Source organism: Scyliorhinus torazame, chromosome 11, assembly GCF_047496885.1.
Source record: "Scyliorhinus torazame isolate Kashiwa2021f chromosome 11, sScyTor2.1, whole genome shotgun sequence".
Taxonomy (NCBI): Eukaryota; Metazoa; Chordata; class Chondrichthyes; order Carcharhiniformes; family Scyliorhinidae; genus Scyliorhinus; species Scyliorhinus torazame.
In genome coordinates this window covers 26817681-26961859 of record NC_092717.1, presented here as the reverse complement: position 1 = coordinate 26961859, position 144179 = coordinate 26817681, and the positions used below count along the sequence as shown (strand labels likewise).

At 45.5% G+C, this 144179-nt stretch overlaps 1 protein-coding gene and 1 long non-coding RNA gene across 3 annotated transcripts; both read right to left on the bottom strand.

Moving 5' to 3' along the window:
* Positions 1-30695: 30695 nt before the first annotated feature.
* On the bottom strand, positions 30696-113965 carry tmem65 (transmembrane protein 65). 2 transcript variants are annotated; one of them, XM_072467068.1, is made up of 8 exons: positions 113528-113965; positions 88927-88998; positions 70215-70259; positions 67758-67825; positions 65404-65458; positions 43364-43406; positions 41534-41639; positions 30696-33863 (listed from the first exon to the last, which is right to left on the bottom strand). In XM_072467068.1, the coding sequence occupies exons 1-8, from the start codon at positions 113823-113825 to the stop codon at positions 33762-33764; spliced, it is 789 nt and encodes a 262-aa protein (XP_072323169.1). In that variant the 5' UTR covers positions 113826-113965; the 3' UTR covers positions 30696-33761. The 2 variants fall into 2 exon arrangements, with proteins under 2 accessions (XP_072323169.1, XP_072323170.1); XM_072467069.1 differs by lacking the exon at positions 88927-88998 and having other exon boundaries at positions 113528-113960.
* On the bottom strand, positions 81416-83623 carry LOC140385187 (uncharacterized). Its single transcript, XR_011933307.1, has 2 exons — positions 83357-83623; positions 81416-81952 (listed from the first exon to the last, which is right to left on the bottom strand). It is a non-coding gene; the product is annotated as an uncharacterized lncRNA (long non-coding RNA).
* Positions 113966-144179: the final 30214 nt, after the last annotated feature.

The window sequence follows — 144179 nt, the reverse complement described above, 5'->3', positions numbered from 1 at the left end:
AGCATCCTTTAGTTTAGACTGCATCAAGTAGCAGCTAGTGTTATTCGAAGCAGCATAACACAACAATATTCACACGTGGATTTCAGTGGATCAATTTGAAACGCTTTATGAAACATTATGAACCTTGAAACAATTTTTGACATAGTCACCCATACTTTAGAAAAATTGTCGCAACATTAACTTCTCTAATTTTATCTCATTTTATGAAAGTAAAATATAGACCAGTTATCTGTTATGCTCCAGAAAGCCATGTGGTGAAAGATAGTGCTGAAGCCAATCTTTACTCAGTCTTTTATATATTTGAGAGTGAGCTCCACCACACACGAAAGGGGGAATCTTATGCTCTCCTCCATGGTGAGTTTGGTGGTGGAAGTGCATTTAACTAGCTGGCAGATGGACACCTCGTCTCCATCCTACTTCCATCCTGCTAAAGATCATGGTAGGAAGGCCAATGGACGATCTTCCTGCTCCGCCTCTAATTGAGATCTTAAAGTGGGCAATTAATGCCCACTTCAGGGCCTCAATCTGCCGCCACAAATATAAACCCCACAGCAAGTGGGCATGCAGGGCGAAAGACAATCAAATCCTACCATGTTTCCTTGTTGGCTCCCAGGGTACATCCATCGCTTAAAGGCACTCAGTGTCTGATTGAGGGATTCGGCATCGGGAAAGGGGGGAGGGCTGCCGAGACCCTCTTCCTTTTCTTGCTTCCCACCCTCTCCCTCTCCTCCCCCACTTCGCACCTCCCTTCCTGCCATCGTGCATCTGAGCTCGGGGCCCTGCTCAATCTGAGGCCTTAGGCGGTTGTCATACTGACAGCAGCCACCATCACCCTGGTGGCACTGCTGAGTATAGAGGAGCCAACAGCCTCTGATTGGCCAGCAGCTCTCGGCAGCAGGACTTCTTTTCTCCCATTTACTTTCGCAGAAAAGGGGAAACAGTAATCCAGTATTAAAAATACCCAAGATCTAGCGAGCAGGGATTGAGAGGTTTGGGGATCTATTCATCCAGGAGGGCTTCCCGACATTGGAGACATTAGAGGGCGAGTTTGATTTGCCAGGTGGGAACGGGTTTCGGTACCTTCAAGTGCAGGACTTTGTACGGAGTCAGGTCCCAAGCTTTCCTCGCCTTCCCCTGAGGGGACTACAGGATAAAGTGCTGTCAAAAACAGGGGTTGGAGGTGGGAAGGTTTCGGACATATACAGGGAATTGTTAGAGTGGGAAGGGGCCCCTATCAGAGAGGTGAAGAGGAAGTGGGAAGAGGAGCTAGGAGGGGAGCTGGAAATTGAACTGTGGGGAAAAGCCTTGAAAAGGGTAAACACATCCTCGTCCTGTGCTAGACTCAGCTTGATTCAGTTCCAGGTAGTCCACAGGGCCCACATGACGGTAGCTCGGATGAGTAGGTTCTTCGAGGAGGTGGGAGGACAGATATGGACGGTGTGGGGGTAGCCCGGCCAACCATGTTCATATGTTTTGGGCATGCCCGAAACCGAGGGAATTCGGGCAGGGATTTTCAAGTGTTATGTCGGAAGTCCTGGAAGGTTTAGGGTCACTCCGAGTCCAGAATTAGCAATATTCGGGGTGTCGGAAGATCCGGGGGCAAAGGGGGGGGAGGGAGGCCGAGATCTTGGCCTTCACCTCCCTGGTGGCCTGGAGACGATCTTGCTGAGATGGAGGGACTCGGAGCCCTCAAAATCAGGAGTATGGGTCAGCGATATGGTAGAGTTTCTCAGTCTGGAGAAAATCAAGTTCGCTCTAAGAGGATCAATTCAGGGATTCGCCCGGAGTTGGTGGCCGTTCATCGATTTTGTTAACAAAAACTGAATGTCAGCAGTAAGGGGGGAAAGGGAAAAAGTGGGGGGTAGGAAAATAGGAGGCATGGTAATGTTAAATAAGGACAGGAAATTTAGTATATGGGTAATTGGGGATAGGGCGGGAGAAGTGGGGTACATGGTTTATTGTTTGTTATTATTTTAGGGGGTATTTTGTGCGTCGACCCGTGCGGTTGTTTTAAAAATGTCAATAGATTAAATTGTGAAAATTACAAATGCTTCAATAAAATATTTTCTAAAAAAAAAAAATACCCAAGATCTTTATGTAGTCAGTTTATAATTAGGAGACCTTTGGATCGTACTTACAGAATGTGCTTCAGTGCCATCTTATTGAAGTCCATTGCTTCATTCCTGGCTCATGTAAAATCTGGACAAAGCAAAAAAGGAAAATGCGGACAAGAAGGCAAACTTTTCCAAATCAGTTAACTGTACCCACGCAAACTCTGACACTCAGGCAACAGATGCAGTAGCGCTCACTGTGCTGCACATTAGTGCCCTAGAGTCCTTGATCCTGGGGCAGGCCTTCTGTTGGCTGACCAGGTGCCTGAGCTGCGGCAGGCCTTCTCGATAGACCGAGTCACGGGGACCTCATCAGCTCTCCAGCTGGCAGCCAAGACCCTGTTGCCTCCACGACATCCCATCACAGTTTCAATCAGCTTTTCTTTGCGTGTGCTCAAGTAAAACCCCCCAATTAATGACCTCAAAGCTGCATATAATTAAACACAATTGATACACAATTAACAATAGCCGCCTTTACAAAGAAACTACATCCAGTACTGTAATTGTAGCCAGGAATAAAGTCAAGTTTGCGACATGCACTTATTTTTATATTAAAAGAAGTAATTTCCCTTTGTGCCCTGTAAAGGGTAAAGTACACATGTGGGTGTGAGTGTTTTGGAAGGATTTGCCTCACCACCTCCTGTAGATGTGTCACCACACAAAGTTGTGCGGTATTCTATTTTTCTATAAATAAGATATTGTCACCAGAAGAAAGCTGCGCTCCAGAAGAATCGCTGCTGGAATTAGCTCTGTGTCGATCGGCCGAGTTGGGTGAACAGACTTTCTGATTAGACAATTTAAGAAAAGGGGAAAGGACAAGCTCAGACCGCCACACCCCTGTATGTCATGATCCTGTGCTAACAAGAGGCTTTCCTGAAAGTCCACCCACAGTCTGTCTATGGGGCTCTGATGGGCAGCACAGTTAGCATTGCAGGATCCGCTTCCTGCATTTCATGTGGCAGAGCTTGTATGGGCATTGTTAATTGATTTGGAGCAGTTCGCCACCTTGTCTGCATCCTCTTTTTGCTTGTTAAAGGAGCCAGCTGAAGCGCTGACTTAATCAATAAGATGTTACCGAAGCACATTCTGACAAGAGACTAAGACAGCTAGACGACGTAAAGATCTCTGGCTATTTTACTTTGTACAAGACGCATTTTTTCCTTGTTTCTCTGAAAGTGAATGGGGGGGGAAAGAATGCAGCATGTAGGGAAAATAGAAAACAACAACATATTTGTATTGCCAGGGTACAGCAAAGCTGCTGTGAACTAGGGTGCAATAGAATCCAGCAACGAAACACACACTGTGCTTCCAAATTAACATTACAGTGTTTAGTTAACAAAATTGAATTTTTCCTCCCCCTACCCTAACTCTTTAATATCCACCCAACCAAAGGAACAATATAGAACTAAGGACACTCTACAATTCAAAAAAATAATAATAATTTAGTCAATTTAATTATTGCGGCAGGGTTGCGTCTATGGTTGGTGCTATAGGCGGTGTTTGATTCACACAAAAATTGCACTACACTTCTGTGCTATTGCTCCCAACTCCTCTTCACAGAACAGACACAACTGGAATGAAATCTATGAGAACCCTCTCAGAGTCCTCCCACAGCGAGTATTTCACCATTCTCACGTCATAGAACATCCCTTCCATAATTCCAAGGGCCATTTCTTACTGATAAGCAGCTGCCCAAAATACCTCTACTCCTTTCCCACCCCTGTCTTCTGTGGCCATCTAAAATGGCGTCCAGCAAGGGATGCTGGGAAAAGTGGTCAGGTTTTATGGACAAGCAGGCTGCAGGACAGATCAAACAAAGTTGTAGCAAAAGGTTTTGCAGACTTCAAAAGATTTCACAGGTTGATGCGAATAACATAAGCAAATGGCCATCTCCAGGCCATGCCAGGAACAATAGAACTGTCCTGTCATTCACAATTGTTTACCAGACACATTGGCACATAAATCCCTTATTTGGAAAGCATGCATCCAACACTTCCAGGCATGGCCACTGAGTGCCCACCCCAAAATTGATGTGGCAGCCCCTGATTGGACTTGATCGATCAGGCTGATTGAGCCCTGATCAATTGATTGACAAATGACCCAGAGACCGCCCACCAAAGGGAACAAACTTCAAGCAGGTTTAAAAGGTACGGCAGAAATTTTAGAATCTCTCTGCAGCAGCAACTAATAACGGTGACTTCCATCGGCCGACGAAGGAGATCATCACCCGACCAACTGAAGGAAGACCAGAACCAGGAACAGGCGAGACCAAGGACTGAACATTGAGGACTACAAGATTCAGGATACAGATAGTGGCCAATATCTTTCTAGGACTTGCTAGCCGCTCTGAAATTAAGTTAAGGTCTTGTGCATAATAGCTTTTGTAGTTTGACTTAAGTCTGTGTGCGATCGATTAACAGTAACAATTGTGTGATAGTGAATAAATATTGAATCATTGTATGAAACAGTCTCATAGTCATTTGTCCATCTTATACGGGTTAAGACACACTGTGGTTTAGGCAGGCGCACCACTTCCCCTGTCCCCACGCTCATAAACCATCTCCCAGCATAATATTGAAGAGACATTTCACATTTATGCCACTTAAGGGTTTTGTTAGTTGCTCAAGCAATTTCAAAAGACATTAATGTACATACATGGTAACTGGCTGATATTTTCATACTGATAATGAAACTGATTTTTCAGCAATTGAATGCATTTCAGTAAGCGTGCTACTTCAGTGTTTAGATCAAACATCTCTCCATTTCTTTGGCTAAAATAGAAATTTCAGTCCCGACATGTTTAGCTCATTGCTTAACTTTCACATTCCTACCTTGTTCTTTCAGAGTTGTTGCTGCTAAACTAACACATTCATACCCATTTCCACATGAGAGAAAGGTTATTGGCGGGGTTGCATCAACTACTACTTCAAAGATCATACCGAGAGAATTAATCCCTCCAATTAATTGCTGGAATGAGCTAGTTGATTCATGGCTTTTAAACAAACGTGAAACTGATTCATAATTTTGACATCATTACTGAAAAATTTAAATATTATCCCAAATTACTGATTGTCTCATACTGCCTTTGAGGTAGTTTTTTAAATAAGCTGCTTTTGATCTGAAGTCTGACCATTTTCCTCATGTTAAATTAATTGACTTTCTGGTTGTGAGCTTTGAGTAATTAGCTGGTATACAGAGGATGTTACAATGGACGATGAAAACCCAAGCACAGGCTAGTGATATTTATGTTAAAATAATTTGATTGGATTGGTTTATTGTCACATGTACCGAGGGACAGTATAAAATATTTTTCTGCGAGCAGCTCAACAGATCATTAAGAATATGAAAAGAAAATAAGAAGAAAATACAAAATAGAGCAACAAAAGGTACACAATGTAACTACATAAATATCAGCATCGGGTGAAGCATACAGGGTGTAGTGTTAATGAGATCAGTCCATAAGAGGGTCATTTAGGAGTCTGGTGACAGTGGGGAAGAAGCTGTTTTTGAGTCTGTTTGTGCGTGTTCTCAGACTTCTGTATCTCTTGCCCGATGGAAGAAGTTGGCAGAGAGCAAGCCTGGTGGGAGGGGTCTTTGACTATGCTGCCCGCTTTCCCCAGGCAGCGGGAGGTGTAGATGGAGTCAATGGATGGGAGGCAGGTCTGTGTGATGGACTGGGCTGTGTTCACGACTCTGAAGTTTCTTGCGATCTTGGGCCGAGCAGTTGCCATACCAGGCTGTGATGCAGCCCGATAGGATGCTTTCTATGGTGCATCTATAAAAGTTGGTAAGAGTTAATGTGGACATGCCAAATTTCCTTAGTTTCCTGAGGAAGAATAGGCGCTGTTGTGCTTTCTTGGTGGTAGCGTCGACGTGGGTGGACCAGGACAGATTTTTGGAGATGTGTACCCCTAGGAATTTGAAACTGCTAACCATCTCCACCTCGGCCCGTTGATGCTGACAGGGGTGTGTACAGTACTTTGCTTCCTGAAGTCAATGACCAGCTCTTTAGTTTTGGAGCTTTGATATAGTGGTTTATGGGGATAGGATAAGAGCCTGACCCTAGGTAGGGTGCCCTTTCAGAGGGTCAGTGCAGACTCGATGGGCCAAATGGCCTCCTTCTGCAGTGTAGGGATTCTATTATTCTATGTTGTCAGGCATGAGCAGCACGGTTGCCAACTCTAGTTTGAGGCATTTCTGGAGGTTTGATCATGTGACATTTGCAGGGCACCAATTATGTGGGGTGGGATTCTCCGATCCTGAGGCTAAATGTTTACGCCGTCGTAAACGCCGTCGCCATTCTCGACGGTGTCAACATGCCCTCCAGAGCAGCGATTCTGACCCCTGCAGGGGGCCAGCACAGCACTGGAGCGACTTACGCTGCTCCAACTGCCGATCCCGGCGTCAGATGGGCGCCGCGGGTCTGCGCATGCACAGTGGGACCGGCGCCAACGCGCGCATGCGCAGTGCAACCGGCGCGATTGCGCGCATGCATGGTGGCTCCCTTCTCCGCGCCGGCCCCGACGCAACATGGCGTAGGGCTACAGGGGCTGGCGCGGAACAAAAGAGGCCCCCAGCCCGAGAGGCCGGCCCGCCAATCGGTAGGCCATGATCGCGGACCAGGCCACAGCGAAGGCCCCCCCCCCGCCGGTGTCGGACCCTCCTCCCCCCCACCAGGCCGCCCCCAGATGGATGCACACCGAGGTCCCGCCGGGTAAGACCACACGCGGACGGCGACACTCAGTTTTTCTTTATGGCCACTCGGCCCATCCCAGGTGGAGGATCTCAGGTGGTTGCATTGATTCAAAAAACCATCAGCAATATAAGTAACGTCTAACTAAAGTTATCAGACATTTTCTAACCTTTAATAATACAAAAGAAAGGGTAATAAATTAAATCAATATCAAACCTAATCCAATTCACTTTGTTCCACTGTGAAGCATTGTTTTCTGTGAGGGAGCAGCACTAAGGCATCCTGACTGACTCATGCAACAAAACACAGACAACAGGACACATCTCAGGCCACCATGAAGGTTCTCTCTAGTTTCTGTTACTCTCTCTATAACTACTTCACCCATTTTGTGCTAGTTGTGCTTTTCTCTCTTTCTCTCCCTCCCCCAGTTTTGTGTTGCTCGGACTCTCCTAGTTTATTTTTTGCATTCTCTTCCCCAATTAACGTTTCTCCCTCTCCCTCATTTGGGATGTTGTCTCGCCCTCCTCCAGGTTTTCACTTTCCCTCTTCCAGTTTCTGTATCTCCTTCTCTATCTCCGCACTTTCTCTTTTTCGCTCCCTCCCCACTTTCTCTTCCTCGCTCCCTCCCCAGCTACGTAACTTTCTCTCCCTCCTTCAAGTTGTGTTTCTTTCTCTCTCGCCCCCCAGTTTGTGTCTCCTTTTCTTTGCCCCCAGTTTCTGCTCCCTTCTTGTTTTGTTATGCTCTTGTCGTAGCATAAGCTGCTTCCTCGATGTGCACTCTGACAAAGGAAGGTTCAGACTTGGAAATAGCTTTAACACATTTATTACTGTTAACAATTCTCCTACTTGGATTCGACGCTACTGTTAATCCTGCTATAGCTACTCAGACTGACGAACCAGTCTGCTACAATCCACGTGGTGGGAGTGATGCTCAATCAACCCTGTGTCTGTACTCACTGAGTGTCTCCACTGGAAAGAGACTGAGCATGTGCGCTGTGTCCTTTTATATGGGTTGGTGTAATGCCCTCCTGTGGTAGTGTCACCTCTGTATGTATCGTGACTGCCCATTGGTCGTGTCCTATCTTACTGACCTATTGGCTGACTGTCTGTGTGTCATGTCTCTGGTGTTCCCTCTAGTGTCTAGCTAGGTGTAGTGTATGTACATTAACCCTTTGTGTACTTACAGTGATGTATATCACCACACTTCTCTCTTTCTCCCCACCCTAACCCTCTCTCTTCTACCCTCAGTTTGTGCTGCGGTCTCAGGCCTTACGGAGTTTTCAAGTGATTTGTGTTGGCACCGATGCAGTCAGCAACAAGCAATGTGTTTCTGGGCATTGGTGGGATGGAAAGGCTCAGCCAATAATGTTTGGTTACAAGCCATGACAGTCGGGATCACTGAATATGCTCCTGAGCAAAAAGGAGAAGTTTTATTCGAGAAGGCACCGAATACATCAGGAGACTTCATCAGGAATACGCAAAGGAGAAGTTGAGGGGTTGGAGAAACCTAACACAAAACCTTCAAACAGCTCAACTACCCAACCTGGAAGCACCATCTGCCTCGTTAGTGGAAGAGTCTGCAGAACATGCACTGGATTTACCAGCCATCTTGGAATGCCATCGAATTAGAATGCAAGAAAGTCATCCTTGATCCCGAGCGACTGCCTAAAATGGACAGGTATGGTGCAAACCAGACGAACAATGATCATGGATCATGGGTGTGATTTACCGGCTGCGTCCTGCCGGAATTGGGATGGGATGAGGCTGGTAGATCCCGCAAGAGGCCTCTTCTGGGATTCCTGATGGTCACATCGCCTCGTGAGATCTAACGAGATCTCCCAAGATGTCACGATCCGGATCCTGCCCACATTCATAGAATCATAGAATTTACAGTGCAGAAGGAGGCCATTCGGCCCATCGAGTCTGCACTGGCCCTTACAAACAGCACCCGACTCAAGCCCACATATCTACCCTATCCCCGTAACCCAGTAACCCCCCACTTAACATTTTTTTGGACACTAAGGGCAATTTTGCTTGGCCAATCCACCTAACCTGCATGTCTTTGGGCTGTGGGAGGAAACCGGAGCCCCCGGAGGAAATCCACGCAGACACGGGGCGAACGTGCAGACTCCACACAGACAGCGACCCAGCTGGGAATTGAACCTGGGACCCTGGAGCTGTGAAGCAACTGTGCTAACCACTGTGCTACCGTCCTGCCCATGGGAGGGACCCAGATTAATCTCTGCCGATGGTAGGTCTAACTGGCATCTGGGATCTACCGGCCTTGCATGTAAAGCCCAGCCGGGCGCTGTTCAGCACTGGTCCCCAGAAATAGGAACCAGGTGGAACAGCATTTGGGGAGGTCTCCCAGGTGATCAGAGGCCCTCAGGTGGTTGGTATATGAGCAAGATTACACCCTGGCATTGCTGATGCCACTCAGGCACCTTGGCACTGCCAGCCTTGCACGCTGACAGTGCCACCTGGGTGCCAGCCTGGCACTGCTCTGGTGCCCAGGTGGCACTTCCAGATTGGCAGGGACACTGCAAGAGTGCCAGGCTGGCAGGGTTAAGGTACCCAGTTGGCATTTTGCCCATGATGGGAAATCGGGCTCAGGGTTGCCCGGTCCGTATGAGCTGGGGTGCAGGAGCTCGCGGCACCCCAAATTGTGAGTTGGGGCTTTGGGGGAATTCCGGGAGTTGCTTCGGGGGTTCGAGAGATCAGGGTGACATGTAAAAAATGGTCCCCCGATCTCTACCTGCACTAACGTGCAGAGCTCCTCAATGCAGGAAATGGAACTGAGTGATTTGATTTGATTTATTATTGTCACATTTATTAGTACACAGTGAAAAGTCTTGTTTCTTGCATGCTGTACAAACAATGCATACCGTACATAGGGAAGGAAGGCGAGACTGCAGAATATAATGTTACAGTTACAGCAAGGTGCAGAGAAAAGATCAACTTAATACAAGGTAGGTCCATTGAAAAGTCTGATGGATGTAAGGAAGAAGCTGTGCTTAAGTCGGTTGGTACGTGACCTCAAACTTTGGTATCTTTTCCCTGACGGAAGAAGGTGGAAGAGAGTATATCCGGGGTGAGTGGAGTCCTTAATTATGCTGGCTGCCTTTCTGAGGCAGCGGGAATAATAGGTAGAGTCAATGGATGGGAGGATGGTTTGCGTGATAGACTGGGCTACATTCACGACCTTTTGTAGTTTCCTGCGGTCTTGGGCAGAGCAGGCTCCATACCAAGCTGTGATACAACCAGAAAGAATGGTTTCCATGGTGCATCTGTAGAAGTTGGTGAGGGTCGTAACTGACATGCCAAATTTCCTTAGTCTTCTGAGAAAGTAGAGTCATTGGTGGGCTTTCTTATCTATAGTGTCAGCATGGGGGCACCAGGACAGGTTGTTGGTGATCTGGACACCTAAAAACTTGAAGCTCTCGACCCTTTCTACTTCGTTCCCATTAATATAGACAGGGGCATGTTCTCCACTACGCTTCCTGAAGTCGATGACAATCTCCTTCATTTTGTTGACATTGAGGGAGAGATTATTGTCGTCGCACCAGTTCACCAGATTCTCTATCTCATTCCTGTACTCTGTCTCGTCATTGTTTGACATCCGACCCACCACTGTGGTGTCATCAGCAAATTTGAAAATCGAGTTGGAGGGGGATTTAGCCACACAGTCATAGGTGTATAAGGAGTATAGTGGGGGGCTGAGGACACAGCCTTGTGGGGCACCGGTGTTGAGGATGATCGTGGAGGAGGTGTTGTTGCCTATCTTTACTGATTGTGGCCTGTGGGTTAGAAAGTTCAGGATCCAGTTGCAGAGGGAGGAGCCGAGGCCAAGGCCACGGAGTTTGGAGATGAGGTTCGTAGCAATGTGAATTCCTACGAATTTCGTAGGAGTGCGAACTCGGTGCGGCATTCCCCGCTGAGTCCCACCCGGAACAGACTTTTAATTTTGTTAGATCGCGCCCCATATCTCCTGAGTCACCAATAGCAGGGTTTGAAAGACCAATCAGCCATTCTGATAGACTCCTGTCCAAAGTGGGAACAACAAATGAACAGTGACTGTCTAACCTGGTTCATCAAATGGATAAACAAAGAGTTAAACTGAATTTTTGTCTGCAGGATTTCATTTCTTCTGTTTCTCTTTTACTGTTAGGCACTATGACTTTCTATTTTTAGTTAGGCTAATTAACTATCGACTGCCTCGGGCATTCTGCATAAGCAGACTGGGAGTCTACTTTTCTAAAGATGCTGCAAACTTGATTAGCAATGGTGAATGAGACATTTCCCCTCACCATTCCATTTCCTTTTTGTATTTTATCCACAGCAATATGTCCTAATATATACACAGTGGTTACACCATAACAAATAACTTGATCGCACTTTCACTTCTCTCACATTCAGCGCACAGTTAAAAATAGCTACCCCAGCTTCACTTCCTGTCAAGAAATTAAGTCTGATTGAACTGTTGCCATCAGCTATCAGGATTTTTACTGGCTGGTATGTATTATGGGCCGCAAAAGTTAGTCAATGCTTTACAAGTGATGTGACTGCTTGCTTTCTGCCTGCAATGAAAATGCTTACAATCTGGAGTGACCTTGTCTGACGAGAACTTAATACACCGCAGGCAATGTAGCAGAATTACACACAAGTATGGATGAGCGTTCAACTTGTCCTAATATTCAAAATAATTCAATCAAACAGAAGTAGGGCTGACTTCGGCCGTTCTCTGCTTCAGTGCCTCAGTTGCAGGGTAGCTGTGCGTGTCAGGAAATGATGCATCCCCCATTGCTAATTTCGATAAAATTAAAGTCACGTGCCGGAGGTACACGATTTTCCATTATGCACTGGGCGTGCTGCAGTGGAAAATCTGCTGGTTTTGTTGCTCTTAACTGTGATTCGGTGAACACGTGAAAAAACAATCCTGGCTTCACAATCCAAATAACAAAAACCAGTAAACCTGACAGAAGAAATGACACAGGATAAAGAGCAGTTATGTACCACGTAACATAATGTCAGCACAGAGACACAGAGAACTATCATGGGGATTGTCACGATCAGATTAATGAGGCTGAAATTAGGTTCTTGTTGTATTTCTTTGTTCGCTAAATACAAACTTATCAATCCGACACAGGACTGGTAAATTAAATGTAGATTTGGTTTATTTGAAAAAAAATATTCATTCATGAGATGTGGGTTTTTGCAGACTAAGCCAGCATTTACTGTCCACCCCTAATTGCCCAGAGAAGTTGGTGGTAAGATGCTTTCTTGAACCACTGCAGTCCATTTGCTGTAGGTACACACACAGTGCTGTTAGGGAGGGAGTTCCAAGATCGGGACCCAGCAACAATGAAGGAACGGTGATATATTTCCCAGTCAGGATAGTGAGTGACTTGGAGGGGAACCTCCAGGTGGCGGTGTTCCTGGGTATCTGCTGCTCTTGTCCTTCTCGATGGTTGTGGTCGTGGGTTTGAAAGTGCTGCCGAAGGAACCTTGGTGAGTTCCTGCAGTGCATCTTCTAGATGGTACACACTGCTACCACTGGTACCACTGTGCATCTGGGCTGGAAGGAGTGAGTGTTTGTGGATGGGGTGCCAATCAAGTTGCCTGCTTTGGCCTGGATGGTGTCAAGCTTCTCAAGTGTTGCTGGGGCTGCACTCATCCAGGCAAGTGGATAGTATTTCATCATACTCCTCTCTGTGCCTGGTAGCAGGTGAGTTACTTACCACAGATCTCCCAGCCTCTGGCCTGCTCTTCTAGCCATTATATGGCTACCCCTGTTTAAGTTTCTGATCAGCGGTAACCCCAGGATGTTGATGGGGGTTTCAGCAATGGTAATGCGATTGAATGTCATGGGGCAATGGTTTGATTCACTCTTGGTGGAGATGATTATTGCCTCACACTTCTGTGGCGCGAATGTTACATATCACATGTCAACCCAAGCCTGAATTTTGACCAGGTCTCGCTGCATTATTTGAGGAGTGGTGCTGACATTATGCAATCAACATTAAGCTTCACTACCCGTGACCTCATGATGGAAGGAAGGTCATTGATGAAGCAACTAAAGATGGTTGGGCCGAGGACACTACCCTGAGGAACTCCTGCAGTGATGTCCTGGAGCTGAGGTAATTGATTTCCAACAACAATTACCATCTTCTTTTGTGCCAGGTATGACTCCAATCAGCGGAGGGCTTTCCCCCTGATCCCCATTGACTCCTGTTTAGCTGGGGCTCCTTGATGCCACAGTCAGTCAAATACAGCGTTGATATCAAGGGCAGTCACTCTCACCTCATCTCCCGAGCTGGCCATGTGGATCATAAGGGATCGCTCCTTAAAGGGGCTGCGCTGCCACATATACCTTCATAACAGTAACTAAGCTATAAAAAATAAACTGCGTAGCAATGTTTTCAGAATATGATACGGCGATATATAAATGCAAGAATATTGTTTCTTTGCTGGCAGCTAGTCAGGTATACCTTGTAATAATTTATGTTGTGCCTTATTATCTTCTAAGACTGGCAGCCAGCCTTACAGGTGAGATTTGACCATCATGCGAGCAGCAGTCCTAGTCCCATGAACCCAACATGTCCCTATGTCCTTTCAGCGTACTTTCCATCAACCACCTACCAAAAACAATCCTTTGCTTCAATCACAAGTTCATTGAGTCAAGGAACAAGTCCTAAAGCAGCAGTTTCTTTTTTTTTTATTTAGAGTACCCAATTCATTTTTTTCCAATTAAGGGGCAATTTAACGTGGCCAATCCACCTAGCCTGCACATCTTTGGGTGGGGGCGAAACTCACCTAAAGCAGCAGTTTAATTATGGGGGAAGCAAAGTCCCTTCAAATGATGATTTGGTCCAGAAAATATTTTTCTATTGAAGCTGCACAGTAAGTGATATAAGCTTTGCAGAGCTTAGAAATGTTAAAGCTGTTGTTAATCTGCTTACTATTTAATGGAGGGATCTGTCGAATGCAGAGCCTCCTGTTGAATAAAACAGTGAAACCATATAGTAGAGAATGAGGCCATTCAACCCAGCATTGCCATTGGAAGAGTAATTGAATTAGCCCCACTCCACTGTTGCTTCCCCATAGCCCTGCAAACATGTCCTTACCCAGCTACAGCATATACTGTTAAAAATGATTACATCTCATTGTACAGTTCATGAAATGTAAATTATTGAAATTGTGCTTGTTATCAACTGCAATTTAATAATCTGCGTTTTATTTTTAACCACAGACAGCACTAACATTTCTCTCCAAACAATGCTGTTCGATCTAGCCCTGCCCAAATTGAGAAGCTCTGTTTTAGATTTTCTTTGCCACGAGAGCAGGAAAAAGAAACAAGATGCAGAAACGGTAAATGCGATGTGGCTTCAATCCATCTTCATTTCCCATACTTCAGCACAGACATATTTCCCAAACTGAGCCACTATTCCCCATCAGCTGCAGTAGCCAGTCATTCTCCTGGCTGCGTCCTTCTAACTAGGAGCTCCGGAATGTTTCAATCATGCCAACATTCATTGTCAGTTCAGCTGGCCATTAAGTAATCCAATTATTGCCAAGCGTAGAGAGCAGATGTTTTGTGAGGACTTTAGTTTGTCTGTGTCGTTCCACTGCAGTGACTTAGCACAAATAGATACATTGCAGAAGGGCACGGGGAGTGACTGACAGAGGAGAGAGGCGAGGGGAGGCGGAGAAGTATGGAGGGGAGAGTAGAGGGGTAAGGTTAGAAGGAGGGAAACTAAACATTAGAGTTTTTATTAAACGTAGTTACACAATGTTCCCTGAAAATTGATGGGTTAGGTAGAGTAGGATATGTAATATAAATACAGGGAGGCATAAAATAAAGGGAAAAACCTTATTATTAGAGATTTCAATTAACTGTAAGTAAATATCATTAGCTGAATATTAAGCGGGAAATGTTGAGCGAGGAAAAGAGCGCATTACTGTAAATTTTCATTATGTTTTTATTTCTTGTTTAGAGGGTGGTCTTTCGAAGGGTCGGTGCAGACCCGATGGGTCGAATGGCCTCCTTATGCACTGTAGGGATTCTTTGATTCTATGAAAATATCTGAGGACCAGTAGTTTCTCCCTAAAATAACCCAGCAGGTGGCGTGTGTTTGCGACAGTTTTGATATGTGATTTATTTTGTTTGAACCGTCAATTCCCAGAACGGTATTCCATCCTTGTTATGACCGGCAAATCAACCATTCAAGCTTGAATTAATCAGTGGCCTGGAAATAACACAGGAAACTGAGAATTTGGAGCTTAACAAGTTTGAGTGGCCAGTTAATTTGCACGAACTGATTCTGAGCTAAGAGTAGGTTGTATATTTTGCATTGAATAGGATGTATCTTTTCATTCTGACTGCAATCTAGCATTGTGTTTGATTCAATGGGCGTACAATTCAAAACTACATCTTGCAGTCCTGCACATTTTCTGAAGGTGATGGGTTTTGAGGAACTTGATGCTGAACATTGAACAGCGATACAGTCGAGAACAATAATCTGCTCATCAGCAACAATTGTTTCAGGCATATTATTCAAGAGAGACAGAATATTGTGCCTAAAAGAACGTCAAGCAAGGCCCACAAAGAAGTTAACAAAATCAGTCACAATCTTGCTACTAACTTCAGAGGATCATTGGGAAGAAAGAAAACGGCTCTTGATGATGGGCGGCATGGTAGCACAGTGGCTAGCACTGTTGCCTCCCAGTGCCAGGGACCTGGGTTCAATTCCAGACTTGGGTGACTGTGTGAAGTTTTCACTTTCTCTCCATGTCTGCGTGGGTTTCCTCCGGGTGCTCCGATTTCCTCCCACATTCCGTGGCCTTGCTAAAATTGTCCTTTAGTGTCCAAAAAGGTTATTTAGGGTCAAGGGAATAGAATGGGGGTGTGGGCCTAGCTAGGGTGCTCCTTCGGAGGCTTGGTACAGACTCGATGGGCCAAAAGGCCTCCTTCTGCACTGTAGGGATTCTACCATTGGAACTCAGCTAATTTAAGATTAGTTTTTCAAAAGGGACAAATAAACGTCCAGTCCAAGCTTGGAACCTCTTTTCCTTGGAATGTGAGCATCGCCGGCAAGGCTATCCTTAATTGCCCTTGAACCCGTGTGGAGTTTGCACATTCTCCCCGTGTCTGCGTGGGTCTCACCCCCACAACCCAAAGATGTGCAGGGTAGGTGCACACTTAGCCTTGCTAAATTGGCCCTCAATTGGAATTTTGTTTAAAAAATTGCCCTTGAACTGAGTGGCTTTGCTAGGTCATTTCAGAGCGGCAGTTAAGAGTCATCCACGCCGCTGTGGATCTGGATTCACATGTAGGCCAGACCAGGTAAGGATGGCAGATTTCCTGCCCTGAGGGATATTAGTGAACCAGATGGGTTTTTACACCTTAGAACATAGAACATTGAACAGTACAGCACAGTACAGGCCCTTCGGCCCACGATGTTGTGCCGACCATTTATCCTAATCTAAGATCAACCTAATCTAAACCCCTTCAATTTACTGCTGTCTATGTACCTATCTAAGAGTCGCTTAAATGTCCTTAGTGACTCTGACTCCACCACCTCTGCTGTCAATGCATTCCACACACCCGCCACTCTCTGTGTAAAGAACCTACCTCTGACATCTCCCCTATACCTTCCTCCAATCACCTAAAAATTATGTCCCCTCGTGACAGCCATTTTCGCGCTGGGGAAAAGTCTCTGGCTGTCCACTCTATCCATGCCTCTCATTACCTTGTACAGCTCTATCAAGTCACCTCTCTTCCTTCTTCGCTGCAGTGAGAAAAGCCCTAGCTCCCTCAACCTTTCTTCATAAGACATGCCCTCCAGTCCAGGCAGCATCCTGGTAAATCTCCTTTGCACCCTCTCCAAAGCATCCACATCCTCCCCATAATGAGGCAACCAGAACTGGACACAATATTCCAAGTGTGGTCTAACCAGGGTTTTATAAAGCTGCAGCAAAACCTCGTGGCTCTTAAACTCAATCCCCCTGTTGATGAAAGCCAACACACCATACGCCTTCTTAACAACCCTATCAACCTGGGTGGCAACTTTGAGTTATCTATGTACGTGGACCCCAAGATCCCTCTGTTCCTCCACACTTCCAAGAATCCTGCCTTTAATCCTCTATTCAGCATTCAAATTTGACCTTCCAAAATGAATCCCTTCACATTTATCTAGGTTGAACTCCATCTGCCACTTCTCAGCCCAGCTCTGCATCCTGTCAATGTCCTGTTGTAACCTGCAATGGCCCTCGACACTATCTACAACTCCACCAACCTTCATGTCATCAGCAAACTAACTAACCCTCGCCAAACTTACTAACCCAAATGGGTTACCATTACAGAATCTCTCTTCGCAATTCCAGATTATTAACTGAATTTAAATTTCACCATTGTATTTTGAAAGAAAGAAGACTGAATCGATTTTAGTAAGACAAAATGAGTAATGAATGGAATAAAAAACAGAAAATGTTGGAGGTACTCAGGAGGTCTGGCAGCTTTGGTATGCAGAGGGACAGAGTTAACTGGCTGGATTTTGTTTTGTGAGTCTCGTTCGTGCCGTTGAGAGGAAATGTGGTTCAGCAACCCACACATGCCCAGCCGGAGACCCAGAGGGTGATTCTTGAAGAGACGGTCAATTAAGTGCCTGCCTCTGGGCAGCACGGTAGCACAAGTGGATAGCACTGTGGCTTCACAGCGCCAGGGTCCCAGGTTCGATTCCCCGCTGGGTCACTGTCTGTGTGGAGTCTGCACGTTCTCCCCGTGTCTGCGTGGGTTTCCTCCGGGTGCTCCGGTTTCCTCCCACAGTCCAAAGACGTGCAGGATTGGCAGTGATAAATTGCCCTCAGTGTCCAACTGTAGGAGGGATTATTGGGTTACGGGGATAGGGTGGAAGTGAGGACTTAAGTGGGTCGGTGCAGACTCGATGGGCCGAATGGCCTCCTTCTGCACTGTATGCTCTATGTTCAAAGGTCAAATTGAGAACAGAAGGAAGGTTCCCAAGGCTCAGGTCCCCCAATGGGAGCCCCACTGTCGGAGGTGGGAGCTGCTGATGTAGGTGGGATATGGAGGTGCCCTGTGGAGGGCGTTTAAAATCAAAGAGGCCACAGCGGCCAGGTCATTGCCATGGAAAGCTAACGCCTCCACAGGACACAGCTGTGGCCCTATGGCTATGACATGTGGTGTGCGGGGCGTAGGTAGTGGACCCAATGCAAAATGGAGTGCTGGCATCAATTCTCCCCCCCCCCCCCCCACCCCCCTCCCCCACCCCCATGCCTGCAACCAAAGCCCGCCCCCATCCTTTGACACTCAATGGAGGACTCTTCTGTTGGAAAATTCCAGTCAGTGTGTGTGCAGGGTGACCGGAAGAGGCCCTTTAATTGACCTATGGTTATCCAACATTTCAGGCTTTACTGACTCATCCCTTGACCCCACCCTCCCCAGGAACCTGCCTCATTGAAAATGGCTTGGAGGCAGGGACATGCTGGCAGACGTGCATGCTGGCCAGTGGTGGGAATTTACTGGCTCACATTGAATGAACAAAGTAGGCTGATGCTACTTATCCACTGGGTGGTCATGAACTATGTTTATAATTAGAGGTAGTTACAGCATCTCATTTATTTATTTATTTATTTTATAAATTTAGAATACCCAATTATTTTCTTTTTCAATTAGGGGCAATTTAGCATGGCCAATCTACCTACACATCTTTGGGTTGTGGGGGTGACAACAGCAGCATCTCATTTATATTAGAATTAGCTTTGGAGCTTTCAGGGGCAGAATATAAATATAAATAAGATACAAGTTTAAATTATAGGGCAGGTGCATAGCTGTACATTTGTCACTTATATCTTAGATTTGATGTTGCAGCATTGGGAAATGTCAATAAAACCTGAGACAAATCCGTGTTCGTTTGGTTTCAGCAATGTTCACTCCCCTTCCATTGAGTTAGACCATAACACATAGAAGCAGAATTAGGCTATTCGTCCCATCGAGTCTGCTCTGCCATTCAATCATGGCTGATATGTTTCTCACCCTCATTCTTCTGCCTTCTTCCCATAACCCCTGATCCTCTTATTTTTTTAATTTAGAGTACCCAAATTATTTTTTCCAATTTAGCGTGGCCAATCCACCTAGCCTGCACATCTTTGGGTTGTGGGGGTGAAACCCACGCAGACATGGGGAGAATGTGTAAACTCCACACGGAAAGTGACCCAGGGCTGGGATCAAACCCGGGTCCGCAGCATCGTAGGCAGCGGTGCTAACCACTGTGCCACCGTGATGCCCAACCCTGATCCCCTTATTAATCAAGAACCCATCTATCTCTGTCTTAAAGACTCTCATTGACTTGACCTCCGTAGCCTTCTGCGGCAAAGAGTTCCACAGATTCATCACCCTCTGGCTGAAGAAATTCCTCCTCATCTCTGTTTTAAAGGATCGTCCTTTCAGTCTGAGGCTGTGCCCTCGGGTTCCTGTCTCTCCTACAAGTGGAAACATCTTCTCCATGTTCACTCTATCCAGGCCTCACAGTATTCTGTAAGTTTCAATGAGATCCCCCCCTCATCCTACTAAACTCCAACGAGTACAGACCCAGAGTCCTCATATGACAAGTTCTTCATTCCAGGGATCATTCTTGTCAACCTCCTCTGGACCCTTTCCAAGACCAACTCATCCTTCCTTAGATACGGGGCCCAAAACTGCTCACAATATTCCAAATGGGGTCTGACCAGAGCCTCATACAGCCTCAACAGTATAACCTTGCTCTTGTATTCTAGCCCTCTCGAAATGAATGCTAACATTGCATTTGCCTTCCTAACTGCCAATTACTCTAAAACCTCTATGGTTTTGAGCTGGCTGCAGAATAACTGACAGTGCTGGAACCGCCCAGAAGGCCTGGCAGCATTGGGGAGAGAAGCAAAGTTAACCTTCCAGGTCGATTAACTGTTATTAAAACTGGAAGAAGTTAGAGATTCAACAGAGCTAGGGAGAAGTTTGGGGTGCGCTGGGAAACGCCAAAGGAGAGGTGTGTGATGGGAGAGTATAAATGACAGAAGAGATGTGGGTGCGAGACAAAAGTGGGTAACAATGGAACAAGTAAGCAAACAAAAGTTGGGCCTAGAGGAGGTGTGAATGGCAACAGCAGTACCATCTCCAGCCTCAGCTGTCTGAAAAAATGAGAGCAATGTTTATGATTTGAATATTTCCCACCGTCAGGCCAAAGAGCTGAACCAGAGCACAATCATATCATAGAATTTACAGTGCAGAAGGAGGCCATTCGGCCCATCGAGTCTGCACCGGCTCTTGGAAAGAGCACCCTACCCAAGGTCAACACCGCCACCCTATCCCCATAACCCCACCCAACACTAAGGGCAATTTTGGACACTAAGGGCAATTTATCATGGCCAATCCACCTAACCTGCACATCTTTGGACTGTGGGAGGAAACCGGAGCACCCGGAGGAAACCCATGCACACACACACGGGGAGGATGTGCAGACTCCGCACAGACAGTGACCCAAGCAGGAATCGAACCTGGGACCCTGGAGCTGTGAAGCAATTGTGCTATCCACAAGGCTACCGTGCTGCCCCTTGTGCTATCCACAAGGCTACCAATACTCCCCAATTACACAGAAAGATACGTTGAGTTCGTATAAGTGCACTGTAAGAATGTAAACGGAAAATGTGATGCAAATTCAACAGCATCCAGAAGGCAAACTAACTGAGGCACAATGGGCAGCACTTGTCTCACTCCAATATCACCACATTAATGAAGCATTTGTCAGCAGTGGCATTATCCACACCCATTCTAATTCTGTGAAAGGTCTCGGTGTGCACTTTCATGAATCAAGTTCATAAGCTGATCAAGGGGAACACGAATTTAAAAAAAAAAAATAGAAGCTCATTAAAAATGGCCTTTGGCTGTCATCAGTTCCGTTAATCAGACACACATACGCAGTGGCAATTCGGCTGGCGGCTAAGAGATGTCGGAGACATTGCGAGCAAAGGGATCGTTCTGCAGTGCCAAAAATGTAATTGAAGTCCCAAAGGACATCATAAACAGATTATCTACCAGGCAGCTGAAACAGTGCACTTCGCAGAGGACAGAAACTGCAAGATACCAAATTGGAATGTTTGAATCATTATGGTCGGAACAGAGTTCGGTGCAACAGGAGTTGTGTGCATCCCTTTCAGTTAGGAGGCGGTTGTTTCTTTTGCTATCAGGTAGTTTTTTTATTAGTCAGTCAATAAATAAAATAACCTCACATCTAACAAAATTGAGCATTGAATTCAAAATGTGTGGGATGTGTCACCTTCGATGGTAGAATCAATGGCTCTTCTCCACTGTGCAATGAGCTTTGTTTGTGAGCTTCATCTGGAATATTTGTGCAAGTAGCTCCATAAAAGCAGCTGATGAAATCCTACCTCAGAAATGTAGTGAGCGTAGAAAGGGCAGGGTTTAATGTTTGGTGGGGTTCATGTCCGCCGGCTGTAAAACCGATGGGAACCCTGTGCCGAACGTTTCCGGGAGGCACAACGCGATTTGGTAAGAAACATACACTTAGTTGAACTAAAACCCCAAGGAGGACAGAACTCCTGCCATTGAACAGAAGCCAGCATCTCTCCAGTCCCAGCAACATCAGAGGGGCAGTGGCCACGACTGGTTTTGCACTGGGGCCTTCAACATGGAATCATGGCTCGATTCCTTGGAGAGAGGTAAAAGGGGCATCATGGCGATGGGTACACCACCACAAAAGGGTATGTTTGGGATCAACAGTAAGGGCAAGGGGTTGCCTTCCTGTGGGAAAATTCCCTTACTGATGCCAGATCTCTTTATCAGGTAAAAAGTGCCCCACCCCGCAATCAAAAGGCCCGCCTCCAAACCCCTCCCCCAATTCACCTTCAGTGGTCCATTTCATCCATAATCAATTATCAGTGTAAACAATCTGTTGCTCACAAGCTTAACAGCCTTAACCTGTGTCCAACATTTTTAATCGTGCCTTGTGTGTATTGAATTATTTTCTGCGATAGAATTGAAGCATTCAAGAAAAGAAACTATATCGGTGTTCAAAGCCACTTCATTGTGTTTTGATAGATGGCTGGATCTGTCAAATCTATGGAATTAAGAGATTAGGTGATAGCATCAAAACAGCTGGGAAATGGGAGCCTGTATGAATCCTTACCAATGATCAATAATATAATAATGGGCACTCATTAGATGAAAATGTTCTCCTTGTGTTGATTTTGCTTCTTTTGTCAATTACTTGCTCTCTCGTTCTCCATCCTTCCGTGAATGGGAATTGTTTCTTCCCGTGTGCTCTGTCCAGACCCCTCAGGATTTTGAACACCTCTATCAAATCTCTTTCATCCTTCTCTTCTCCAAGGAAAACAGTTCCAACTTCTCTCTGACTGAAGTTGCTCACCCCTGGAAGCAGTATGATGAATCTTTTCTGCACACTCGCCAATCAATGTCTTCACATCCTTCCCAAAGTGCGGAGCCCTGAACTGGCTGCAATCCTTCAGTAAACTAGTGACTTACACAATTTCATATAACCTCCTTGCTCTTGTACACTACAGGCCAGTTTCACATCACTGGGTAAACTTGGGGGAAAATAACAAGCTCCTGAAATTGGCCTTGTGTGTTTAATATTAAGGCTGGAGTTTGAAAAGATCTGTTATTTCTGTCTCAGTTGTTTGAGTGTCAATATCTGTAGCTGTGACGGATTTGCACCAATGAAGGAACTTTTTGTTTTGTTATCCGATCTTGGGATATGGACATGGCTGGCTCGGCCAGCATTTATTGCCCATCCCTAATTGCCTCTAAGAAAGTGGTGGTGAGCTGCCTTCTTAAACCGCTGCAGTCCATGTAGTGTAGGAACACCCACAATGTTCTTCGAAAGGGAGTTCCAGGATTGTAACTCAGTGACATTGGAAGTATAGTTCCCAAGTCAGGATGGTGTGAAACCTGGATGGGAACCTGCAGGTGATGTTGTTCCCATGCATTTGCTGCCCTTCCCCTTCAAGGTTGTAGAAGTCACGGGTCTGGAAGGTGTTGTAGGAGCATTGGTGAGTTGCCGCTGTGCACCTTGTAGATGGTACACACTGCTGGCACTGTGCATCGGCGGCGGAGGGAGTGAATGTTTAAGGTGGTGAATGGGGTGCCAATCAAGTCAGCTGCTTTGTCCTGGATAGTGTTGAGCTTCTTCTGTTGCTGGAGTTGCACTCATCCAGGAAGTGGAGAGTATTCCATCACACTCCTTGTAGATGGTGAACAGACTATGGAGAGTCAAGAGGTGAGCTACTTTCCAAGAATTCCCAATCTCTGTACTGCTCTTGTAGCCTCGGTATTTATATGGCTAGTCCAGTTCAGTTTCTGGTCACTGGTAACCCCAGAATGTTGATAGTGGAGGATTCAGCAATAGTAAAACATTAAATGCCGGGGGTGGGGGGGAGATGGCTAGATTTTCTGTTCTTTAAGGTGGTCAATGCCTGACACTTCTGTGATGCGAATGTTACTTGTCATTTATCAGCCCAAGGCTGAATCTTGTCCAATTCTTGCTGCATATGGATGAGGACTGCGTCAGAATCTGAGGAGCAGTAGAGAGGAGGTCACACGCCCGGCACATACACTGACGCCACGTGCCCTGTACGCCTGTGCTTTGAGCGCAAAATCACGGTGGAGAGATTCCTCAATTTTGTAGCTGCCGGCGAGCAAGCAACAGGACTGTACAGAGCTGAAGATGGATCGTTTTGTAATAAGGAAGAGAGGGCCAGAGACACAAACAGGCCAGGATCTCGCAATTGAATCTGCTGGAGAGAGCTTCACAGGAGAGTCTACGGCAGGGCAAAGCAGTGCTGGTGTGAGCTGTATGCAGAGCTCCAGCACCTCTGGTGAACAGCCAACAAAGAGAAAATGAAATAGGGAACTAAGCAGTATCAAAATGATTTCCTGAGGTGTGGCTTTGTTAATGCACAGTAAGAAGTCTTACAACACCAGGTTAAAGTCCAACAGGTTTGTTTCGATATCACTAGGTTTAACCTGTTGGACTTTAACCTGGTGTCGTAAGACTTCTTACTGTGCTCACCCCAGTCCAACGCCGGCATCTCCACATCTTTGTTAATGCAAATCAGGATGCAAAGCCCATGTGTATTATATCCAGGGAAATACTGGCAAACAAAAGTTTAAAACCCTCAAAACTTCAATGGTATTTGAAGACAAAGCATGGTGAGTTCTCGGACAAACCTCTTCATTTTTTTCAAAGGATTCAGCAAGAACTTAAATTGTCAGCTGAAGTCCTTAGCAGCAATGTAACATTGAATGAGAAAGCAAGTGAGGTCGTGAGGACCAAGGAGGCTTTCCTGTTGCATTAAAGGTAAGAAATAATGATATGTCGCAAAGGTCAGCTGGCGTGGGTTGTGAAGGTCGGCCAGCGTGCGTTGCGAAGGTCGGCTGGCGTGGGTCTCAAAGATCGGCCGGCATGGGTTGCGAAGATCGGCCGGCATGGATCCCAAAGTTTAGCCAGTTGGTAAAAGTGGGTCCTGGGAAAGAAAAGTTTGAAAAACACATTGTAGATGGTGCTGAACATTGTGCAGCTGAAGTGCACATCCCAACTCCTGACCTTAAAATGGAGGGAAGATCCAGCTGAAAATAGTGGGGCCGAGAACACTACCCAGAGGAACTCCTATCGTGATGTTTGGGGGCTGAGATGTTAAACCTTCAACAATCACAACCACCTTCCTTTGTGCTAGGTATGACTCCAATCAATGGAGAGTTTTCCCCCTGATTCCCATTGACTCCAGTTTTTCTAGGGCTCCTTGGTGTCACACTCAGTTGAATGCTGCCTTGATGTCAAGGGCAGTCTCTCGCACTTCACCTCTTGAGTCCATGTTTGGGCCAAGGTTGTAATGAGGTCAGGAACTGAGTGTCCTTGGCGAAACCCAAACTGAGTGACAGTGAGCAGGGTTTTATTAACTGCTGGCAATTATTTCTGTTTTAGCAACTAGCCAAGCATATCTTTGCACTGGATAATGAATTCCATGAGGACCCTTTACTCCAACAGAAGGAGAAACCACAAAAGAAATATTGTCACCACACTCAATGCTCTTTTGTTGCCAGTCTTCCTGATATTGTTTATCCAGCACCTGGCAGCATTCCTAATAAAATCAGCAATGGACAAATAATGCTCTGGAATCCTTGAGACAAGGTATTTGAAGCATAGATGTACACCTCATCCTCCATTCAATGCATTGTATTTTTTTTTTAAATTTAGAGTACCCAATTCATTTATTCCAGTTAAGGGCCAATTTAGCGTGGCCAATCCACCTAGCCTGCACATCTTTTGGGTTGTGGGGGCGAAACCCACGCAAACACGGGGAGAATGTGCAAACTCCACACGGACAGTGACCCAGAGCCGGGATCGAACCTGGGACCTCGGCGCCGTGAGTCAACAGGGCTAACCCACTGCGCCACCGTGCTGCCCCAATGTATTGCATTGATGGATAAAGTGTAAAAACATGGGGAAGACAAGACAGAAAGTATTAGCGATGGTCCAACTCAGTAAAACCGGGATTAGATATGAATGGTAACAAGAATCTGAATGACCATTCTTAAAAGTGATCTAGTATGATTATAACACGGTTATATCAGGGTCATTTGGGGGAGATGGTGGCTTAGTGGTATTGTCATGGAACTCGTAATCTTGAGCCCCAGGGTAATGCTTTGTGGACCCCGTTCGAGTCCCATAATGGCAGAAGGTGAAATTTTTTTTTTTTTTTTAGAATATAACAGCAGGGAAATTATGCTGGAGCTGTAGAAAGTGCTCGTTAGGTCACAGCGCGAGTACTGCGTGCAGTTCTGGTTGTCACACAATAGGATGGATGTGACTGTGCAGAGGAGACTCACCCAGATGTTGCCTGGGATGGAGCATTTCAGCTATGAAGAGAGGCAGGTTAGGCTGGAGTTGTTCTTGGAGCAGAGAAGGCTGAGGGGGGCCTGATCAAGCTGTACAAAATTATGAAGAACATCAATAGGGTAGATAAGAAGAAACCTTTCCCCCTTAGTAAAGGGGTCAATAACCATGGGGCATAGATTTAAGGTAATGGGAAGGAAATTTAGAGGAGATATGAGGAAAGACCTCTTCATCCTGAGGGTGGTGGGAAGCACTGCCTGAGAGTGTGATAGAGGCAGGAACCCTCACAACATTAAAGAAGCATTTAGATGAGCACTTGAAACACTGGGCGGGATTCTCCCACAATCGGCGGGGCAGGCCGTACCGGCGCCAAAGAGTGGCGTGAATCACTCCGGCGTCGGGCCGCCCGGAAGGTGCGGAATCCTAATCTCAAATCGAAATTTCCCCTCACTAATCCCATTAGGCCCTCTCGCGAGATTAGGCAGCAATAACGGGATTTGCGCGCACGTCGAACGGGCCTGCAAAATCACACCCATAAACTCTGTTTCTCTCTCCACAGATGCTGCCGGGTCTGCTGCATATTTCCAGCATTTTCTGTTTTTATTTCAGATTTCTAGCTTCTCTTGTCGAGAGAGAAAATATGATGGCGAGTTACTGCCAAAACTTGTTAAAAATCACCCTGACAGTTGATTCACAGCAGAACTTACTGAGGCCTGTGAGTGAGGTTGCCTGTTCTGGCACAGATAGTGGATAGCTCAGATGGGTGAGCAAAAACAGCTCGGGTATCGATACCCATATGGAGGTAGCAGAGGCGCATGCTTGTCCTTTAATTCTCCCCCAGGTATCTGCATTCAAAGATCTTCCCTCTGCACCTGTGAACACATAAATATGGATTCCATACTTCGCCCTGATGTCTAGCTGCATCATTGCCCCTAACCATTGTACCTGGTCACCTTGCCCCACACCGCAAGCTGTGAAATATTCTGCAACAATGTCCATATTTTTCCAAGGCGGAGAATTTTTACCACCTCCAGTTTTGGTTGAATAGTTTCAACTGAACATATCATTAAACCTTGACCAGAAATGTTGTGTTTCTTCCAATGACAAAGGTTTTCACCTCATTCAAAGGCAGCACGACAAGGACAATCAAAACTGTGTCGGCACAGAAGGCAGATGATTGGAAAATTCCAAAAGGGAACAGGTTAATAAGCTGTTAATTCCCGATTTCAATTAGAAACACATTGGAATATTAATTATTACCCAACTGATTAATGAAGTCTTGTGCAATAACTCAATGAGTGCAAAGAAAATGATGAGGAAGTTTTCCCCATATCAGTGTGGATGTATTAATCTGCACGGTATTTTATTTGCAAATGCATTTGCAAAATTTCATCTTCTTTCACTGTGTGAGTGATTTACTTTCCTTGCCTTAAATAAATCAGTTCATGCTAATTAAACGCTCGTTGGAACATGTTTCATCAGGCTTGATTTAATTTTAGAATTGTCAGGGTCTTTAATAGCAAATCATAATTGAAAGTGAGTCTCGCTGTGAAGACACTGCCACATAAAGCGAGGGTGCTTGATTGGATGAGACAGTCAACCGCAGATTAAAGAGTCACCATATTTCAGCTTGTTCGGGTGAAAGGATTTGTTCTCATTGGCAGTCACAGCTCGACAGAAATAAGAGTGAAGCATTGCAAACAAAGCGCAGCTGCACAGGAGGTTGCTCTGCAGCCTGCACTCATGATTAACAATCAAAACATTTCACTTATTACTCCATTTTAAAAATAACTTATTAGTGAGCATGATTGCTACCTTTTCAGTGTCTCCACTTTTCAAAGCAGAGTCGCCTATCCAGATGACCATGATTCTAAGGGATAGCACAATAACGGCGGCCGAATTCCACAGGAACAGCCCTACATTATATTTTAATATAGCCAGTCACTTACAGGGTAATGGACGATGGTTAAAAAAACGCTTGAGGTTAAGATGGAGGCAGCATTCGGGTTCTTCGCTCTGCAGATTAACCAGGACTTTATTTTTAAATTGTAGAATTAGTGATCCCAGTGAGGTCAACGGTTTTCTATGCTTCTATTAGACATTAAAATTAACGATAACCTTGCTCTTTGAAACTAGTTATCAAGCTTTGTAATAATTTTAGTGCGTTTACATTTGCCATTCCCATGGTAACCTTTCAATTTTTTCTAAATGTACTCAAATGGTACTTTGTCACCAAAGACACCAAGTATGCTGCCAGCAGCCAGCTGCAGAACTGGTTCACCTGCAAACACAACCTTTCAATTTGTTGAACGCAGCTCTGGAGTTTTGAATTGAGGTTAAAGAAACGGAAATATTATCTGGTAGAGCGGAGGCTGGCTGCTTGGCTGGAGGTGAGATTTTCCTGGGTCTACACCCAGACGCACTCGGTCGCCCAGTTGCAGCAACAATCAGAAATGGAGGCATTTTGCCCTTCACAGACAACTGTTCCTCTGCTCCAATATTCGCTGCAACTCACATGATCCAATACACCTGGGAGCAGCCTTGGGATTATCTCCCGTGTCCAGCACCCACAATGACTTTTTTTTTACATCTCAGAGTACCCAATTGTTTTTTCTCCAATTAAGGGGCAATTTAGCGTGACCAATCCACTTACCCTGCCCATCTTTTGGGTTGTGGGGGGTGAGACCCACGCCGACATGGGGAGAATGTGCAAACTCCACATGGACAGTGACTCGGGGCAGGATCAAACCCGGATCCCCAGCGCTGGAGGCAGCACTGCCACTGTGCCCTCCCACTTTGGCTCTGGAGGTAAATCTGAATTGGCCATGTTCGATCCTAAGACGATTTTGTTAGAAAACAGAATTAATTGCCCTCGTTTATATTTACTTTCAGCTTGGATGATAAATCTGCACCATTAAGATAATTTTTTTATCATGATTACCAGGCTAAAGGTCACAAAATCATATTTGGCCACAGACGGACAAAAAATGCATTAACCGTTTACTGTTACATTTCTTTTTTCTGCCTAACTAGGTTATAATGGGAATAGTTGCATATTTCCTCGAGGGTATTTTGGAAGCAAAACAATGCACATTTGTACAATGGTTTTATCTGCTTTAGGATCAGGGCAATTTTGTGGAGGTTGCAGACATACAAGTGTGTGCTTAAGGCATCCTATTGTTTCTTGGGGTTGGATTCACTTATTTTCCTCTTGCAGTTGTTGATAATCTCCCACTTCCACTCCAGAGACTTGCACACAAAAACCAAGGCATTGAGCGAATACTGAACACAATAAAGAGGTTACATCTTTCAGATGAAACATTCTCCTGAGGTAGAAGTATAAACCTTTGTACCAGTAACAGTAAAAGGTTCCATGGCACTATTTTGCAGATGACCACGAAGGTTATCTCCCATGTCCTGTCCAATATTTATCCCTCAATACCTCAGCACTCAATTTGTTGTAAAGTGCTTTGGGATAACTAGTGGTCCTGAAAAACACTATGGAAATGTGAGTCTCTCTGTTCTCAATCGGCATCTCACCAGCACATCAGGCTCATGGTGTTTTCCTTATTTTCTTCTCTCAGAGTGTAGTGAATCTGTGGAATTATTTACCGCAGAGCTGTAAAGGCTGGGTTGTTAAGTATGTTTAACACAGGAAGTTTTACAACACCAGGTTAAAGTCCAACAGGTTTGTTTCGATGTCACTAGCTTTCGGAGCGCTGCTCCTTCCTCAGGTGAACTTTAGTGTCTTGTCTGTGGAAATTTAGACATTGTTTCAGTGAATGTTTCATATAATGAATTGACTTGATATGAAACATTCACTGAAACAATATAATGAATTGACTATTGTATTTCAGCGCAATAAGGTTGTATCAACTAATTAGTTACTGCAAGGTCTATGGCTAGCGGTGGCGTGAGAAACCTACATTCATGAGACTGCACACAGACGCTAAAACTAACTTTGATGGACATTAATCAATATTGATTAATTGCCAATGTTCGATTAATAAATCATCCTCGAAGTAACAGACATCCATTTGAACAAATCAGGTCTCAGCTAAGAATTAGAAGCCAATGAGAGTAAATGAGGGATTAGATAAGGATTTCCTTAAAATTAAGACCTTGTGGATGAGGTTTTGTTCTTGAATCATCTATTTGTTTCTGTTTAAAGTGATTTCTTTATGCTATTATATTTTATGCTTTTCTTTGCCATGTATTTGACCAGCTTATGTATTACTTTTCTAAGTTTTGATTCTGTTCTTGTGCAAGTATACTGAAGTGAATAATTAACAATAAAGTTGTATTTTCTACACCCCCAACAACCGGCCAATTGATTCTTATTAGAAGGTAAAACAGGTCCTGACAGGGGGCCGGGGGGGGGGGGGGTGCAAAATGATGCACTTCAGTTGAACTTGTATGGAATGATGGCATACTATACATCTGAAAAGAGATGAGGAGACCTGTTCCCCATATATACAAATCTTTCAAGGTGCCATTGCAAGTTGATAATATGGTTCAAGAAACACAGAATGACTTGGGTTTATAGATAAATGCACAGAATAAACAGGAAATAGATCACACTAGAATGTTATAAATTATGGATGTGTTGTGGACAACTCTGGACACCACAGTTCAGAAAAGGCGTAAAGGTCTTAGAAACACTACAGAAGAGATGTATCAGTATGTTACCAGGGGTGAGCGACTTCATCAATGAGGAAAGGTTGGATAAATTGGTACTGTTCTCCTTGAAACAGTGATGATTAGGAGGTGAAGAAGCATTTTCAAGATGATGCAAGGTTTTGGTGTGGCTGACAGAGAAAAGCTATTTTTTGCTGGTAAGTGAGTTGGAGGTCAGAGATTTAAAGGCCCCAAATTTTTGAGGAGACATGGAGAACCTAGATTATCTATTGTATCGTATTGAAGATCAGACACAGTTTTCAGTAAATAAAGGTCCAAAGTAACAAATAATTCTTAAATGAAAGTTTCCTGACACATTTATTTAACCATCACAAAATATATACTTGTAATTCCAAAGTTAACAAATATTAAGTTGCAAACTACAAGCATTGTACTATTCTATTATTCACATAACACAAACACTCGCATGAACAAACGCAAAGTTAACTTGATTAAAGAGAGGCTGGCTGATTACTGCAGTACTGGAGGTGGCCATTAAAAACCTGAAAACCTTAGGCTAGACGTTGGAGGGTGAACCTTTACTAATAACCCTGATCAGCATTCCACGAGTTATCCAATCTACTCAAAATGTGATTATTTTCCCCTGAGGATTCAAGTCTAATTCTGCATGCTCCTCCTCCCACCCCAGGTTATACGTCTACCTGTTAAAAGGGAAGTGTGTAGTTTAGTGGCTTTCCTAGCCAAAGAAACATTCCGTCAAGTTCAACCATGTCAGATAATCTTGGCTTTCAATCCAGTCCAGGTTGGCCTGGGAGACTGGTGCTACAGGTCATGTGGAGCAAAGCTACTCATTAACAAAACTTTTTCGCTGCTATTCTCTTCTGTGGGTGCCAAGACACAAAGCTTCCATGAGCAAACAAAAAACTGTCAGAATGTTTAAGCTTGATTTTAAACAGGTAACTGAAGTATATTAAGCAGCGATTTCTGGAGAATGTAATGCTCCTCTAGATTTAATATTTCCAACTACATTTCTGCCACAAATAGAGAGATAAAATCCCTTCCATTACTCAAGCTATCACAGCAAATCTAAGAAAATTAGATTTAATCTCACTTGCACCAATAATATAGCACCACACAGGTAACTTTAATTTTGAAGACTTATTTCTTATTATTGGTCCCTTTGCATTATTTTGAGATTTGAAGAGATGATCTAATTTCATCATTGACAGACATTAAGATGGAGTGTCTTGTGCTTTCAAAAGTACTAATGGTAAAAAAAAAACACTGCAGCAAATTACATGACACGGTTTGAATAACCTTGAAGTAATCAATATTTTAGGATTTCATTTTTTTAAAATCTACATTTTAGGAGCTTGTACATAGCAAATCTGATCAACCACTCATGTACTCCACTCTGTGGGTGCTCTGCACGAGCCATCAATATTGAAACTATCTACAATATCTGGTAAAGACATTCATTCTTCTAAACTACCTCTCATTGGCATGCACTAGCTTAGTAGTTGAAGGGTTCAGCAGGTGAAAATGAGTTTTGAAAGGCCAGCAGTTGAATTTTCAAAAATCCAATACATGTGAAGCTGCACTTCATTCAAACTAAACCAGCAATTATGCAGATTAATTTTGCAGCCTGGGAATTAAAATCACCAAATGATTGTTTCCCAGTTCTCTCAGATTTTTGTACCTGATATCCACACTGCTATTCTGATCTCGAGAATGAATAGCATGGGTGGCCAACAGTAGCAACATTTGAATCTATTAGGTAATGTTGCATCATTTATTCAATCTGCTGTACAGAAGCATAAATTAGTGTCATCTAACATTTGGAGACGATCATTTCAGAGCCATTGAGCACCAGAACGGTCACCAGCATCTTTGTATAAATGGGACTCAAGACCACCGTTTACCACCTTTATCATCAATTCTCCAGGTATTGTATCGGGTATAAGAATGTTCTTCAACAAATGAGAGTTAGGGACCTTATAGAATACCTTACTGGCAGAATTCTCTAAAAAGTGCAATTCACACCACGTGTGCAATCTGGCTTATAGTAATCTTGTGAAAAATAGCTCAACTTGTTTTGAATCACTTGGATCTATTCTTTGTTGGGTATATCATATTGTGTTGATGAAGAGTCACCTTGTGTGTTCACTCTGTTTCTTTCTCCACTGATGCTGTCTGACCTCCTGTGTACTGTCCAGCATTTTCTAATTTTATTTCAGATTTTACGCTTTGGTTACTATGTCAGGTGTCACGTCAAATCGTTACATTCTATTCGAGTCTACATAATCAACTGTTCAAAACACCATTTTGCTGCACTGAATTAAGTCAGCTTCACTCACTAAACTAACTCTCCCGGGCTCGAGGAAAATGATTTGGTTCAACTCACTTCTCATGCACAAACACTGCCTCATAAGAATCACATATTATTATTGAACGTTTTGTTTAGTTGCATCTTCCCCAAAGGCGTCACAATTTATTTATTTTTTGTTGCTGTGCTTCACTGAAAATAAGGGTGCGGAAACCTCAACTTGCAAGCATTAAAATCTGGCCTTTAAAAGGATGGAACATTTAAACAAAGATAAAAGGTATTTGGTGGTTGCAAAATATTTTATGTTTTAATGCACTTTTAATCCCAGAATAAATACAATGTAATTTAGATGCTACCATTAGCACCAAATACATCCAAAGGTATTGAGACTGGAGTGTTTATTCTAAGTGCTATCTGTTAGTAAGCCAATGCTCATAAGCCCAGCGTGGTTGCAACAGTTATCATTTATGAGTGACTTGTGTTTCAAATATAAAGATCAAATGCACAAAACAAAAATGAAAGGTAATAACAATTGTGTGAACACAAGTACAGCTTTTATACAATAGTTTAGTCACGCTTAAATAAAGACTACATAAACTGAAATAGGGGCACCTTTCAACACACAAAACATAAATAATCCTTCAACTCAATTATCAGATTTTCCATAATTTAGTATCACTATTAACTTAAAGGATTGGTTTTGCAATTATACACTTAAGACTAAAAAAACTTAGCATCCACAACTTGACAAAGTTAATTTGTTTCGGACACATCATGGAACAAGGAAAACAAGGCCGCCTGCCATGCAGTGAAACTAATTTTAAAGATCACTCAACCAGACTTTTAGTGAGTGCGCATGTGTTTTGTTTCTTCTTTCCCAGGCTTGGAATTAAGGACAGGTTTCCCCATACCGAGTTCATGGAAAATATATTTCCAAGTATTGATTTCGTAACGTCAATGTCCCACCGCATCCCAGATGAGATTGCATTTCTGACCATCAAACGACTGCAGTTTTCCCCCCCCAAAATGCAAGCGTCGGATTCAACACTCGGATAAATAGTTCATCGATTTTAGTTCTTGCTTTCTTCTGGCTTTTCTTCCTCTTCAGTTTTGAAGAACAGTAGTGGAAACATTCCGAGGATGCAACCAATGGTCACACCTATAACCTTGCCCTAATAAAAACAAAAATAAAAATTGGGATTTTCTTTTTAAAAAACACTTAGATTATAAAACCGATCTTCACATAAACGGGTTTAATCCCCAAATTTAAATTAAGCCCTTAGTTCTTTTAAAGTGACTGTAGGGCATTTTAAAATTAGCATGTTGCCTTAGTCCCAGAAGACCATCGGCTGCTTTCTCCTTTGAGAGGGAGAGCGGATATTCCAGATTTATTTGAATTGAATTTAAATTCCACCAGCTGCCATGATGGGATTTGAACCCATTATCCCAGAGTATTAGCCCGAACATCTGGATTAATAGCCCAGTGGCGTTACCACAACGCCACCATCTCTTCCCACCCCCTAATTTACTAATGTCCCTTCCTTGGATCCAATGCAGATGACTGCACACATTGAATTGCATCGGCCAGGGGACTGCCATTCGGTTAAACTGTCTATATTTCTTTGGAACTACCTGCCATCTATGCAACTTAATATGCCTCCGAATGTGGTGTCATCTGCAAATTTAGATATACAGCACTCAATCCCTCTGACCAAGTCATTCATATAAATGATTTAAACATTTTTTAAAAGAGAGTACGATGCTAAATTGCCCCTTTGTGTCCCAAGGTGTGCAGGGTTCCGGGATAGGGCAGGGGAGTGGGCCTGGATAGAGCACTCTTTCGGAGCATCAGTGCAGACCCAATGAGCAGAACAGCTTCCTTCAGCACTGTAGGGATTCTATGATGCAAGATTTCACAAGTCTTCTTGCTGCTGTCCTCTTCAGACACTGTCTATCTCCCATGCCATCCTGACTTGCTTCAAAAGCAGTACAAGAAAAAAATTAAGATATTCAAATAAAATTCATTTCTTGCCAAACATGTAAAGATTTGAGGTTTTAAAGCTCATAATTTATTCATTTCAGTAGATTAAAAATGAGTGACTGTGACACTTTGCTTTAGCACTTGTTCAGGCTTTTTAAAAGTTTGCGTGATTTGTCAGATGTTAATAGTTAAAGGTGACTTTGTAATGCAATTAATCAGCCATAACCTCGGAATCCTGGTTTGAATGAGAAGCTGATGAAACTGGAAGGAGAGACATTTTATCATTTCACGACATTTCGCAATGAGAACTCTCCCGAGCGCACACTACTCAAACTCAAAATGAATTCCCACAGGACACGTGCACCAAGTAAATCACAATGTCATCTAAAATAGGCAACCTCAAAGATGCTGAGAAGGATAAGAGGGCCGCTGGTGAGGTAAACCAACAACTTAACATTCATTCATATGGTGCCTTTAGTGTAAGGTGCATCGGACACAATTGTACACTGAGTATCGTCCAAAGATATTAGGACAGGAGGTAGGATATGAGAATAGTTTAAAGGAGGAGAGATGTGTAGCAACGCAGAGAGATTAACGGAGAGAATTCCAGAGGTTAGGGCCGAGGCAACTCGACAGGAAGGAGAGTGAGTGACCTGATCCATTTTTAAAAAAATATAAATTTAGAGTACCCAATTAAGGGGCAATTTAGCGTGGCCAATCCACCTAACCTGCACATCTTTGGGTTGTGGGGGCGAACCCCACACAGTCATGGGGGAATGTGCAAACACCACACGGACAGTGACCAGGGCCGGGATCGAACCCCGATCCTGACCCGATCGATTTACAGTAGTTATACAAGACACAAATTTACTCCTTTTAAATATTACCCTTTTCAACATGACAAGATAATGAAATCTCCCGGTAACCAAATTCTTTTCTTAATAAATTGAAGGATTGACTGCTGCAATTCTTGACCCCTTACTACAAAACACACCACAATTCAAAAATACAGATGCACGAACTTCAGTTCACTGGGGAAAAAAACTCAAGGGCCAAGTGAAAACCCTATCCAAAATTAAACTTAAAAATTGGAATCCTGACACCACAAAGTATCCTATTCTCTGTGAAGGATAACAAAGTTCTTGAGCTTCATTGATCCAATTTAGGTTGTCACCTAAACCCCTTGAATAGGCTCAATCATACAATCACCTGCATCGATCCTACATCACATGCAAATAAAAGATCTCATCACGGAGGTACACACTTCAGCACCAATTGTGCATTCTGTCCATATATTTATTTCTTTTTGTAATAGGGCTCCAGAGGTTCAGCTTTTTCAAATTGTGTTTACAGCCACTAAAAGCATATTTGCTTATGAGCCTATGAATCAGGAGTAGGCCCCTCAGCCCTTCGAGCCTGTTCCGTCATTCCACAGGGACAGGACTGATCTGACTGCAACCTCAACTCCACATTCCTGCATCCCCCAATAACCTTTCACGAGGGGAAACATCCTCTCCACATCCACCCTGTCAACATCCTCAGGATCTTATTTGTTTCAATCAAGGAGTCTTTTACTCTTTTAAACTCTATAGTTGCTGCTGTCCCTTTCAACACTGGTCCTAATTGTACACATTGTTGGGTTTAGAGGAAGCCACAAGAGTAATTCCACATATTCGTCACTAAGGCTGCTGGACTGCACTTCCCAAAAGCATCGATAGAGAGATTGATAATGAAGAGACTAAATTGTGGTGACCAATTATTTAAACTGAAAAGGTTAGCGAGGAGCTTGATAAATTTTAAAGCACCCAATTCATTTTTTCCAATTAAGGGACAATTTAGCGTGGCCAATCAACCTAACCTGCACATCTTTCGGTTGCGGGGCCGAAACCCACGCAAACACGGAGAGAATGTGCAAACTCCACACAGACAGTGACCCAGAGCCGTGATCGAACCTGGGACTTGGGCGCCGTGAGGCAGCAGTGCTAACCACTGCACCACCATGCTGCCCACTAACAATCACATATGTGGACATAGTTGTACACAGGCTGGTAAAATGGATCAGTTTACTAGGCTTCCCCCGCCCCAAAAAACCTAACGGAAGAAAAATTGCTAATTGTCTTACCTCAAGTGCCTGAATTTGTAAGTCTTTAGGCACTGCTATCGAGGTAGTCCTTCAAAAAAAAGACTCTTCGCAGTTTTAAGAAGTGTGAAATAAATTAGCAGTGTTGGGGAAAATGCACAAATGTCATGATGTAGTTAACCAGTAAATCAGAAATGAAACTCCACGGACAGATAGCTAACCTTCTCCAGGGAACAAATATCTAGATTGAATATAAATTCAATGTGAAAAATGGAACAGCCGTGATCTTGAGTCAAAAAATAGACCATTAAAGAATCCGAACAAATCTTCATGGTCTTTAAAGCAATGAGAGGAGGAGAAGGTTTTAATCCAAATGCACCTTGAGGCAGCTCGTGGTGTCATCCAATCCACAAACCGTGACCATATGGAAAGAGCGGCTCCATTTTGGCAATAAAATTTCAATCATTTGCCAACACATCCTTGCAGTAGAATGAAAAACACTTCAGCGTGATCTGAATGAACATCAGTCAAGTGCAGCTGTGCCATGCACAAGTTTTAATGTCACAAAAGCAGTCATGTCGTTTTATGGAATCTATGCCATCAGTACATAGTTTGTAGTATATATAAATGATTTGGAGGTAAATGCATTTTGGAAGGTCTAATGCAGGTAGGGAATATACAGTGAATGGTAGAACCCTCAAGAGTATTGAAAGTCTATGTAAATATATCATCTTACCATGTATATATCTGGCTCAGGGCGATTTTGTGTTATTTTGTTACGGGGGGGGGGGGGGGGGGGGTTATTGTTTGTAAGGGGAAAAAATTGTTTTGTTAAAAAACTTTAATAAATATATATTTTTTTTAAAAAGAGTATTGAAAGTCAGAGAGATCTAGGAGTACAGGTCCACAGGTCACGGAAAGGGGCAACACAGGTGGAGAAGGTAGTCAAGAAGGCATATGGCATGCTTGCCTTCATTGGCCGGGGCATTGAGTATAAGAATTGGCAAGTCATGTTGCAGCTGTATAGAACCTTAGTTAGGCCACACTTGGAGTATAGTGTTCAATTCTGGTCGCCACACTACCAGAAGGATGTGGAGGCTTTAGAGAGGGTGCAGAAGAGATTTACCAGAATGTTGACTGGTATGGAGGGCATTAGCTATGAGGAGCGGTTGAATAAACTTGGTTTGTTCTCACTGGACCGAAGGAGGTTGAGGGGCGACCTGATAGAGGTCTACAAAATTATGAGGGGCATAGACAGAGTGGATAGTCAGAGGCTTTTCCCTGGGGTAGAGGGGTCAATTACTAGGGGGCATGGGTTTAAGGTGAGAGGGGCAAGGTTTAGAGTAGATGTACGAGGCAAGTTTTTTTACACAGAGGGTAGTGGGTGCCTGGAACTCGCTACCGGAGGAGGTGGTGGAAGCAGGGACGATAGGGACATTTAAGGGGCATCTTAACAAATACATGAATAGGGTGGGAATAGAGGGCTATGGACCCAGGAAGTGTAGAAGATTGTAGTTTAGTCGGGCAGCATGGTCGGCACGGGCTTGGAGGGCCGAAGGACCTGTTCCTGTGCTGTACATTTCTTTGTTCTTTGTTTGTTCTTTGTAGTACAGGGAAGTGCAGCAGTCCACAGGATGTAAATCAGCATTTAAGGAAAGACACTTCTGTGATACAAATTATAATTGCTGCCCAAGATTTATTTTTGATGCTTTCGTTGGTACATGAATCTCTTTGCAAGCAAAACTGTATTTTTCTAATTGTTCCCCTCAAGGGCTGGGAATTGTACCAAGTCGGGACAGGATACTTGATGTGACTAATGGTGTGGGCGGCATAGTGGTTAGCACAGCTGCCTCACACAGATGTGGTCAGGTGGATTGGCCATGCTAAATTTCCCTTTAATGTCCAAAGGATAGGTGCGGCTATGGGGATAGGGCAGGGGAGTGGGCCTAGGTTGGGCGTTCTTTCGGAGGATCGGTGCAGACTCAGTGGGCTGAATGGCCTCCTTCTGCATTCTAAGGATTCTATGATTCTAAGTCGGACCCTGTTCTCATCATGTCCAGCTTTCCAGCAGACAGGTCGTCCAGATGCAGCTTGACAGCTGTGAAAAGAGGAACTCTGACCCATATTGTTCTCCTTTATGGTCATCATCTATCAATCAGGAGTCTCTTACCTCTTCGCATCCATGTTCTAAACAACCCCATCTACTGCATCACCAGAGATCAGCTGCTGAGTATGATGTGCTTCACAAAGGGACTGAACTTTGCCATTCTGGAAAGAACTGGGGATCTATACAACTGAACCCCAAATCACCCACACTGACCCCCCACCAACTTCCCCCGACCCCCAATCTCCCACCACCCAACGAGCTGCTCCCAAACCCCTGAATCTTGCCCTGATCACTCCGTCTCCCCCTCTAACTTTTCTCCCCCTCAACTTTTCAAAGAAGCTTAGGGGCATTTAACTCTACTTTAACAGAACACTGCGGTTGGTGCTGTAAACACAGGGGCTAGGCTAGTCTTCCTGTGGCGATCCAGGCCACGAAGAAGCACTTCCATTTCAGGCACACTCCGCATTTCCGAGGAGCCGGGATCGGAAGTCCCAGCCAGAAATGTGGAGGTGTGGTGGGAAAAAGTAGGAGCGGGGTAGCAATCTGATGGTGATTGCCACTTGGTTTAGGCCAATGTATCCACTAACATTTGTGAAAATCACCATCTCTGGATGCGCTCTCCTGTATTCCTCATGATCCAAAAGGTGTAGACAAACCAATCTGATTAAAGAACAACCAATGTGAGAAAATGCATTTATACAAGGATTCATTCAGTTTGGGAACAGCCTTTGATCGGATTCAGTACAGATCCACCAAAGGGTAAAAGAGTTAAATGGTGAGGATAATGTGCATGGTAGGCTTGTGTTTCTTTGTATTGATGTTTGAGGGTAATCTAATTAAAATGCTTCAGATGATTATAGATTTGCTTTTGGCAAAAGTCCAGATCAAGGAAGTATAACTGCAATATTTGGGCAGCATGGTAGCATAATGGTTAGCACTATGGCTTCACAGCACCAGGGTCCCAGGTTCGATTCCTGCTTGGGTCACTGTCTGTGCAGAGTCTGCACGTTCTCCCCATATCTGCGTGGGTTTCCTCCAGGTGCTCCGGTTTCTTCCCACAGTCCAAAGATGTGCAGGTTAGGTGGATTGGCCATGCTAAATTGCCCTTAGGTTAGATGGGGTTGCTGGGTTACGGGGATAGGGTGGAGGTGTGGTCTTAAGTAGGGTGCTCTTTCCAAGAGCCGGTGCAGACTCGATGGGCCGAATGGCCTCCTTCTGCAATGTAAATTTTATGATTCTATGATTAGAGCTTGGATATTCAGGGTGATGACCAGAAGCATTTCTTCCTAGAAAGAGATAATAGAAATCTGGAATTCTCTCTCTCTCAAAAATCTGAGGCAATTTAAATTTTTAACAGGGTTACCGAACCTTGGGTTTAATTTTTTTTAATATACACTGTATGCAAGTGTCGCTGGCTTGGCCAGCATTTATTGCTCATCCCTAGTGGGCCTTCAGACGGTGGTGGTGAGCTGCCTTCTTGAACCATTACAGTTCCTGATGTGTAGGTACACCCACAGAGCTGTTAAGGAAGGAATTCCAGTATTTTGACCCAGCGACAGTGAAGGAACGGCGCTATATTTCCAAGTTAGGATGGTGGAGGGGACCTTCCAGGTGGTGGTGTTTCCAGGTATCTGGTGCCCTGGTCTTTCTAGATGGTAGTGGTCGTGGGTTTGGAAAGTACGGTCTAAGGAACCTTGGCAAGTTTTTCCAGTGCATCTTGTAGATGGTACACACGGCTGCCACTGTTTGGAGGAGCGACTGAATGTTTCTGGAAGGGGGAGCAATCAAGCGGGTTGCTTTGTCCTGGATGGTGTTGAGCTTCTTGAATATTGTTGGGGCTGCACTCACTAATGCAAGTGGAAAGCATTCCATCACACTCCTGACTGTGCCTTGCAGATGGTAGACAGGTTTTGGGGGGTCAGGAGGGGAGTTACTCGCTGCAGGATTGCTAGCCTCTGACCTGCATTAGCGGCCTCAGTATTTATATGGCTAGTCCAGTTCAATTTCTGGTCAATGGTAAGTCCCAGGGTGTTGATCGGTAGATGAAGTTAAAATGCAGATCGGGGATAATCTAATGGAATGCTGGAATAGGTTCAAGGGGCTGAATGGCCTCCTCCAATTGATTGCTCTCAGCTGCGTTACACATTGAGAAAAAAATGAAGTATCAGAAACTTGAAGTCTCTGGCTCTTTGATTTCCGAGGAGAAGAATATGAACACCTGATTGGACAGTTTAAATCAGAACATTATTGTTAAAGTATATAATTGTGCTTTCCACCCCTAATTATAAAAGGAGTCTCTCGACATGGATTGTAAACTGTTAAGGGTATAATTTGGAAAATATACCCACTTATGGAGTGGGCACTTGCTCCAAAGGCAGCGCCACTTAGTAAAATCTAATTTATTCCAACATGGCTCATCCATCTGCTATACATGGAACCCAGTTTAACCCAATTCCTCCGTGCAAGCTGTAAAAAAGGACTATGATATCTCGGTTTATTATTTTAAACTAACGTACGTGGACAATGGAATGCATGGTTCCAGATGCAATATATCCAAATTGTAGAAGATAGGCCACCGAGACATTGGAAATCAGGAAACAAGAGTGAGAGCGTGAGGGAGGGAGAGAGAGAGAGGGGTCTAGATGCAGGGTTACCGGAAAATGTAAACACTCACCAGCTGCGAGCTAAGTCGGGTTTGCCACATGTCGGCTTGTTTTGGGTTCAGGTCAGGACTCGGCAGGCCCAACCTTGATGCAAGAGCTTCCACGTACCCCGCAAGTCTGAAAACATTGTTTAAAAGTGACATTAGCTTTCATTAAATTTGGCAAACAGTAATCCATAATGGTCACAGGTCCTCGTGGGGAAGGAATGTAACAGGGGCAACCAGCCCCCCTGAATTGCTAATGTTCTGTAAACTAGGCGCAGGTAGGTAGTCAGCACCTCACAGCAATTATTATGTTTCCAGCGCGGGGTGGTTTCTATCAATTGCAAGCTTTGAAACTGCAGCGTGCACTGCCAAGTGACGTCCAAAGATGGGAAGAGGACAAGTACTTCCGAGATCAACGCGGAGAAGTGTTCACTCCAACCTAGCGGATGGGGAGAGGCATTTAAACAGGCCAGTAGATGTTGGACTAATAATACAAAAGTGTATTTGTCCCAGTGATGACAAGAAGCTCAGTCCCACTGTGCTCTCATGAAGTGACAGCACAAATAGTTTGTGATTTTCGGCTTCAGCCCAGGCGCCAATTGCAATACTCTTTACAAGCCACACAAATAGTTGGCAAATATTCGGATTACGGTGCGAAAACAATCCAGTTTGAAAATCAAAAACGAGAAGGGACGTCATTGATTTTACAAAAGAAAATAAGGATTTTACTCACACACATGCACATAAAAGACGGCAACCGTGGAAGGCAATTTAGGAATCTAATCAAAATGTAGATTTATGAATAGTTCATAGATTCTTCCTCGTCTTGCCCCCATCGTTCACTTCCCGCAGTTTCATGTTTTTGGGAAAGAATCAAAGCGACAACCAGGCCTATGTTAACAAGTTGCAAGTTAGGCACAAGGAACATGCAACAGCACACAGGAAACAATGTGCTTCTGACAGCAGGAAGAGGTTCTCGTACAGGGGCGGGACGCTCTAAACCAATGTGCCCCCTCAAATCAAAGCACCACCATACTTCGACTACCTTCAACTCATCCCAAACATGAAGAGCACAGATGCTTGGGAATGCGCTTTTAAAAATTTGCCCATGGGATGTTGGATTCGCTGCACACCCCTAATTTCCCTCGAGGTGGTGGTGGTGAGCCCCATCCTGAACCTCCACAGTCTGGGTGGTGTTGGCACACCCTCATGCTGTCCAGTAGAGAGTTCCCAGATTTGGACCCAGCAATGAAAAAGCAATGGTGATATAATTCCAAGTCAGGGTGCATGGTGTAGATGGCGCACGGCAGTGACGCTTTGCACCAGTGGTGGAGGAAATGAATGTCAAAAGGCCGGTTCTGAAGTAGAGTTATAATCAACTCCAAACCTAACTGTTTCTCTGTGCACTTGTCAATGCTATAGCTGTGTTAAAACAGTTTGGCTAGAAGCACAGTTGGTTCAGGGCTACAGGTCTTCAGCACTACAGACAGGATATGGTCAAGTCCATAGCCTTAACTGTATCCAGTGCAGGCAACCACTATCCTGACTGAGCCAAAAAACTTAATGATAAATACAGCAAAACATATAGATACCCCTGATTAAAAAATTAAATGACCAAAATCTAAATGGAACAGCTGATTTACAGAGGTTAACAAAATTTAATAAATTTTGCACGCACACTTGTGAGACGTTAAGTAGCTCAGCAGCAATGTTATTCTCCAACTACCTATTAGAAAAAATACCCTAGAACCGGATGCAGTGCCATCACACTTGTAGGAAATTGGGGATATAAACAGTAAACACTCCAATTTTCAGTCCTCACGTTCATAACGTTTCAAGTACTTAAGATATACTTACCCCAGGCCAGCCACATCGGACACAAGGTTGCCAAGTGCTGCCGCTGTTGGAAAAAAAAGAATCCGTTGAAATAATAACACAAAAGTTCAACAAATCCAGTCTGCTGTTGGAAGTCATTAGACCACACAGCTTTATTTCTACATGAACTTGTCCTCAGCTGAAGATGCAACTCTGGAGGTATAGCTGGAGCGGCCATTATTGATGCAGGTGTTGTCTGAGGGGCTGTCAGGACCCACATAGCTGACCTATTCCCTCCTGACATTTAATGTGCATGCTCACTTTGTAGTAAGGGGTCACTGGAAGGCAATTACAGAAAGAAATGCTGATCAGCTGAGAGCAATCGAAGGGTCCTTACTGCTGACTAACTCTGATTAGCTACTTCAGCACAAGCTGGGAGCTAAACCTGGGATTTTCTTTAATTGCTTTATTGACAATAACCGAAGAGAATTGCAGAATCGTTTTACCACGAAAGACCTGGCTCAAGTTCATCAATTGCTGGATTTAACAAAAGTCAAAGAAGGGGAGATAAGGTTCTGCACATTCTCACAGGCCAATCTTTTTTTTTTTTTATAAATGTTTTATTGAAATTTTTTTCCCCAAACAACAATTTTTCCCCTCTTACAAAGCAAACGCAACAATAACAATACAGAAATTTTAAACAATACACAAGTAACAAAACCCCTTTATCTTTGACCTAAACTAAACCCCCCCTCCCCCCCCCCCCCCCCTCCCCCTGGGTTGCTGCTGCTGGTCATCTGTCTTCCCTCTAACGTTCCCCTAGGTAGTCGAGAAATGGCTGCCACCGCCTGGTGAACCCTTGAGCCGATCCTCTCAGGGCAAACTTTATCTGCTCCAGTTTAATGAACCCCGCCATATCATTTACCCAGGCCTCCAGTCCGGGGGGTTTCGCCTCCTTCCACATGAGTAGGATCCTGCGCCGGGCTACTGGGGACGCAAAGGCCACAACGTCGGCCTCTTTCGCCTCCTGCACTCCCGGCTCTTCCGCAACTCCAAATAGAGCTAACCCCCAGCCTGGTTTGACCCGGGCCTTCACCACCCGCGAAATCACTCCCGTCACTCCCTTCCAATACCCTTCCAGTGCCGGGCATGCCCAAAACATATGTGCGTGGTTTGCCGGGCTCCCGCCACACCTCCCACATTTGTCCTCCACTCCAAAGAACCTGCTCAATCTTGCTCCCGTTATGTGTGCTCTATGTAGCACCTTAAATTGAATCAGGCTAAGCCTGGCGCATGAGGAAGAGGAATTTACCCTGCTTAGGGCATCAGTCCACATACCCTCCTCTATCTCCTCCCCTAGTTCTTCTTCCCACTTTCCTTTTAGTTCGCCCACCGACTCCTCCCCCTCTTCCCTCATCTCTCGGTAAATCTCTGACACCTTGCCCTCTCCGACCCACACCCCTGAAAGCACCCTGTCCTGTATCCCCTGTGTCGGGAGCAATGGAAATTCCCTCACCTGTTGTCTAGTAAATGCCCTCACCTGCATATATCTCAAGAAATTTCCCCGGGGCAACTTATACTTTTCCTCCAATGCTCCCAAGCTCGCAAAAGTCCCATCTATAAATAAATCTCCCACCCTCCTAATTCCCAACTGGAACCAGCTCTGAAATCCTCCATCCATTCTTCCTGGGGCGAACCTATGGTTGTTCCTGATTGGGGACCCCACCAGGGCTCCCCGCACCCCTCTCTGTCGCCTCCACTGTCCCCAGATATTTAATGTTGCCGCCACCACCGGGTTCGTGGTAAACTTTTTAGGTGAGATCGGTAGCGGCGCCGTCACCAGCGCCTCTAAACTCGTCCCTTTACAGGACTTTCTCTCCAGTCTTTCCCACGCCGCTCCCTCACCCTCCATCATCCATTTACGTATCATTGCCACATTGGCGGCCCAATAGTAATCGCCCAAGTTCGGTAGTGCCAATCCTCCTCTGTCCCTACTACGCTGAAGGAACCCCCTCCTTACTCTCGGAACTTTCCCTGCCCACACGAAGCTCGTGATGCTCCTGTCTATTTTATTAAAAAAGGTCTTAGTGATTAGGATAGGGAGACATTGAAATACAAATAAGAACCTCGGGAGGACCATCATCTTAATTGCTTGCACCCTGCCCGCCAGCGATAGAGGCTGCATGTCCCACCTCTTGAAGTCCTCCTCCATTTGTTCTACCAACCGTGTCAGATTAAGTCTGTGCAAGGTTCCCCAGCTCCTAGCGATCTGAATCCCCAGGTATCGGAAGTTTCTTTCCACTTTCCTTAGAGGCAAGCCTTCTATCTCTCTACTCTGGTCCCCTGGATGTATCACAAATAATTCACTCTTCCCCATGTTTAGCCTATACCCCGAGAAATCCCCGAACCCCTTCAAAATTCGCATAACCTCTATCATTCCCCCCGCTGGGTCCGACACGTATAACAATAGGTCATCCGCATATAACGAGACTCGGTGTTCTTCTCCCCCTCTAATCACCCCTCTCCATTTCCTGGAGTCTCTCAACGCCATGGCCAGAGGTTCAATTGCCAACGCGAACAACAATGGAGACAGCGGGCATCCCTGTCTTGTTCCCCTATATAGTCGGAAATACTCCGATCTATGTCGACCTGTAACTACGCTTGCCGTTGGAGCCCCATAAAGAAGTCTAACCCAGCTAATAAACCCGTTCCCAAACCCAAACCTCCTTAACACTTCCCATAAATACTCCCACTCCACCCTATCAAATGCCTTCTCTGCGTCCATTGCCGCCACTATCTCTGCCTCCCCCTCCACTGGGGGCATCATTATCACCCCTAATAGTCGTCGCACGTTAACATTCAGTTGTCTCCCTTTTACGAACCCTGTCTGGTCTTCGTGCACCACCCCCGGGACACAGTCCTCTATCCTCGATGCCAGTACCTTTGCCAACAATTTGGCGTCCACGTTCAACAATGAAATGGGTCTATAGGACCCGCACTGCAACGGATCTTTATCCCTCTTCAAAATTAACGATATCGTCGCCTCCGACATCGTCGGGGGTAGAGTCCCCCCTTTCCTGGCCTCATTGAACGTCCTCACCATCAACGGGGCCAACAAGTCCACATATTTTCTGTAATACTCCACCGGGAACCCGTCTGGTCCTGGGGCCTTCCCTGCTTGCATGCTTCCCAGTCCCTTAATAACCTCGTCCACCCCAATCGGTGCCCCCAGGCCTACCACCCCCCGCTCCTCCACTTTCGGGAACCTCAATTGGTCCAGGAACTGCCGCATCCCCTCCTCCCCCTCTGGGGGTTGAGACCTATACAGTTCCTCATAGAAGGTCTTGAACACCTCATTTATCTTTCCTGCCCTTCGCACCGTGTCTCCCCTTTCGTCTCTAATTCCTCCTATTTCCCTCGCTGCTGCCCTCTTTCGCAATTGATGAGCCAACAGGCGACTCGCCTTTTCCCCATATTCATACCTCCTCCCCTGTGCCTTCCTCCACAGTACCTCCGCCTTTCTGGTGGTCAGAAGGTCAAATTCCGTCTGGAGTCGTCTCCTCTCCCTGTACAATTCCTCCTCCGGGGTCTCTGCAAATTCCCTATCCACCCTTAAAATCTCCCCCAGTAATCTTTCCCTTTCCTTGGCCTCTGTTTTCCTTTTGTGGGCCCCAATGGAGATCAGCTCTCCTCTGACCACCGCTTTTAGTGCTTCCCATACCACTCCCACCGGGACCTCGCCGTCGTCATTGACCTCCAGGTATCTCTCAATACACCCCCGCACTCTTGCACACACTCCCTCATCCGCCATCAGTCCCACATCTAATCGCCAGAGTGTTCTCTGCTCCCTTTCCTCTCCTAATTCCAGGTCCACCCAATGTGGGGCATGATCCGAAACCGCTATGGCTGAGTACTCAGCTTCTTCCACCCTAGAGATCAACGACCTTCCCAAAACAAAAAAATCTATCCGGGAGTACACTTTATGGACATGGGAGAAGAAGGAATACTCCCTAGCCCTAGGTCTAAGAAATCGCCATGGATCCACTCCCCCCATTTGGTCCATAAACCCCTTAAGTACCTTGGCCGCTGCCGGCCTTCTTCCGGTCCTTGAGCTGGATCTATCTAGCCCCGGGTCCAGCACCGTATTAAAGTCCCCTCCTAAAATCAAGTTTCCTACCTCCAGGTCCGGTATACGCCCCAGCATCCGTCTCATAAATCCCGCATCGTCCCAGTTTGGGGCATACACGTTAACCAACACGACCTCCATTCCCTCCAGCCTGCCACTCACCATTACATATCTACCTCCGCTATCTGCTACGATGTTCTTTGCTTCAAATGCGACCTGTTTCCCCACCAAAATGGCCACCCCTCTATTCTTTGCGTCCAGTCCTGAGTGGAACACCTGTCCCACCCATCCTTTCCTTAGCCTAACTTGGTCCGCCACCTTTAGGTGCGTCTCTTGGAGCATAACCACGTCTGCCCTTAGTCCTTTCAAATGCGCGAGCACTCGGGCCCTTTTTATCGGTCCGTTCAGGCCTCTCACGTTCCACGTGATCAGCCTCACTAGGGGGCTACCTGCCCCCCTCCCGTGTCGACTAGCCATTACCTTCTCTAGGCCAGTCCCATATCCCGCCTCCGCGCTCCCGCTCGCTCCCCCAGCGTCGCACACCATCCCCGCCCACCCACTCTTTAGCCATTTCCTTTTGGATTTCCGCAGCAGCAACCCAGTTGTCCCCCCCCCCCCTTCTCCCTCCCTCCTCCCCTCCCCGCTAGATCTCTTTCTAGCTTGATTGCTCCCCCCATATTACTTCCGTAAGTCAGCTAACTTCAACTGACCCCGGCTACTCCTGCTCACTCCTCGACCCCCCCCATGTGGGGACCTCCCATCCGCCTTGCGCCTGTCTTCCCGCCTTATTCTTTCTGGTGCGGGAACATCCCTTTACCTGACCCGCCTCTTATGGCGCAGCTCCCTTTCCCCTCCCCCTCCCCTTCCCCATTCTCCAACTATGTCCCGTCTTTCCCCCCTCACCGGCGCCCACATTTCCCCAATGTCTCCCCCCTTCCCTGTTTACTTCTCAATTAACTTCCACCGTAACATTAACAATAACATTTCCTGCAGCATCAGTCCCTCAGTTCCGATCCAATTTCTCTTCTTTGATGAAGGTCCATGCTTCCTCCGCCGTCTCGAAATAATGGTGTCTCTCCTGATACGTGACCCATAGTCTTGCCGGCTGCAGCATCCCGAACTTCACCTTCCTTTTATGCAACACCTCTTTGGCTCGGTTGAAGCTCGCCCTCCTTCTCGCCACCTCCGCACTCCAATCCTGGTATACCCGTACCACTGCATTCTCCCATCTGCTACTCCGCACCTTTTTAGCCCATCTCAGGACCTCTTCTCTATCCTTAAGGCGGTAAAATCGCACTATTATCGCCCTGGGTGGTTCCCCCGCTTTTGGTCTTCTCGCCGGAATCCGATTTGCCCACTCCACCTCCAAGGGGCCCGTAGGGGCCTCAGCACCCATCAGTGAGCTCAGCATCGTACTTGCGTACGCTCCACAGTCCACTCCTTCCACACCCTCAGGGAGACCCAGTATCCGAAGGTTCTTCCTTCGCGCTCCATTTTCTAGGGCTTCGATCCTTTCAGTACACTTTTTATGAAGTGCCTCGTGCGTCTGTGTCTTAACCGCCAGGCCCAGGATCTCGTCCTCAATATCTGTCACCTTCTGCTCCACCACACGGAGCTCTGTCTCCTGGGTCTTTAATGTCTCCTTGAGCCCCTCAATTGCCTGTAGCAACGGGGTCAGCACCTCCCTCTTCAGCAGCTCCACGCACCGTCTCACAATTTCATGCTCAGGCCCCCATGTCGCCTGCGCTTTCTCCGCCGCCATCTTGTACTTCTCTCTTTCTGACCCTTTGGTCGACGATTCCTCGCGCAGCAGCCGCCGCCGCCGGTTTTTTCCTCCTTCGTTTGGGGGGGACTCCCTTCTCACACGCCCCACACCGGGTTGCGTCGTCGAAAAATTCCCCGTTGGGGCTCTTAAAAGAGCCCGAAGGTCCGTCGGAGCTGGAGCCGCCGAAGCGTGCGGCTAGCTAGGCATCACCGCAACCGGAAGTCCCTTCAGTGGCCTTGATGAGGTCTTTTCACAGTTGTTCCCTCTGCTGCTAGAATTCACCTTTGATACAGGCCCTCAGGTCAGCTTGCAGCTTTAAGCTTGCCCTTCCCCCGCCTGCATGCTGGAAGAGGCCCTGTTTATCCTGTAGTTGCAGCCAAATCCTTCACTGTTTCTGCGTGTGTCTGGCAACCAAGAGACATACCCTTCCTGGGGGACACTGTCGGGGGAATATTGCCGCCTTCTTCCCACACCGGGAAATGTCAAACAAATGCCGTGGGGGCCCTGTAAAAGAGCCCAAAAGTCCGTTCCAAGCAGGAGCTGCCGAATGTGCGACCTAGCTCTGCATAGCCGCACCCGGAAGTCCTGGTCACAGGCCAATCTTACAAACAAGCTGAACTTAGCTGGCAGTTTTAAAACGATGGAAGTCGATTCAGAGAATGACTCTTGTGTTGGAAAACCAGTGGTTACTGGGGCAGAAACCTCTGGAGGAGTCAGGGGCTTGGCTGCCTGCTGGGAAATTAGTCAGAGGTCCACTCGGGCACTCATAAGCCAGCTTCCCCCAGGGTCAAGAACCCTGCCAAGAGCTTTGTCAACACAACTTCCACAGAGTTAAAATTAGGCCCAATGTATCTCACCCAATTCCATAATCTTTCAGAGACCAGGGTCACAACTGGTTCATGTAAAAAGACCTTTCATGATGAAAGCCACCCATAAACAAGTCTGTTATAAACGAAAAACTTCAATTGTGGTGAACCACAATCTGATGGATGGAAGATGAGATGATTATCAGATTTCAAAGCCAAAATGACTCACTTGAAGCAGAAAGGAATCAACCTCAAAAGTTATACACAATCAGAACGGAAAGCCTATCAGCAATATATCTTGTTCATTGCGTTTTTGTGGTTGAGGCCAATCTAGATTGTCATTTTGCTGGGTTGATTCTCTCAAGCGCTGTATCCTAAATTCCTTACAAAGGCTCAGCTAGCTGCCCAGTACTTAGGGGATTGGCGGACTGACCAGTATCCAGGAGTCTGAAGGGGTTGTCAGGCTGGGCTGGAAGAGGGTGAACAGGGATTATGGGGTTGATAATGGGGCTTGGAAGGGAGGAACGTGGTTGGGAACCCGTGGGGTGAAGTCAAGGAACTGGAGCGTGCGATGGGGTGCGACAGTGACAGTGCACGGGATCAGGGAGGAGAAGACTGGGGAATGGAACCTAGGTGGCTGGGGAAATCAGGTTGGCGGATGAGGGCTGGGTCAGGAACGGGTGGCAGAGGACATGGGGTTGAGGGAAGCGGGTTAGAGTTGATCCAGGACTAGGCAGAGAGTTGGGGATGGGGGCTCAGGTGGGGGTGGGGTCCAGATTGTGGTTCGAATGGGGGTGAGTATGTGACCTTGAATTTCTGAATTTCCAGGAGCAGCCAAAACTTCATATTGAAGCAGCAGAGAGAGCAGAGCCAGGAAAGGGATTGGAACATTGAGATCACTGTTGAATAATCATGGCTGATCCACAACCTAATTCCAGATATCTATCTTTGCCGCACATTCCTCAATATTTTTAGTTAACAAAAATCTATCAATCTCAGATTTAAAATTAACAAATAATCTCAAATTAGATGCCATTTGTGGAATAGAGTTCCAAACCTCTACCATCCTTTTGTGTGAAAAAAAGTGTTCCTTAATTTCACTCCAGAAAGGCCGATGTCCCTAGTCCAAAACAACCCAACCAATGGAAGTAATTTCTCTTCATCTTCCTTTCGACCAAATCACAACTTACTTCTTTAAACTCCAAGCCTAATTTGTGTAATCTTTCTTCATAATTTAACCCTTGGGAGTCCAGGTAACACATTCTGGTAAATCTACACTGTGCTCCCTTCGAAACCAATATATCCTTCAACAAGGTGTGGTTCCCAGAACTGTTCGCACTACTCCAGTTGTGGTCTAACCAGGACTTTGTAGAACTGAAGCATGACTGCTATTCCTTTGTATTCTAGTCCTCTGGTTCTAAAGGCCGGTATTCCATTTAGCCATTTAAAACTATTTATGGTACCTGCTCATGCCATTTTAATGATCTATGTACCTGGACCCTATGTCTCTTTGGACCTCCATTGTTTTTAGATTTTCACCATTTAGAAAATACCCTGTTTTATCCTTTTGAGGTCCAAAGTAGATCCCTTTGCCTATACCGAAATCCATTAATCAGTTTGTGCCCATCCACGTAATCTAGCAGTATCTCTTGGCATTTTATACTTCCACACTGCTTAGCACTCCTCGGACTGATCTTTTTGGCAAGTTAAGCTCTTTCCTCTCAGAAGTATTAACTGGTTCTGTATAACACTAATATCTTTTTAAACACCTTCCCCCAATCTTCTGTCATTTTACCCATTACCAGGCTTGCCCAGTTTACTGCCCAGCTTATCTTTTACACAAGAAAAGCCAAGTAATGATAATGAACAAGTGGGCTGCTCTGTCGGCAACAGTTGGCCCCAGCGCATTATTTAAGTTATTCATTTGAAAATTTTCAGTTCAATGGGTGAACAGAAGCTGCAGAGTGAAATACTCAATGAGAATCTGCCCAAAATTCATTGGAAAAACCAGGCAAACATTAAAACCCACATAGGACAGCCACAAGTCAGGGCCGGGGGGGCGGAGTGGTTGTCACTGTTGGAGGGCATTGTGTGATACTGGACTATGATATAAATTACAGGTGGCCCTGTAACTACATTTGTGCTCCTATTGTAGCCGTGTAAAATGGCTGCGTTCCGATTAATCTGGCCAAAACCCAGTTTAAAACGGCTAACCCGAAAGACTGCTGGGAAAAGCAGCCAAAAAGACACAAGCAGGCAGCTGCAGACAGGTTTGCATATTCAGCTCTGGGGACATAGCCCAGATCGATACTCAGGGCTATCAACAGCCCATCAACCCAGGTATCCGCAGTTTCATTCAGGACTGTTTACACCTAATCAACTCAGACATCCACAGTTAAATCGGCTATCCCCGGGAACAATTGCAACATATTAGCAGTTGAATACCGGGCCAGACCTGTCGGTGCCTGCAGTGGCCGAAACAAAGACAGGTGAGTGACCACCCCCCGATCGAGGAATCGCCTCGCCATTGGACACATCGACCCCAGAGACTGGGGACAGAATCCAATCACTTGGGACTCATGGTCAAGGGCCGCCCCGGGAGGCGGGAAGCCCCTGGGCCCTATAAAAGTAAAGGTCCAAGTTCAGATCTCGCTCTCTCTCATCTCTCTTTCATCTTCGCCTGCTCGAGACCTTCACAAGACCAGCCACCGGCCACTGTAAGTGTGAATCCAACGATCGCTATCCGGTAGAGACACCTAGCCACCGACCTGTAGCAGCCTTTTGAATCCCGCGGGCCAGATTTGATTGGACAAGCCATTCGTTTCCCTGACCTGGTGGGCTCTTCCTAAATTAAGTATTGGCCAGTAGTGATAGGTTTATTGTATAGAAAGTAGTATTAGGGTATTAATATTGCTTGTTGTATATAATAAATGACCGTTGTTTTAATCCTTACTAAGCGGTGTGCTGTGTTATTAATCATAACCTAAACTTGAACCACGTGGCGGTATCATAAAGATACCTGGCGACTCATGAGCAAAGGTGACCTATAACAGAGCAAATAGACTAAAGCTAGAGAGAGCAACATAATTGGCGACTCCGCCGGGACCCGACATAGAAGTGGAAAACCACTCCGGGAGAACCCCAACATTTTGAATTAGAATCCAATCAGAAACAAAAAAAAACCCACAAGTGTTCAAGCGGTTCTGGTTAATAATTCACAATTCGGAAGTGTGTATATGCATGCGTAACTAACAGGGTTATAAGGCAAAACTGATAGACTTTTTGTTGCGTCAAAACTATCGGCAGTTGGTATTTCGGAAATTAGCGCAAGCCGTACCCGTATCTACCACATCACCTTGGCCCCCTGTTCCAAATTTGAACGTACCGAGCAGATAAGAGAGAGCCATGCAGGCAATGCAAGCGATGCAGCGCCTCATGAACCCCGAAGATTTTGCTGTCGCACCAATCAGCAGCGTAGGAGCGGGACAGTGTCCCGTTTGGGAAGTGGAAATCCGCAAAATTCTGCAGGGCAAAGGATGGCCCATGTGGAAGGATTTCTGCAATGACGACGACTCAGGTCCTGGAAGTATAGGGCATACTTGGTGGGAGAACCCGAGTGAGATTCACAGAAAGAGTTTAGCAAAAGCGCGCAAGCCGATGGCAATTGTGTCCTGTCTGGCACAATTGCGAGGCACAGAGGGGGTCGTCAGGACGCTCCGCAAGGAAATAGAAGGCATACATCGGATAAGTAAAACCGATATATGTGAAATTGAGAAAGAGAACCAGGAATTGAAAGGGAAATTAGCAGCAAAAGACGAAGAGGTGGCTGACGCCAAAAGGGGTCACCAATCTTGTCTGGCGCACTTGAGTAGTTTCCAGTCACAGTATGAGAAGGCTTATCAGGACCTGCAGCGTGCAGTCCTGGTAAAGAAAGAAACAGAAAACCAGTTAGAGAAGCTCCAGAAACAATGTAGTGATCTCAAGGCAGCCTTGAGAGCGCTCCACGCCACAACAACAGAACAAAGGCAGAGTACTTTGGACCATGCAAAGTGCCGAAAGCAGATTGCAGACTTGAAAGCACTGCTTTCTGTCCAAAAGGGATTTCAAGAAACCTTTGGGGAAAGTTTACAACAGGAAGATGGCCCTGATTGGGAAGAATTGCAAGAGACAGCGCAGCGATGTGTTCAGGGAGCATGTGCGCAGGGAAAACCCCAAAGGAGGAAAGCACCCCCACCCCCCACACAACAGATAATACAGGCTCCCATGAACCCTGTAACAACCCACCGCACCGCCACAGCAGACACGACGGACGTCTTATATTCCACCCCCCTCACAGTGACCCAATTACGGGACGCGTGTGCCAAAATCACACCGTTCCTCCCCGCTTCAGACCCACACCATTTCTTTGCCACCGTCAAACACCAGGCGACCATGTACGGCCTGGATGAGAAAGAGCAGGTAAAGCTCACGGTCCTCAGCTTAGACCCATCGGTCGCAGCAGCCCTTCCCGACCCACAGAATGTAGGAGGAGGCACCCTTGCAGAAATGCATACCGCGATCCTGGATGCGATCGGGTACAACCGGGGCGACCCCGTAGACGGTCTGAATAAATGCAGACAGAAAAAGTCTGAACACCCCACAGCGTTCGCAGGACGCTTCTGGATTCATTTTGAAGCCGTTTTCGGCAACGTAGATCGCGCCCATTTGTCTGCAGACAATATGGCCAAGTGGACCCGCACCCTTATCTCCCATGCCACGGAAGCAGGACAGAATGCCTGTAACAATTATGACCCCTCGGAGGAGGCTCATAATGAGATGTGGGTGGTCAAGAGATTGTCCCGCGTTTGGGAACAAGCGGCTCACAGTAAATCAGCCACTAGAACGCCCGAGGAAAACCAAGCCGCCGCAGGCGTGCAGGCAGTAAGAACCACTCTTCACAACCCCGCCTGGGTAAACGAGGGAAAGAACAGCCCCCCAGCCAAACCGCAAGAGTTTTGACATTTTGCTAGGGAATGCAAAGGCCCTAAGAAACCACAGAGTGCCCAACCGACAGGCACTCTCGATAAGAAAAAGGCAGAGCCCGTAGCGGCCGAGAACGGAGGTGTCCACATGATGATTTAAAGGAGACACTTGGTGAAAAGTGTTGTCCTTTCTGATGGAACCTGCAGAATGTTTTATGTTACATGTCTGTTTGTTAAATGTTTATGTTGTCAGTCCGTTTGTTAAATGTTGTTCGTCCTACAGGAGAATTTAAATGTTGTTCGTCCTACAGGAGAATTTTCTCACCGCCCCACACCCATTCACCTGAACTTTTTAACTTTTCCCACTGACACCCACCGCGGCCACACGCCCATTCGGCCGATGCCTCTGAGGACTTACCTCAGAGGCCCACCAGACCAGACGCCCGATCGTAGCTACTCTTCTGATTGGATGGTAGAATCAGAACAGTAACCCCACCATGATGACTACATTTTTGTCCGTTCTTTGGTCGCTCAGGCAGTGGAGAAACGGCGTGAGACCCGCCCTGCCTGGGGACCCCCCGTTGGTCAAAAACGCTCGGGTAGGGAAGATACGGTATTGGTAGCCGTCCTACCCGGGGACTCCACCCAAATCGTACCCGTCGCGGCCCACACGCACCTCATTCGAACTTTACTTTCAAAAACCGTTTTATTTTATTTAGGCAACCTTTGGGTTGCTGCCACATGCTATTTACATCCTAGAGCATTTGGATGATAAAGTTAGCACTGGTCCACCATTGGGAAGTGTGCCGTGTCCAAACATTTTTTTTTTTTTTTTTTTTAAATGGGGGGGGGGGGGGGAAAGAGTCACATGCTGTGACCAATTATAAGGGTTTAATTGGCCCCAAGAAGGACAGACACACTAACACACCAGATATTAAACCGAAGTATTTACAGACACTATGCTTGTCTTACAGAACTCCAGAAGCTCCAAGTCCGGAGAAAACCAGCGAACACAGGAAAAGAAAGGAAAGAAGACAGCCATGAGGACTCCTTTCTTCGTGCTCAACATGCTTATGATGGACTTTTTGTTGCGCGGGAACGCGGACCCCACTACTCCAAACCCCCCTGCCGTTAACGCTTCACTGCCCCGTAGCACCGAGGGCCCAGTCACCAACCACGCTGCATTATCCTGGTGTGCCAAGCTCATAACTTGGTACTCCCCATCATACATCATTGAGGCACTGTTGGCATTGGCTATACTCAGTTGTGCAGTACAGACCATGCGCCTCCGCAAGTGGAAAAGGAGAGCGTACCGCGCTCGAACCCCGGTCTATCGGATCCAATCCCCGATATTCGGCTACAACCAGACCCCAGACCCCCGCGACATATGAATAATAAAATTTCCTGTAAATAAATAAAAGAGAATGTATGGAAATGTATGATCCTGAGCTTGACTGCCAAGCCAGGAAAGAATATATTAAATGTTGTAATTATTATTGTACAGAGAGATAAGACTGTAAGTTTGAAGAATTGTTTAGGTAAAATTAGAGGTTCCCAGTTTATTTATTTCCCAGACACATGCCCTTGCCTGACATAGCGCCCTCAAGAATTGTTTAGGTAAATTTTTGTGCATAGCTAGGGTCAGAGTAGTGGCCATGGGGGAGGTGCCCCCCCCCAGTCGGGAAACGAAGAGGACAAAATTTATGTGATCCTTCACGCTTCGCGTTAGGTTCACAAGGCGGGAATGTAGCCATGTAAAATGGCTGCGTTCCGATTAATCTGGCCAAAACCCTGTTTAAAATGGCTAAACCGAAAGACTGCTGGGAAAAGCAGCCAAAAGGACACAAGCAGGCAGCTGCAGACAGGTTTGCATATTCAGCTCTGGGAACGTAGCCCAGATCGATACTCAGGGCTATCAACAGCCCATCAACCTAGGTATCCGCAGTTTCATTCAGGACTGTTTACACCTAATCAACTCAGACATCCACAGTTAAATCGGCTATCCCCGGGAACAATTGCAACATATTAGCAATTGAATACCGGGCCAGACCTGTCGGCGCCTGCAATGGCCGAAACAAAGACAGGTGAGCGACCACCCCCCGATCGAGGAATCGCCTCGCCATTGGACACATCGACCCCAGAGACTGGGGACAGAATCCAATCACTTGGGACTCAGGGTCAAGGGCCGCCCCGGGAGGCGGAAAGCCCCTGGGCTCTATAAAAGTAAAGGTCCAAGTTCAGATCTCTCTCTCTCTCATCTTCGCCTGCTCAAGACCTTCACAAGACCAACCACCGGCCACTGTAAGTGTGAATCCAACGATCGCTATCCGGTAGAGACACCTAGCCACCGACCTGTAGCAGCCTTTTGAATCCCGCGGGCCAGATTTGATTGGACAAGCCATTCGTTTCCCTGACCTGGTGGGCTCTTCCTAAGTTAAGTATTGGCCAGTAGTGATAGGTTTATTATATAGAAAGTAGTATTAGGGTATTAATATTGCTTGTTGTATATAATAAATGACCGTTGTTTTAATCCTTACTAAGCGGTGTGCTGTGTTATTAATCATAACCTAAACTTGAACCACGTGGCGGTATCATAAAGATACCTGGCGACTCATGAGCAAAGGTGACCTATAACAGAGCAAATAGACTAAAGCTAGAAAGAGCAACACTATATTACTTTTGAATAGTTCTGATGAAACAAAAGGTACTCATTGGCTTAGATGCCTATTTAGTTGAGGCAATTTGTAGAAATAGATAGTGTATACACAATGCTGTTAATATCAGAAAAGACACAAAATGGCTGTTAGCTATTTTGTGATATAAAATGGCTGAACAAGCCACGGCTGGTTTAGCACCGTGCTAAATCGCTGGCTTTGAAAGCAGACCAAGGAAGGCCAGCAGCATGGTTCAATTCCCGTACCAACCTCCAGAACAGGCGCCGGAATGTGGCGACTAGGGGCTTTTCACAGTAACTTAATTTGAAGCCTACTTGTGACAATAAGCGGTTTTCATTTCATTCCCTGTAAACTGTCTCATGAGACCCAAGCGTGGGTATGTATAGAGAGTGTCCCAACAGCCACTGATAACAGCTTCATAGAACAAGACATGCAATGTATCCTTGATAAGCTCAAGGTCTACAGCTGTAGACAGGACACAGTTAGTTTTGAATGACTTCTGTATGAAGTTAGGGGCGGGTAAGACAAACCCACTTCAACCAAATATTTACATAGAATTTACAGTGCAGAAGGAGGCCATTCGGCCCATCGAGTCCGCACCGGCTCTTGGAAAGAGCACCCTACCCAAGGTCAACACCACCACCCTATCCCCATAACCCAGCAACCCCACCCAACACTAAGGGCAATTTTGGACACTAAGGGCAATTTAGCATGGCCAATCCACCTAACCTGCACATCTTTGGACTGTGGGAGGAAACCCACGCACACACGGGGAGGATGTGCAGACTCCGCACAGACAGTGACCCAAGCTGGAATCGAACCTGGGACCCTGGAGCTGTGAAGCAATTGTGCTATCCACAAGGCTACCGTGCTGCCCAATATATGTGATAATTGGGTATGCCAGGAAAATTGATTGACTGCATGTAATAAGTGTGACGCGAATATAGTTGATTGATTGTATGTAAATGAGAAAACAACTAATTCCGTCCCTTGAATCTGTATATTAACCTGTGTGAGCCTTAGCTCAAGTGGGATAAGGTGCTGTCAGGAGCTGCAGAGCCCCCAGATCTTGTCTCCCAGAATTCTGACATAATAAACTGCGTATTTCTTCTTATACTCAGGCCTTCATGTGAATATTTTCACCCCTAACATTACACACAATAGAACCACTCTTTCAATAACACTTTCAGTAAACATTCACGTGCAGCTCAAGTGCAGCTCACCATACCAAAAATATATCGAATCCACGTTCGATCAAAACGACAATCTATTCCAGATGTTTGCTCTAGTGGAATAGTATCAAATCACCTATTTCTGTTCATAGTCAGACAGGAGAAGCAATGGGAACGGTGCTCATTTGCTGACCTAAAAAATCTCTGCTCCAGAGACCTTCCATTGCAAATGTAGCCCTTATTGGTGAATTCCAAAAAAATTACCAATCTATTCTTTAAAAAAATGTTTAAAACGACTTCCGGTTGCGGCTATGCGGAGCTAAGCCGCACGATTCGGCAGCTCCCGCGATTACGGACTTTCGGGCTCGCTAGAGGAGCCCCAACGGAATTTTTTTTACAGACAACCCGTGGGGAAGAGAAGAGAGAGGTCCCCTACCGATTTTTATGGACCGGAACCGAAGTGCAACGGCCAAAAAAGCGGCATTGGAGCAGGGGGAGAAGCGAGGGAAAAAAAGCAAAATGGCGGCGGCCGGGGACAAAGAGGAGATGCAGGAATTCATCAAGCGCTGCTTCGAGGAGCTGCGTAAGGAGATGCTGGTGCCTATGCTGGCGGTAATTGAAGGACTAGGGATAACCCAGAAGGCCCACGAGGTGCAGATCCAGGAGGTCCAGAAAAGAGAGAGTGAGAATGAGGACGAGCTCTTGGGCCTGGCGGTGAAAGTGGAGCGGCACGAGGCGCTACACAAGAAGTGGGCGGGAAGACTCGAAGACCTGGAGAACAGGTCGAGGAGAAATAATCTGAGGATCCTGGGTCTCCCGGAAGGAGTGGAGGGGGCCGATGCCGCGGCATACGCGGGCACGATGATCGGGGCGATGATGGGCGCAGTGGCCCCTTCGAGGGAGCTGGACGGGGTGCACCGGGTGCTGGCGAGGAAGCCCAAGGCAACTGAGCCGCCAAGGGCGATGGTGGTGAGATTTCACCGGTTTACGGACAGAGAGAGGGTCCTGAAATGGTCCAAGAAGGAGAGGAGTAGCAAGTGGGACAATGCTGAGATCCAAATATACCCGGACTGGAGCACGGAGGTTGCCAAGCGGAGAGCGGGTTTCAACCGGACCAAAGCAGTGCTGCATCGGAAAGGAGTGAAATTTGGAATGCTGCAGCCAGCGTGACTGTGGGTTACATACAGGGACCAACATCACTACTTCGAAACGCCTGAAGAGGCGTGGACCTTTATACAAGCTGAAAAGTTGGACTCTAACTGAGGGTGGGGGGTGTTTAAGGGTTGAAGTATGATGGTTGTTGTATATAGGGGGTCAATCACGCGCAGGAAATGTTATTTGGGTTGGGGGAGAGAGACTAGGCCGCGACAGGAGCTGCGGCAGATGGGGCGGGGCAGGCTTTGGAAAGCGCGGGTTTTTTTCCCCCGCGCGCGGGAAAAAAGGCGGGAAAGGGAACGAAGGATTGATTGGGAGACTCTCACACGGGGGGGGGGGGGTCGTCAAAGGGACGGCGGGGGAAGCCGGGGTCAGCTGACTTACATGAGTGATATGGGGGAGCAAAAAATCTAGACAGGGGTCTAGCGGGGGGAGGGGAAGGGGGGGGGGGGGGGGGGGGGGGGGGTTGCTGCTGCACTGGCCGAAAGGGAATGGGACACAGAAGGGGTGGTCGGGACGGAGGTCCTCCGGCTGGGGGACTGGAGGGCGAGGGAGACGCGGACACGGGACTGGCCCAGAAAAGGAGATGGCTAGTCGGCGGGGGATGATGCTGGATTCATGAAGCGCATGTTGGGACGCATTCCGGACCTGGAGGTAGGAGGCCTGATAATGGGAGGGGACTTCAATACAGTGCTGGACCCAGCACTGGACGGCTCCAGATCAAGGACGGGAAAGAGGCCGGCGGCGGCAAAGGTGCTCAGGGGGTTTATGGATCAGATGGGGGGAGTGGACCCATGGAGGTGTGCAAGACCGCAGGCCAGGGAATTTTCTTTCTTATCCCACGTGCACAAAGCCTACTCCCGGATAGATTTCTTTGTTCTAGGCAGGGCTCATCCCGAGGGTGGAGGGGACGGAGTATTCGGCCATAGCCGTTTCGGACCACGCCCCGCACTGGGTGGAAATGGGGCTGGGAGAGGAGAGGGACCAACGCCCGCTGTGGCGGCTGAATGTGGGACTGCTGGCAGATGAGGTGGTGTGTGGGAAGGTGAGGGGGTGTATCGAAAGGTACTTGGAGGCCAACGATAACGGGGAGGTGCGAGTTTGGGTGGTATGGGAGGCGTTGAAGGCGGTGATCAGGGGAGAGCTAATCTCCATCAGGCCTCATAGGGAGAAGACAGAGGGCATGGAAAGGGAGAGGTTAGTGGGGGAGATTTTGAGAGTGGACAGCAGATACGCAGTGGCCCCGGAGGAAAGATTACTTGGGGAAAGACGACGGCTCCAGACAGAGTTTGACCTGTTGACCACGGGGAAGGCGGAGGCACAGTGGAAGAAGGCGGAGGGGGCGACCTACGAGTACGGGGAAAAGGCTAGTCGGATGCTGGCACACCAGCTCCATAGGAGGACGGCAGCGAGGGTAATAGGGGGAAATCAAAGATGGAAGGGGAGCCACGGTTCGGAGTGTAACGAAAATAAACAAGGTATTCAAAGCTTTCTATGAAGAGCTGTACAGATCCCAGCCCCCCCCCCCCCCCGCCCGCCCCCCGCCCCCAAGGGGGGGGGGGGAGGACACGATTCCTAGACCAACTGAGGTTCCCGAGGGTGGAGGAGCAAGAGGTGGCTGGTTTGGGGGCACCAATCGGGTTGGAGGAGCTGAGCGAGGGTTTGGGGAGTATGCAGGCTGGGAAGGCCCCAGGGCCGGACGGGTTCCCGGTGGAGTTCTACAGAAAGTACGTAGATCTGTTGGCCCCGCTACTAGTGAGGACCTTTAACGAGGCAAGAGAGGAGGGGACCCTGCCCCCGACAATGTCGGAGGCGACAATTTCCTTGATTCTAAAGCGAGACAAGGACCCACTGCAATGTGGGTCGTACAGGCCGATCTTGCTCCTCAATGTGGACACTAAGTTATTGGCAAAAGTGCTGGCCACGAGGATTGAGGATTGTGTCCCGGGGGTGATTCATGAGGACCAGACGGGATTCGTAAAGGGCAAGCAATTAAACACTAATGTGCGGCGGCTCCTAAGTGTGATAATGATGCCATCGGAGGAGGGAGAGGCAGAGATAGTGGCAGCTATGGTCGCGGAAAAGGCCTTTGACCGAGGAGTGGGAGTACCTCTGGGAGGTGCTGCGTAGGTTTGGGTTCGGGGGAGGGTTTATCAGCTGGGTTAAGCTCCTTTACAGAGCCCCGGTGGCGAGTGTAGTGACGAAACGGCGGAGGTCGGAGTACTTTCGGCTGTACCGAGGAACGAGGCAGTGGTGCCCCCTGTTGTTTGCATTGGCGATCAAACCCGTGGCCATATCACTGAGGGAGTCTAATAAATGGAGGGGGGTGGTCCGAGGGGGAGAAGAGCATCGGGTGTCGCTATACGCGGATGACCTGTTGCTGTACGTGGCGGACCCAATGGAGGGGATGGTGGAGGTCATGCAGACTCTTAGGGAACTTGGGGGGTTCTCGGGCTATAAGCTCAATGTAGGGAAGAGTGAGCTTTTTGTATTACAGGCAGGGGACCAAGACAGAGGGATAGGGGACCCACCGCTGAGGAGGGCGGTGGGGAGTTTTCGGTATCTGGGGATCCAGATAGCCAGGAGCTGGGGGGCCCGACATAAACTAAATCTGACGAGGTTGGTGGACCAAATGGAGGAGGACTTCAAAAAATGGGACATGTTACCGCTCTCGCTGGCGGGTAGAATGCAGTCGGTCAAAATGGTGGTCCTTCCGAGGTTTTTGTTTGTGTTTCAGTGCCTTCCCATCGTGATCACCAAGGGCTTTTTCAAGAGAGTAGGTAGGAGTATTATGGGGTTTGTGTGGGCGAATAAAACCCCGAGGGTAAGGAGAGGGTTCCTGGAACGCAGCAGGGACCGAGGAGGGTTGGCGCTACCAAACCTAGGGAGCTACTACTGGGCAGCAAATGTGGCGATGATCCGCAAGTGGGTTATGGAGAGAGAGGGGGCGGCATGGAAGATGGCGTCCTGTAAAGCAACGAGCTTGGGGGCGTTGGTGACGGCACCGCTGCCGTTCTCGCCAGCAAAGTATACCACGAGCCCGGTGGTGGCGGCAACGTTAAGGATCTGGGGCCAGTGGAGACGGCACAGGGGTGCAGTGGGAGCCTCGGTGTGGTCCCCGATCAGGGGTAACCACCGGTTTGTCCCGGGGAAGATGGACGGGGGGTTCCAGGGCTGGCATCGGGCGGGGCTTAGAAGAACAGGGGACCTGTTCATTGACGGGACATTTGCGAGCCTCGGGGCACTGGAGGAGAAGTTTGAGCTACCCCCGGGAAATGCATTTAGATATATGCAGGTGAGGGCTTTTGTGAGGCGACAGGTCAGGGAATTCCCGTTGCTCCCGGCACAAGAAATTCAAGACAGGGTGATCTCGGGTGTATGGGTCGGGGAGGGCAAGGTTTCGGCAATACACCAAGAGATGAAAGAAGAGGGGGAAGCGTTAGCAGAAGAGTTGAAGGGTAAATGGGAGGAGGAGCTGGGGGAGGGGATCGAGGAAGGTTTGTGGGCTGATGCCCTGGGTAGGGTTAATTCCTCCTCCTCATGTGCCAGGCTCAGCATGATACAATTTAAGGTAGTTCACAGAGCGCACTTGACGGGGGCGAGGTTGAGTAGGTTCTTTGGTGTAGAGGACAGATGCGGAAGGTGTTCAGGGAGTCCGGTGAACCATCTCCATATGTTTTGGTCATGCCCGGCACTGGAGGGGTTCTGGAGAGGAGTGGCGGGAGCAATATCTCAGGTGGTGAAAGTCCAGGTCAAGCCAAGCTGGGGGCTAGCAATATGGAGTAGTGGACGAGCCGGGAGTGCAGGAGGCGAAAGAGGCCGGCATTCTGGCCGTTGCGTCCCTAGTAGCCCGGCGAAGGATTTTGCTAATGTGGAAGGAGGCGAAGCCCCCCAGCGTGGAGGCCTGGATAAACAACATGGCTGGGTTCATAAAGCTGGAGAGGATCAAGTTTGCCTTGAGAGGGTCTGCGCAGGGGTTCTACAGGCGGTGACAACCGTTCCTAGACTATCTCGCGCAGCTTTAGAGGAAGGTCGGTCAGCAGCAGCAGCAACCCTGGGGGGCTGGGGGGCGGGGGGGGGGGGATTGCTTGGGGGGATGGAGGAGCAGGAGATAACATGAAGGGTGGGGGATACTGGCACATGCGGGAGAGAGCCAGTGTATAAAGTTATGTAAATATACCATGTTGCCATGTATATATCTTGCTCAGTGCGATTTTGTGTTATTTTGTTATGGGGGTGGGGGGGGGGGGGTATTGTTTGTAAGGGGAAAAATTGTGTTGGTAAAAAACTTTAATAAATATATTTTTTTTTAAAATTTTTTTTAATGTTTTGAATTTTGCTTCAAATACAATCTTGTTGAGTTTCCGGATTTTGCACCGCAGGTAATGAGTGTAACCAGTTTGAGATTGTACGGCTTTTATGATGCAAATCAGGATATACGACCGGCTCCATGTTCGTAAAAGCTCTTCCAACCACAGTCGGAAATCAAGTGTTAATTGTTTTGAAAAAAAGTGAAAGGAAAACCGGTAGATTTGTTGAGTGGCGTTTCAATCTGTCCTTTCATTAGCTTTTATAAAGATGACTGCATGCCTAATTAAAAAAGGAAAGAGCAGCCATACACAGGACTAATGGTATTTTCCTAACTCCAGCACCACTAAGAATTAATGGGGTTTCTCAAAAGCTACTTCCCCTCATTACTGGAAATAGCTTACTCCCGTGGAATTGCAAGAGTTGACTCACTAAACCCAAAGGCACAACGCACAAAAGTATTTATTTTTTGCACTCTGATTTAGTCATATGTTTTGAGTTGTTTTCAGGAATGGATGGTGAAGAACCGAGGAGAAGAATCGATTTCCTGACAAATAGGAACTGACAGGCATACATTTTCCAAGGACATCAGAAACTCCAGGCTCAGTATCGTGTCACGCGCCACAGCGGTCTCCATGACCCCAGGTTAATGGTGCAGCCTTTCCCTGTTCAGCCTGGCAGCCAACAGCAACAAGGGTCTTGAGCGAATTGGAATAGGAACCATCACGGGGTAATGGAAACACAGTGGCGATGCAATTATTTGTTTGGAAGCTACGCCTTTTGTGAACTGCTTACAGAGTACAGAATAATGAGAAAATAGCCTGCCCGCCTCCTGCTCCAGAAACCCAATCATTCTTCATCAGTTACCTACCAGGCGAACATATCGTGCTTTGAGCAGTCGAGGAATCAAACTAATCCCCATTCAAATGCTACAAGCCACTATTTGCGATACTGCTGAGTGAAAGGGAGTTGTGGCCGATACCTTGGGATTGATGAATTACAAAACCGTGGTGAGAAAGAAAAAAAAATTCTGAAAAACACAAAGACCGACCCAGGGTCCAGGCTCAATTTAAAATCTCCCGAGTTGGGCAGAAATTATTTCAAAAATATTTACCGGCCATGGTAGAAATTCCAAAAATAACTCCAATCGACAACTCGATCTGTGTCCCCTGTGAAACAGAACTTAAATCAGTACTATATCAAAATATTTAAGTTCTTTTATCTATGCACAATAGCCAGCAGCACAATACAACGTAATGGAAGACATGATTCTAATGTATTTTCTGGTAGGAAATATTCTCCAGCATTGATCACAAGGTCAGGAGTATATTTTCTACAAAGGATTGGAATTTTCAGACGAAACCTGCCGTACCTTTTTCTGGTACAAATCAATTTAACCACATCTCGAAGTTGGAATGCAATGTAACTTACTGTAATACCATGTGAAGCATCAGACATGTCATCTATGTACATCTAAATGACCAAATAAAGAGGAAAAAAGGAAAGTCTGATGACAATTATCTAACTTTCAAGCTGTCTCGGGGAACCTGGTTTACTTCAGTATGTCAGAAATACATGTCCATCGCATTACTTACGTGGATGCGATTATAGAAACACAATTCTGGAGTGCTTTAATTTTAAAAATTTTTGAAAAAGTTTTCCTAATTAAGGGGAAATTTAGCATGGCCAATCCACCTACCCTGCACATCTTCTGGGTTGTCAGTGAGACCCAAGCAGACACTGGGAGAATGTGCAAACTCCACACGGACAGTGACCCGTGGCCGGGATCGATCGTTCCCCTCCAATTTCCAGAGGAAGCAATCCCTCCATGACTCTGCTTCACCAGAGTCCCACCACTTCCCCTCCTCTCGAAGGTACTTTCCGAATGTAGGAGGTCGAACACCTGTCCATTCATCATTTCCCAGAACAGCATTCGGGGCTCCCAACTCCCAACCCCCCCCCCCCCCCCCGCCTCACTTAACATTTTAGTTCCCTGCCCAACTCTCAGCCCTATGTCTCTATCGTTGGCCTTCTGCACACTCCCGACAAACAATCTCAAGGAAGAACATATCACTTTACAACAATGTCCTTTGCAGCTTTAGGTGAGTTTGAAACTTCACACTGCAACTCTGGCTCATATTTTCTTTCTGGCGGTCAGTGCCAGAAATAAAGAATAAGTGGATGGTTGGGGAGGGAGGGGGGTGGGGGCAAATTGAATGGCTGTCATATTAGTGCCAAAAGTAGGCTTACATTAATACTGCAATGAAGTTACTGTGAAAGTCGCCACACTCCAGTGCCTGTTTGGGTACACGGAGGGAGAATTCAGAATGTCCAATTCACCCAACAAGGGCGTCTTTTGGGACTTGTGGGAGGAAACCGGAGCACCCAGAGGAAACCCACGCAGACACGGGGAGAATGTGCAGTCTCCGCACAGTGACCCAAGTCGGGAATCGAACTCGGGTCCCTGGCGCTGTGAAACAACAGTGCTAACTACCGTGCTACCGTGCCACCCATATCTGCACTTGACTCAATGTAGCCAGTTATCTGCTAGGCAAGTTGTGTTAAAATTGCCCAGTGAATTTTAGTTTACAAAATACAGCAAAATTGCATTTGCTATAAAACTGCAATGTTACATAATTTTGTTAATTCAGTATAGTTCTGCTATTATGATCAAGCACCACTAAATCTCTCAATTACGTCAGCCTTGCACTACACTTCAAATCATGCAACTTTTAATATTTTGTTAATTACCAAGCAATCTCTTTTTCTAAAATGTTTAGTTCGATATGAAAAGCTAATCAATAAAGTGTATTCTTGTAAGAAAATGCAGTTTTGAGATTAGACACCAGCTTTAGGGAAGTTTAAATTTGTTATCATTTTTTTGAAATGTCTCAACATACTTAACAGCTTTACTGACTTCAGTGGAGTATATTCTTTTCTTCCTCTAAAAACTACTTTCCAAAACTCGAGCATGCAAAACCATAGCAAAATGTGAAAAGCAAAGGTTTGCCACATGTTATAGACTAGATCAGTCAGGGTTGGCCAATGTAACTGATCGCTGGAAAGTGCACAGTGTGGTCAGAAATAATCCATTACTTTGATTTCCAAAAAGGCCCTGATCTCTGCTCCATCTATTCGGGTCACACGATCGAAGTTAAACATCCCAAAAGGTCTGTTCAGTTCAAACCCACCTCCTCCGGCTCGGAGGCAAAGCGCACGATAAATATATTGCTTCTCCACAAAACCATTATGGTAAACTGATCCCAGAATTACAGCAGAACTATCTATTTTGCCCAACTGACCTTAACTGATGTTTATGTGCTTCACACAATCTCCTTCCCACCGTAACCTAATCCCATCAGCAGATCATTCCAATGGTAATTAAGGTGGAATCACCCTTCTTAAAATGGACACTTTCAGATTAGTATCTCAATGATAACAAATGCAGGAAGAGGCACAAGTACTTACTGCAACAATCATGATAGCATTGTCCAGGAAACCAAAACCAACGAAAGGTATCGCACTGTGAAGAAACACTGTAAGATTAAAAAGAAATATGAAAAGTTTCCCCGAAGCAAGGCCCCAATTGTAAAATATTACATTGCTGTGAAATTACACCACTCACAAACACACAAACTCTTAAGAGACAATTCAACTGCCACTGAAAGCAATCGTAATCTCATTAAAATCAAACTACAAAGAGGTTAACACATTATGTAATATATAGATTTTTTTAAAATATGAAAATACAATTATAAATTCAGATATTCCTGTGGCATCCAAAGTAACATCAGTCAGATTATTGGGTGACACAGGTCTGACTTTCAAACAATTTTACAGAAAGCTGTGGGCAACTGCAATTGCTTTTGTATGGTCAGCATCTCATTTACTTATTTTCCTGCAGATGTTTTCTTCCCTCCTCTTGCATTTTTAATTTGAACATTCTGCAATGGGAATCTGTGGCCTGTCAAGGGTCTCGAGTGTATGGCAGACCACAGTATCAAGATGCTGCAATAGGCTTTGTCTCGTTGTGTCCCGGAAGCCCGAGGAAATCTTTGAAACCGGAGTTTTTATTTAACAGTTTTTGGTGCACTTGGTAATTCTTGTGCGTGCGTCCAGGAGGAGGAGGAGAGGAGATTTCATATTAGGGTTATGCTGTCAAATTAAATCTTGCACACAAGAGGTTAGACCCATACATCTTTTGGGAATGAGTATTAGAATTCAGCACAGGGAATTAGATCCAGACACAAACTGGCAGGGGAAATGGCATCTCCTGCATTCCACATCAGTTTGAGGAAATGTCGTTCCAACAGACATTCACACGCACAGACCCGTATAAATAAAATATTACTTCTCAGTGTTAAAATGGGCTCTACCAAGGAAGCTTAATGTATTTAACTGCTGGAGGTCCATACCTAGGGTAACAGCTGGTTTGACTGGCAGCTAACCAGCCAGTCCCTAGATGGGGAGAGGTAGCAGAGAGTAAAAATGTCAAACCTTTGGTTTCTTGTCCTGCTGAGGAATAGGGAGGTGGGAACAACATTTGAAGAGACCTGGTAAGGAAGTCAGAGAGCAGATTCCCTGCAGAAATGTTGTGCCACCTGGAGGCAAAGCATATACTACTTAGATGGGTATATTTATCCCAGTGATGACCGGCTTAACATTTTCTCTGTTCGATCCGATGGACGGGCTCTTCTGCAGCCCCCACCACTGTGTTTCTCGGCAGCGGGATTCTCTGTTCCTGCCACTGTCAATGGAATTTCCCAATGAAGTCACCCCACCCCACCGGGAAACCCGGAGGGACCAGAGAATCCTGCTCCCAACCAACAGCTGGACAATTCCAGGCAATATTTTATTGGGATCACAATTCCGTTTAAACATTACGCTCCTCGTTAACATCAAATGTGAAACAATGTGCTGGTTTATCATTGGGCTGGTCTGAATAGTAGGTTCATATCCTCGAAGATACTGGGAAATGTGTAAGATTACAGTGCCCAGTTCACACAATAAAGAATTTCATTGTTATGATCCAGCCCCACTCACCTCAACACGGCAGCATAGTGATTAGCACAGTTGCTTCACAACTCCAGGGTCCCAGGTTCGATTCCTGGCTTGGATCACTGTCTGTGCGGAGTCTGCACGTTCTCCCCGTGTCTGCGTGGGCTTCCTCACACAGTCCAAAGATGTGCAGGGTTAGGTGGATTGGCAATGCTAAATTGCCCTTAGGTAAGATGGAGTTACTGGGTTATGGGGATAGGGTAGAGGTGTGGGCTTAAGTGGGGTGCTCTTTCCTAGAGCCAGTGCAGACTCGATGGGCCGAATAGCCTCCTTCTGCATTGTAAATTCTATGAAATAATCTGTGAAATCCCCTTCAGCTCATGCCATCATTTGACGAGATATTCCACAATGTGGAGATGCTGGCGTTGGCCTGGGGTGAGCACAGTAAGAAGTCTTACAACACCAGGTTGAAGTCCAACAGGTTTGTTGCGAATCACTAGCTTTCGGAGCACTGCTCCTTCCTCACCTGAGGAAGGAGCAGTGCCCTGAAAGCTAGTGATTCGAAACAAGCCAATTGGACTTTAACCTGCTGTTGTCAGACTTCTCAGAAAGAGGCCATTTGGCCCATCCGGTCTGCACCGATCCTCTGAAAGACAATCTACCCAGGACCACTCACCCACCCTATGCCATAACCCCACCCAACCCAAGGGGCTTGGCTAATCCACCTATGCAGCACGTCTTTGAGCAATAGTAACTTGTTGATAATGGATGCAACGTTTGTTTATTGGCTACACCCAACGCAAAAGAATATCAACTGCAGGCTTTAAATGTTATGATATAAAGTAAAACTAAATTTACAAGGACATTGTGACTATTTTATTGCACCCAGGCGGAGGAGGCAGTGGTTATAAGACAGAGATACCTTACCATATCTGCGCTGTGCTGATGATGGAGGCATTATTTCCATTTCTTCTGCAAAAGAGAAAAGAGAAATGTTTAGACCCATACAAATACTTTGATGCGGCACATTAAAAAATACAGAACTAGAACATGCACCACCATAAAACACAAAGCACAAAAGTATCACTGAATTCACGAAGATGAATATGTTCTAAAGCTCTGCAACCTCATTGAGGATAATGAATCATCAGTCACCGAAGCCCATTTTGCAAAATGCCCAAATTTCAACATCATCCGTCACTGTTTTCCCATGTGGCAAAACTGCAACATTTCTCCCACCTTAAATCATTGGCTTAAAAAGAGCAGCTCTGGCGCTGTTTCCCTGCTCATTTGTCTCCATTGCCTGTGACACTAACTAAATAGTACCCATAATAAAGGAATTGAGCAAAGGGCACTGTTGAGCCTACATAAAATGTTTCAATACAACATACTTGGCACACCAGCCTAAAGCTCAGATCGACTTTCTATTGCCAAAGCCAATATATTAAATCTCAAAGACATTATTTGTCCTTGCATGCTTGGTTAGATTTAGCAAAATCATGGGGGGGTTTTCAAACAAATATTGGTGCCATTACCCTTCTGAGGAGAGTAGTATACCGGACGCTGCCTGTTTATTTTATAGTGCCCAATTTTAAGGCGTCACCGATAGGTTACTAAAGATTACATAAACTGCCATATAATACCCAAAGAAAACTGGTATACAAAATCAACATTGCAAGTGTAATGTTTACACAACCGATTCCTCTAACCCATACAAAACCTTACCATTGCTTCAAAACGTTCAACTTCTGCAACACTTTTCTATTAATTCAATCGCGAACCCAGCTATGATTAGTTTTAGGCCTGGACCTTAAAGAAGCTCTTCTATTTGGAATATCTTCTATCAAAAAAAGTTAACCTTAACTTCTGATTGTACATTTCACCCTTCTACTTTTCAATTATAGTTTACATATTAAACGTTGGTTGCATTGCAACGGTTTTGCTTACGGATTCAGACTGCGTGAGGATCTTGAATTAATAGTTTAAAGCCACTCTGTACTCCAGCTGTGTGCATAATTCAGCTCCCTCACACATTTGAGCTCAACAACCTCAAGTAGGCGTGCTGTTAAGGTGAATTGGACATTCTGGATTCTCCCTCAGTGTAAACCAAGCAGGCGCCGGAATGTGGCAACTCGGGGCTATTCGCGGTAACTTCATTGCAGTGTTAATGTGAGCCTATTTGTGACACTGATGAAGATTATTATTTTTGTTTTCCTCGGGTAAGGGGCTGACTTCCTATTACCTTCAATGTACGTGGTGCGCACCAGCCACTTGAGCAAACGCAGGAGTATTCTCTTTGAGGTAACAGATGGATAAACATCAAGTATTTAATAACTTAGATTAAGATCGACATTGTGAAAGCATGTCCAAGAGTCAGAAGGCTGCGGATTCAAAGACCTGACGTAATCAGGGTCGGCATTTCGGTTCAGTGCTGAAGGAGGGCTGTGCTGTCGGATGTGCCATTAAACTGAGGCCATCTATATTCAAACGATCTTCTGGCGCTGTTTGAAGAGCCGGGGTGATTGTCAAATGTTCGGGCCAATATTCAGCCCTCAAACACTGGCAATAAAAAAAAAGAGAAAGAGCTAAACACTGCAGAGATTGGATTACTTAAACTACGGGAATATGCTGTGTGTAAATTGGAACCATGGTTTCCTACATTAAAACAGTGACTCGCTTTGGGATGCCCCATGGCTATGTAAGCATAATTTATTTTCCTCATCTTCTGAAATATTCAGGAAAAATATAAGATGGACACAATTTCAGTGGAGGTTGAAAGGAAGAGAGAATTTTGCCAATTTTGTTCAATTCATCCTTCTTTGCCCTCCTCCCTCACCCCAACCCAATGCCACCTATTCAGAGTTCAAAGAGCAATCCTTTTAGTTCCCCTGGCTGCATGGAACACGCTGGGTGCCTGGTACATTGATTGACTTCTACATATTTTTGCTTTACTTTGACTCAATAATGACAAATGTTAGGGCAGCAGGGTGGCTCAGTGGGTTAGCCCTGCAGCCTCACGGCGCCGAGGTCCCAGGTTCGACCCCGGCTCTGGGTCACTGTCTGTGTGGAGTTTGCACATTCTCAACCCAAAGATGTGCAGGCGAGGTGGATTGGTGACGCTAAATTGTCCCTTAATTGGAAAAAATTAATTGGGTACACTAAATTTATTTTTAAAATAATGACAAATGTTGGTGAGCAAATATGCCTTTTCTGACTTAATGACATTCAAAGTCATCTTGTTGACAGTCTGCAACTTCGAACAGCACAAATTCTGTCATGGCCTTTAAACCGTTGCTTGATATATGAAGCTGGGACTGAGTAATACGCATCATCAAGAAATATATCAATTCGTCGATTTGATGCATTTCTTCTATTATAATTAGCCCTTGTAAAAGGCGCACAAATTGTAATCATTAGACAGCATCAGTTACAATTTTATTAATTTCTGTGTTTGAGAATTAAAGGGCGGGATTCTCCAATCGCCGAAATCGCGTTCGGCGATCGGCCGGAGAATCCCCATTTGCACCAAAATCAGGGGCGGCGGCGCTTTTGTGATGCTCTGTCCCTCAAACGGCGAAGAGTACACCATATACCTTCAGGACGGCCTCATGACTTCACCTGAGGCCCTCCCCCGATACTCCGCCCCCGATGGGGCGAGTTCCCGATGACGTGGAACACTTATCTTTTTTTTCCGTGAACCCGGCAGGGTGGCTGCGGACTGTGCTACGATGCCCTCTGGGAGCGCAAATCAGGATGCAATTCAGTATTCCTCGCCAAGTAAATTCATGCCTTAGGAAAATTAGGGATTCCCGGGGTGATCCAGCTATCGGTCCGCCACTGAGTAAGCAGTCAGATAGCGAATTCCCGCAGCCGGAACCCCCCCCCCCCCCCCCCCCCCCCACCACATCAGCTGCGTGAGTATTCCCCCCTCCCAGGGAGCAAAGATAATGGGGAGAACACCTCCACCAGAAACCCACTCTAATAGGAAGACCCCCCCCCCCCCCCCCCACAGGGACCCTCTTCTAATACCCCACAGGGACCCTGACTAAAGAAAGCCGCCACAGGGACCCCCTGACTAACGAAACCCCCCCTCACAGGGACCTCCCTGACTAAAGAAATCAACCCCACATGGACCCTCCATGCATCAGTAAAGGAACCTTTGTCTGAAAGCCAGAAAGCAGTCCGGACAAGGGCAGTGAAACCAATTACAGCTGTAACACTTAACTGAAAGGTGCTGGTGTTGTAAGACTTCGTACTGTGCTCACCCCAGTCCAACGCCGGCATCTCCACATCATGGCTACCATCGACACCGCAAACTGCCGGCTCAAAGTGGAGAGGATCTCCAGGAAGATCGCGCATATAGACACTGACATTAAGTTTCTACAAAGATGCAAGAAAGCAGCCAAGCATTGTTTGGCATCTTTGAATTTGCCTATATATGCGTTTCTGGAACATACCTCTTCATTCACCTGAGGAAGGAGCAGCGCTCCGAAAGCTAGTGACATCGAAACAAACCTGTTGGACTTTAACCTGGTGTTGTAAGACTTCGTACTGTGCTCACCCCAGTCCAACGCCGGCATCTCCACATCATCTCTAACTTCCAGACAGGGGTCACTTTGCTGGAGGGAGGCCCTTTAGTCAGATGGCTTGCAGGAGCCCCTTTAGTTAGGGGGTCTCTGTGGGCGTTCTCCCTATTACAGTTGTCCCTGGTGGGGGGGGGGTCACCCTATTGCACGGCTCCTGGGGAGGGTCTCTATTACGGAGGTCCTTGGGCAGCACAGTGGGAAGCACTGCTGGCTCACAGCGCCAAGGTCCCAGGTTTAATACCAGCCCTTGGTCACTGTCCGTGTGGATTTTGCACATTCCCCGTGTTTGCGTGGGTTTCGCCCGCACAACACAAAAATGTGCAGGGTAGGTGCATTGGCCACGCTAAATTGCCCCTTAATTGGAAAAATGAATTGGTTACTCTAAATTTCTTTTTATGGTCCTTTGGGGGGTGGGGGAGTGCAGCTGGTCAATTCGCCGAAGGGGTTACAACCCTTGGCCCACCACGACAGGGCCATGCTGGCAGAAACCACAAATGATCCGCTCCCACATGATTCCCAGCCTCAGGGGCCCGGAGCACAAGATACTGGGCCCCCTAATGAATGCATTTGTATTTATCCACATTCCCTCGGCGGCATGAGGTCGTGGACCTCGTTCACACCGCCAGCCGGGGGCCGGAGCTTCGCAATCTGGTCGCTGCCTGGTGTTGCTCCCGATTTTTCTGCGAAGATAATTCTCTGTCCCATCGGGAAACACGATCTGGACGTCCCGGGACGGAGAATCCCACCCAATAAGTTTATACTCTGGCGAGAACATGCTTTTGCAAAGTAGAAAGACTTGCATTCTGAGAAGGAAAACTGAATAGAAAGGTGGATTGAAACGGAAAGGTTCACTGACTCATCACCTCGAAGGAGGTGAAGCTTAATTTCAAACCCTGTTTGTAGACAGTAGTTTCCTAAGGATTGCACAAATATGCGTCAGATGGATTATGTAAACTATTAGTTACTCAAAGTAAAATTATACTGCAAATGAAGATTGTTACAGTTCCAGTTTTTAAGAACCTTTTTCTCTTTCATCAGGAGTTCTTATACACAGACCATGCCATCTATGGTCAGAAAGGGTCTATATTAAGCCCTATGATATGTATCGTTATGGCATCCTGGACGAGTGTGCAGTCAATTCCAGCCCCAATTGACCTGGAGTCGCAACACAACTGAAATTAGCTATTCATTTATTTTTTTTTTAAATATTTTTTTATTCTCCATTTTCACATTTTCCTTCAAAACAGAGAGAGCAAGCGAGACAGAGAGAGCGAGCAAGCCAGAGAGAGAGAGAGAGAGAGAGAGAGCCAGAGAGAGAGAGAGAGAGAGAGAGAGCCAGAGACAGCGAGAGAGAGAGAGAGAGAGAGACAGCGAGAATGAGAGAGAGAGAGTGACAGAGAGAGACAGAGAAAGAGAGACAGAGAAGGACCACTGAATCCCTTCGATCGTTCAGGTGCCAGAAGTCTGTTTCTGTTCAAAATCTAAATCTTCATAGCAGTGTACTATTTTGCCACCTTAGAGTTCCTCTGCTCGACTTAAAGGTATATGTCCATAAACATCCATGGATCAAAAATAATCACGACAAAGCAAAATAAATGGGAAATAAGGAAATCAATAGGTAGGGTCCTTACAGTATCTGCAGGGACTGAATAATTATTCCATCAAGTCAACAGATTTGTGCGACGTAAAATCTCTTCAAAGTGGTTAACATTGCTATTTAGACAATAGGCCGATAGACCTAGTCCTCAAAATTACAAGCATCCTTCAATCAGATTTCAAATATCTAGCTTTTAAATCTTCATGTATCAAAATAATAATTCTATTCATTTCCTAGCCTGGCAGTTCCCTGGCAAAATAATGCATACGACATCCACTTAGCAGAAGGGATGTCAAAGAATCAAATTCAGAAAGGTACAAAAAACAAGCAGACCTGCCAATTCTCAATGTGAAACAAATGAATGCTGTTCAATTTTGTTTTAAAAAGTACCTAATTAAATCAAGGAATTAAGTCAACCACTATACTTCTGATTAACAATCTGCAAGAAAAAACAATTAAAGCTCAATGTTTGCTGAATGAAGCCGGAGCTAAGAAAAACAAAAGAACCAGCGTTCTTTCCAATGTTCAGGTCGGAATCATCTCATCTCTGCTTGCCTCAATCACAAGAATGCACCTTGTGGAGTTAATCTTTGTTCTGAGTGGGTACGTTGGCATAGACTTTGCGAGATTAATGCAGCTCATTTTATTCTGGGAGGCAATAGCGCTGAAAGGACAAATTGTTCTTTCAAGTGGTTGTAAAGCATTTAATGTAACTTCAGCTGATGTTTAGGATTGAAAGTAGAATAATCTACTGGTGAAGGATTACATCTTAATAATGTGGCCTCTGCTCCACCAACAGTACTAACTGTGATCTAAGCATTTGTGAAGGATTACACCACAAATACTGCATTACAAATACAATGGGCTGGACTCTCCGCAGCCCCGCGCCGAAATCGCAGCCGGCGCGGGGATGGGGAACAAGGAACAAAGTAAAGTACAGCACAAGTACAGGTCCTTCGGCCCTCCAAGCCTGCGCCGACCATGCTACCGTCTAAACTAAAATCTTCTACACTTCCAGGGTCGTATCCCTCTATTCCCATCCTATTCATGTATTTGTCAAGATGCCCCTTAAACGTCACTATCGTCCCTGCTTCCACCACCTCCTCCAGCAGCAAGTTCTAGGCACCCACTACCCTCTGTGAAAAACCTTACCTCGTATATGTCCTCTAAACCTATGCCTCCTAGTAATTGACCCCTCTACCCTGGGAAAAAGCCTCTGAATCCACTTTCGAGCCGTAATCATGCCCGCCGATTCTCTGGGCCTCGAAAATCGGCGTGACCGTGGAGCACGCCGCGCTGCCGGGGGGGGCATTGCCAAAGGCCCATCCAGCAATCCTCCACTCCCGGCCAGCCGAGTTCCCGACAGTGTGGAACTAACCACCTATTGCCGGTCCAGACGCTGGCGTGGCGGCTGCGGACTCAGTTGGGGTCGGGCGAATCGGAGACTGGGGAGGGGGTCTAAGAGGCAGCCGGGGAATGTTCGTGCGGGTATCGAGGGTCGGGCGCGTGGCCGATAGGGGAGTCTCCTTTTTCGGTGTGGCTCCGCGGTCAGAGTCCGCCATGGAGCACGGCGTGGCCGCTGGAGGCCGCTGCCCTGCGCATGCACGGACTCCGAACCGGAAGTGCGGGTGCCCATATCCGCAGCTAAAGCTGCAACAATCACCCCGGGTCCCTGCTACCTCCCTGCAGGCCATTGTTCAACATTCAGGAAGGAATTTCTGGAGTAAAACTCCACCGTTTTTACGCCGGCGTGGGGACAGAGTCTCATTTTTGGAGAATCCAGCCCAATGTGTTAAAAACCATCTAGAGAACCTACGGCTGAAATTTAGTCGGTCTTGGCGGGAAAACCGGCGGGGAAACCTAGTTAGCTCCATTGGGCCAGCTCCATTGGGAGGCCCAATGGAAACAAGTGCCGTTCAGGCACTGAACTGGCCGTCGTCAATCTTTCCCACGACTGCGATCCCCAATAGCAGAGATCCTGCACACAGAGCAGAAGGTCAATCAGGGGTCATCAGTTCATCATTGCCGCCAGAACCAGAGTGAGTGGTGGGTACTGCACCCACCCATGGCCTAGCATCAGAGGGATGCCGGACCAGAGGTGAGTGAAGGTGAAGTGGAGGGGCCGCAGGGTGGGACTCATGAGAGGTCGGATGAGAGGGCAGGGTCATGGCTTTCAGCAACCACCCCACTGTCCGATGCTGGATCCCCTGATCGAACAGAGCGCCTGATAGCGAGGGAACCCCCTCATCTTCCCAGGAGGCTGCTGGCAAACTTGACAAGTTTTGCTGGGTGGTCTTCCGAAAGCATGCCGTCTCCATTTCATCCCGGAGTTGCCACCACCAACGCTCTCGCCAGGTGCGGCTGGATGAAAACCCAGTCCTATGAGGTTGATCACAAGTCAATTCAAGAGAACATTTTGCAATTATTTTTTATATTTTTTATAAGTAGCATTACAAAGTAGCAATATTGGGATTAAAAGTCTTCACTTTCATTACCACAAGAAAATACACCAATGCAAATCTTTTTTTAATTTTTCCAATTAAGGAGCAATTTAGCGTGGCCAATTCACCTACCCTGCACATTCTATGAACTAACGTTAACCTTCTTAAAACACAGTGAACATCTTAGCAACCATTAATTCAAATACAACCCCCAAAGAATACAATACTTGAAATTATTTTAAGGTGTCCTTTTAACATCCATAAGACTTAAAACATCTTCAAAACAGAAACACATCAGGTTAAAGTCACTACTGTTATGAGTTTAAATCACCAGGATCGATTTACAGTCCTTAGATTACAGAGAGAGATTCATACACCTTCGGGCTGTGACTGCAGCTATCCAGCTCTGAAAAGGAAACTAAAATACACCCTGCAGCCTGCTCAAAAACAAAAGTAAAAAGCTAACAGACAGCCCAGCTCCACCCACTCGCTGACATCACTGCAGTGGTAAACATCCATTTCTTAAAGGTTCTCTCACTATAGATATTTATACACCCCCATTTATAAACACCCATTTCTTAAAGGTACTCTCACATGACACCCACAGAGACATAGGGAGAATGTGCAAACTCCACACGGACAGTGACCCGGGGCCGGGATCGAATCCGGGTTCTCGCCGCCATGAGCCACTGCAAAATCTGACGGGTACACCCATCGTAAAACATTAGGAACATAGGACTTAGGAGCAGGAGCAAGCCATTTCTGCCTCAGTAAACCCGTACAGGCGCCGTCGTGTGGTGACTAGGGGCTTTTCACAGTAACCTCATTGCAGTGTTAATGTAGCCTACTTGTGACAATAAAGATTATTATTATTATTAAGCCAAAAGAATCTCAGCTCATCATCCGTTCTGGGTCAGAAGGTGAGAGTCCCAAAATACAGATTCTGGACAGATTTCAGCACTGAGAGCGCGCTGCATTGTCAGAGATGCTGACATTAAACTACAGTGTCTGTTCAGTCAGAACAGTGTTCACAACACTGCAGCAGCAATTCGTAATTTTGATTGTCGACATAACGCAGTATACGTCAAAACAAATTCACTGTGTGAGGCACTGAGACATTGCGAAAATGTGTTAATGTGTTATATAATTAGACATAACTCCATTTTTAAAAATAGCCTAATTTGTAAAAAAAAAAAGGACTCTTTTTAAAAAATCTGCAACCAGAAAGGCATCGCTAGATTTAGTAATGAATCGTTAAGCAAAGACATTTAATATCTTAAAGCAGGTTGTATAGCTTCACTGCATTCACTTTCCTGTTGGGAACGTCATTTGGAAAAATGCTGATCATGTGTGGAGCATACACTGACACAAATGAACTTGCTGCAGGATAGAATTTTGAAACCTAGGCTGAACCAATAGAAAAATATGTACAATTGTGCAGAATACCTTCAGAAGGGGCATTTGCCAATTTTCTCTCTTCAAGGCAGTGATTTCTGCTGCTGGACAGCTCCACACAGACACCAGCTCCTCTCTTGCCTCAACGAAGTGGCCATTCAATGTGCAGCAAGTGTTCACAGACTATTCACCATGATGATGACAGCTGTACCCGAGATCATCCTCAAGCATCCAAGCACGTACTTTGCAGCCAGGGCCAATGACTAGCCATAGGGAGCAGAAATCCTTGGGTGATTTTTAATTCCACACATCAAGGACACCAAGGCCAACTGTTGCACTGCCAACCCGAGTTAGCTAGCTAAGCACAATTCAGGAAAGTACAACTTGGCAGCCTTTGGCTTTATAAATTTGGCCACAAAGGAAAACAGCTCAAAACATTCAATTACAAACAAAGGTGTCAGGGTAACATACTGAGGGAGGTGGAGGTATAGTGATAGTCACTTCGCAGTCCAGAGAGGCAGAGCAATGCTCTGGGGACCTGGGTTCGGATCCCACCACAGCAAATGGTGCAATTTTAATTCAATAAAAACCTGCAATTAAAAGTCTAATGATGACCATGAACCCATTGTCAATTGTTGTGAAAACCCACCTGGTTCATTTATGTCCTCGAGGGAAGGAAATTGGGCATCCTTACCTGGTCTGGGCTTTACGTGACTCCAGACCCACAGAAATCTGGTCGACTCAAATACCCCCTGCGCAAGGGCGATTTGGGGGATGGGTAATTAGGGATGGACACTAAGCGCTGGCCTAGCCAGCAATGTCCACATCCCATGAATGAATAGGAAAAAAATGCAGTTGATTTGAGACAATATTGAACCGGTATACGGTGAATGAGAACTTACATTTAAAGCTTCTGTTGGCAATCTTTTAGGCATGGTCTTGATCAAATGACAGGATTCAACAGGGAAATAATCGAACATAAAAATTTTCTCTTCTCCTCAACTCTTTTATATCAAAGGGCAGCACGGTGGTGCCATGGGTTAGCACTGCGGCCTCGCAGCGCCGAGGTCCCAGGTTCGATCCTGTCTCTGGGTCACTGTCTGTGTGGAGTTTGCATATTCTCCCCGTGTTTGCATGGGTTCGCCCCCACAATCCAAAAATGTGCAAGCTAGGTGGATTGGCCATGCAAAATTGCCCCTTAATTGGGAAAAATTAATTGGGTACTCTAAATTTAAAAAAAATTTATTATGTCAAGTGATTTTTTTCTACATGGATTCTGCTTTTAACTTCACCATAAACAGTTTAATGTTTGCTATGATCAGAATGACTGTGGAATGCTTAGCACGATAATTATTCCTCCAATGTTCACACAAAGACAAGTGGCATTGAGTGAACTGGGTCTAGCTCTGAAAGAAAGCAGCTTTGTTTTTGCTCTGTATCGGATTTAACTTAGATGTTTCTTTGGTCAATTCCCCAAAAGACCGAAGAAGCACTCATGCAAAGGAAATGAGCCCTGTACACCCATGGTTGTGTATTAAGACATTGGGATGCCCAGAACATTTACCAAGAGACAAGCACCAGCTTGAGAATATCCAGGTCAAAAGATCTGGAATTTCGAACACTGACTATGAGAGCCAGCTCTTTGCATATAAGGCAGGAAACAAGGAGGTCAGCACTTCAGGAATGGATTGTTAAAAGGAGTCTATCCAACCCCCCCCAACCCGACAGTTCTAAAAACAAACTTCAACTAAACTGTATTTTGGAACAATTATACCCAAGTTCTTGTAGTTAATTGCTCGCCCAACAGTAAAGTGGTGTGCAATCACATTGGAATTGTGTGGCATAGAGTACTCATGGTAGATTGTGTAACTTGAGCTTGTTAAAGAGCAGATTCTGTGGCTGTTACAACAGATACCTGCGTTTAAACAAATAGTACAAGGAAGCAGACCCAACAGAAGACATTCAACTCCAAATTACAATTACTGATAAAAACCGCAAGCACATATAGAAATAATTGGTGCCTTCCATGAAAGAACAACATCATTCACGTTGAACAAGGAGAGGTGCGAAGGCTTTTTTTTTTTTAAATGCAAAGATATGCTTCTGAAATTTATTGAAATTCTTTAATGAAGCAAAATAATTGACGGTCATATATTTTGAATTCAGAGGCATTTTGCAAAACAATCCAAGTGATTTACAATTCAAGAAAGCTACAACGAGAAGGTCTTGGTTTTAAGATTAGCCATCTAGCAGCAACAATTATTAATCATAGTTTTAATTGGATGACAATGAGTTACACAAAATACAATATTTACCACATTAACCATCACAGAAGTGAATTGTTTTAAACATGCGGATATCACGTTCTGTGAAAAAAAAAACAATGCTCAGAAAAATTCTATAATGGACGGTTCCGAGTGTACATCGAGCCATTTCTAAATTTCCCCAATTGACAATTGTTGAGGGCTGATAAAAGTGCTGGTGCCCCTGGACTGACTCCCCGCAGAGAATGAAACTTGCAGAGATCCCCATACAAAAGAAGAAAGGACGATTTTAGTCCACAACTCCCACCGGTTACGTTTAGCTTCTTCTTTCACTCCTCTCCCCCGTGAGACTGTTTTAAATTGCCTCTAACGCCTCTCAGTTCTGGAACAAGGATAAAAATTGTTGCTCATGTAGTCCAAAAAGGAAAAATTGCCCCACCATTTAAAGTTCCAATTTACCGAAACATCTACATAAATTTTACATTGAACCTGCAATCCTCTACATGTTCAAGTCAAACAAATACCCTCATCGCATGAGTCAATCACACATAACTGAATGTGATATTTTCATTCACGAATCTATAACAACTGAACAGGAAAAGGCTCAGCCACACTCAAAAGAGATTCAGAGAATTCTGAAGTAGCTCTCAAGTTGTAAATGGTTGATTGTTTTTTAAACTGGAGGAAGGTATTTAGAGTGCTGGGTGTGAGGTCCACTGACTTTACTTTATCTATATGAATGGCCCCGACTTTGACATGGAGGGCATAATTCCAAAATCAGTAGATAACTCAAATCTGGGAAGTTTTATGAGCCACAAGTAGGATGGTGATAAGACTTAGAACAGACAGGCTGGTGAGTGAGCTTACTCATGGCAGAGACAATTCAACCCTGATGTGTGAAGTTACATATTTTGGTAGAAGTAGTAAAGAGAGGCTACATAAAATAAAGGGTTCAATTCTTTGAGAGTGGGGGGTGCAAGAACAAAGGGATCCGGAGGAGGAGGGGGGGGGGGGGGTTACATGCACACAGATTGTCAAGGTGCCAGGGCAGATTGAGAAAGTGGTTAAAAAGGCACAAAAGATTCTCGGTATTATAAGTGGAGATTGAGTGTAAAGGGAAGTTATGGTGAACCTTTATAAAGCATTGGTTTGCCCTCAGCTGAAGTAGCCCAACTCTAGGCACTTTGGGTAGGACGTGAAAGCATTTGGATAGGGTGCAGAAACGATTTGAGGGAATGGTGGTTCCAGGGATGAAAGTTACTAGGATAGATCAGAGAAACCGGGGCAGTTTTCCATATCAAAGAAAACATCGAGAGGATATTTGACAGAGGAGTTCAAAATCCTGACAGACAGAGGGGTAGAAACTGTTCCCGTTGGCAGATTTTTGTTTTAAATGCAGCAAGTAGATAGGACCTAGAGTGCATGGCCTGAGTGTGTGCTGGAAGAAGTTTCCAATGGGGTTTTCAAAAGGGAATGTAGACTAGATAGATCGTTACACAGTTGCTTTCATTCTCATTTCAAATGGACCACAGTTCTACACAGATAAAGGTGTAAAATCTACCTCAGGATAAACATTTGACACACTTACAGTCCCTAAAATTCCAGCCACAGTATAGAGCCATGTCCCAATAGATCGTTCAGAGAGTTCAACTAAACCCTTCTTTTCCCCCATTCGCTCTTGGGATGTTGACATCACATTAAATCCAGCATCCATCCCTAATTGCCTTGGAGGTGGCATTGAGCAGCCTTCTTGGATAACCGCAGTCGGTGTGGTGTAGATACTCACATGGGCAGCACGGTATCACATGGTTAGCAATGTTGCTTCACAGCGCATGATCCCAGGTTCGATTCCCACTTGAGTCAGTCTTATGCGGAGTCTGCACGTTCTCCCGGTCTACGTGGGTTTCATCCGGATGCTCCGGTTTCCTCCCACAAGTCCCAAAAGACATGCTTGTGTGAATTGGACTTTCTGAATTCTCTCTCTGTGTACCCAAACAGGCGGCGGTGTGTGGTGACTAGGGGCTTTTCACAGTAACTTCATTGCAGTGTTAATATAAGCCTACTTGTGACAATAATAAAGATTATATTAGAAAATACATTGCTGTTGGGAAGGTTCCAGGATTTTGACCCAGTGACAAAGAAACAATGTTATGCTTTCAAATCAAAATGGTGGTGTATGACTTTGAAGTGAACTTGCATGTGGTGATGTTTCCTCGTGTTTGCTGCCCTTGTTCATTGTGGCTCACAGGTGTGGAAGGTGCTGTTGAAGAAGCCTCGGTGAGTTGCTGCTGTGCATCTTGTAGATGGTGCACACTGCTGCCACTGTGCACCAATGCTGGAGAGAACAAGTGTTTAATGTGGTGGACGGGGCATCAATTAAGCGGTTGCTTTGTCCTGGATGATGTTGAGCTTCGAGTGTTGCGCTCATCCAGGCAAGTGGGGAGTATTCTATCACACTCCTGACTTGTTTCTTTAGGGAGTCAAGTGGTGAGTTACTCACCCCAGAATTCCCAGCCTTTAATCTGCTCTTACAGCCACATTATTATTATATCGGTTCAATGGTGCCCTCCCTGCATGTCGATGGAGGGGGATGCTGTTGGATGTTAAGGGGAAGTGGTTGTCTTCTCTCTTGTTGGGAATGGTTCCTTTCATTATGGAGCAGCCCTCACTCACTTCAACATCAACCTTAGATCTCATTCTTCAGTTTTGTATGTTTAATCGGTCTCTCCCCATTGCTGGCTCCAATTCGCCCACCCCCACAGTTGCCAGGTATGTATGTAGTCAAGTCAATGCAAAGTGCAGGCATTAACTTGCCTCTCGAAATGCTCAATAATAAACATTTAGTTGACAGAATATTACGACAATACTATTAGAAAGATTAAACCCAAAACTTTGAGTCTCCATTCAACCCCATTAATAAATAAGCAGCTAATCCTCTAGAATCTGAATGGTAATATGTCGTTTTCGTTCAATTTTAATACCTCATTCTCCTTAAGTGCAGTTTTGAAGGATTGTTTGTATTTTAAATGACACACAGAATACAATCTTCATCTCAATTTCACCACCACTGTGACAAATTTAATAAAACTATTCAATCACTGCAAATGGAATCAGGCTGGAGGTGAATATGAATACAGTAAGCATTGTGGGTTTACCTTGTCCATATTTAGATGGTTCCAGCAGAAGCTCACTGCATTTTGGGGGTTTTAAAGATAATTTGCTCATCATTTTCCTTCACAAATTTTTCCTTGTTCTTTGACTGCATACTAGATTTTGTTATGTCAAACCAAAGCAGGCAGCGCCCTCCCCCCCAACCCCCTTAAATGTTGGATTCAAAAATACATTTTCCACAATCCGAAGGCTCTGAAAACAATTCAGCTTGAATCAACTGGTACCAGAAGAGCATGATCTCACGGTGGCACAGTGACCCTCAGTGCCAGGGACCCGGGTTCAATTCCGACCTTCGGTGACTGTGTGAATTTGCCTGTTCTCCCCGTGTCTGCGTGGGTTTCTTCCGGGTGCTCCAGTTTCCTCCCACAGTCCAAAGATGTGCAGGTTAGTTGGATTGGCCATGTTAAATTGCCCTGCCGTGTCCTAAATTGCCCTTAGTGTTGGGTGGGGTTACTGGGTTACGGCGATAGGGTGGACGTGCATGTTTGGGTAGGGTGCTCTTTCCAAGAGCCGGTGCAGACTCGATGGGCCGAATGGCCTCCTTCTGCACTGTAAATTCCATAATTCTATGAAAACAATTCAGCTTGAAACAACTGGTACCAAAAGAGCATGATCTCACGATGGCACAGTGACCCTCAGTGCCAGGGACCCAGGTTCAATTCCGACCTTCGGTGACTGTGTGAATTTGCCTGTTCTCCCCGTGTCTGCGTGGGTTTCTTCCGGGTGCTCCAGTTTCCTCCCACAGTCCAAAGATGTGCAGGTTAGTTGGATTGGCCATGTTAAATTGCCCTGCCGTGTCCTAAATTGCCCTTAGTGTTGGGTGGGGTTACTGGGTTACGGCGATAGGGTGGACGTGCATGTTTGGGTAGGGTGCTCTTTCCAAGAGCCGGTGCAGACTCGATGGGCCGAATGGCCTCCTTCTGCACTGTAAATTCCATAATTCTATGAAAACAATTCAGCTTGAAACAACTGGTACCAAAAGAGCATGATCTCACGATGGCACAGTGACCCTCAGTGCCAGGGACCCAGGTTCAATTCCGATCTTCGGTGACTGTGAATTTGCCCGTTCTCCCAGTGTCTGCGTGGGTTTCCTCCGGGTGCTCCAGTTTCCTCCTACAGTTGAAAGGTGTGCAGGTTAGCTGCGTTGGACATGCTAAATTTCTTAGTGTCCAAAAAGTCAGGTGAGGTAACTGGGTTACAGGGATAGGGTGGGAGCATGGGCCTAGGTGGGGTGCTCGTTCAGATGTTCGGTGCAGAGTTGATGGGCCGAATGGTCTCCTTCTGCACTGCAGTGATTCTATGATTCTTTATGACATTTAGTTGGCCATATAAAGGTCAACTGATGTAGTATCTGGTGCACACACTCCTCCTTGCCAACCCTTCTGTAGTATCTTGTGCACACACTCCTCCTTCCCAACCCTTCTACAAACCCAAACATACTTCGCAGCAGTTATCATGCCCATTGGTGTCAATTGACACTGTTTAATGTATCTCTATACGAGAACCCAGATGACTGATGGCTTCGCAATGATTCCCTCGCATCCGTTTTCATTGACAAATTGATTTTTTTTTGGCTTTCAGTGCTAGAAGCATCCTTTCCTTCAACTGAGATTTAAATTTGCTTCATCCACAGTGGAGTCAGCAACATTTCCCCCTCCCCTATGTTCCCCCTCCCCTAACCTTTAACACCTCCCCTCACCACTATCGCCCAGGTGATGGCAGGCTAAGAAAAGATTGGCACATAGGTAATCTCCCAAGGTACATGTACTCCTCCTATAATGTTACACGCACTTTAAAACAAAGGATCAGCTGGAAGGTTAGGGAGCCGTTACGTTTATTGACTGGGAACGCTGAAGGCTGACTCGAATTGTGATGCGGTTTTTAAAGCCTAGTCTCTGTAGTCTCCCAACTGTCTCAATTTACTAGTCGTGTCTAAATCATTGTTGCAATTATAGTAGGAATGGCCTTATTTATACTTGCAGTAAAATTACGTAATTTTTGCTACCTCAAATTATATACACCGGTCAATGCTGCATTGCGTGTACACCAATACAACAGGCAACTTCACAAAGGAAGTCAACTCCTTCAGCAGATACCAGCACCACAGGGAACGTCCGGGGGAAAAAAACACTTATTGGCCAAAAAAGGCAACCTTGGAACATCATTGGCGATTAAAATAGAAATGAATCCCAGTTTAGTGAAGCAGGAAAAGTTAACGTGGATCTTTTCCAGATGTTCAAAATCATACAAATGGTAATTTTTTTATTTTTTTTAAATTCAAGGATAATTGCCAAAAGATTATTTCCATTGGCTGAACAAAAAGGCAAAAAAAATAGGGTTGGTATCAGATATAATGGAGACAGCTGGAAGATATTGTGGCAGGGTGGGTGTGGAAGGTAAGAGAGCAGAGGAGTGGAACTAATTGGACAGCTCGTTCAATAAGCCATAACAGTCAAACTAGACCGAAGGGGTTCATTCTATCATGTGCGATTCTACCACGGCAAAAGTTAACGATTGTGCACATGTTTGAATGCATGCTTTTGGTCCACTGCCCCACTGCAAACTTGGATTATTTGATGTGGCGTTGCCGCATTGCACGGAAAGGTCGTTACCTTTATGAGCTGGTGGAAAGCAATGCTAATCAGAAATACGTTATGCTGAACAGACACGTCATCTCGAGCGGATCGAATGCGGTGGATCAAAAAAAAAAATGAAAATCCACTCTATCAAAATGTCAAATGTGAGCCACTATTTAATCGCCAACTTAGTTCATTCTTCCCCTCTTTGACACAATACACTGTAGTCTGCTGCTTTTACCAACAGTGGGACAACTAACAGTGCACAGTAGCACAAGTGGCTAGCACTGTGTCTTCACAGCGCCAGGGTCCCAGGTTTGATTCCCCGCTGGGTCATTGTGCGGAGTCTGCACGTTCTCCCCGTGTCTGCATGGGTTTCCTCTGGGTGCTCCGGTTTCCTCCCACAGTCCAAAGACATGCAGGTTAGGTGGATTGGCCATGCTAAATTGCCCTTAGTGTCCAAAAGGTTAGATGTGGTTATTGGGTTACGGGGATAGGGTGCATGTGAGGGCTTAAGTGGGTCGGTGCAGACTCAATGGGCTGAATGGCCTCCTTCTGCACTATGTTCTATGTAATGGAGCATCTGGACTATTAGAACTGTCATAATCGTTAAGATCCAAGGTCATAGAAAAAGGAGGAATAAATGGCAACGGGTATAAAACCGAGAGAAGACAGTGAACACCCATGAATTGATTGAGTGTTGCAGTTAGTGTGGCATTTTAACGGAGACAAATTTGCCTCCGAGATTAATGTTTTCTAATAATTCTTCTCCCTCATGTTGCACTGTCCTGAAGATTCAAATAAAGCTTCCCTAATTTTTTATTCCCCATCAAGTTTGAAATGAAAAAATGAAAATCGCTTATTGTCACGAGTAGGTTTCATGAAGTTACTGTGAAAAGCCCCTAGTCGCCACATTCCGGCGCCTGTTCGGGGAGGCTGTTACGGGAATTGAACTGTGCTGCTGGCCTGCCTTGGTCTGCTTTCAAAGCCAGCGATTTAGCCTTGTGCTAAACCAGCCCCAGAGACATTCAGTCCATCGAGTCTGCACCAGGAAATGCAAGTGGCAGATTGCCAAAATGTCAATTTGTGCTTTCATTTGACATTGTAGATAGGAGGCTAAGCCCCTGCAGGATTGGTACGTCCGAGAAGGTGTGTGCTTGAACTTGGGAAAATGATAACACTGCTTCTGCTTTCAATACCATTTCCAAACATGACGCATTCGATGGTACTTAGAGGAAATATGACATTTTTAAAACAAATGACAAAATGAGGACAGCTCTAGCCAGTTAAAACTGGAATTGCTGCATCCGTAGGCCAATGGTTATTGTACAGCAGGCAGCAAAACAACAACAAAAAATGCACAAATTAAACTGAACAGCTGTTGTACACATCAGCTGTCATCCCTGCAAAGCACAACATGACATCAAAGCAACTGAAAAAAAACACAATTGCAAAAACATCGTCAGCAATCGTAACATCAAAAACTGGACGCAAGGACCACAGGTGAGACAGTAATGCAATAGCATGTCAAAGCACAACAGAAATCTGCCGATTGTTGGGATTTGTGAACAGGTGTATTGACACACAACAAAGCCACCTCCTGCATCACCTGCTGTAGCCTGCTCTCTCCACTTCCCGCTTATGGGAATCTGGGCTCTGGGGTAGCGATGTCCAGGGGATGCTATAAATTCAAATACAAGTGCCACATGTATTAACTGTTTATTTGAGCAAGTACAAAAGAAATGCATTTCACACACTTGATAACCACGACTCACTGCAGCACCCTGCCGCTCCCCCTTTCCCCACCTCCCCAACAAATTCAATGGCATACCCTGTAAATTAATAGAATCCGCACTGTTCCCCTTTGAAGGAAAGCACAGCATTGTTATCCAATGCCTCTCACTGCAATTTACACGTACCCTGGCTCGCTCGTACAAGTATCAATAGGCTTTCATCACAGTGAGTCGATCCCTTTGTTCCGCAGGCATGATTTATACATTCCTCGAGCTAGAGGCAGGTTAAAGACTCCAGTGATTTAACTGAAGTACAGCAGCATGTTGTCACAAGTTATCATCCTGCTTAATTGGCACTGGCTTTGTGCAAAATGTTGCCAGTTCAATGAAAGTGATGCCAGTTCAATAGTCAGAAATAAACTACAGCAGCTGCTACTATAAGCCATCAATAAGGTATGCAGAGTAATTTATTCAAACTGTGGGTTCAATAGGAACTGGTTTCTGCTTCCCATTAACTTCAACACTCCCCATCTTAAACCAGAAAACAAGAAAATACTTCGCAACTTGCGGGGGGAACTACTCAATGAGCAGGGGAAACAAAGATAGGAGGGGCATTTATAAAGAAAATAGGCCTGGAAATAATATTTTCCCAAGAATCGAACTCCATGATTTTCACCAAGACGATGTGAAATCAAACAGCACTAGCTTTTAATGCAACATGAAAAAGAGAGTGTGTCACATTATTGAGATCACCTATGCGGAGGAGCCATTATGATGATAAACGCAGGTAAAAGAATTAGATTAATAGGGAGCTAAATCTGTTACACATTATTCTTGTGATGATGAATTGCAAATACTTTAAAAATGCATCAGCTACAACTTGCATTGATGTAGCGCAGTTAACAAAATAATATGCAGCAAGGATCTTCACAGAAATGTTATCAGTCAAAGTTTGATACTGGACCCCTGAAAGATGAGCAATGAATATCAAGGTTTAAATAGACAAAAGTTACCCAAAGGCATAGAGGTGAATTTCCTCCAAGCTTCATTCACTCCACATCAAAGTTTCATCAGTAAAGCCCTGTGGGAGTTAATCTCCAAGAATGCAATGGGCATTCGCAACCTTTAACCTTCAGATACGACTTGCAAATTCCCAGAATTTCCACCAATGGTTCCTTGACAACAGCAACTTGCATTAGTTTGATATTTGATCTTCAGTTATCACAGAGCACATCTCTGAGGACTGAGGCAAAGTACTTCAGTGTTTATCAAACACAACTTAAAACCTGCAATTAATAATCAGTCTCCTATGGTTTTATATTACTTAGAAACATATTCATTGGATACATGGGGCGACACAGTGGTTAGCTCTACTGCCTCGCAGTGCTAGGGGCCCGGGTTCGATTCCAGCCTTGGGTAACTGTTTGTCTGGAGTTTGTACGTTCTTCCAGTGTCTAGGTGGGTTTCATCCGGGTGCTCCGGTTTCCTCCCATAGTCCAATTATGTGGTTAGGTGAATTGGCCCTGCTAAAATTTCCCTAGTGTCCAAAAGTGTGCAAGTTAAGAGGAGTTATGGTGATAGCACGGGGAAGTGCAGACTTGATGGGCTGAATGGCCTCTTTCTGCACTGTAGGAATTTTATGGTTCATGTTAAGTGCCCGCCCGTCCAGGCATGGAGGATATGTCCTGGTACACGATGAGTGCTTCTCAAGTGGACTTGTACCTGACAAACGCATTACACCTTCAATAATATTTAACACATTTTTTGATAATGCACAGTGGGCTAAACAGCTGGCTTGTAATGCAGAACAAAGCCAGCAGCGCAGGTTCAATTCCCGTATCGGCCTCCCTCCCCGAACAGGCACCGGAACGTGACGACTAGGGACTTTTCACAGTAACTTCATTGAAGCCTACTTGTGACACGAAGCGATTATTATTAGTTTTGGTGATGCAAGAACGTCAGTGCTTACAAGATTCTGAATTTTATTTTAAAATTTGTTCATGGAAAGGCAAGGCCAACCTTTATTGCCCATCCCTAATTGGTCTTCAGAAGATGTAGTTGATGAGCCACCTTTTTGAGCAGCCGACGTCCACACCCGCAGTGCTATTAGGAAGGGAGTTCCAGGTTTCTGATCCAGTGATGGTGAAGGAATGGCATTATAGTTCCAAGTGCGGAAAGTAAGTGTGTGGCTTGGAGGGCAACTTGCAGGTGGCGACGTTGCATCGGCTGCTCGTGATGCGCGGTGATGGAGGTCGCAGGTTTGGAAAGTGCTGTCAAAGGAGGCCTGGTGAATTGACGGTGGTACACACTGCTATGTGCTGCTCAGGGAGGGAGTGAACATTCATGGTGGTGGATAAAACGGGATAAACTGCTCAGCAGTGAAAGGACCCAAGAAACGGGCTGCAGATGCAAGGTTAAATATAAGAGATTTGGAACAGAGACAAAGAGCCAGATTTTCTCTCCCAATTTAGTTTGTGGAGTCGGAAAATTTTCTGACTCTGCAAACTGACTTGTGAGCAAATGCCATGAATCTTTGGATTTTGTTCTGGGGTTGGGGAGTGGTGCTAACTGGAGTCAGGCCCATTGCCCCCAGAAACAGTGCAGAGGCAGACCGGGGAGATGCCAGGTTCTGAGGCAGGAAAAGGCCCACCTCAATGCTCTGCGACTTAGCTCACTTAAAAACAATATAACAAAAGACAATTTCCATCACTCACACCACTAAAACACTCCCCCATGCCCCATCCATGCCACCCATGCTCCTCTGCCCACCTTTCTTGCCCCTCATGTTAATCCCTGCCCCTCTGCCCACCCCAGGCCTCTTTACAGCCCTACACCGGTGCCACTCATGCTAACCCATGAGCCCCTACTAATCCTCATAGCACTTACACCTCCCATGCCAACCCACCTACTATCTATTGTTATGGGCGAGGCATTTTCAGAACCCCAAAATGTATCATGGGAGTTCAACCAATCTCCCCTTTTAATGTATTTTGTTGCTTATCCGAGCACACGGCTTGTTCTCCAGGTGTGATACAGCAATTATGGACAAATGGTTTTTAAACACAAAACAATGTTTATTCCATGAACTCAACTTAACCTCTTAAATAAACATTTGATCTCTTAACACCCCCTTACTTCAAAGATAACCCTGAAAATATTACACTAAATAATCCTTCAGTTGTTCCTTTCAACATCCAAGAGAGACTTAACACCTTTAAACAGAAACACATCAGGTTAAAGGCATTACTTCAAGGAGTTTAAATCACCCAAATGATCCAGAGATAGTCTTTCATGGCAGAGATCACAGCAGATCCAGCTCACTGCAAACACAGACACGCCCCAGCTCTTTTCAAACTGAAAATACAAAATGGCTGATCTAAAACCCAGCTCCACCCACACTCTGACATCACTGCATTTCTTAAAGGTACATTGCTTAAACATCCATTTCTTAAAGGCACTCTCACATGAAACGATCATGAAGAGATCTCGGGAGGCATGATGAGATAAATAAAGGTCTATGGTCCAAATTGCTGACTTCACTATATTTAAAAACATCTCAATGACAACATTTAAACCCCTTATGAAATCAAATTTGTATTCAAAGGCAACTAATCTCTTCATAACATTTGGAGAGCTGTCAAACTGACCTTACAGGCATCCCACTGTGATAATGATAGGTTGTGGAAGCCGTCAGGCAGAATAAGTGACATCACCCACCTCCCCAAAATGGACAACATCCCCCTTCCCAAATAACTGACAGCTCTATAGACATTTTCCTCAAATGTTTAGAAACGACAGTAACAAAAGCTGGATCAGTTTGAAGGAGCAGCACTTTTGCATGTGCCATGGATGTGCAAAGAAGAATCCAACCCTCTTCTACCCCCCCCCCCCTTCAACGGCAAAAATGGTGCGTGCCGAGCGCAGCAACTCCTGTGCCATTTTGTTGAACACAGAGACACCTTCCATCTCTGCAAAAATTCAGGCCAGAGTAACTTTTTACACAGAGCAATGTGAGGCTGTGAAATCCGCTTCCAGGGTCATGATTGAGGCAGAAACTGTTAACATTCAAGATTAGAATGGATAGCTGGATGAAGGAAAAGAGCATGGCAGAATATGGAAGCAAGGTGGGTAACTGCGATTGGGACTATTTACCAGATGGGCTGACACAAACTGGTTGGGACAAAGTGGCCCATTTCACTGCCTTCAACTGGCCAACAACCTTGGCTCTGGAGCGCCTACACCTCTCCACAACACTTCATAAAACCTAGCTCTTTGAGCAAGGGTTCTGTCATCTGCTCGAATATTACTTCATGTGGCTTGGTGTCAAATTTGTGAAGCTCCTGCCAAGAGCCCGGGGCAATTTTACAACATTAATTAGCACTCGATAAATGCCAGTCGTTGTTACAGCAGCAGTTTATCACAATAACTTTGATGCAGCAAGTCCTGTTATTACAGTTTTAACCATAAAACCCCGAGTCAAGCCGAGATAGCACAACCAGAAATCAGTCTCAAACCTTCACATGAAATGAACATGAAAATTGCTCGTCACAAGTAGGCTTCAAATGAAGTTACTGTGAAAAGCCCCTAGTCGCCACATTCCGGCACCTGTTCGGGAAGGCTGGTACGGGAATTGAACCGTGCTGCTGACCTGCATTCAATTTCTTTATCTGCTTTATGAAATTTTGCGCTATTTCAGTTAGATCTAGGTGACTTTGCTTCTGACTCGATCGTAAAGCAATACCATTGAATGCCTCAATGTCAAATGTACCGAAACTTAGCTATTTCAATTTTCACCCAAAGATTCAACAGCAGATGCAAATAGGAGTCACCCCTCAGCCAGTAAGAGTCCAAAAGCAGGCCACCCCCCCACCCCGATCTTCCTCCTATTAAGAAATCCAATTATATTGTATTCAAAGACTCTCACAGGCAATTGCATTTTCATTCATCACCTTCAAATTTAAAAAAAAAACAGGCTTTTAATTGAATTGTCTTATTTACGAAAAGATGCTTAAATTAATGTACTGTCTATACACCTTTCCTCCTGCAAAAAAAAAAAGATTGCATTAAATCCAAATTTCTAACCAGAAACCTGCTCAACAATGCTTGCAATCCTCTTTTAATTATAAATTTAGGAAAACCCAATTATTTTTTTCCAATTAAGGAGAAATTTAGCACAATTAATCCACCTACCCTGCACATCTTTGGGTTGAGGGGGTGAGACCCACACAGGCTCGCGGAGAATGTGCAAATTCCACATGGACAGTGACCCGGGCTGGGATCGAACCCGGTCCTCGGCGCCGTGAGGCAGCAGTGCTAACCACTGCTTCACCGTGTCAACCCAACAATGCTTGTAATCCTGTCATTATATTTTTTTTAAGTAATGGGCCAGAGAATCTCAATCTTCGTTCGTAATCAATAAACTGGCAGCAACAGAGAGCCAACGGCTGAAATGTAGTAAGAAAGAGTCTGGTTAAAACTGGAGGTGGAGCTTCACTGTTATTTACATGCATATAGTGGTGGGATGGGGGTTTGAAAAGTAAATGTGTCGGCATCATAGTAAAAAATAGGAGGGTGACAAGACAGAGCCAGGAATGGAACAGCATTCGCCATTTTGGGTGCTTACTGCAAGCAAACAACACTTGGGTCACGTACGGTATAGAACAGTACAGCACAGAACAGGCCCTTCGGCCCTCGATGTTGTGCCGATCATTGTCCGAAACCAAGATGAAGCTATCCCACTCCCTGTCATTCTGGTGTGCTCCATGTGCCTATCCAATAACCGCTTGAAAGTTCCTAAAGTGTCCGACTCCACTATCACAGCAGGCAGTCTATTCTACACCCTAACCACTCTCTGAGTAAAGCACCTACCTCGGACATCCCTCCTATATCTCCCACCCCGAACCTTATCGTTATGCCCTCTTGTAACAGCTACATCCACCCGAGGAAATAGTATGGTCCAAGATTTAGAATAAAATTGTTCCGAGGCAAGAGATTACCAAAAGACAGCATAGCATGTTTTAAGCTTTTTTTAAAAAATCCCACAAATACTGAAATGTATACTAAATGTTAAGTTACCATTGTTTTACTAACTTTAAAAAAGGTTTTAAGTATAAAATCTAAGACTATTAAACTTTTATAACGACAGCAAAGCCATTTTCGGGCAGCACGGTAGCACAAGTGGATAGCACTGTGGCTTCACAGCGCCAGGGTCCCAGGTTAGATTCCCCGCTGGGTCACTGTCTATGCGGATGCTGCACGTGCTCCCCATGTCTGCGTGGGTTTCCTCCCTCAGTCCAAAGACGTGCAGGTTAGGTGGATTGGCCATGATAAATTGCCCTATGTAACCAAAAAGGTTAGGAGGGGTTATTGGGTTACGGGGATAGGATGGAAGTGAGGGCTTAAGTGAGTCGGTGCAGACTCGATGGGCCGAATGGCCTCCTTCTGCACTGCATATTCTATGTTTTAACTAGGCAGTGGATTTTTAAATTATAAATGGCTATCTGAAATGCCAATCCTTTGGTCCAAGGACAATATTTCACCAACATATTTTCCACCTTTTATGATTAGGACATATGCCTCCTACATGTTGCCTCCCTCAACTCTGCCTTTAAACCCATTGGTGCCGCAAGACATAGTGACTTGTTTGTCTGTTGTACATTGCCCCCTTCCTGCTTGACCATTTTCTGGGTTTTCAGACTAGGGTATCAGGGCTGGATTTTGACAGCTCTTTCAAATTGACAGGCATCCATGATGGTCGGAGTGGCCTCCTTTTGGATCCAAGATTCTGAGTGGCCTGAGCCCCAAAGTAAACCAATGTCACACCAGGAACCAGGTAGATCAACCAATGAACAAATCTAACCAAGTAATTCCAGATTAGGTAGGGTTTATCTGGAGGAGAAACACGATACCAAATCGTTACTATAGTAACAGAAACATTATAAATACACCAGCAACACAACAGTGTACTTCTGTACAACGGAGGCAGATTGGTGAATATGGGGATGTGGCACAATTTTTTGTGGTGTCAAAGCAACATAATTCATTCACAAAGAGTATTTTTTGTGGTTGCTATAACGTGTGGCAATGTGCCAATCACAAGAATATCAATTCGACAATGATCATTTCTTTAGCGAGGATGATGAGGTTTTAAAGAGCGAGTTGAACTTTCACATGGGAGAATACCAGATGAATATATCCAAGTGCCTGCACTGTGCTGCTCACGGATAAATTAAAATGTTTTTGATAGGTATTCTTCCCTCTAAGGTAATTGCTTGTGATAATGAGGTCCAAATGGTTGAACGTAATGCACATAATGGACCTTCTAATTCAATCAACGTTTAAACACTTGAATCTTATTTTGCTGTTGGGAAAATTTGAATTTGAAATGAACCCAGTGTTTTACACGTGAACAGCATTTGCCATGGAATCGGCACCACTTATTTTTCAGCATTTGCACTACCCAGTTGCGCGTGCAACTCTTTTTTTTTTTTAAATACCCAATTAATTTTTCCAATTAAGGGGCAATTTAGCATGGCCAATCCAACTACCCTGCACATCTTTGGGTTGTGGGGGCAAAACCCACGCAGACACGGGAGAATGTGCAAACTCCACACGGACAGTGACCCAGAACCAGGATCGAACCTGGGACCTCGGCGCCGTGAGGCTGCAGTGCTAACCGGTGTCGCCCTGCATCATATCAAATCTGGTACTGTCCCATTGGTTTTAAAAAATATTTCTTTATTCTCCTTTTTCACATTTTCTCCCAAATTTACACACACCAACAATAAACAATAATCAGTAACAATTATGTCAATCCCCATATCAATAACAACGATCCCATCCTCCCACCAAACCCCATTCACCCGCATGTTCACATAAACAAATGACAAAAAGGAATCAGAAATCACCCATAGCCACCATTAACACTCCGCCCTCCTCCCCCCAACCCTCCCACCCACCCAACTAATGTTCGATGTTATCCAGTTCTTGAAAGTGCATAATGAATGATGCCCATGAATTGTAGAACCCATCTATCCTTCCCCTCGGTTCAAACTTAACCTTCTCAAGAGTCAAGAATTCCAACAGGTCCCCCCCGCCACGCCAGGGCACAGGGTGGAGAGGTTTCTCTCCAACCCATCAAGATCCGCCTTCGGGCGAACGAGGCGAAGGCTACAACCTCTGCCTCCGCATCAGTTTCCAACCCTGGCTGGTCTGACACCCCGAATATGGCCACCCGGGGGCCCGGGTCCAGTTTCACGTGCACCACTTTAGAAATTACCCTAAAAACCTCCTTCCAGTAATCCTCTAGCGTTGGACAGGACCAAAACATAGGAACGTGATTAGCGGGGCCCCCCCGGCACCGTTCACACACATCTTCTACTCCTTCAAAGATTCGGCTCATCCTCGCCCTCGTGAGGTGTGCTCTGTATACCACCTTCAGATGTATCAGCCCCAACCTCGCACACGAGGTGCAGGCATTCATTCTCCGGAGCACCTCACACCAGAACCCCTCCTCCATATCCTTTCCCAACTCTTCCTCCCACATGGCTTTTATCCCTTCCACTGGTGCCTTCTCCTCTTCCAAAATAGCTCCATAAACCGCTGACACGACCCCCTTCTCCAGTCCCCCTGTCGTCAGTACCTCCTCCAGCAATGTGGAGGCTGGCTCCTCCGGGAAGTTCTGTATCTCCTTCCTGGCAAAATCTCGAATCTGCATGTATCTAAACATTTCCCCCTGCTCCAGCCCATACTTCACTTCCAGCCCATACTTCACTTCCAGCCCATACTTCACTTCCAGCCCATACTTCACTTCCAGCCCATACTTCACTTCCAGCCCATACTTCACTTCCAGCCCATACTTCACTTCCAGCCCATACTTCACTTCCAGCCCATACTTCACTTCCAGCCCATACTTCACTTCCAGCCCATACTTCACTTCCAGCCCATACTTCACTTCCAGCCCATACTTCACTTCCAGCCCATACTTCACTTCCAGCCCATACTTCACTTCCAGCCCATACTTCACTTCCAGCCCATACTTCACTTCCAGCCCATACTTCACTTCCAGCCCATACTTCACTTCCAGCCCATACTTCACTTCCAGCCCATACTTCACTTCCAGCCCATACTTCACTTCCAGCCCATACTTCACTTCCAGCCCATACTTCACTTCCAGCCCATACTTCACTTCCAGCCCATACTTCACTTCCAGCCCATACTTCACTTCCAGCCCATACTTCACTTCCAGCCCATACTTCACTTCCAGCCCATACTTCACTTCCAGCCCATACTTCACTTCCAGCCCATACTTCACTTCCAGCCCATACTTCACTTCCAGCCCATACTTCACTTCCAGCCCATACTTCACTTCCAGCCCATACTTCACTTCCAGCCCATACTTCACTTCCAGCCCATACTTCACTTCCAGCCCATACTTCACTTCCAGCCCATACTTCACTTCCAGCCCATACTTCACTTCCAGCCCATACTTCACTTCCAGCCCATACTTCACTTCCAGCCCATACTTCACTTCCAGCCCATACTTCACTTCCAGCCCATACTTCACTTCCAGCCCATACTTCACTTCCAGCCCATACTTCACTTCCAGCCCATACTTCACTTCCAGCCCATACTTCACTTCCAGCCCATACTTCACTTCCAGCCCATACTTCACTTCCAGCCCATACTTCACTTCCAGCCCATACTTCACTTCCAGCCCATACTTCACTTCCAGCCCATACTTCACTTCCAGCCCATACTTCACTTCCAGCCCATACTTCACTTCCAGCCCATACTTCACTTCCAGCCCATACTTCACTTCCAGCCCATACTTCACTTCCAGCCCATACTTCACTTCCAGCCCATACTTCACTTCCAGCCCATACTTCACTTCCAGCCCATACTTCACTTCCAGCCCATACTTCACTTCCAGCCCATACTTCACTTCCAGCCCATACTTCACTTCCAGCCCATACTTCACTTCCAGCCCATACTTCACTTCCAGCCCATACTTCACTTCCAGCCCATACTTCACTTCCAGCCCATACTTCACTTCCAGCCCATACTTCACTTCCAGCCCATACTTCACTTCCAGCCCATACTTCACTTCCAGCCCATACTTCACTTCCAGCCCATACTTCACTTCCAGCCCATACTTCACTTCCAGCCCATACTTCACTTCCAGCCCATACTTCACTTCCAGCCCATACTTCACTTCCAGCCCATACTTCACTTCCAGCCCATACTTCACTTCCAGCCCATACTTCACTTCCAGCCCATACTTCACTTCCAGCCCATACTTCACTTCCAGCCCATACTTCACTTCCAGCCCATACTTCACTTCCAGCCCATACTTCACTTCCAGCCCATACTTCACTTCCAGCCCATACTTCACTTCCAGCCCATACTTCACTTCCAGCCCATACTTCACTTCCAGCCCATACTTCACTTCCAGCCCATACTTCACTTCCAGCCCATACTTCACTTCCAGCCCATACTTCACTTCCAGCCCATACTTCACTTCCAGCCCATACTTCACTTCCAGCCCATACTTCACTTCCAGCCCATACTTCACTTCCAGCCCATACTTCACTTCCAGCCCATACTTCACTTCCAGCCCATACTTCACTTCCAGCCCATACTTCACTTCCAGCCCATACTTCACTTCCAGCCCATACTTCACTTCCAGCCCATACTTCACTTCCAGCCCATACTTCACTTCCAGCCCATACTTCACTTCCAGCCCATACTTCACTTCCAGCCCATACTTCACTTCCAGCCCATACTTCACTTCCAGCCCATACTTCACTTCCAGCCCATACTTCACTTCCAGCTCCTCCAATCCGACCCCTAAGAAACAGATCTTTCAGTGTCTTAATCCCCTTCTCCTCCCATTTCCATCCCACCTCTCTGGCTCAAATCTGTGGTTCCCCCGAATCCACATTTCCCTTGACCCTGCCCCCAACCTGAAGTGTTGGCGAAACTGCCTCCAAATTCTCAATGAAGCTATTATCATACTCCCTGAGTACTTCCCCGGGGTTATCGGGAGCGGCACTGTTGCTTAGTACTGTCCCATTAATACAAATGTGATACCCTGAACTGAACTTCTCCAACCCATTCTAAGATCGTCAATGCCAATAAAATGACTCCCCCTTGCACTGCTGCACAATCACCCAAGTCTACCCCCAAAGTATAATCCTGCACTCCACCCTCTCCCAGCTCCCCCAACCATACTTCTCTTCCTCAGCTACATGTTGCCATTTCAACACTTTCATACGAATGCCAAAAACGCACCCCCCACCACCACCAATAATTCTACCACCATGCCAGCTGATCATTTGCCCAATGCAAGTCATAGATATTTCATAACTTTCAAGACCAAAGCTACCTTGTCATCTTCTGCCAAACACCTTAGCCTCATCTTCAAAACCCAAGTCTCACATAGATCAAAATAAACAATGCATATGATGGGTTCTGTACAACTTTGAACTGAGTTTCAGACCCTATATCCTTACCATCGCAACAGACTACCATCACCACAAACCCCACACTCTAATTACTCCCTCTACCCCCAAACCCCATCGCCCCAATGCTCCCATTGCTGGGGAGCTGGAGTTTGGAGATAGTGAGCCGTCAGTTGTCCGAAATTGCACTGCAGCATCCAGTCGCACCAAGAAGGCCCATCATCCTGACCTCAATCTCCAGTGGCTCCTCATTCCACAATTTAGTGAATTGGATAATCTTGTTCTCATTTAGAAGTCCCTGCAATTTTGTCCCAGTACCTCCAGAACCTCCTATAGCCCCTCATTTTTGCCTCTGACAACTTCAACCCCACCCCGCCAACACCCCATATGGCCTTTGGCTACCGTTGCATAATTCCTAGGCACTCTCTGCTTTACGGCTTGCCTCCTACCCCACCTTCACAAAGCCTTGCATTAACCACATCATTGGTCAACTCCTGTAACTCCTTTGTTCTTCTTTGCTCAGCATCTGTTTGTTCTGTGCAGATACTCGAGAAGCTCACATTAAAATATTTGTTGCCGGAAATTCACAAGGATGTCAGGTTTCCCACATTTCGTCTTCTGTTGAATTACAATCTTAGAGACAGCATTTAGAGTAAAGTACAAATAATGGCAGGCATGAATTCCATAGAGGGACGCTATCTTGTGTTGATCCATTCAAATGGAGTCCCCACCCAGAATGATTCAGTAAATAATTTACCAGAAACATGAATCTTGCGTTAAATCTGAAAAAGTCACCTGACACTTGGCAACCATCCTAACCACCTGGTTAGTATCCATTTAAAAAATAAATTACAAGGCAGTTCTAGAATCTTCCATACAAGCACAGTCCATGTTTAAAGTGATGACCAGAACCTGCTTTTACTGGGCATAACAAAATAATTTTCCTATTCTCTCACACCTTTTAACATGTCACAGACAAAACTCTCTTTCTGTTGACTTGGATGTCCGTAGCAGACTTCAACTGTTAAGTTTGAATTTATTCACGAGAGATTTCAAACCAGAGTTGTTCCTTCCGTGGCTTTTCCCCATCCATTGGACCAACTCCATTTACCACCTTCGCACCCAGCTGCTCCCTATTGGTTCTGGCATATCTGGTTCCGCCACCTCTTTACCTGCTGCTTCTGTGCTTTCTGAACACTCTTGCCACTAAATATCATTTACATTAATTACTCTGGGATTAATAGTTCCGCCACATCAACCTCCAATTCAGACAGTTTATTTAGTGCAGCATTCCAGTGTTTTTTCATTAATATTCTAGAGTAGATTGGTCTACTTTCTTGTGCTCAAACATCGCCATTTTCCCCTGCCTCGGCCCGTCTATGCATCTAAGATTTACTACACCAATACCAACCTGTTGGTCGTCCCCCAGTCTTCAATCTGGGGATCACCACTATTATTTAACTTAAAACAATCTTTATCTTTTCATAATGGTTCTGATCTTTTTCACAATTGAAATTTGTACAATGTCTACGATTGATATTTCTACAAAACACCCTTAATTCACCGAGGCTTCACTTTACTTCAAACCTTCCTTTTTCTTCTGGGATTTGCAGGCTTAACGTGCCCTTGGGCAGTAATAACTCATTTCCTGCTTTAATCAGTGGACAATGCCATCACTGTCCAGTGATCTCCCCTGGCTCATTTTCTCAGTGGCAACATAGTATCTTCCACACCACAAAGAAAGGTCATCAGTCACATCTTCTTGGGCGAAGGAAGTAGCACTCACTCAATAGAATTTTTCTCGAGCACCCAAGACATATGCAAATAGAGAGCTGTAAATATTGAACCTTATAGTTACCTCAATATGTAGAGAAATGTTTCAGAGTCTCACAGAGCACCTTTTATCATTTTAGAAGGCTGACAAGAGTCTTTGCTTCTATCCTTTCGCACACTTTCTTCCTTCAATGTCAACAGGCAGTTCATTAAGTGATTCATTAACGGTGGCCCAGAAAACCACCCTGATACAAAATTCCATTCCCAAGATCGCATCCTCTCTTCTTCAGGCTGAACAGGATTTCCCAGAAGGTGGAATACCTCCTCCAACGACTCGCAATGGACAATCCTGTTTGGATTGTTACCTCGCTCAACATTGCTGTACAATTGCTTGGCATTTTCCGATTGTACATTTGGTGAGTTAGCTGCATCCAGGTCAGATGAACTTTCCGCGCCTCCCTTAAATTCTCTGTTCCCCAAGGTACTAACACCTTGCTATAACCATCACTCTCTGGTACTTTGTTCAAATAGCCATTGTTACATGTGTAGCTTCAGCCAGCAACACCGGCAGGCTATTCAACTGCAAAGATCTGCAGATACCGAGTGCATGTTCAGGCATGTACTTCCAGCAGAGGTCAGAGTGCGTTTCAGGAATGGAGGCCCTCAGTGATTTCCGCTCCCAAGTCCAGGATAGCTGCCCAAGCTAAAAACACAGACTCAGCAATCAAGCAACATTATTCACCTGTACAACTCTATTGCTCAGTTATCAGGGAGCTCAACGAACCTCATTCAGAATATTACTTTTAACACATGTCTCGGAATAGGTCGATGACCCACCCGAGAAGAGTTATGAGAAAATGATGGCCCTCGTTTCTATTGAAGTAGTGAAAGCAGAACGGAGGCTGAGCCAACTTGAGAGGGCTGATGCTGCTTGGTATCAACATGAAACTCTGGATAAAAGTTTGACAAATAACTCGCAGAAGACAAACCCAGATTAAAAGGTGGACAAAGATTGCTGGAGAATGCTAACTGTCATTCAAAGGATGTGAAAAAGTGGTTTAATATATAGGTCAATGTTTGTATCAAATATTCTTTTGACAAATAACGTCTCATTTTAGTTGAAACAAAAATTCTAACACACAGCAAATTTAAAAGTAATTTGCACTGGGCCACCAACTAAAATTGAAAGAAGAAACTGAAGGACTAATATTAGTGACAAACGTTTGCAGAAACGGTGAGAACTCAAACCTCTCTTTCAATAAACAACACTAAACGTATTAAGAAAGATAATGAAACACTACTACAAACAATCTTATACTTTGGCAAATTAACAGTAAGCACTTATTGCTCAAAAACTGGAAACCCAAAAGCCATCTGTTTTCCCTATAATCCTAAACCAAGCTGAGGCTCCTGTTTCCCAAACAACCATAAACCTACTGGGCAAATCTAGCCAGTACCTACCACACTGTACAGCTCACCTTTCTCTAAAGCTTTTGTTTCTCAGAGAAGAGGGAATTAAGGTCCAAAGTCAATAGCTCTAATTTTTCAGTAATTGTTTCCTTTTCTTTCTTCAGTACCTCAACCTGCTCCTTTGCAGTTTCAGCTGGAAATGTCATTTGCTCCGTATTTTCTGCAGCTCCTGTTCCAGCACCTCAATTATGTCCTTTTTCCGATTGGCAGGCAGTGACTAGTGGGGTACCGCAGGGATCTAGCTAGGACCTCAATTATTCATGTGATATATTATATCGGAGGCACTGTGGCTCGCACTGCTGCCTCACAGCTGCAGGGTCCCGGGTTCAATTCCAGCCAGCCCGGGTGACTGTGTGGAGTTTGCACTTTCTCCCCATGTCAGCATGGGTTTCCTCCTGGTGCTCCGGTTTCCTTCCACAGTCCAAAGATATGCAGGTTAGGTGGGGTGGCCGTGTTAAATTGCCCCTCAGTGTCCAAAAGATTAGGTGAGGTTACGGGGATAGAGAAGAGGCGTGGGTTTAAGAAGGGTGCCCTTTCCAAGGGCCGATGCAACTCAATGGGCTGAATGCCCTCCTTCGGCACTGCAAATCCTAAAATTTGGATGAGGGAAATAAATGTATTATCCCCAGATTTGCAGATTATACAAAGTTGGGTGGGAGGGTGAGCGGTGAGGGTGCAGAGATGCTTCAGCGGAATTCAAACAGGCTGAGCGAGTGGGCACATGCATGGCAGATGCAGTATAATGTGGATAAATGTGAGGTTAACCGCTTTGGTACAAAAATTGGAAGGCAAATTATCATTTGAATGGGTGTAAATTGAGGGAGGTAGAGACTCATCAAGACCTTGGCGTGCAGCTATAGCAGGAAATAACAAAGGCAAATGGTGTGTTAGCCTTCATAGCGAAAGGATTTAAGTATAGGAAGAAAGATGTTTTACTGCAGTTAAATAGGGCAGTGTTCTTCAAACTTTTTTTCCAGGGACCCATTTTTACCAATCGGCCAACCTTCGGGACCCAACCCGGCCGATCTGCGCGACCCACATTTTCTCTTACCTGGTTTGCTGCTGACAAAAATGGAGGAAATGGTTTTGGGTCCCTTTGGCCCTCGTACACGCTCCTCTAATGGAACCTGTTGGATGAAGGTGAAGCCTTCTGGTTTCGGAAAGTATGGAGTCTCCCTCTGTCCAAAGTTCTGAATTTTATTCCTGTAAAATTTTACCAAATAAAACCCCCACCCAAACTTGTAAAAAAAAAAGAGTAAAATGGTAAAAATGAATTAAAAAAACACTGAACTTGTAAAAAAAAAGAATAAAATAAATGGAAAAAATGAATAACCCCCCCCCCCAAACTTGTAAAAAAAAAAATGAAAAAAAATTAAATGAATAAATACCACTACAGAACTTGTAAAACAAAAAGCTGCAACCGTTTAAAAAAAACAGCGGCCGCACTGCGTATGCGTGCCCGATTATCGGCGCGCATGCGCAATGCGGCCAATTTTTTTTTTTTTTTTTTTAAAACGTGTTCGTGGCCGCTTGCAGCCGGCATTATGAAAAGCCGGCTGCTGCGTGGGGATTTGCGCGATCGGGAACGCCGCGGACAATGGCTCCGCGACCGCCCCCCCACCCCCCCCCCCCCCCCGACTTTGAAGAACACTGATATAGGGCATTGTTGAGGCCACACCTGGAGTAGTGTGTGCAGTTTTGGTGTCCTTATATGAAGAAGGATGTTCTTGCTATGGAGAGAGTGCAGCAAAGGTTTACCAGGCTGATTCCTGGGATGGAAGGACTGTCATTTGAGGAGACTAAAATCGGTTTGGATCATATTCATTGGAGTTTAGAAGAGCGAGAGGAGATCGCATAGAAACTTACAAAATTCTAATAGGATTAGGCAGGGTAGATTCAGAAAGAATGTTCCCTATGGTGGGGGAGTCCAGAACTAGGGGACATAGTTTGAGGATAAGGGGTAAGCCTTTTAAGACTAAGTTGAGGAGAGATTTCTTCAACCACAGTGGTGAATCTGTGGATTCACTGCCACAGAAAATAGTTGAGGTCAAAACATTGTGTAATTTCAAGAAGGAATTAGATATAGCTCTTGGGGCTAAAGGGATCCAGTTTTTCTTGTGGGGTGGAAGAGATCAGAGTATTGAACTTGATGATCAGTCATGATCATAATGAATGACAGAGCAGGCCCTAGGGCAGAATGCCCTTATCCTGCTTCTATTTTCTATGTCTTGAAGGTAGTCAGCCTTTCGTTCACGAGTCTGGAGTTTTTCAGCCATATGTCAACCTTTATTCTGATCTGCTCCGTTGCGCACTCGCTTTTCAATGGCGGGCCCCAATACAGCTACCTCACTCTCCCTTCCTTCGGTGTCCAACATAGAATTCTTCCCCAAATATTGGACTTCCTGGATCATATCTTCCTTTTCCTTGGAATCGGTCTCCATTGGTGCAGCAACAGCCTGTAGCTGATTGGGTAGTTTCTTTACTTCAGCTTCAAACCCCCAGATTGTATTGGGACGATAGATTTTCTCTGCTACTAGCTCACCTTCTACGTTCCTGAACAATCCCACTATTTTCCATTTCAAGTTTAGTCAACTTTTCTGCCTGAACAGAAATGGCCCTTTAGACTTAGAATTCTCTTCCTAAAAAACTGCTCTCTGGTCTGCAATTCATCCAGGTCAACCTCCATTTCAAGGATATGTTTTTCTAAGTTAGTTTTATCTGGTTTTGTTCGCTGGTGCAACTAAATCCCAAGAATTAATAAAAAGTAATGCAGCTGCCAGAAAATGGACGCCCTGCAGTTGTCAGGTTTCAGTCATACCGGGATCAGGTATATTGCATCCATGAGTGACTGTTGTCTCTTCGCCTCCCTCCCAACCCCCCCTCCTGAACATGGATGTCTCAACTTAATCAAAGGAGAGATACGCATTGGTAGGAATTTTTGAATTCCCATACAGCCTGTCACGCTGCTTCTCCAAGTGGATTTCCCCATCTTCCTACCAACTCAGAAATCACGGCATTTTGTACTGTGTGAACCTGTACCCTCACTGTGCTGTTGGTTAAGAGTCCCTTCCATGCATTTTGGTTAAGGTTCTTACACCTTTGATGTTGTTGCCGCGGCTGGATTTGAAACCCATAAAAAAAACATTGTGCCTCCCAAGAGAAGCTGTGCAAAAGAACTGATGCATCTTCAAGGAAAGCATCTACATTTACACATCTCTGAAACATCTGAATGATTAATCTACAAGGAATTACTTGGCAGTGTAGTACGCAGATAAGACAAATACATGAAAGCTATTAGCTCTTCCCACAAAGAAATACGGTGTCTTAAAACAATTTCTCGCAAAAAGGAAACATTAAATGCAGGGACATTAAGTTAAGGTGACTGTTTTGCACTAATTGGGGAGTGTTGTTTTGAAGACAACATTTATTTCAAATGGTGAGGTTATCAGTTCAGTTTGAGAAATAAAAACACAGCAGTTACTCTGAGAGAATGGTTCAAAAAACCCTACTCAGTAGAATAAAGCATTATAACCGACATACTTATATATACGCAGTTTGAATTTGTTTAACCTCATATGATCATGGTTTTGGCTTTCACTGTCGTTAGAAATGTTGAAATCGCTGAAATTGTTCATTCCCAGGATGCTTTGGCTGTGGGATATGTTGTGAATGATTCGTACTCGTTGATTTCTTTTTGTTGCCAAATTGTGAAAAACGGCAAGACGCTCAAGGTCGGGACTGGAACAACAGACCAGAACGGCAAGCAAGTTGGCACCTGGTGGTTTCTTTTCTAAACTCTCTCTCATTTCTAAGGGTATTATTTATGATAATATTCGTCATGCCAAAATTAAACAGCAAGGACAAAGAAAAAGATGAGGAAGAATTTCTTCTGTCAGAGGGTTGCTAGTGTTTGAAATTGTCTCTCCCAGCAAACCATGGAGGCTAGGTCACTGCATATGGTCAAGGCTGAGTTCGGCAGAGTTTTGATTGACAAGGAGACAAAGGCAGTGGTGGATGTGTAGTTAAGGCCTCAATTAGATCAGCCATGATCTTACTGAATGGCAGAGCAGGCTCAAGTGGCCATCGGCCCACCCGTGCTCCCATTTCTTATGCTATTATGACTGGAGGCCTAAAAAGCTTTCCTTAATAATATTTAGAGGCAGAAACAGCCAAAAAGGTAATCAAATGTTACGTCTCTGTTCAGGAATAATTGAACAATTGCATTTATTTTTCTGTATGTCTAATGTTTAAAGACAGTGTGTGTGCCTGAAAGTGTATGCCTGAAAAACATAAAATTATGTTGCAAACGTATCTGATTTTGTCAGATCCAAATTGTCCTACCATAAGTATTTCTGAATTTTAATCTACAATAAAATGTGGCAGGAAGATTGAAGAATAAATTCACTCGAATGTTATTCGCTTCAAAGAGATGCCAAGTCTTAATACACAATTTATAGCCACAAGTATACACCAAACAAAATTCAGGAGCTTAAGAGAACAAATAAAAACAGAAGTCCACTGGTTCAACAAATCTTGACACAACCACAGCAAATTCCGCATGAAGATTAGGGTGGGCAGCAAATAAAACGGCCAACAGCTTAATCAGGAGCTTCACAGTACATGACTTGCGGCAGAGGTCAAAATCACCTTACCATACAAGGAATTAATATACAGCAAACCTCCCACAAAATTGAAATTAACACTGGCTGATTGGAACCCTGAACAGGTTTGAGAATCTACCAGTCCCACTTCAAATATCTACTTAACTGTGCTGTGTCTCCCACTGAAATTTCCTCTATATAACTTACAGAAATCCCGTCGCAACAGGTACATCAGCGCCAAGCGCAGCAAGTGACTTCTTATTTTGTTACGACAGTGGACAAGTGTCTTGGTCAACATGTCTTCTTATAAACCGTAAAAGGAGATGTTGCCTAGTTGCCAGTTTAGAAGGAAATATTCACTGTGGTTCCTGCAGCCGGACAGATATCAAACACCCACTCTTCAGACATTTTTCAACAGACTCTATTTGTGATTGGCATTACGAGATTTGTAACGCTGCACACCCATAAAATTATAGAAAACAGTATCGCCCCATTTCAGTTTAGCACAAAAGTCTCAATTTACAGATAAACACAAGAAATGCAAGGCTTGAATCATATTTATATATTGCTGCTCTAATAGTACAGTAAATAAAACCAACACCGTCAAGTGATGGGCATTTTTAAGTCTCTTTGAAACAGACCGGGATACTTATTAAGCTTTGACTGAGCTATAATCAAAAGCAATGACTTAATTAAGAGCTACGGATTGTCACCAGGACTTTGCCGATGGTGAGCATTTGACCGAGCAGAGTCAATTAACTGACTTACATCTCCCAACAATTAGTCTCACATGCACACAGAGCATCAAAAGACCTAGGAGAACATAGAACATTACAGCGCAGTACAGGCCCTTCGGCCCTCAATGTTGCACCGGCCTGTGAAACCACTCGAAAGCCCTTCGACACTATTCCCTTATCGTCCATATGTCTATCCAATGACCATCTGAATGCCCTTAGTGTTGGCGAGTTCACTACTGTTGCAGGCAGGGCATTCCACGCCCTTACTACTCTCGGAGTAAAGAACCTACCTCTGACATCTGTCTTATATCTACCTCCCCTCAATTTAAAGCTATGTCCCCTCGTGCTAGACAGCACCATCCGAGGAAAAAGGCTCTCACTGTCCACCCTATCCAATCCTCTGATCATTTTGTATGCCTCAATTAAGTCACCTCTTAACCTTCTCTCTAACGAAAACAGCCTCAGGTCCCTCAGCCTTTCCTCACAAGATCTTCCCTCCATACCAGGCAACATTCTGGTAAATCTCCTCTGCACCCTTTCCAATGCTTCCACATCCTTCCTATAATGCGGCGACCAGAATTGCACGCAATACTCCAAATGCGGCCGCACCAGAGTTTTGTACAGCTGCAACATGACCTCATGGCTCCGAAACTCAATCCCTCTACCAATAAAAGCTAACGCACCGCACGCCTTCTGAACAACCCTCTCAACCTGGGTGGAAACTTTCAGGGATCTATGTACATGGACACCGAGATCTCTCTGCTCATCCACACTGCCAAGAATCTTAGCATTAGCCCAGTACTCTTTCTTCCTGTTATTCCTTCCAAAATGAATCACCTCACACTTTTCTGCATTAAACTCCATTTTCCACCTCTCAGCCCCGCGCTGCAGCTTATCTATGTCCCTCTGTAACTTGTAACATCCTTCCGCACTGTCCACAACTCCACCGACTTTAGTGTCACCTGCAAATTTACTCACCCATCCTTCTATGCCCTCCTCCAGGTCATTTATAAAAATGACAAACAGCAGTGGCCCCAAAACAGATCCTTGTGGTACACCACTAGTAACTGGACTCCAGTCTGAACATTTCCCATCAACCACCACCCTTTGTCTTCTTCCAGCTAGCCAATTTCTGATCCAAACTGCTAAATCACCCTGAATCCCAAGCCTCTGTATTTTCTTAAGTAGCCTACCATGGGGAACCTTATCAAACGCTTTACTGAAATCCATATACACCACATCAACTGCTTTACCCTCATCCACCTGTTTGGAGAGGCAATCTTATTATTTTAACTGAAACTTTGTTGAAGTACCCTGAACCAAAATAAAAAAGGTGAACTGTCAAAAGTTGGAATACACTGGTTGTCCATAGAATAGAATACCTACAGTGCATACAGGGCTGAAGGAAGCCATTTGGCCCATCGGGTCTGCACCGACCCTATGAAAGAACACCCTACCTATGCCACTCCCCTGCCCTATTCCCGTAACCCTACCTAATCCGCACATCTTTGGACAGTAAGTGTTGCTTTCTGCGTGGGCTGGAAAACCGTTAACCCCTCTGCCAACACAGTCTCCTGCAAGATGGTTTCCTCCAGGCGAGTAGTCGCCCTTGGCTCTAGTGTAATAAATGTTCAGCATTTGATTAACTAAAATCAAGCCGATGTGACTCATAACCCATTAATCAGACTCAACTGGCTAACCATTGTGCATTTCCCTCACACCTTTGCACAATGATTCATGGAACGACCGGGCTTGGAGGGGCCAAGGTTACAGCATTCCCCAGTCACACCCCTTCAGGCAAATGTGACTTACAATGGCAAGAGAAAAACTCGTCTCTTATCAATTCCCTTGGGCATGTTTCTCTACTTAATTACACTAATGGCACCTAGTTCCATGATCTGAACACAAAATAAAAAGCTGACATCCACACTTATATACTCAAAACACAATAACACCAGTTACAGATCGAAATACAATCAGGAGGCACACATACGGACACACGGTTAACCATCTGCTTCACACACTGTTCCAACAGTCAGGACAAAAGTCTAAACTAGAGGCTGGGGCAGAAACTGAACAGATAGGGAAACCAGCTGCTTATTTTGGCTGGCTCAGAAAGAACCTTTTGATAAAACATGCGCTCCCCTGCCTACAAGGCAATGGTTGTTAAGAGCATCCAAAAGAAACTCTTCGGTAGGTCTAAATACCAAGTATCAAAGCTTGAGGCACAGATGGGGGTGCGTGCGTGTGTTAAGTCATGTAAAACAGCAGCGATCCCAATACAACTTTACCAGACAGAGACCAATAAAAACTGCATCTTCCACCCCACCTTACTATTTGAACTCTGCAGCAAATCACAGGGGTCATCGCTCGCTCTATTCCAAAACATGTCTAGACCTCACTTCAGAAGTACAAATATAAACGGGAGAAGAATTACAGCAAAAAATGTCTAAAAATTGATTTTCAAGTATTAAGACACAGATTAACTCTTCCATAACCGGCTTTGATTTGGCAAAGATCACGTGCAGTCAGTCAGTAACTAATTCAGCTGCTCCATTGCTGATTCGTCCACATTGTCCTGTCTGAGTGACAACCAAGTCTTCACTTCCCTCTCCAAGCTGTGTGGCTGGATCTCTCTCTGCAGTGTGTCCCATCACTGTCGCTCTGTCCAGTCTGTGCCCTGTCACTCTTTCTCTGTCCAGTCTGTGCCCCATGTCACTCTTTCTCTGTCCAGTCTGTGCCCCATGTCACTCTTTCTCTGTCCAGTCTGTGCCCCATGTCACTCTTTCTCTGTCCAGTCTGTGCCCCATGTCACTCTTTCTCTGTCCAGTCTGTGCCCCCTGTCACTCTTTCCCTGTCCAGTCTGTGCCCCCTGTCACTCTTTCTCTGTCCAGTCTGTGCCCCCTGTCACTCTTTCTCTGTCCAGTCTGTGCCCTGTCACTCTCTCTCTGTCCAGTCTGTGCCCCATGTCACTCTCTCTCTGTCCAGTCTGTGCCCTGTCACTCTTTCCCTGTCCAGTCTGTGCCCCATGTCACTCTTTCTCTGTCCAGTCTGTGCCCTGTCACTCTTTCTCTGTCCAGTCTGTGCCCCATCACTCTCTCTCTGTCCAGTCTGTGCCCCATGTCACTCTTTCCCTGTCCAGTCTGTGCCCTGTCACTCTTTCTCTGTCCAGTCTGTGCCCTGTCACTCTCTCTCTGTCCAGTCTGTGCCCCATGTCACTCTTTCTCTGTCCAGTCTGTGCCCTGTCACTCTTTCTCTGTCCAGTCTGTGCCCTGTCACTCTCTCTCTGTCCAGTCTGTGCCCCATGTCACTCTTTCTCTGTCCAGTCTGTGCCCTGTCACTCTTTCCCTGTCCAGTCTGTGCCCTGTCACTCTTTCCCTGTCCAGTCTGTGCCCTGTCACTCTTTCTCTGTCCAGTCTGTGCCCTGTCACTCTCTCTCTGTCCAGTCTGTGCCCCATGTCACTCTTTCTCTGTCCAGTCTGTGCCCTGTCACTCTTTCTCTGTCCAGTCTGTGCCCTGTCACTCTCTCTCTGTCCAGTCTGTGCCCCATGTCACTCTTTCTCTGTCCAGTCTGTGCCCTGTCACTCTTTCCCTGTCCAGTCTGTGCCCTGTCACTCTTTCCCTGTCCAGTCTGTGCCCTGTCACTCTTTCTCTGTCCAGTCTGTGCCCTGTCACTCTCTCTCTGTCCAGTCTGTGCCCCATGTCACTCTTTCTCTGTCCAGTCTGTGCCCTGTCACTCTTTCTCTGTCCAGTCTGTGCCCTGTCACTCTTTCTCTGTCCAGTCTGTGCCCTGTCACTCTCTCTCTGTCCAGTCTGTGCCCCATGTCACTCTTTCTCTGTCCAGTCTGTGCCCTGTCACTCTTTCCCTGTCCAGTCTGTGCCCTGTCACTCTCTCTCTGTCCAGTCTGTGCCCCCTGTCACTCTTTCTCTGTCCAGTCTGTGCCCTGTCACTCTTTCTCTGTCCAGTCTGTGCCCTGTCACTCTCTCTCTGTCCAGTCTGTGCCCTGTCACTCTTTCTCTGTCCAGTCTGTGCCCTGTCACTCTTTCTCTGTCCAGTCTGTGCCCTGTCACTCTCTCTCTGTCCAGTCTGTGCCCCTGTCACTCTTTCCCTGTCCAGTCTGTGCCCTGTCACTCTCTCTCTGTCCAGTCTGTGCCCCTGTCACTCTTTCCCTGTCCAGTCTGTGCCCCCTGTCACTCTTTCCCTGTCCAGTCTGTGCCCTGTCACTCTCTCTGTCCAGTCTGTGCCCCTGTCACTCTTTCCCTGTCCAGTCTGTGCCCCCTGTCACTCTTTCTCTGTCCAGTCTGTGCCCTGTCGCTATCTCTCTCTCTCCCCAGTCTGTTTCTCCGACTCCAGTCAGTCAGTAACTGTGCAGTGCCCAAGCCACCGCCGGTGTATTCTCGCTCACCCCCCGCGATCCCCTCCTGCTCCCTTACCCTGTGCTCTTGCCATGGACTCGAAGCTCTGCAGCTCCTGCAGGAGGCTCTTCCTCTCCCCGGCGTGCAGGGTGTAGATGAAGTCGCGGGCTGCCTGCGCCGTGTTGAGCGGCTCCACCGGCTCCTTGGCCGAGTGGGTGCCGTCGCGCCGCGGGGCCGGGGGGAAGGAGGGGGCGCCGCCGGCGGCGCTCCGCCCGGAGAGGGGCGACGGCAGCAGGAAGCGGCGGCCGGAGCCCAGGCTGGACGCCAGGCTGCGGGAGGGCGGCAGGACCCTCCTCAGGCAGGGGCTCAGCAGCATGGCCGGGGAGGGCAGCGGGCGGCGCTGGGCGGGCGGTCCGGACGCTCCGGCTTCACAGGCAGCTCCGCGCCTCTCATCTTCCGCCGCCTTCAAATCGGGAGAGTCCGGAGTGCGGGAGCCACGCGCGTGCGCCCGGGACCCAGCGCCGGCCGGCCGCGGGGCACCCTGGGATCTGTAGTCTCTCCCGCGAGCCTTCTCGTCCGCCGCCGCGGTGGCGCGACTACAACCCCCGGCGGCCCCCGCGCGACCACGCATGCGCAGTTCCACGGGCGGGTCTCTCTGACAGCGCTCAGCCCCGGTCAGGGACAGGGCGCGCCCGCAGCCCTCATGCCCGCTGACGCCCTTTTCCATTCAAGCATTTGCAAACCTTCCATTGCACACACATTGCACAAGCTGCTCCTTTCTACTCTGCCCCTACTTTCGGTTTGCAGCCAAGGACGCCCGGCTCGTGCGCCTGGCAGCAAGGACTTTTGAAAAACTTTCTCCATGACCAACAAGGAGGAGGACCAAGAGAGAGGTCCAGGGTCCAGGGCCTCTCGCCGAGGCGGCAAGCCTCTCTGCTTTTCCCTCAGTCTGACCACACCAGGTTAAAGTCCCAACAGCTTTGTGTTTCGAATCACTAGCTTTTGGAGCGCTGCTCCTTCCCTCAGGTTGGACTTTAACCGGGTGTTGTGAGAGTTCTTACTGTGCCCGCCCCAGTCCAACGCCGGCATCCCCACAGCATTGAAAACCCTCACTGATGGTATGAAACCGCACAGCGGGCCATTTGGCCTGTCGTGCTGCTACTGGCACTTTGGCAGAGCTTGCCAACTCGTCCCACTTCATAGAATCCCTACAATGCAGAGGGAGGCCAATTTATGTCCTGCTGTCTGTTAAGATCTTCCTCATTGATTATATGTTTATATACAATCATAAATTTGACGCAGGAGTAGGTGATTCGACCCCTCGAGCCTGCTCTGCCATTTAATAAGATCATGGTTGATTTGATTGAGACCTGAACTCTACTTTCCTGTCTACTAGCTACCCTTTGACACCGTTGTCACTACAACGTCCATCTGACTCAGCTTTAAACATATTCAATGACTCAGCTTGTACTGCTCTCTGGGGAAGAGACAGACCAACGAGCCTCAGAGAAACAAAATCTTCCCATCTCCATCTTAAATGGAAGACCCCTTATTTTTAAACTGTGCCCCTTAGTTCTAGCCTCTCCACCAATGGGAAACATCTTTTCAGCACCCACCCTGTCAATTTCCCGCAGGATATTTTACATGTTTTCAAAGTTTTAAACTGAAGTTATTCCACGTGTAACCAAGTCTAGGTCATTATATGTCCAAAAAAGCAGTGATCCTAATACTGATCCCTGGGAAACAGTACTGCAAATAACCCTCCAGTCTGAAAAGTAACCACATGTGGGATGGCACAGTGATCAGAACTGCTGCCTCACAGCCGAAAGGACTCAGGTTTGATTCTGGCCTTGGGTAACAGTGGAGTTTGCATGTTCTCCTCATGTAAGTATGGGTTTGCTATCATATTCCAAAGAGGTGCAGGTTAGGTGGATTGGCCATGATCAATGCACAGGGTTACAGGGATAGGGCAGAGGAGTGGACGTAGGTAGAATGCTCTTTCGGAGGTTCGATGCCGACTTGATGGGCTGAATGGCCTCCTTCTGTACTGTAGGGATTCTATGGATCTCTATTTCCGGCTTGTAGTTAATTTTGATTCCATCTTGCCCCTGTCCCTTTGATGTTATGGGCTTCAATTTTATGAACAAGTCTATCATACGGTACTTTATTAAATGTCTTTTGAAAATCCATAGGCTCAACATCAACATTATAACCCTCACCAACCCTCTCTGGTCACTTCATAATGGAACACGTTAGTCAAGCACAATTTGCCTTTAACAAAAGCAAATACTGCAGATGCTTGAAATCTGAAACAGAAACTGAAAGTGTTGAACATACTCAACACCGTATGAGTTAAAGTTTCAGGTTGTGGCCATTTATTAGAATTTTCGCCAGATCTGATCAAAGGTCATGACCAGAAACATTAACTCTGTCTCTCTCCCCTTAATTCTGCCAGACCTGCTGAGTATTTCCAGCATTTTCTGTTTTTATTGCCCTTCATAAACCTGTGCTGAATTTAATTTAGAAATGCCACGCCACCCTGGGCAAGTACATGCCCCGGAGTCACAACACAAATGAATTAACCAATGATTATTATAAAAATTCCCGAAATCTTTGGCCCTTGGCTGACCAATAATTACAGTCACCAGGTTTGTAAGTTGAAACACATTTACTGTTTGTTTACAACATGATTAGCACAGTGGGCTGAGCAGCTGGCTTGTAATGCAGAACAAGGCAGCAGCACGGGTTCAATTCCCGTACCGGCCTCCCCGAACAGGCGCCATAATGTGGCGACTAGGGGCTTATCACAGTAACTTCATTGAAGCCTACTTGTGACAATAAGCGATTATTATTATTAATGGTGAAATACGCAGCAGATACAGTTGGTTAAATATTAATAAGTACCTAATTTCTACTGTAACCTGCCTCACCCCACCTCTACACACACACACACAAGAAAGGCAGACACAGGGGTGGGGGGGGGGGTAGGATGGAGGGTAAAAATGTAAATGAAAGAGAAAAAATTATTTGCTTCAGATGATGGGTCCTTAGCAGGCTTTCCTCACAGCACACTGGTTGCTCAAAGCCACTGGTTTACAGCATGCAACAATCTTCAATATAGTTTCGAAATGTATTACTCACAGCTTTTCCTGGAGGGGCCCCTTGGCTTCACATCAAATTCTGCTTCCAGACCATGGTTTATTTCCAGGCCTCTTTCTTTCTTGAGACACCTTGGGTGCAATCCAAAGACCAAGCTGTGCCAGAAAAGCAGCTCACCATGGCACAGTGTGGCAGATGAAAGCCAGGAGACCCTGCGTCCAGGATCTACCTGGCTTGCCACACCTCGCGAGATCGAATGCCTGGTGCCCAGGTGGCACTGCCAGCATTAAAGGTTGGCGCTGCCAAGATGCCAGGCTGGCATTAATTGGGAGCATGTGATCGGGTACCCAACATGGGTGTTGCTGGGGGGCGGGGGTTGGGGGCGCGGGGACACTTCAAAAGTGCATTAGGGCTGGGGAGATCAGGGCACCATTTAAAAATGGCATCCTGATCACTCGCTAACCTGGGCAGTTCCGGTAAGCGAAGCTCCCCACTGTACAAAAGAGGCTATTGTGTAGCCTCGGCCGCACGTTCCCCTTTCAGGCCTTTACACAATGCAAGTCTCTTTGATTCTTGGCATTGCGAGCGCCGTTAAACATGCGGCTAAACGCTTTGGGACTTTGTTCCCTTTTGGGAGAATTGCACCCTTTATCTCAAATAAAACCGTATCTTCAGCTCGTGGTTTGAAAAATGAAAAAAAATGAAAATCGCTTATTGTCACAAGTAGGCTTCAAATGAAATTACTGTGAAAAGCCCCTAGTCGCCACATTCCGGGGCCTGTTCGGGGAGGCCGGTGCGGGAAGCCTCAAGCTTTTGCGGTTCCAAGACTTATTGGAGAGAGAGAGTCCTCACAGTTGCCTTATGGAGTGAGTTTAGCTGGATCTTTTGGGAGAGAAATAGTTGGAATCCCCCACCCAGACTGTACAATCAAAAGTGAAACTAAAATGTAACCTCGTGGCTCTGAGAAACATTCTAGTAGTATACTAACCAATCGCCACCTGTTACAGGGCAGAGCACAGCCCTTTGGGCCAATTCATTGGCCAACAGCCAAATCAGTCATATTAAGTCACCAAAATTGTCAGCCAAACTGCAATCACCAGGGTGAACAGGCACAGCCCTTTCGGGATTCTTCTGTTTGAATTAAAGGTACAAGCCACATTTTCCGTCTGCTTTAATTAAAATGTCAGGCTGTCTTAAAGACACATGTCCATAATTCAAAAATGTAATGGCAAAAATAAAAGAGAGGGAAAAATAAAGGAGTAGACAGGGAATAAACAAGAAGGAACAGGAATAGCCCTTACAATAGCCCAGACCTTCATGCCAATTAACTTTGACCTATGCTATATTGTCACGATAAGTTTCCCTCCACAAACATTAAGTTGGTTGGCATTTGTTGCCCATTTAGACTTCACCTCATTTTTGAACATGAATGTAACATTTGCAATCCTCCAGTCATCCAGCACCACCACAATATTTAAGGGGGAGCAGAAGATTACAGCTAGAGCCTCTGCAATTACAATACTTATTCCCTCAGTAGCCTAGGATGCATCTCACCTGGACCAGGTGACTTTCTACTTTGAGGACTGCAATCTTTTACAAATCACCTCTTTTTCCTTATTTAATATCATGACTCCCAGTTAATAATTTCTGGTCTTATTTCGAGCATTTTCAACTCAGGAATAAGCCGTCATGTTGTACGATTTTTTTTTTTGCCTTAGCTCTGACTATGCATTGTTAGATTGTTTTCAATTCTTTTTTTTAAATTTAGAGTACCCAATTCATTTTTTTAAATGAAGGGGCAATTTAGTGTGTTCAATCCACCTACCTTGCACATCTTGGGTTGTGGGGGCGAAACCCACACAAACACGGGGAGAATGTGCAAACTCCACACGGACAGTGACCCAGAGCCGGGATCGAACCTGGGACCTCGGCGCCGTGAGTCTGCAGTGCTACCACTGCGCCACCGTGCTGCACTGATTGGTTTCAATTCTTAACAACCAACAACACCTGTCTCCCTAAAATTGTTAACTGAATGCAAAATTCTTAGATAATATGGGCCCAGCTCACACCATTAGGCACTGGGTTAAAATTCCAATATTTTGTTTAGTTTATGAACTTTTATAAGGAAAAGGAAGGTTATGAACATATCAGTTTGAGTTGCAGAGAAACAAAAATTCAAGAATTGCTTTTATATTGATGTTATTCCCCTTAGTGTGGGTGTTGCATAGTTAGTAACAACATCAGGATATATTCGCTGGGGGGTTTTAAGACCAATGTCCCAAAGATGAACATTTTTCTTACTGAATCTTTCCACCGATTAGCTGTCTTTCTAAGTTAGTCCGTGGATTCCAGTAGCAGCATATTTCCCTCTTAGCAACTTGATGCAAGATAATGAAATCAACACACACATCTACTGAGGGGCTGTTTAGCACAGGACGAAATCGCTGGCTTTGGAAGCAGACTAAGGCAGGCCAGCAGCATGGTTCGATTCCAGTAACAGCCTCCCGAACAGGCGCCGGAATGTGGCGACTAGGGGCTTTTCACAGTAACTCCATTTGAAGCCTACTTGTGACAATAAACGATTTTCATTTTCTTTCATTTCATCTTCTGTACAGCAACATCATGCCATCGATACCACACATGCAGCAAAATGCCTTGTCTAGTCTGTGAATACGTGTTATAGCAAGTCTGCCAGTGTAACCAGCTTACAGGAACAGTAGCTATATCACCTATAATTAAATGCCGGCAAGGAATGCATTTATCCTGCTCAATAAAGACCGAAGTTGATCCCTAAAAGCACCTAAAAATGTGAAAGATCAGTATGCTAACACAAAAGCACTATACCGTCCTCAACTGCAGAATTATTATTCATACGTAAACTATCACAGCAGTTTTTACATTGCTGCAGAATTGATGTATGTGCTGGCATGCTTGATTACATCTGTGTCTTACATGTGCCTGCATGGTATATCTGTTTATTGATTTGTTATACTCTAGGTGTAGCATAAGCGGCTTCCTTGTGGTGCACTTGACAAAGGAAGGTTCAGACGTGGAGATAACATCAACACATTTATTAAACTATTTACACTTCTATTACTCAGGTTCGACACTACTGCTAATCCTACTATAGCTACCCAGACTGACTAACCAGTTGCTGCAATCCATGTGGTGGGAGTGATATTGAATCAACCCTGTGTCTGTACTCACTGACTGTCTCCACTGGAAAGAGGCAGATCATGTGTGTGGTGTCCTTTATATATGGGTAGGTGTAATGCCCTCCTGTGGTCGTGTCGCCTCTGTGTGTATCGTGAATGTCCATTGGTCGTGTCCTATCTAACTGGTCTATTGGTTGAGTGTGTGTGTGTGTGTGTGTGTGTGTGTGTGTGTGTGATGTCTCTGGTGCTCCCTCTAGTGTCTAGCTCACCCACATGTATTTACATTGATGCACATCACCACACGTATGTGTATTCACTACAAGCTAACGTTGGCTTTTATTATCAAGAAAAATGTCAGCCCTCGGTCTGTCGATAACTTGCAGTATTCTACTTCTCACTAGATTAGCTGGAGTAGTGAATGATAATGAAAGTAGGCAGTGATGCACATTTAGTCTGTTCCACAGAAATAAAATTTATGGACTGAAGGTCAAACATATCCTACAAACCAATTAGTTCAATCCAATGTTATCAGTTCGGGTTATCAGTGGCTGCAGTATGCAAAATACTGGAAGCAGTTCCACAATGCTGCGAGACTGCTGTTCCTCTGAATTCTTCCTATTTAATGCTGCAGGCAAAATTCAGGGCACTCTATAATCTGATGCAAACGTCCTGGAAAGCTCCAGCAATTATCATTTTTGCAATCCACATACTGTTGTGTTCTATTTTTCAAATTCAGAAATACAACTTTCCCCATTTCCACAGAAAGAGCCGGTCTCTGCTCCAACAATATTGGCTCCATTATTTGAGAGGGAAATGGCAAACTGTTTAGGATGTTGACCAGATTGCAGTTCATTGATTCCTCCTTGGTGATTTTGAAATGTTTCTCTTAGATTACCTTGATCGCCTTCAAGGTGTCTTTGGCCTTTGGCTTTCTTGGCATGGTCTTACACAGCTGGCGACAGTATCTGGAAACAGTTTATTGGACTCTATAAATGGACCAAAACAAAGAGATTTTAAACTGGCCTTTTTAAATGCTGCTCGTCTTCGCAAGACCGTTTCAGTGCCAGTGGTAGTAGTGTCATAAGGCAACCAGGGGTGCCTACAACATCTGGAATTCTTGCAATTACACAGGATTAGACAGGGTAGGTTCAGAAAGAATGTTCCAGAAGGTGGGGGGAGTCCAGAACTAGGGGGTCATAGTTTGGGGATAAGGGGTAAACATTTTGGGACTGAGGTGAGGAGAAAATTCTTCACCCAGAGAGCGATGAATCTGTGGGAATTCACTCCCATGGAAAGTAGCTGAGGCGAAAAGGTGGTCTAATTTCAAGAAGGAATTAGATATAGCTTCTGGCCTAAAGGGATCAAGAGATTTGGGGTTTGGGGGGGGGGGGGGGGGGGTGGGGGTGGAAGGTCGGGTCAGGGTTTTGAACCATATGATCAACCATGATCACAATGAGTGACGGAGCAGGCTCGAAGGGCCAAATGGCCTCCTCCTGCTTCTATTTTCTCTGAATGTTTGCTATGTCTATGATATGCCATCAATAAACACACGACGAGTGATGAATGTAACTGAGGCTTTAATACACTCAACAGCTAGCCTCTGGTCCCGAATGGGGCAGAGGCGGAGACTCGCACCTTTATACATGAGCCCGAGGGGAGGAGACCCAGGCTGAGGCAGCCGGGACAAGCCCAGGCATGTACAACACAACACAATGCAGTACCGTGGTTTACCACAGTATGTCCCTGAGGGTACCCAATGAAGGCAAGCCTACACAATGATAATAACTCACCTCATGATTTTGTCAACTGTTTTATACTACCTATTGCCGAAAATCATATTACACCATTCTCTGTGTGTGGATTATTTCTTTTTGGTGGCAGCTGCATTTATTTTTCCAGTCATGAACACAATGTAAAAACAGCAGAGGCCAACACGGAGCACTTCTCTCTGTGCTGAACTGAATGGAAACAAAACAATAAATTGAAAATCTGTTACCTATTTGTAAATTCCTCCCCTCCCACTTTTACAAGTTCCTCACCGCACCTCTTCCACATTGTGAGTTGTTTGGAGGGGATTGGGGAGGGCGGGGGGGGGGGGGGTGGAGAAGAGAATGGGTAATGAATGGCCAAAGAAAATGGCCCTGGTTCACTCAAAACGGCCGCTACTTCATTCTAAATGCCCAACACCTCCTCATTCAAACCATTCACCACCCACTCACTCAGGCGACAAATGCAATTTCCTTTTTCAAAAGAAAATGGAACCAGACAGCAGTCATCCTTTGGCATCGCATAAAAAGATTGTACTCATCAGAATAAAAGGAGGAAAGCAACCTCGAATGGATGGGCTTCGAACCATAACCCCAGGATGGGATTTCCAACGTGCAGCTCAAAATGGCGACCACCTCTGCTCAAAACGGCCATCAGCCCTCCCCCTGCTCAAAGTGGCTGCCACCCCCACTCAAAATGACTGCCACCCCTGCCAGTCACCGCTCAAAATAGCCACCGTGATGGTTCAAAATCCCTGTCCCCCCTCCCCCCCCCCTACTCAAAACGGCATATTTTGTTTCAGCTGATGTGTGTGGATTATAGCAATTTCTAACATTGTCGAGTGAAATGTATAGATTCCCCACCAAACCTTCTCACATATGAGAAGTGCTATTCCAGGAAAGACCATGACATTAACACGCACACACACAGTTATCCTCTGTGTAGCCAAGACATGACATCGCTACTTCATGCCAAAATGTACATGGCTAGCCTGGGGATCTCCACAATAGCAAAGCCTTACAGAACAACCAGCTGGCAGGAGGATGAGCTTTATTTGGAGATTTTTGCCATGCGCAAGGTGCTATACAAATGCAAGTTGTTTTTGCTGTATTACCTCTAACTAAATGCTGGAGAGCTGGACAACAACTTGCCCGTTCACAAACTAGGTCAAACTACAAAAGCAAACACAAAGGCAAAAGTTAAACGTGCACCATGCTGTCCCCAGCTGCAGTCTGGGTCTCTCTGCATTCACATGGCTGTCCCTGGGATCTTGCCTATTGTGAGAAATGAGCCAGGCTTTATTGTGCAGTAACACAGCAGCTTACTCCCAGGAAGAAGAGACCAGCCATGGCTCCCACGAAGCAACTGGATAAGTAGATTTCTCAGCGTAAATCTGTTCATTAGATTCCAAATGCTGCATTAGAGAAGGAATAAGGCGCCATATTAAGTTATGTAGAGCGCTCTATTCAAATTGCAGATACTAAGAACATTCATTGATAAGAGAATTGGCTTCTCACTTTGGTCCAACAGAAACAAAGCAGTTACGACAATCACCGAGGAGTGTCTGACTTCTCATGTGATCGAAGGAAAACAACCCCAAGTTTCATGTATTTTATTCTGATATTTGTTGTCCCAAGGTCAATCACCAGTCTAATTATGCTGGAATGTATTTGGAAGAGCAGTTTGACCTGTACCTGTTGTTGTGGAGGAGCTGCCTCAGACATTAGGCTCCCTTCAGATGTGTCGATTCCCCAGGTCTGAAGGTTTCTTGAAAGAATTCTATAAAATGTTGATCCGAGAACCAATTTAATTCTTTTAAAAAAATAATCCGTTCACTTTCTTTCATGTTCAAAACCCGATATTTGGTGAGATGGAATTATAGTTATTAAGCTGGAAAAAGTCAATGGCTCCAGCAAAATGCTACTCCGGCAAACCCTTCTGAATTCTAATTCAAGTACATTCACTAAAATTGTATAGTCTGAATAGGTTAATTTCCAAATCGGCAATGATGATCAAATGACAACAATACTTTACACTTAAACTTGTGCTGTTATTTATGGGAGACACTCCTGTCTTGGTTCAGACCTGTTCAAAAAAAATATTTATTTTCCAGTTATGGTGTGAAAAGATATTTCATAGCTAGTATAAAGTTAGAGTCATAGAGTTCAACAGCACAAAAACAGGCCCTTCAGCCCATCACGTCTGCACCGGCCATCAAGCACCTACCTACTCTAATCCCATTTTCCAGCACTTGGTCCATGTCCTTGTATGCAATGGCATTTTAAGTGCTCACCTAAATGCTTCTTAAATGTTGTGAGGGTTCCTGCCTCTACCACCCTCTTGGGCAGTGTGTTCCAGATTCCCACTGTGGTGCTTTTTGTGATTCCTGTTATCAGGATGGATGTTGTAGTGTTCACAAAGACCACAGAGGCTAAGTTCATTAACAAAACTAACATTTATTTACACTACTTATTAAAGCTCGACTATTTACTCCTATAGTAAACAATAATCTAGTAAACTACAATCTACACTCTACCAACACTAGTGTCTACACTCTATCTATAACTATACTCGGATCTCTCTCATTACCCCTATGCTCTCCCCTCCAGCCTTCTCCCAGAAGTCTGTGAGTCAGTGCTTTATATAGTTCTGCATCTAGCTCCATCGAGTGGCTAATTATTATATGACATTAACCCTTTGTATTCTGAAAATTTCCCATAATGTCACACCCAACACCCTCTGGGTGAGAAGGTTTTTCCTCAAACCCCCTCTAAATCTCCTGCCCCTGACCCTAAATCTATGACCCCACACTTTTAGCTTCTCTACTAAAGGGAAAGGTTCTTTCCTATCTACCCTACCCATATCCCTCGTAATTTTGTACTCCTCGATCATATCCCCTCGCAGCCATCTCTGCCAGAAGGAAAATAACTCCAGCCTATTCAGCCTCTCTTCATAGCTGAAATGCTCCAGCCCAGACAACACCCTGGTGAATCTCCTCTGCACCCTCTCTAGTGTAGTCACATCTTTCCTACAATATGCCGACCAGATTTTCACTTTAGGATTCTTGCCCTCCTGAGTCCCATTAGCAGCAAAGAAAAAACTGTAAAATATCGAATGGACAAAAAAAATCATGTGATTCGACAGTAGTATTTATTTAAAACAGGTCAGTACGAAATAGTTCCTGTCAAATACTGAATGCATTGCATCACTGAGGGAATAATGCCAGAAGGATTTATTCATCAGCCTTAAAAGTGATGCAAAAATACAACCAAATTATTTATTATTTTAATGGTAACCATGTAACAAACCCATTATGAACTAAGCACAATGGGAAACGTGAGAAATCTGGCAGAGGAACAGACATGTGATGCACTTACAATTCCCTGAATAAGCCCTCAACTGGGTTAAACAGAACTGGTGTATAAATAATCCTACAGTCTCCCAGCCTTGTACACTGGCTGCTGCAGCGACGCTATTATTCGAAAGCAGCATTGTGCACCTACATGTTACACAATCATTTTGTGTTATCAGCACAGGCAGACAAAACCAGTAAGCTTCAACGCCTTTAAAAAAGGATTTTTTAAAAAAAGTCTAGTATATTCCCTGCAAAAATTCTCTTACATTGGCAGAGAGCAATATATGTGTCTATTTAAAAACATAATTGAATTCCTACAGTGCAGAAGGAGGCCGTTCAGCCCATCGAGTCTGCACCGGCCCTTGGAAAGAGCATCCGACTTAAGCCCATACCTCCACCCCATCCCTGTAACCCAGTACCCCTACCTAACCTTTTGGACATTAAGAGGCAATTTATCATGGCCAATCCACCTAATCTGCACATTTTTGGGAGGAAACTGGAGCGCCCCGAGGAAACCCACGCATACAGGGGGAGAAAATGCAAAGTCCACACAGATAGTCACCTGAAGCAGGAATTGAACCCAGCTCCCTGGTGCTGTGAGGCAGCAATGCTAACCACTGTGCCACCCACATATCAACATCCTATTTAAAATCTTCCCCCTGTGACACTTCTGTAAATTTTGATTGCTGTAAAGATTTTAATTGAAGGAATTGGCCTCTTTCAAACTTGCGCATGTGAAATTGATAGTTGGGCCCAGAGCTGAGAGACTCTGGCCTGAATCTGGATTGTGCCATCTGAGCATGTGCATTGTGCCAAATTGCCAAGGACACATTAGGATTATTCAGTCACTGTTGGAATATTGTTCTTTGGAAACCCTCAATTTTTGGCCCATTTTACAAGGCAGGAATAATGGTGAGGCAATCATAGAATCCCTTCTATGCAGAAAGAGGTCATTCTGCCCATTGAGTCTGCACCAACACATCGAAAACCATCCTACCTAGACCCAATCCCCCGCGTAACTGCACCCTAAGGGGCAATTTAGCATGGCCAGTCCACCTAACCTGCACATCTTTGGTCTGTGGGTGGAAACAGGAGCACCCGGCGGAAACCCACGCAGACACGAGGAGAAAGTGCAAACTCCACACAGACAGTCACCCGAGGCTGGAATTGAACCAGAGTCCCTGCACTGCACCTATGCTGAATGTGTGGTGATGTCACCAGTGGCTAGGAATTGTGATAGGTGGGGTGGAGTTCTCTCAGTTCAATAACTCGCAGTTGTCCAGATACAATAAGGTGAATGTTTATCTCCAGGTCTGTAGACACTCAACAAAACAGAAAAAGGAAATAAACACCTCACTCTTCCTTGAGCCAAACTTTACACCCAGTCCTACGCACAGCCAAACCTTCACTCTTCAAGTCAGCCTCCTCTCATTCGCCATGTGGGCTTCTCCTTTATAGGTCTCAGTAATCTGCTTATGTAGTCTGATCAGGCAGCTCAGCTGATTACTGAAGCACGGGTTCCTAGTCAGTCCACCATGTGACTTCCTGTGGCCATTTGGTAAGGAAAACTCTTGTCCAGAAAAGTACTGTCCTTCTAGCGCATAACCCCAGGCGACACCGCAGTGTGAATATGCAGGACCTATCATTAGATATGAAGAGGTCAAATTTTGAACGGACTACAGAAGATACAAAATGGATGCCACTTGATATAAAATGGACTCTGTTAATGTTCTTGACCCTATGTTATTATTATCAAGTGTCTTCTGCTGAAGTAGTAAAGCTTTGTGCAAACCAAGTGATCCACAACCAGATGCATCCGGAGAGACAATGGGCTGTTGGCAACCTTTGCCCAATGTCTGTATTCTTAGCTATTTGTAACTGACAAAGGGGCCTCAAATTAAGGAACTAGCATGGAATGAGGCAGGACATGTTTCAATGAGGCTGCACTATTGACCCCATGACTTTATGCAACCATTATCTATGTCATGAATTGATCGGATAAGGCAAACTGCCAATTAGAGGCTATAAGAACTAACTTGTAGCCATTAATGGCATTGAAAATGCATGTTATGAATTGTGACGCGAACAGAATTAATTGGGTATATGTAAATGCGAATGCAAACTAATTCCGCTTTCCTTTGTATATTAACCCAGTGCAACCTCAGCTCAGGCGAGAAAAGATACTGCACAGACCGTGGGGGTCAAAGGCCTTTTCTCCCAGTGCTCTGAAAATTAATAAATTGCTTCTTTACTCACTCAAAGGTCTATTCGTGAATATTTTCACCTACAGATACAATAGGAGATTTTGTGATGCAATGAATCTGAAGCTCAGGGCTTGGTGGCTAAGGAAGGTGCAACCATAACGTGGCCAAACAGGTTGACAATCAACCTGAAAACCCTTCTAACACACGGCAATGGCGGGGGAGATTCCTGTCAACCATGTGATGGAAGCAAAGTCGGAGCCTCTGTCATCAAAATCCATAGCTCCAGGTTACAAGATGCATTTAAATGTCATGTTGCCACAGCAACGCTGGCACCCTGAGTGAACTGGAATGGACCATCATCCGATACAAATCACCCAAGCTAGAAAAAACATAGGCTTGTCCATTCAAATGTAAGTGAATTTTTAATGGCATGTTAAGTCTTAATTACTGTCAAAAAAGCACCTCTCAGATACTGTTAACTTATTTTTAATAATGTGATATCTCGTTTCTTCAGCTTTTAACTACTGTTAGAGATTTAAAAATAAAAGTTCTTCAGTCTCATTGGTTAAGGAAACACACCTGTTTGTGTATGTCCCGCATTCCCTGAGGAGAGCGTCCTGCTGTCCCTCTAATTAGCTCACGAAGCAGTGCAAAAGTTCACAGAAAGTCTGTGGACAAGTGTGAGCAGAATGCAAAGCCAGTGCTGTTCGTTTGTCACTGACTACATAATCCCGACGGCGTGATGTGGCCACAATGGGAAACCCCGTTGGCCGGCAGTGGGATCGGAGAATCCCACTGCCGGCTGGGACGTGCCGCGCCGGAAAGCGCAGCTGGCGGACCGGAGGATCCCGCATGTCTCTCAAATTTAAAAAAATCTTTAAAAGAGATGTCAAAGATTTGTGGTAAAATGTTTATTGAAGAAGAAGCTCCTTTCTTTAAATATATTTAAGAGTGTCCAATTCCCTTTTTTCCAATTAAGGGGCAGTAGCGTGGCCAATCCACCTATCCTGTGCATCTTTTTGGGTTATGGAGGTGAGACCCACGCAGACACGGGGAGAATGTGCAAACTCCGCACGGACAGTGACACGGGGCCGGGTTCAAACCCGGGCCCTCAGCGCTGTGAGGCAGCAGTGCTAACTATTGGAGCACCGTGCTGCCCGCAAGGAAAAGTTCCTGTGCCCATATATGCGTGAGAGAGAGGAAAGCACCCTGACCAGGTACAGACGTGACAGCTGTTGTAGCTTTTGTTTTGTCTTCCATAAGCCTCAGAAAATATATTAATCTGTGGGAGAAGGGAATTGGTGAGAGATGGCATCTTGATGGTAATTCAATTGTCAAAAAGAAGACTGGCTGATTTATAAAGCTAACTAATTGTTTCACCTGTGTTTTATTGTTAAAAAATATGTATGTTAATCGAGACTTATACCTGGATGTGTGCTTGACAGACGGCACGATTCTCCCAAAAGGGAATAAAGTCCCCTAGCGAGCGCGTTTCGCCACATGTTTCCTGGTGCTCGCAGTGCCGAGAAACACGTGACTATTCAACGCATTGAATAATGGGCCTGAACGGGGAATGCACGGCCGAGGCCGCACATAGCCCCATATTGTACACTGGGGAGCGCCGCATGCCGGATCTCCCCACTGTAGCAAGAGATTGGGACGCCATTTTTAAATGGCTCCCCGACCCCCCCCCATCCAAACAAAGCATGGGTGGGTCTACCCCCCCCCCCCCCCACCCCCCAACACCCTCGCCAGGCAACCCCGGCCCGATCGCACATGCTCACAAAATGCCAGCTTGGCACCCTGACAGCGCCAACCTGACACTTTAGCAGTGCCCATGCCAGCTGGCAGTGCCACCTAGGCATGTTGGCAGTGCCAGGCTGGGACCCAGGTGCCCAGGTGGCACTGTCGGGATGTCGAGCTGGCATGACCTGGGTGCCCAGCTGGCACCAGCAGTGCCAGGGCACCACCCTGCCCATAGGACATGCAGTGGGGGGGCGTCCGATCCCCATTCTGGCCACTCATTTCTATAACTGGTGTATGTCAGTGGAGTGGGGAGAGTGAATGATGGTTAAAAGCAGAGGTGAATGGTACTGGAGTGAGAGGGAGAGCACGATCGAGGTGTTTACTGGGCAGTTCAAAGGGTAAGAGACATTGGTCGCAATGAAGGTGAGAGGCGATAGGGAAATGGGTAGGGGACATTGTGAGAATGAAGAACTGGGAAAAAAGCATGGTAATTGGAGGAGGGGATACGAAGGGAACCACTTAGAGCCACATCTTCCCATGACAGCCACTGCAGCCGTGGGCGATTCCTTTCCTCATCAAACCATTCCATACCACCGATCACATCCCACATGAGAGGTAGGAATAGAAGGTCAAGATAGAACGAAGTGATGACAAAGAAGGAAGCAAAAGGAAAAAAGTAATGGGGAGAACGGCAAAACAGGAGAAAAAAAACGGATAGCCAAAGCAGCAGAAATGATGAATATTCCCTGATATACAGTGCACAATCCAACAAGAAGTCAGTTAGTATCTTGAAGACATTAGAGGTCTTGTACATAGCATATGTTTTTGGAAAGCCATATTTCTAAGCGCTTACAACTTCGCCAGCACTGAGTCAATGCCATGGGGGAATCTGTTCATCAGACTCAAATGTACATCTGCATGCGTTTTGTGTCCACGCAACTTTCATTCCTTTTGTCAAGGTTTTTGTTAGGGTTTTGTGACTGTTTCCCATTTCAAATTCTCCAATTCACCGGTGTAAACTGATTGCTCTGTAGCTACACTGTCTGGAGTGTGCTGCATCCCATTGATTTTTTATTGCATATGGGCATAAACTGTCGAGAAATTCCCATCCTCCTGCTCACACCTCCACTTCCTACATTTCTGTAATTTTACACTTTTAACAGCAAACAACATAAAATAAAAAATACATTGAAAATAATGTATTGCTTTAAAATATGTAGGGGGACTGAATGTTTATGTAGTTTTGTAAGATGCTCCCCCTCGTTTAAAAGGTCTTGTCCCTACTCTTGGTATCAATGGCAAGCAAAGGCTTGGAAACTGTTCTTTATTAATAATAGTACATCCTCACAGTGCTGGTTATTTAGTGGCTCGATGGACAATGCACTGACGAGGACTCCATGCGCATCTTTGGAGTGACTGACCAAACCACTCTACCCACTGCAACAATGTCATGGTGTGCTCTTTATTGATCCTTTTTTTTAACCCTGGCCTTGTGCTTGTTATAACCCCCATGTACGTTACAGAGTGGGAATGATTAACTTCCCCGTGGACCTTACAGGATATGAGCTCCCCCATTGAGGGAACGGGGACCTCTAAACGATGTATAGTTGTAGGGTATATAAAGCCGGCCAGTTTGGCATCAGCAAGGCAGACCCAGTTGGGATTTACCATGTGATGTATATAAAAGTTATTGTAAATAAACTAAAAGTTTCTTTGAACTACTCGGTGTGGACTCCTTCGTGGCCTTATAAAAGTGCCATATAAGGTCATATGCATTTTTGGCCCATTTAATTGGTTTCCAATTACATGGTTGTCTGATGTTCTGACAAGGCCATGCTTTAAGGAATAGATCCAGCCTGACCCTGCTTTGTAACCTCTTACACTGTTATCAATCACCAGGCTGGTACAGACAGATATCGTTGTTACCTCTGAAGCAAGCACTTTTGCACGCTTTTTAATTCATTACGCAGAACTTGCCAGTTCTGGTAAGGCTGTGTGTTGATTAAATTACCCTTGCTGCCTTACACCCACAATGCAGTTCTTCATGTGCTTTCAGTCAGGGTATTGCTTCTCTTCGATGTTCCATGTTGCCCCCATGAGACAAACTCTGCAAACAGAGTCACCAAGCAACCGGTTCCAGCGTTTATTGAAGTTTAATGAAGCTGTTCTGCAACGCATGTGGGGCATCCCTGAATCAAGAGTGACTCAGGAAAGAAGCAAAAACCCAGAATGCTGCAAGCACGATATTTTCTAAAGGGCATACAGACTATTATACCCATAGAAATTCCCGAGCAATGGTTATACTAAGTCAGCAAGCTGGTGCACCTGGCTCCCCAAAGCAAACACAACGTGAACCTATGTCAAAATTTCTCCAGGAGTAGCACCAATTAAATGTAAAGGTTTGGTTTTGTATATTAGAGTGTTATAAGAATGCACTGCTTTGTGCTTCACCGTTATTGCTTTTTTCATAAGACCATTTTGCCTTGTCATCAGGGAATACTTATATAGAGTATATACCCGCTCACCTCAGAGTTACAAATCTGGGGGTTCAAGCACAAACATCAAGGCTAATGCTCCAGCCAAGTGCTGAGGGAGTGCTGGATTGTCAGAGGTGCTAGCTTTCCACTGACATGTTAAAGAGGTCTGTCCTCTTAGGTGGACATAAAAGATCCCATTGCACTATTTTGAAGACGAGCAGGGGAGTTATGCCCTGTGTCCTGGCCAACACATAGCCCTCAATCAACCTCACAGGAACAAACTATCTGGTCGTTATCTCATTGCATTTTGTGGGATTTTGCTATGTGCAAATTGGCTGCAGCACTTCCTGCATTGCAGAAGTACTTTATTGGAGGAAAAGCATTTTGGGAAGTCTAGACATCATGAAAGACACTGTAAACACACGTTTTTAAAAAACATTTATTTGCACTGACCAAACTGCCTTGCACACAACTATTTGGATGCTATTTGCAGACGTTATTCAACAACTTGTGCGTTTTCTTGTCATGCTTTGCAGAACATTATGTGTTATTGGTTTTACGCCTGGCTGATTGAAAGTGTACTCTCTTCATGGTCTTCCATCAATTACCAAAATAAAATGTACATGTTGGCCATGAGGTACTTGTTTGTTGTCTTTTTATTACCTTTACCAGATCTGGAGTACTTATTGATTCCACTGAGACCAGCACTTATGGGCAGCAGATCATTTTATGCTGGATGAAATGCTTCATCATTTTCTCCTTTTCTTTCGGGGATAACGAGCTCTTGAAAGCTGGCCGCTGAATGTTCAGCTTAAATCTTGCATCCCCTTTACTTAAAGTTTTTGAAAGTATATTGGAAAGTGAAACAGGACAATAAAGCTTTCAGATCTACAGTTCTTTATATTGATTTGGTAAATCGTATCGGACTATCTCTCAAGGATATCTTCTGAATGCTGAAGGGACATGGTGAGAGAAGCAAACGTTCAGAGACTTACCTGCCAGACAGCAACTTTCATTTTTACGCAGCTTTTAACTTAATAAAACACCCCAAAGTGCTCTGCAAGTGATGGCAAACAAGATTTAATACGGATCCACAATAGGGGGCTTTTAGGTCAGATGACCGGAAACTTGGTCAAAGTGTTTGGCTTTAAGGAGCCTCGGAATACAGGGCGGCACGGTGGCGCAGTGATTAGCACTGCTGCCTCACGGTGCTGAGGACCCAGCTTCGATCCCGGGTCACTGTCCGTGTAGAGTCTGCATGTTCTCCCCGAGTCTGTGAGAGTCACACCCTCGCAACCCAAAAAGATGTGCAGGGTAAGGTGGATTGGCCCTTTAATTTAGGAAAAAACAGGAAAGAGAGGTTGAGAAGTGGAGAGATTTAGGGATAGGATTCCAGAGTGTGGGGCGTTGTAAGTTGAGGGCATGACAGCCGAAGATGGAGCGATTAAGATCTTGGATGAATGAGAACCCAAAATTGACAGGGTGTAGGGAACTAGGGGGTGGCCGGGATACAATAAAGAGTGAGAGGGGTGAGGCCATGGGAGAGGGATTTGAAAACAAGGGCAAGTATTTTAAAATCGAGGGGTTGTTTAACCGCAGGCCCACGTAGGTCAGCGAGCAGAAGGCAAATGGATGAGCAGGACCTGATGTGAGTTAGGACAAGGTACAGCAGAGTTTGATTGACTTCTGAATTCAAAAAGGGTAGAATGTGCAATGCTAACCAGGAGTTCCTTGGAATAGTCACGTCTGGAGGTAACAAAGGCATGGGCTGCAGATTTCAGCAGCAGGTGAGTCGAGACTAGGGCTGGAGTCAGGCAAGGATATGGAAATGGGTGGTCTTCGTGATGGCGTGGATATATGATAGGTGGCTCATCTGTGGATCAGAAATAATGCCAAGATTGCAAGCAGCCTGCTTTAGCTTCAGATGGTTGGCAGGCAGGGGGATAGAGTCAGTAGCATTGGGAAAGGTAGAGACAAGGGCCAAAGAAAATGGTTTGGTCTTCCCAATATTTAGTTGGAAGAAATTGCTGCTCGACTAGTACTGGAAGTCAGATAGGTAGTCTGACAGTTTAGAAGTGGTGGAAGAGCTGAATACATTTGGAAACTAATGCTGTGTTTTTGGATATGTCATTTAGAGGAAACATGTAGATTAGAAATAGAGGGGCCCAGGAATAGATACCAGAGGTAACAGCGAGGGTGCAGGAAGAGAAGCCATTAAAGGTGATTCTCTGGCTGCTACTGGATGGAACCAGGCAAGTGCCATCTCACCCAGACCCGCGACGGTAGAGATGTTGGAGCAGAATTCCAATAGTTTACCTTTGTCACACCCAAATAAGATGTAATCTGTGACTTTGGTAAGAGCTGTTTCGTTACTATGGCAGGATCTGAAACCTGATTGGATGGATCCAGACATGGAGTTTTGGTAAAGATGGGAACGGAGTAACGGCCTTTGAAGAGGAAAAGGGAGGTTGGAATTTTAATAGATTGTCCATTCAGCATGGGTACTACCCAAAAACGGTGTGGCTCACCCTGGACTCATGTGGTGAATATCACAATTGTTGTGTTATGCTTCTTCATGTAGCATAAGCTGCTTCCTTGATGTATACTCTGACAAAGGAAGGTTCAGACTTGGAGATAGGTTTAACACTTTTATTGAACAGTTAACAATTCTCCTACTTGGGTTCGACTCTCCTACTAATCTCACTATAGTAACTCGATCTAACTAACCAGTCTGCTCTAATCCATGCGGTGGGTGTGATGCTTCCCTGATCTGCCCCTGTCTCGCTGAGTGTCGCCTATGGAAAGAGAAAGAGCATGTGTGCCCTGTCCTTTTATATGGGTAGCCCCCTTGTGGTAGTGTCACCTCTGGGTGTGCCTTGACTGCCCATTGGTCGTGTCCTATCTTACTGACCTTTTGGTTGAATGTCTGTGTGTCATGATGTCTCTGGTGCTCCCTCTAGTGTTTATTTAGTTGTAGTGTGTTAACATTAATCCCTTGTGTATTTACAGTGTCCTAGTGTATCTACATTAACCCCTTGTGTATTTACAGTGATGCATATCACCACAACAAACACTACGAGATTCGGACTAAAACGCAGCCAGTTATACAAATCCAAAATCCAGGCTGACACACAGTAGGCCTGACCTAAATACAAGCACAGGCGCCTGCTAGAAAAGACAAGACAGGCTCTGTTGCACAATCTCTGGTTATTTTTGCTTATGGGAGTTAATGGTGTCCTGTCTAGATTCTATACCAGCGTCACTCAATCAAACCCCCCCCCCCCAAACTTGGCTGAGTGGGAAGTCCACTCTCACCTCTGAACCTGAAGTTCATCGGTTCCAGCCTGATCGTAGGGACCTCAGCGCACTGTGTAGACTGACCCCCCCCTCTCCCCCACCCCCCCACCCCCCCGGCCACCTGCAATTTCAGAAGTGCTGCCTTTTTGCATGAGGTGTTAAGCCCTGTCGAATAGATGTACAAGATCTCCTGGCAGTATTGGAGGAAGAGCAGTGGAGTTCTCCCACATGTCCTGGCCAATATTTCTCCCATAACCAACATCTAAGACACTCTGACTCTCGATCAGCTTTTCTGATCACTTCCTCCGTGGAGGCTTACAGCAGTTAATCTGTGTGCCCTGCTTCTTACATTGCAACAGTGAACGCACTTCTTGGTACTTCACTGGTTGTCGAGCACCTCGAGACACGGAAGTCATGAAGGTGCTAAAGAAATGTAAGTTTTTATTTCTTTCCCCTTTATCCTTACTATCTAGCCCTCATTGCCTCTCTCTTGTCTCCCACAGCTCGCATTCCCCTCTTCCCAGATGAACCAAAGTGCCATAAGTGACCTGAATGTGGGTTCTATGTCAACCCCAATTTAAGAAAGAAAGGAACTGAAGGAAAATCCACACCCACTTTTGCTGTTTAATATAATTTGTCATGTCCTCTACGAACACCTCCATGGTATGCAGTGTTTTAGTACTGAATGGTTGACGATGCAGAGTTGTTAGAAATGCTTTGCAGCTACTGGGAGCTCCTATATGAGGAATATCTCATTGTTCCTGGAAAGAGGTTTGGTTTCAACCCCTCTTCACAACACAGGGATTCTGCAGAAATCCTTTCAGGGAGATTAATTAGTTCCCGGGCTTCTCTTTGGCAATGTGTATCTCTCGCCCTGGATGGTTTGAGGTAATTCTGTCCAAGGTAGCATTGTGTGGCCTGGTCAGCTTCTGCACGTTTCTCAATTCTCAGCCTGGAAAGGTCGGACAGACCACAGTTAGATTAGGGATAGGAAGCAGGCATTCAGACCCTCGTATCTTCCCACAGTTGGGTAGATCCCGGCTGATTTACAACTCCCATTTTCCAGCCATTGTTTCACATCCCTGGAAACCCTTCCCTTCCCCAACAAACCTCTTATCGATCGCGGCCTTGAAGGCTCCTGTTAGCTCCCAACAGTGTTTTCTGGGGTCAGGAGGAAAGAGTGGCAACACCCTTTGCGTGAGAAAAACACACAGGTAGTAGGAATGTGGAACACATCAGGGGCAGGGACTGAGCTATTTGCACTTTTGTCTTGTTGAAACTGTCCGGTGCCAAGAATACAGTGACATTCATTCTGTTTTGACATTCCCTCATTCAGAGGTGCTGAGTCCAGTTCAATGTTGCTCCCCCCCCCCCCCCCCCCCCACCCCACCAAGTTTTTTCTCCAGGTGTTTGTTTTGAACAAAAACCGAATAATTATGGATTAAAATGTGTGAACTGCCAGAAGCCGAGAGCTTGTGTGTCAAGTCTTTGTTTAATCTTTTTTTGTTGCTTTTACTGTATTGTAACTGGCTAATTTGGAGTTTGTGTATTTGCTTTAATCTGTGATATTTAATGCCATTATGCCAAGTTTTTTTATCGCCTTCCCTGTTTGCTCCGTTCCTGCGCCTTGTCTCTTGCTGCGATGTGCATTGGTGAGAAACTGAGTTGCTGTTTTACTTGCACATTCCTGGCAAGAACAGCAAAATCAGGTGACAAGGACACGTGCTTCTGTATGCGCGCACGCGTGTGTGTTGTGTGTGTTTCTTTTGTTTAATAAGGTTTTGTATTTTTAATGACTTACTTATGTCTGTATAATAGTTTTGAAAACTAAAGCTCTTTTTAACATCACCAAAAAAAGAGAAAAGACTAGACATAGCCAGGTAGAGAAACACACCGCTCCTCCTTACACTAGTTAGGTCATCTTAAACAAATAAGGCGCCCGATATCCTTGATTTGACAGACCACAAATCCCTTTAAGTACCATGGCTACAGCTGCAGCAAAACCATAAAGCAATTAGGGAGCCACCTCTTCGAACGCCAAAGATAAGCTTGAATGTTCCCATTATATATCAAAAGACTCTTGACGCCTAAAAGATAACAGGGTGAAGTCATCCTTAAGGATGTCCCGTGGACCGAACAGATGGCAAAGCATTTCTTATACTCAAACTAGTAATAAAAGAAACATCAATTAACTTTGAAAGACAGGCTTTCTGATGAATTCCCCAAAATTTTAAAGTATAGAAAGGGGACGGATTCACACAGCTAGCACTCTCACTCCTTCCTGCTACTGGGTGCAGTCACTGTTCTGTCCCATTGCCTGTTTCGTCAGCCAAGTCCCGTCGGACTGCCATGAGTATGAACCTGTTATTCATTTAGATGTATTCAGCAGATGTTTTATAGATACTTACAGATTTCCATGTCTTGATATATCCTTCTCTTACAAAAAGATAATCTGTTAACAGATTCCTATTTTTAAACTCTGTAACTTTATATTTTATACTCTGATATAGTTTAATCAACTCCCACTAAAAATTAAACTGTGCCTGGTTACATTGAGTAGGATTTAGATCCTATATGCTCATTTAGGATGTCTTGAATGATAGGATTCACTCTGAAAAAGTAAGAGGATTAGTTTTGATCGACCTATCTGAGAAATCTTCCACTAGAATGTAACTGAATTCTATTTAACTGTTTGAGGCCTGGAAGAGTCATCTCCCCCTAGTGAGAGCTGTTCAGTGTCTTGCAGCGAGATAGTTTTTCCTCCTTTGCTGGTTTGGCCAGAATAGTAAGATATCTCACAACACCAGGTTAAAGTCCTGATAAAGTTTAAATAAGCTTCAAATAAACCTGTTGGACTTTAACCTGGTGTTGTGAGACTTCTTACTGTGCCCACCCCAGTCCAACGCCGGCATCCCCACATCGTAGCCAGAATAGACTAGTAAGATTAAAATCCTTGGGAAAGGGGAATCCTACTCCCCTCATACTGATAGCACGCCCAATTTCAATTCTTCCCCGGAATGAATTTTTCTAGTTTCATTGTGGTTGTTATTCTTTTCGTCAACATTATGAATTTTCTTAGTTGAATCTAGTTTGTTTCTTCCTTTGATTGAGTTCAGTGAATTCCTTTGAGTGTTCTTCCCTGGAGAAATTATTTTATTCCAGCAAGCTCTGGCAGTGTGGCCAGTTCTGCCACAATTTTTACACTGACAGTCCTTGCTCCAGCGATCAGCCGGTTCACTTTTGCACAGCGATGACAAACCAGTTGCCAGGTAGACTTCTGACCAGCAGCCAGATGGATCCTCGTGGTTGCTCCAAGTTGAGAAACCTCCTCAGCCACCAGCTCCATTAAAACAGCAACATCTAATGCACTCTTCAGATTTAGATTACGTTCCGTTAACAACCTTCTGTGAAAGGCCTCATTTTTCAAGCCACACACTAAGCAATCTCTAATAGGAACATGAGAACAGGAGTAGGCCATTCAGCCCCTCGTCAACTGCTGTTTGTGGGAGAGAGATCCAAACCTCTCCTAACCTCTGACTGAAGAAGTTCTTCCTAACACCTTTCCTGAACGGTCTAGCCCAGATCTTTAGACTATGCTCCCTAGTTTTAGAATCTCCAACCAGTGGAAATAGTTTATCTGTATCTACCCTGTCTTTCCCTGTTAATATCTTGTGTCAGATAATTGTGTGATCTAACAAATTGCCAAATTCACAAAACTCTGCAAGTTGCTTGAGGGTTGCGATGAACTGTGGAATATTTTCCCCATCGAACTGAGTCCTTCAATGAAAACAAAAGTCTCTGCAGTAATCAAGGGCTTTAGTGAATAATGGTCTTCTAATGCTTTCACCATTTCTAATATGTCTTATCTCCGGGGATTTCTGGTTGAACTAAGTTTCTTAGCAAATTAAATGTTTTACTTAAGACTACAGAGACCTTAATCTCTTTTGAAATTTTGTTGGCTTGAACATAATAATGGAGCATCTCTGAATATGACTTGCAGTTCTCTGAGTCCTCATCAAATTAGCCCACCGCACCAAAGTTTGATGCCATTTTTCACGGTATTGGAATGCTCTCCCCCTTCGCTTAATTCAGTGGTCTTGTTCATTCAAGAGGGATTACCAATTTGTAGCAGCTTTAGCTTCCATCAGCTTTAACTTTCATCAGCTTTAACTTTCATGCAAGTTATGATCATCTGCCTCGGTATCTTACCGCACACCACGTGATGAGCCCTGCAGCCTGACTCCTCGGATTGCCGGTTTAAAATCGGTCGTGCCCTTCCTTTGAACCTTTGCCCCAAAACCTTACCAGGTCTGAGGCTAGCTATTTCTGACCTTCTGTTAATTAGTTGATCCAATGTTCTGTTGAAGCTGTTCCACGCCAATGATTTTTTTGAAAAAGAAAAAGTTTGTTTCTTCCTTCTGATCCCGCTCTCGTCGCTAGTTTTCTTTTTGTAAACTGTTGCATCTTTACACGAACAGTACAAAAGAAATAGAATTGCCAAAGCACGTAAGTTTGATGGAAGATTGACAGAGATTTATTGAATAGGTCTTCACTGTACACGGTTTGGCACAAGACTCTTCAAAAGCCCACGAAGCAGCCGATTAATAATAATAATAATAATAACCTTTTATTGTCACAAGTATGCTTAGATTAACCTGCAATGAAGTTACTGTGAAAAGCCCCTAGTCGCCACATTCCGGCGCCTGTTCGGGTACACAGAGGAAGAATTCAGAATTCTCAGCTGGTACGGGAATTGAACCCGCGCTGCTGGCCTTGTCCTGCATCACAAACCAGCTGTCTAGCCCACTGAGCTAAACCAGCTGATTGCTTGGATCTTAACCTGCTGATTGCTTGGATCTTAAAGAGATATTGCACACAACCACAGCAACCCACATACATAACATATAGGGCGGGATTCTCCGGCCATGTAGGCCCAGCGACCGGAGAATCCCGCCCGAGGTCAATGGACTACTCTGTTGTTCGCGTCTTGCCCATAGCATCATAGCGTTCTTGCGGAGGGCGGGGCAGAAGAATGCAGCTGATAATCTTCAACAGAGAGGTCAAGGATTTCTTTTTGAGGAGAGTGTTGATGATGGCAGATTTGATGGAGAAAAGACAGTACCTGAGGAGAAAGAGAGAGGTTAACATATCAGCTAACATAGAATTCAGGAAGAGAAGTTGGGTGGTCAGCAGTTCAGCAGCAAAAGGAACGAGAGGGCAAGAAGTGGTTCTCATCAACAAGAAGAGTTAGGAGAAGGCATGAGGGGAAATTGGGTAGAAACTAGCAAAAGATGCATGTTCAGGGTTAATGGATAAAAATAGATTGGTGAATGGCTGTCTTTCGGGCTGGATCTAGATATAAGGTGGGTTCATTATTAGGGCCAAGGCCGTTTTTGATCTACTTCAACTTTGGGGTACAAGGCCTTATTTTAAAATTTGAAGATGACACAAAACGTGAAGTGTAATAAACAGCAAGGGAGATATCTCAGCAGACTTCTCGAGGACCTAATTAGGCTGGGGGAAAGGAATGCCATGATTCAGCGTTTGCAGATTTTGTTAAACCAAGGTAAAACCTTTCCAGCATGCAATCTGCATATTATCATTTAACTTAAACTGGCTCTCACACAAGGATTGTCATAGTTACAAAATCCTTTGGGAGATAAAAATGCTAAATTATCTCGAGCTGCCATTTCAATATTTAAATGTGCACTGCAGCAGAGCTTTTGGTCCATGCCAACTGGTATTTTGTACTTCTACCAGAACAAGGGTTAGATGTAAATACTGCCCACTGATATAGTGTCTTTAAAAAGTACCAAAATTGAAAAATAACCTCGGATAGTTGTCAGGGAGAGGGATAGAGTCAGTAGCAAGGGGAGAGGTAGTGACAAGGGCCAAAGAAAATGGTTTCAATCTTCCTAATATTTATCCATCTATGTGTTTAAACTATGTGAAACTCAGAGTGTGAGATCCTTTTAAAAGTGCTCAGCATAGTCAAGGCTCCTGGACAGAAGCAGATGGGATAATTGGCTTTATTAACTGAGGCATAGAATGGTTGTGCCATGGATTTGTCCAGCAACAGCAGTAAAACACATTTACCAAGGCATGATAGGATGTGATCTGCCCAGCAACAGGTAGAAATCTGCCTAGTGATAGCAGTAGCCAGCATTTAAAAGGGCATGATGGGATGCAACTTTCCCAGTAACAAGATTAGCAGGCATCTACACTGAATCAAGTATAAATAGCCCTATCAGTAGAAACAGTTTACCTGGATGATTGAGATCATTAAAGATAAATTTGAGCAGGGCAGATGCACAGAATGAAGAATCAATGGAGAGAAAAAAAATCATACAATTGCCAGCACCCTCAGAAGCAGGCAGGTCAGTTTACATTGGACAGCCTGGGGCCAGTTTTACATCTAAATCTTAGAGCCTAGGCAATTTAAATATATTCACTGGATCAGAAAAAGATGTTTCCTAGACTTAATTATCAGCCCTGCATTGTGTGGTAACCGTAAACTGGATTTAACTTATAGATTCATTTAATTTAGATGTTGTTTGGGGAAAGGGGAAGTCTTAAGGAGTTCAGGGGTCTTAGATATATTTTGGAACAAGAGGTATGTGCTATAAAAACTGCCTGTGTGTTTAATAATTCACATATTTAATTGTCTTAGAGTAGTATAACCCTGTCTGTGTATATTTGTCTTTACTTTAATAAATAGTCTTTAATAATTGTTACATGATGACTGCGCTGTTTATTCTCACTGGGATTTCATGTGACTCCCCCACTATTCCAAAAATGAAACTATACACCCCGGTGTTTCAAGTTGGGATACCCTCTCAGATATCATCAACGTGGCTCGTTACAGAAATTGGGGGCTCGGCGGGATCTTAAAAAGCTTTATTCTTTTGGTGTAGGGGATCTTTGACTTTTTAATCATAAAGTGAGAAAATGTGAATTAAAGTAAGAAGGCTGCAAAAATAGTGTTTGATCACGGCTGGTCCGGACACAATGGACCTCTCCTTCATCTCTCTAGCTTTGACAAAGAGTCATCCAGACGTGAAAAGTTAGCTCCCTTCTCTCTCCACAGATTGTCTAGCATTTTCTGTTTTTGTTTCAGATTCCAGCATACGTAGTAAGTTGTTTTTATCTCCCAGGTTCACTGATGTGGCACTGGAGGCCTAAGTGGTGGGAGTGGATGGAAAGAGAGACATCTTGGCTCCATAGGAGGCCAGGAGGGCCTCAAGCACCACCCTCAGAAGGGATTGGGAGCAAATAGCCAGGGGAATCAATTTCCGGCATCTGACTCTGAAGTCTTGGCAGCAGTGCCACAGGAAGTCTAATAACCTCACAAGGGTGATTTAGGTCAATGAATGAGTCTTTAGAGGATATCTCACACCCACCAACCTCTCAGACCTGTCAATGCAGCACACCCCCAATCGATCAGTCAGCAGCACCCCTTGGCAAGCAGGACTCATAGCCAATATCCACATACTCCACCACGTGCACTCATGAATGCTGCCAGCCTCACATGCATCTATTGCTGCCCCCACATGCCTCAAGCTATTCAGCTAAGGTAGGCAGATCACCCAAACACAGTGCTGCACAATCACTGTCATTTTTACCTCTCTCTTGCAGGACAAGATAGCACATAATAGAAGAGAACAGAGCAGAACCAACAAAGATCAACGACACCTCAGAACCCTATGGAGGAGCAAATCGCCCCCATCATAGGGTTGGCTGTGACAGAGCCCCTGGCATCTGACGTTGCTGACAACATTGAGGATGACGATATGCGAATGCTTTATGCTCCTTCTCAACTCCCAGTTTACACTCTCATCCATCTCTCTGGCATGATGAGCAAAGTGCTGATGGTATGACCACAGAGCTCTCGCTTTCCTCCCCAGCCTCCTCACCCTCACCCCACCCCAACCTACTCCCTCTGAGTTCCTGCTTTCAGATAGCCAAGAACTGCAGCCTGCTCAATCACACCCAGGAAGACAGGGAACAATAGCACAGCACAGATGAAGAGGACCCATCACTTGATCTGACATTTCAAATCACCAGCTCAGATATTGGCTTTGCATGTGCCTGGGAAGCTGGGATAAAGGTGGGATCAGCACCTGGTAAGTCATTGGGCAATAGTGGGCTGCAGCCAGAGCAGGGGAACAGGATGGATCATCTGCCAGCTCACCAGAGGGCGAGGCGGAGGACAGATTTTGCCACAGACCACTCAATTGAGGACCTCAATGAGGCAGCATGCAGGAGAACTCTGGTGGGGATGCACACTGAGATGGCAGACAGCCTCCTGTCACTGCCAAGGAGGATGGAAGAGTCCAGATCCAACATGACGGAGAGCATGGTGCTACCCTTGCCCTCTTTGCAGGCTCTGCTCCATCCTCCAGTTGTGCTGCAGAACCAGAGACACTGTCACTGCGGCCCGCATACCTGTTGCCGCCATTGTGTGCGAACAGACCATCAAACTCTCTGGCGCTCCTTTGTTGGGATGGAGGAACATTTTCTGGAAAATCCAGGAACTCACCACAACCCCTAGAGCCTCATTTTACAGTCCTTCCAGAGACCTTGCACGATTCTGCAAGTGGGATGTGTGGCCATTTAAATAACAAGTACGCTGGCCCCTTCTTGCGGCTGAACACAAATTCTTTGGTGAGTAAGAAATGAATGTAACGAATGGACCAAATAGAGCATCACATCAGCCGGTAGAGCTCAGTGACATGTTGACAGTCTCAGTTCCAAAGCTTTTGATGCGGTTTGGGGATGCCCTCACCTGTACCCTTCCCAGCAAGGGGCGCAGGGTGCCCCACCTGGTGGGTCTTCAACTTCCATGGTGCCATTTGCAGCAGCTCTTCAAACGTCGAAATTGTATAAGACACTGGTGCGGCCACAACTGGAATATTGTGTGCAGTTCTGGTCGCCACATTACAGGAAGGATGTAATTTCTCTGGAGAGAGTGCAGAGGAGGTTTACAAGTTTGTTGCCAGGGCTGGGAAAGTGTAACTACGAGGAGAGATTTGATACGTTGAGGTTATTTTCATTTAAACAAAGAAGGTTGAGGGATGACTTAATCAAATTATGAGGGGAAGCGATAGAGGGGACAGGATAAAATTGTTTCCCTTGGTGAAGAATTCTAGAACCGGGGGGACATAGATTCAAGATAAGAGGCAGAAGGTGGAGAGGGGACATGAGGAAGAATGTTTTTACGCAGAGGATAGTGGCTTTCTGGAATTTGTTACCCGAGTTGGTGGTGGAGGAAGAGACCCTAAACCCTTTTAGAAAGTACCTGGATCTGCACCTGAAGTGCTCAGAGCTAAAGGGCTGTGGACTGGGTGCAGGAAGGTGGGATTAATAATAATCTTCATTATTGTCACAAGTAAGGGGCAGCACGGTGGCGCAGTGGTTAGCACTGCTGCCTCACGGCACCGAGGTCCCAGGTTCGATCCCAGCTCTGGGTCACTGTCCGTGTGGAGTTTGCACATTCTCCCCGTGTTTGCGTGGGTTTCGCCCCCACAACCCAAAACATGTGCAGGCTAGGCGGATTGGCAACACTAAATTGCCCCTTAATTGGAAAAAATGAATTGGGTACTCTAAATTTATATTTAAAAAAAATTATTG

Coding starts and splice junctions, on each gene's coding strand:
- tmem65 (XM_072467068.1), bottom strand. CDS start 113,825: ATGCTGCTGAGCCCCTGCCTGAGGAGGGTCCTGCCGCCCTCCCGCAGC. Junction 67,826..70,214: donor ATCAGCACAGCGCAGATATG/GTAAGGTATCTC, acceptor TTAATCTTACAG/TGTTTCTTCACAGTGCGATA. Junction 41,640..43,363: donor TCCGATGTGGCTGGCCTGGG/GTAAGTATATCT, acceptor CAATGTTTTCAG/ACTTGCGGGGTACGTGGAAG.